The sequence below is a fragment of the Numenius arquata genome, chromosome Z (genome assembly GCF_964106895.1).
Source record: "Numenius arquata chromosome Z, bNumArq3.hap1.1, whole genome shotgun sequence".
Taxonomy (NCBI): Eukaryota; Metazoa; Chordata; class Aves; order Charadriiformes; family Scolopacidae; genus Numenius; species Numenius arquata.
In genome coordinates, this window is record NC_133616.1 from 16,251,453 (window position 1) to 16,373,348 (window position 121,896).

The window sequence follows — 121,896 nt, forward strand, 5'->3', positions numbered from 1 at the left end:
TCCCCCCTTCCTCTTCAGCCCCTCTCCCTGGGTGGCTGCTGAGCAGAAACTGAGGTCTCTCTGAGTGTCTGCTGATGTATGTGAGCTCAGCAATGGTTTTCCTCTGACACCAGTACGGGAGAAGCAGCAGATGATAAAGCGCACGTGTTGAGCGTCCCTAAGAGAGCAATGCTGCAGAAGCCGGTGGAAGCATGGCACCAGTGGAGGTGGAAACTAGCTGATAGAGACCAGGAGGAAGCCTGAACAGGCAACCGTATTCATTATGGCAATTACTGGACAGAAGTAAGACAACTTCTGGGATAAGATGAATGTTAATCTACGTCTTGTTCTGTTTGTGCAGTTCATAGCATTGCTGGCTGGTAATGATTTGTGGGTGCTATAATCACACAAACAATACAGCAGGAATTGAGACACTTGAAAAGCAACAACAAAAAAAGCACGGAAAGCACATTGAACAGGCTAGCATTGGTTCTTTACTTAGCATAAGCTTTCTGGGATGCATTAAGAGACTGATACATGAAGAGTAGACAGTAATTCTAACACAGTACATCAAGGATGGGGCAGTGCGTACTTCTAAATGAACAGCATGAACCTTTTCGGGTGTTCTACTTTATAAATAGTTGCTTACCAGCAGCTCTGGCTTTGGTCCTTGACTTTTGACCCCTACTGCTCTTACCATGCATTCCTTTGTCTTTGTCTTAGCAGAGCACATCAGTTAGTACAGAAAAGGACTAATGGCATTTATTTTGTTGCTTTGTCGTTCAAAACAGTAAAAACAAAGAGAACCCTCGACTTTTTCTTTGCAGACCCGTGTGTGTCTGCTGGGTGAGGGGTGATGCTTTCAAAACCATCCTGGTAACTCCTTTCTGAGGCAGGATATGGGACTTTACTGGGCTATAGGTAGGGAACTTCCTGCAGATGGCGTTAAAAACTTCAGGTGTATTTTATGTAGTATTAGTATTTGTGGCCATTGTTTGGCTCAAAGATGTATCCATGGTCATTAAATGCTGGGTGCTTTTCTCCCCCTTATTACCAGCAAATCACTGTGCACAACACAGTTATTTGATTGTAATAAATTTAAGCAAATGTTGAAATGGTAAAGAAGTGCCACAATTATCATGGATCAAGAAGACCCACAACAGTAGTGTTTCATCTTCAGCTGTTAATACAGTTGGGCATTGAGTAGTTGTGAAGGAAATTCAGAACAATCTCTCCAAGTTTTGCCAAGATTGCTCAGTGGAATCGCTTGTTGCCAGATGCTGATGCTGAATGAGAAAGAACAGCAGCCACCACTGGGGGGATTAGTTTTCTGAAATTACTCAAGGTCAATTATCAGCCCAGTTGTAGGGTCTTATTAATACCCTGTGGACTACCCTACAGTTTGAATGACAAGCAAGCAGGTAGAAATGATATTTATGAGGAATGTGTTTCTCACCTATCCTGTTAGCTCTGGGAATGCATACAGCATCTTTTATTTGGGACTTTAATGTAGCTGTGAAAGAGGGATTGTAGCGTAGAGTGTAGGATAGGAGTGAAAGATTTGGTCTGCATTTCCCAAGCAGTAGCTCCTGGAAGCGATAGGCAGCTTGTGGCTAGGAACAGGGCCATATCCCCAGCCGTGACTGCAAGTCAGGCTCTGCAGTGAGCTCAGAAAGACCTCAGCCAGGCGTGAGCATTCAGAGCCTGCGCTCATGGCACTGGTTTCCAAACCATAGCAGAACCCCTACAGCTGTTCTGTTATTTTAATGTGGTTTTTTTCTCTTAGAACAGGGGAATACTTAGTTGAGTGTTTGGGTGTTGTTTTGAATGTATTGTACTCTTAGTTTTTGTACAGTCTTGGAATTAGTAATAAGCCAGGTGCTGCTTGTATTTCACGGATGATGTATCCAACCCAAGAGTCCAGGGAACCTACAAACAGACTATTCCTTTTCCTTAAGCCGTTCTCTTTGGCAGTAGCCTGAGCTGAAAGGTTTACATTTGAATTAAAGGTTCATGGCCGAGTATGAAGTCAGGCCATTAAAGCTGTCAGTTCATCAGACCCCCTTGAGCAGCTCGTTAATAAAGAAGTGAAAATCCAGCACTATGCTGACTAAATATACGTAATTGCTCCAATGGTAGGTGCTGCTGGGAGGAATCTAGCATCCTTTCTGGAGTCTGATTTGTTGATTATTGTATGACCCAGTTGGCAGCAAGCCTGTCTTGTGAGGCACAGGACAGTAATATCCTGCACAACTACTTTGCTAAGTAATTGGAATACAGTACCAGCATTATTTGGGGCAGATATGTATTTGATAACCTAATGCTGCCAAGTTGCGTGATAAAAAGAACAACTTCTTGCCATCATAAATTTTTCCTGCATTGTTCATCAGTGTGCTGAGCCTGAGGAACTCTGCTTCTGGTAAGATTTAAGGGAGAGTTTATCATCAAGGTGTCAATAACCAGGCCTGTCACCGATATGAAGTTTTCCATACCACAGGAGAAATCTAGGCATTTGCTCAAAATTCAGCCTCCTTTCAGAAAGTTCAGATTGTGGTGTCAAATTTATTTAAAAGTTATTTTCATAAATCAAAAAAAAACCTTAACCAGTAAGTATCCTCTTAGATATTCTTAATTTCTACCTGACACATGATGACCTATCTGCAGGAAATGAGTGCTTCTTCACCAATCTCAGAATGGCTAAAAGCTCGCTCTTTAGCCAAAAAAAAAGGAGAGGCAGGCCCCTAGTGCAAACCAGCCTCTTTGTGGAGGTTTACCTACAGGCCCTCTGATATGCTGGTTCTTCCTCTGCAAAGTTAATGTAGGCACCTGGTGCGCTTGTTCTGATCTTCTTTCCTCTCTTTGAATTTCTGTGTTGTGTGAACTCTGCCTGAAAAGTAGATTGGCACATGTTCTCTTATTTTTCAAATTAGTCATGCCAGCTATGCATAAAAGAGCTGAAGCAAAAGCATTCCATATCCGTTGTTAAGTGTTTTATTTTCCAGACTAAAAACTGAATACTTGCAGCTCACATCTCATTATATGCTTGTCATTCCTAATTACTTTCTGGCATGTTCCTGGGTTTTTTGTAGACAGGAAAATTTTTTTTTTTTTTTTTTTTTTAAAAGCGCAGTTAAATGCCTCATAGCTAGGCTAACAAAAAAAAAAATCATGAGGTGGAAAACTATTGGGAGAAATAAATGTGTGGATATATTAACTTGTTCCTTTCTGAAAGAATAGTTTACTTTGTCTGTTATTATCGGTAACCATTTTGTCCTTAAGGAATGAGACTGTTATATTTCATAACTGGGAATTAGTCATCAAGCATATTTGGTTATTTTCAGAGTGTGTAAGTGTATGATTTTTCCCTGCAGGTATTCTGTCTACTGTGGCATGTCCTACCAAAGGAAAATGTGATGTTTGTGCACCAGATTTTATACATACGAATTCATAAATACAGATTTACACAGAAGCAGATTTGCAGTTTTGACCCTTGAGGTACACTACCAGTGAGCTACAGTAACTCTCCTGTGGCTGGTGGTAAACAGAAACTGCATCAGTGAAAAAATTAGTTTCCCAGCTGGCATTCCCTTTTTTATTTTTTATTGGGATTTTGTTCTCTCTTAACTGTCAAGAGACAGCTTGACTACCCTGGCAATGTGCTGGAGTATCAGAAGCCTGTTATCTCCCAAAAGAGCTGCGGTTCCCGAGTCTGAAGCTAAATGTTCAGAGTCCCTGCGATTAAGAGTGGCACGGCTTTGTGGGGCACGTGTCCATGCACAGGCTGCTTAGGGTATAGATTCGGAGGTGAAATATGTTCGAAGGCTGTGGCTGGAAATTAAAGGCAAATATATTCTATGTGAAATTGATTAGTTGAGGAGGCTCCCATTTCTCTGCCATGGGGGCTGCAGCCTGTGCCATGGTGTAGGGTGCCTGCGCTGCATCCCTGCCTGGCAGCAGGTTTTCCATTGGGCTGAGGCAGTTGGTCCCACAGCTGCCTGGTAGCAGGAGAGGTTGGGAGCCCATGGCAGTGGGCTACCTTGGGCTACCGGTGGGCAGTGGGCTACCCAGCTAGTCAGCTCCTTTTGGCAGCAGCCCACAGGTCTTGGCCAGGCACGAAGCTGCTCCCAGCCTTGTTGCAGGCATGGGGCTGGAGGCAGCCCTGGGCACAAGGGGGGACGTTGGGATCTGCTCTCAGCCACCCGCAGGGTGGATCATGTTCATTGTGTGACCCAAAGCCTTCTGTATCCAGGGTCAAGGGATCCGAGAGCTCTACAGCCAGGGCATTGCAATCGAAGACAAACCTTCCTGGGGCCCGGGTGGGCAGGATTTAGCTGCAGCAGCAGCGGATGGGAAAGGTGACCTCATGGTGGTGGCCGGTCAGTCTGCGTGATACTGCAAGTTTGTTGAAGTTTCTTAAACATGCTCACGTGATGCAATAACTAAGTATCTGCACTAGATACCTGAATTATTCGCCTTCCTAAAGACTCTACTGACTTTGATAAGCCTAAGATTCGGCCACCTCAGTTCGCTGCCTGCTCTTCAATGGTACGTGCGGAATTTCCTTGGTATGTGCTGGCTGCCGAGATAAACAGGAACGAAGCCTCTTGCCTCGGGTGACAATAATTTATGGCTAATACAGTAGCCATAGTTTGCAATTCAGTCAGCTATGCTAAACAAATACGAAGATACCTGCCCTGGAGAACTGGCAGGCGGCATTCGGGAATGGCAGGACAATCTATGTCGCCAAGCAAAACAAATGCAGTCGCGTGTGGCCGTGCTGCACGCTGATCACTTGTGCTTTTAGTATGTTTTTTTGTTGGCTGTATGCCCGCTGAAATCTGCCACTCCCCAACATTAGTTGCTTCTTTGTGCCTTGCTGAAATATCTGTGAGAAAGTGTTTTTCTGAAATCTGATGTTCTAAGGGAATTTTTAATATAGCCTGATGAGGTATGACAGCGAAGGAATCCTTGAATGTTTAATTTAGAGTCAAGATAATCACTCGCTTCTGTGCAATAAAGTATGTAAGCTTTTCATTATAAGCTCGCCTCTGACTGGATGAAATAAAGTAATAATTTTTCTGTAAAAACAAATTTTTCAAGAAACCAAGCTAGTTAGTAATTTTGGGTTGAATTAGACTAACGGTTTCATCTCTTAGAAGGAGCTGGGACTGTATAAGTTATAAATGCTGGACTGGTTAAGCACTTCTTAAATTAAAATCTATTTTTCAGTCTGAAGCATGATTTTAATGAGTTGAAAACAGCTAAAAAAGTAATTTCAACTAAATTCAAATAATAAGTTCAAATATTTTCAAGTGTATTCAAATAAATGAAAATACTTTTTATTTCGTATTGCATAAAACAATACAAGTTGACTAGAAATAAAAATTTCAGTCCTCCTATAGAATTGTATATCGGTATCAATGGAGCCAGCTGAATTTTTTTTCATCACACCAAGAGGATCTGTTACTGAATTGTCTTTTGCTGTTAGGTTAACTGCTGTCTGTTTTCTTTTATAGAGAAGCCAGTGGGTTTATGATGTTCATAAAGATATTAAAATGCCTTGAAACACAGAATTTTAATAAAGGATTATTTACTGATGTCAGCTATTGATTGTGCAGGATAATCATCTTGGATAAGGATTACGGTAGACATAATGCTGCTGGTACTGTGGTAGGCACTAAGTGGACACACCTCCCTGTCCTTGAAGAACGTCTGCCGTGGATAGGAAAGCTGTCACCTCTCGTGTGGACTGGACAGCAAAACCCCAGAGCACGGCCCAGCGAGCTCCATGATGTCTGCGGAGGCTCTGCAGCACTGCAGGGTTGTTTTGGGTTTCTTAATTACCTAGCTGGAAAGTTATTAAAAAAAAAAAAAAAAACAAACAACCCCTTTTTCGCTGTAGTTGGTACTCGTGGTAGCCCGGCAGCCACGGTGGGCCACCGACCGCTGCTTCCTCTGGAGCCGCCTCTCCAGGCTGCAAGGCTTTGTGCTTGCCTCCCTCCTCCTGCTCCCCAAAATGTCTCACCTCTCTTCTGTAAGGCAGATGCTGCTCTCTAAACCTTTTCCCACTGGTCATATCTTCATTGGCCCTCTTCTGCACGCTCTTTGGTTTGGCAACTGCATTGGAAAGTGGTGTGTGGTCGCAGCCAGGAGTGGGACAACTAATCACCCCTCTCGCATGTGCTGCTGCCATTAATGCACTGCAGAATTCCTGGTGCCTTTGAGAACAATGGCATTTTGTCATTGACTCACATTCAGATGGTGGTTTACCCCAAACCCCTCTTCTTTTTCTTTTTTTTTTTTTTTTTTTAAACTGCTGTCTGGCCTGTTACTTCTTACTTACATTGGTCAGTGTTAGAATATGACACTCTGACATTTAATCTTGTCATAAAGCAATGAGAAAACTGTTTTGAATCATGGGAAATCCCTAGATGAAATCACTTTTTTTTTTTTTTTGGCAGTTTTTTGTTGGTTTGTTTGTTTGTTTTGTTTAAAAGCTGCCCAAAATAGATGTATGTTAGAAGAGGCTTCAGATTGAAAAATACTTTACCAAAATACACAAAATCTATCTTTATTTCCAGGTTAGGGGTGGCGTAACAGGTTTCACTGTGGATCTGGACAGGTCCCATGGCTGGATTAGGGTGACATGGGTGCCCTGCAGCTGGCACTGTCCTTCGTCAGAGCAAACATTCAAAGTCCTGTTTGGTTTTTGGTCAGTAAAGATGCTGGCACTGTTTTTTTTAAGGATTAAGGGGATAAGCGTGGTGGCCAAACCAAGCTTCTGACAGTATAGTTTCCCCTTTGGCCCGAACTGCTACTTATAAAATTTTGCAAATCCAGCTCCTAATCTGGCAGGCTAGTTTGCTTCAGCTAGAGGGTGAGCCCTTCTAAGAGCTTTTGCTCTCCCTGAGGTTTATTGCAAAATGAGAATGTTCCCTTTGTCTCTGGCATCAACTCAGGTTTGTAAACTTTGTTAACCAAAGAAATACTGAGTTCATATTCCAGAGTACTTGGAATCTGGTTGTTGACTTTTGGGTACACAGGGCTGTTGCTCTCGCTCAGCGTAGTTTTGCCCTTAAACTTCCGGATGATCCCTGTACACATTTTCTTGTTTATCCCCTTTTCTGTCAGAGGGCTCATTCCTGGAAAATCGAACGTGAGCACAGTTTCCAAATTGTGCTGAGGGTGATCACTCTCTTTTGCTGTGAGAGCGCTGGATGGGACGGGTTGTGGACATTTTGGACGTTGCTGATTTTATTTTTTAGCACCGTGGATGGGAATACTTGAATCACCAGAGACGATGAATGGATGGGGTGCATACCTAGGCAGGGGGATTGGCAGGTAGGAGGTGGGTGTGGGTTCAGCTGGGAGTTTCTGCCTGTAGGGCAAGTGGGAAGGGGTGGAAGCTGGGAGGGGCTGTGGCGGGCAATACTCCCCAGTAGTGATCTCCTGACCTTCACCCGCTCTCCTTGGCACGGCTTGCCCCCCTGTCCTCCAGCCTGTCTTCTTCCCTTGGACATCACAGCTTCTTTCTTCCTTTAAAGTTGACCTTGTCCTCATGTGTGCCGAAAGGTGAGCTCCCATTGAACAGCCTGGTTCTTTGTTTTGGCTGGGCTCCCAGTCCAGGTGCTGGATTAATGTATCTTTTAATTCTTATTTTCTTGGTTTTGGGGGGATGAGAAGGACAGAAGGCAGTGCGGGGTTATAAGGACTGGTTTACAGAACCTTTGAATGTGGGGCTGTTCAGTATTGAGGAAAATTTTTTTTTTCTGTGTACAGCATTAATCAATTTGCATTCCATTTTCACTGTGACAGCGCACATATAATTACTGTGCACCGTGGGCTACTTAGATGAGTACTGTATATTCAAGTGAACTTTTTAACCTGCTAAATGAATCACACAGGGAAAGTTAATGCTATTTATATTTAATTAAAAATTTGCAAACCAGGCAGGAGGGAAGAGTGTACACAAAAGCAATGTTACCCTTTATGTTGAAGCTAACTGAGGGAAGCCTGGTGTCTTTTTGAGAGATGATGAGTATGAGCTTCTGCTACAGCCAATTGACTGTAATAAAGGGGATGATTTTTTAAAAAGGACACTGTCCACTTGAATATTGTGAAGTTCAGTAATGTTAAAAAAGTAGCAGCTCAGAGGTATACCTTTCTTTTCTGGTTGGTCCTGCTTATTTCTTGATAAAATTATCTTCAGAGGGTTGGAGGGGGCAGCTGAAAAGAGGTGAATGCATATAACAAGGTTAATTCTGTCTGCTTTACCCCCTGTATGCCTCCATGTCCATTTAGCACCTTGCTAAAGATTTGATCTTACACATGGTGCTATAAAATGCCTGAAAGCATTTAATTTTTAAAGAGGTGCAGTATGCCTTTCTCTTTCTTTTAATGGAAGTTTGTAGCCTTCCTTGTTGCCTACAGAATTTTGCAAATGTGAATCCTAAAGGCTGAGGCCCCAGAAGAAATAAGAAAGCTCATTTTTTAAATACAGTTTTAAGCCAGCCTCATGAATGTTGAATGCCTGTGGTAAGCTTGGCAAGTCAAGTAACTTCTTAATACAATCCCATTCACTGTCTTCGGTGTATAAATGCCTCAGCTACTTAAAACAAAGAGAGTAGAAACAGCATCTTGCTCTACATCTTCTTTCTCAGCCTATGAGCAAACTGATTTACATATACACACCGTTGTATATTAGTTGCTCTTCTCTATGTGGACACCAGGTAAGTCCGGAGCCTGCAGTGAGATTTGTAAGCGTTATCCACTGCTAAAATCGCTGGTACAGGATGGGGAGGCGTGCATCTCTCTGGAAAGGGCTGGTTTCGTGTCCGCACAGTGCTGAGGGAGAGCAACGAGGCATGTTTTAGCTTGGAAGCATTGGACAGCCTGTTTCAAGTGCAGGGAAGGGACAGGAAGTTCTTAGTAGTAAAACTACTGTGTAGGACTGAGTCATGCTTGTTTATATATATTAAAAAAAGAGTTTTCTTGTTAAAATAAGCAGCAGTTGTGTTTGCTTGCTAGAATTCTTTCAGTTAAATTGCTATTTCAGGGTGAAAGAGTGCGCTTGTGATTAGTTGGACGTTACCCAAACCTTACCAAAGTACTGGAATTTCCGAGCATTTCAGAGTTAAGCTGCTTTTAAAAGTGAAGAAATCATCTTGCCCTCTGTTCTTTCTACTGTTCCTTTGAGCAACAGTTTAACCATCCAGCTCTCGATGCCACTTATCACTGGGAAAGACTTGAACACCGAGTTAGAAAACGGTTTTGCCCTTTGCATTTTATAGGCGCCTTTAGGCGGGTGACAAATGGCCTCTGTTAAAAAAAGAGACAATAATGTTTAATTGATTGCAGTGGAAGGGTTTTTGTCTTTTTAAGTGTGCTACCTAGGACGTTTTCTTCCTTGAAGAGAATGATACATTTGTTTGCATGTTTTTTCCATGTCTTAGTGGAAAGGCTAACAGCATTCCAGAGCCTTTTCCTCTCACAGGGAATGGTGCTGTTTATCTCCTTGTCACCTATGACTCATGTTATTGCACCCAAAACCAATTTGTTCATGTCCTGATTACCCGAAATAGAGGTTTGGTTTCTTACGGTGCAGACCGTCAGCATCGGTAGCTCGTAGGCTCCCTTTGTGGGTTTGCGTTGAATGCAGCTGCAGTGATGCAGTGATATTTCTGCATTTGTGTGACTTGCGTGCTTTGTAATCATCAAAATATGACAAGACAACCTTTTGGAAAGTACAGCTGACTTAATTAATATGTGCTTCTGCTGTCTGTATCTACTGGAAGAGGCATTTGGAGAAGGGAGGGGACAGAGTTATTGAGAAAGAGAAAAATGATTCATCAGAAATATTTGTCCTCTTTTGTTTCCCACGTTTGGCTATTTCCATCGTAAACTGTGGAGTGATCAATGCCTGTCTGAATGGGATTGAGGATGTGAGGTAGCGCTCAGAAGGTGAAATATTTTGCAGCTTTTAACGTCTTTCCTTCCTTTGCTACATTTAAACATGCTAAAGGCTGACAAAGTTTAGTAACTGTGAAGGATGTTTGTCTAGTTTACACTAATTCTTTATTTACGATATCCTGCCTTCTTTTATGGAGAAGAAAAAAAAAGAAAAACGAACATACAGTGTTTTGTCTCATTTCTGAAATTGCTAACATGACTGTGTATATCCCACACTAGATGATGAAGATGAACTCCGTCGGACTGTTAGAGTTGCTCTCCATTAAGAAATGTGTGCAGTGCACTTAATGAAGCAGCACTTAGCTTTGCTAATACTGCTCTGGAGCAATACTGCTAATACTAATACTGCTCTGGAGCTCTGGAGATTCTTTTAACACACAAGTGGATTCCCAGAACTCCTGCTTTGTAAATAAGGTCTGTTCCCGGTGAGTCCTAATTGATAATGACAGTTAATGTAATACCTGCTGGCTAGGCCTGGCCTTTACTAAAAGAGTTCTTTGAAACTTATTTATTGATTGCTGCAATCAATTTAGGTAAAAAAAGAAAAAAAAGAAAAAACAACAAACAAAAACAACATTCATTTAGTCTCAATTTTCTAATAATTTTTTTCTTTATTTGATGGAGTGAGTGAGATTAAGGTCTTAAAACCCTTTCCTGCCTTTTTATTTGTAAAGCATTTGGTGGTTTTGATTTTACATGTGATTATGGCCCCAGGAGTTATGGTTATGTGGATATTAAATAAATGTAATTTTCTCTCCAGATTGGCCAAAGACTGTCCAGAAATAGAGACAAAGAATTTGCCTAACTCTCTTTGTCATCAGTTTTTTTGTAAACTAATTATTGTTTATTTACCTGTGCAGAAGATGGGGTTTAGTTGCAAGGCTGAGATGACTTTCCCCTCTGTTATTCTCAGAATCGTTAGTACTTTGTATTTGCACGGTGCTGTACAGACATCAAGTGATGAACCCTTGTCCCACAGTACAGGCCTTAGCCAGCTCTGCTGCTCTGTGCAAAATTGGGGTGGGAGATGTGCTTTGGTCTGTCTTACCTTTAGTATTCTCTTAGGAGTCAGGGGTTTGATTTGATTGCCATTATCAGAGAATGGATAATGTTAGACATAAATCATCCAGCGGTGACACTCACCTCATGTTTTTCTGCTCCCTGTCTCCCTTTGCCTACATTTCAGCAACTGGATTCTTAGCGCTGAACTACTTCGCAGTCTGAAAGTAATCAGCTTTTGAAGGGCTATGTGTTTTTGTTTTCCCTTTGTGTATTTTTACTTCAAAAGTGGTGTAGTTACTGTTTTATATGACTTGCACTAGACACTATGAATCCTCAGTGGAAGACAAGATTTGTTACAAATAGCCTGAAAAATGGTAGTGCCTAAAAGAAAGCATGAAAAAATATTAATTGCTGATTCTTAGTAAAGTTGTAATTAATAAATAATTATTGTTCTGTCTTTACTGCAGGGTGTTGTTTCCTTTGTGCTTCTGATTGAATTTTATTATCATTTTTAGTATGTCTAGCACAGTTTTCTTTAGCACTACACCAACAAGGGAGACAAACACAAAAAGCAAACATAGCTCTACAATTGTCGTGGACCGAGTGATCAACTTCACTAGTTAGAGTGAAGTAGTGAAATATTTATTAAGGTAAACAGTGATTTAACAAAATCAGTAGTAAGTGTGATAAAACCATTAGTAAATGCGATAGTGTTTTACGAGATTCGATGGCAAGGTACGCTATTATTTACTGCGTAGAGGACAGGGTCAGACAAGCTGTCAGGGAGACCCTCCCGTTCAGTCATGAGGTTCAGAAAGGACCCCCTTGCTCTCTAAACTCCTTCTCAGAGAGGAGTCCAGGTGCGGCTGGATCCAATCCTAGTCCCAGACTTGGTCAACGGTTTACGTCTAAAGGATTATATAAGGATTATATATGCGCAATCAATCCTTTACATTACTTCGCTAAGATTTCAAAGTTTAGCATGCTATTAGTCACTTACCGAGGATCTGTTGCAGCAAGGAATCTCTCAGCCTCGAGGAGTAGAACCTTAAGCGAGCGTCCTCACAAAAGGGGAGATCCTGGCCTGCAGCCCGCCACCATACAGGAGAGCTCAAAGGGCTCTTGGGCTGTTCGCTATTTATAGCGTAAGATAATTGACCTATAGTCATATTCTCATGGGAACAAAATATCTAGGTCCCCACTCTAGGCAGTGTTTTGGCTACGTTGCCAGCCATCCCCCAAAGTCCAGGTGCAACTCACCGCAACTGATGTTGTGATGGCCATGACCGGCCATGGCCCGAGCAGGAGCTGCGGCGGGGGAGTGGGGAAACAGGGAGAGCACACCGCCACAACAATTTAGCAGGATATTTTAGTTGGTGCAACTTAAATTTAAGTAACATTTTTTAGTGAACTAGATTCTGATTTTAATGTGTCCCCTTACGAAGGGGTTGTTTGTCTGCCTTGGAGGCTAGTTTGTGCCCTTATTCACTCCATGAATCTGAGCTTTATTTTGGGAGAACAATTGTACTCTGAACCTTCTGTTAAAAGTTTATCAGTTAGTTGAAATTATCTGTCAGTCCTGGATCTGAAATGGACATGAGATTAAAGTGGTTCAAAATTTATAGCTCAACATGTGCTTCACAAGTGACTAATCCAACCAATGGAATTGTGAATGTTCTAAGAGACAAGGAGGGCAATAAAATAATTCAGCCTGCAGCCAGTCCATTAAAAATTACATAGCATTATAGTATAAAAGTCTTGTCCTGGCATATGTAGTCATAAAACCAGTAGAACAAATTACACAATGCACTTTTATTTCACCATTGCTCTGTACAAATAATAACCATTATTAGCATTTCTTTCCCAGCTATTGCTACAGACTAATATATTAGTGTGGAATATTTTGGTGAGAAATGTGATTAATAAAAAATCCCCTCCTTTACAGAAAAGTACTTCAAATATAATAGAAAATTATAAGTATTTTGTAGCTCTTTTAAACATCCAGTAGTACGGTAAACAGAGTTTTGAACTTAGGGATTTTATAGACTATTAAAAGGCCTGTAATTTCTTTCATTCTCAAAATTTTGCATTCTGCATATTCTGTTGTCTGTTGTTCCCACCGTGCCCTCTTATGGACCACCACAGTTTTGGTCTTTGCTAACAGTTTCTGTTTGTTAATGACTGCATCTTTGCTGAAAATGGCTTGACAGCTGGTGTGATTGACGGTATTCAAAACTGGTAGAGAAATGTGCGTTTTTCTCAATATGTTAAAAGTTATTATTCTGTCTTCCACACTGCAATTCCCGGTGACTTCACTAGGATCCTCACTGCACTCTTGACAGTGCCATGGGACAGTGCTAATTTTAAGCAGGGTCAGGCAGTACTTGTCCAGTCGTGTATCCTGCCATTTTCAACAAGTGCTTTTGCTGAACGCTAGCTCTTGGTTGTCATTCTTTTGTTGTTTCTGCATGGGAGCCTCCTTGGATGATGGATTTTGGCTTATTGGGAGTTAGGGCTGGGAGAGGGAAAGCATGGCTGCAGCATTCCTGCTGTCATGTCACAGTCCCTTAAAAAGGGCATTGAAGCATCCCTCTGAGATTGGTGTCTCCAGCAGGTGGAAATGGCTGCTTAGGAGCTAAGTATTGGTACCTTAAGCATGCCTGGGACTGTTCTTGGGACTAGGACCACCTGGTGCAAAATGGCCCACCTCTTTGCAATCAAAATGTTATGCTCTTAAGGCGTGCCTAAGAATGGTTTTTTTAGCTGTGGTACTTGACCTGTGCTGGGGGTCCACCAGGCATCATGGTTTAGCTCTGGAGATAACCGGAGTTCATGGGAACTGGATAAATGCTCTTTCAGGGACAGTGTGCCTCGGAGCAATCCCGTGCATTGTTTAGACCCAGCCCAGATGGGGAGATGTGATACTGGTCATAGAATCGTGGAATGGTTCAGTTTGGAAGGGACCTTAAAGATCATCTGGTTCCAACCCCCCTGCCGTGGGCAGGGACACCTCACACTAGAGCAGGTTGCTCAAAGCCATTCAGCAAGGTCTTGGACACTTCCAGGGATGGGGCATCCACAGCTTCTCTGGGCAACCTGTTCCAGTGCCTCACCACCCTTACAGTGAAGAATTTCTTTCTAGTATATAATCTAAATCTCCCCTCTTTCAGTTTAAAACCATTACCCCTTGTCGTATTGCTGCACTACCTGATAAAGGGTCCCTGATAAAGACATCCAATGTTTTGAGTGAAAAGCAGCAATGAGTCCCAGTGAGTCCCAGTGATGAAGGAAGGAATATCTGGATGGATGCTCAGGCCGAATTGATCAAGGGTTTTGAACAGAAGGAATGTCTTGACTCGGTGGAGGTCTAGTTTGAGTAGCAGAGAACAGCATTTCAATTTCAATTTCTTTCACAAAGCAAAAGTCCTGCTGCATTTTGTGACTTTTGAGGGTGCCTGGCTCTATCCTTAAAGCAGGTAACAGCAAGAAAGCCTGGAGACACAGGAAAACTCTTGCTGCTGATGATGTTCTTTGTGATGGGGGCTCTGACGTGGATTTCTCTACAGATAGTCCACTTGCCAATGCACCAGTGAATACTGAGGATCTTCTTTCCTCTAAATCTTTTCTGAATCATCACATGTAGTTTAATCTGTGGGGCAGGGACCTGGAATGGAGGCGTGTGGGGGTGGTGGTATCAATTTGTACTGCTGATGTTGGCCAATCAACACTGTCATAGAGTACACTGAAAAAATGGGGGTTTATATTTAGAAACTAGGTAATTGGAGTACACTTGCCTAATACTCTTATTAATTCTCTGTGTGGCCCTCCCTTTTATTTAAATTTCATTTACTGTTTTTCAAAGGCTTGCTATAAAAACTTTCTCCACATGAAACTTGGATCCAGCTGAGCCTGCTGAATTTTTTTTTTGCTAAATTTAAAAAAAATCAGATTGAGTACCATGGCCCTTCATTTTACAAATTTTGAATTTAAGCATCTTAAATAGGAAAATCTAGAGATTTTCAGTGACACCTTGACAGCAAATAGTTGAACCTGAGAGTTCTTGATTTCCTGGTATCTATAAGAAAGCACCAAAAGAAAATTTGCTTTTTGCATATACTGCAGATGTCTCTGTTGAATTTATTTAACTCAGTGTTCAGTAACTCAACTCATCACTGTTAGGTGCTGTTTCTCACAATCGCCTGCAAGAAATAAGAAAAAAATTTTCCCTCCATTGATGTATAATTTGGCTTCTGAATTTTTTTGTTCTTGCCTAAACTTGAAGGTGAGCCACAGCTAAATAGTGTCACTGCGGAATAGTAATATATAGTAGTAATTAGTATAATAATAAATAAATAGTAATACTGCGGAAGCATCTGAGGAGCAGCTTGATGTCTCTTGCTCATGTGCTTAATATTAGGGTTAGAGTACTGAGGAAGGTATTACAGAAGGAGTTGGCTTCTAGACATTTTCACCTAATTTCATCCGGTTTTGCAATTTCTTGATCCCATCTACACTCTTGATTAAGTTAAAAATTCCAAGTTTATAAAATCCTGCCTGGATTCCTTTTACAGCGATCTCCAATATCTTGCACTCGAAACATGTTTTCCTATAACAATGAGGCATAGCTCAGCGTGCTTTTACAAAGTATTTCCATTTACATAGGACTTGTAAAGAATGCTCCTTTTTTATAGTAACCTAGAAACTTACCTGCAGCTTTGTAAGTAAGATGTTATACAACAATTTTATAATCACACAATACTGCTGTATTTAATGGCTTTCCAACAGAGACATCACCCAAGGTTTTTATTTTTCTTTTCTTGTGCTTATTATATTGCCTAATTGATTTCTTGTAGTATCAAACCACTGGGAAATCTCTCGCAGTAACATAATTGATCTCTAACTGTTACAATTCAGTCTTATCAAGGTCTGCTTTCCCAGAACATCATATCTGACAACGAGATGCTTTGAGTCATGTGCCCGCTTTGCTGTCATTTTGGCTGTCGATGCAGTAACACGTTCACATCAGAATACCTAGTGCTTGCATTACTTCAGCTTTTGATTACCAGCACTGTGTCACTGGGCCAGTGGGCAGTACTTACATCTGGAGTGATAGATCATAACTGAATTCAAAAGCTTATAAATACATAGCAGCTTCCTCAGAAGATTCATGGTGGTCCAACTTACATTGAAAATAAAATAGCGTCCAAACTAAAAATCTCTTCACTTGCCTTTAATGGTCCAGGATTTCAGTACATGAACTTTTGAGTCTATAATTGCTTTTATGCATATGTGTCAGTTACTACTACTACTGATAAAACATGCATACATAGTATTTATATGGAAAAAAACCTTTGACATGTTACACTTAACAGGATGCTTCTTAAAACATCATGGATGCAGTAAGTGTGAGCTGTATTCAGCAGCATGAGTTTGCAGTGGGAAAGTATCTGAAATCAGTAACATTTTTGGAGCAGGCTTGTCAAAACTCCTTGGAAAACTGTGGAGAAATCTTACTGGGACCCATATCCTGATATGCTGTGTGTAAGCCACTTGCTGTGGAAGCTGATACGCTGCTGATGCCTTCTCTGGTACCTGATGCAAGTGCTGTCTCCACGTACTGTCCAGGGCTGCCAGCGCCTGCCCCCCAGGGCAGTCTAGAGAGAGGAGAGGTCACTGTGCCCCGATGCAGCTGGTGCAGCTGCTGAGTTTTGCTCCTAAGTGATTTGGAGGATGGAGCAATAATAAAGAAATCATGTAGTTCTTGTTAGAGTTATTTGGTTACCACAAGCCCAGTCTCTATAGATGGTGATAAATCTCTGCATTTCAGTAAGCAAGTTCAAGTTGCACAGAAGGTAGGTGTAAGATATGAAAGCTTTGAGTGTATGCATACTGAAGACCCACATGTAAAGATCAATTACCTATTTAAATAGAAAGGGGGTTTTTTGCCTTTGTTTAGCTCTGTCAAATTGCAAATGAATTTGCAATTTTCTTTAACTAGTGTTTCATTTCTAAAACTGGCAACTAGCAAGTAAATTACTTTCAAAGCAGAACGGTCTAAATGGAAAGGACTATCTAAATAAAAGAAGCTGATTTGTATTAATGTAATACTGAAATACCAGGATTTTTTGAGGGAAGAGAATACACCTGAACATAATAATGACTGATATTAAACCAAAGGATAATAATTTGCATCTCTGTGGAATGCTTTTTATATGCTTTTGAAAATCTGAAATACATGTTCTCAACAAAGAATAAACACCAGAAGATTCTTCAAGATTTGGGCTAGCAATAACAAGCCCCAAAATTGCAAGTGTTGCTCTAGAAAACCACTGATAGTTCTGTGGGCATGAAACCTTAGTCTCCAGAAACCTAAAAATGCTTTTTTATTATTTATCAGGCTCTTGAGCTGCACCTAAGTTGTGTAATGTGTACAATTGTGAGACATTCTCCTCTTTAATATTATATACTCTTAGTTTTAGCTGAACACTGTCCGAGGAGATCATGGATCCCTAATATTCTCAGTCAGAATGAAATAAGTATGACGGATACAGAAGAACAAGAAAAGACCAACTCAATTCACACACCTCATGGAATGATCCTTTTCATCTTAAACTCATGGAAATTTAGACCTCTGCTTTATCTTAAGCCACTGTGGCTGGTAGCTTCAGCCTTCTACTTTTTTTATAACTAGAAAAACAAATGCCACTTTCTAAATAACCAGACAGTGGTTAATTCTCTCAAAAATGGGAAAATAGATTATATCAACCTCACTGAAAGTTCAGTACAGTGATATGATTAGTTAAACATCTATTAATGCAGAAATGTGATGTAGTATTTGCACTCATTCATATTATCTATTTTGCGTCTAATGCATAATTTTCTGTCTGTGCCTTTGCTGACAAGTCCTAGAAGTTGCTATGCCTGGACAGAAGAGTTTGGATTAATAGTGCTGTGTAACTGGGGATGTTTTTCATGGACATGCAGATTGTTGGCTTTTTGGTTTGGGGTTGGTTTGTGGTTTTTTTCTTGGTGGGGTTTTTTTAGAGTCTGGAGTTATGGTAGTACAGTCTGACCCCCTTCAAAGCAATGTCTGGAGAAACATAACCCAGGGCTCTTCATGTTACACTTTTGATGTGTGTTTTTTACCGCTGCAGTGTGCTGAGCACCTGTCCTGGTTTGAGCGACACAGGACTAGCTTCTCTTCTAATGCTTGGGAAAGCTGCACTTTTGGAAGAGTCTAGTGCCCGAATCAGTGAAAATATTTGCTTTATAGCCAGCTAGGCTATGTGAGATTCAAGGTCTCAGTATTTTTGAGCCTTGCCAGGTGCAGGGACGAGGAGGAGCAAGGCCTGGGCATTGGACCCAGGTTGGCTAGCAGGATTATTTCACACCATGAATGTCACATTCAATATAAATTAGAAAAGTTTGCTGCAGAGTTCTCTCTCCCTTGATGGCAGTGGTCCAGAGAGCTTTTTGCCCCGGTGCCGGACCCCAGAGCCCTTCCCTTCCTTCCGAAGCCACAGCGCTGGCAGTGTCTGATATTTGCTGTCCCCTGCTGGGAGTGCACAGCATCCTGCTGAGAGAATGGGCTAAGTGTAATCCTTGTATATTTTGTATTAGTATCGGGATCAATACTGGTTCTTTAGTAGTATTGTGAATTATTTAGTCTTATTCTATTAAATCTATTTATATTTCAACCCTCATGTTTCCTTGTTTTCCCCAGTTCCCCTTCCCGGGTGTGGAGGGGTTTTCAGGTGATAGAATAATTGTCTAAAAACCAATAACTTGCTATGGGTTTTTCAAACCATAACAGCACCACACGTTCAGCAAGCCTTGGCACACTCAGGACAGGCGGGACAGACTAGACACAGGAGAAGAGCAAGGTGCAGGTGAGGGGACTGATGGTTCAATGGAGACAAGAGGCCAGGGAAGATTCAGTTTGCAGATGAGCCGATGTCCGCTGGGGTGAATAGCCAGCGTGCTACACTGCTGCAGGCCAAGGAACATTTTGGGTTTGAAATGTATTTGTGATAAGATGCTCACCACTCCTGATGCTCAGATAAGTGTTGTCAATAACCATGCTAGATTGTTAATCTGTATTCTTTATTTTTTTGTAATGAAGAACTGTTCTGTTGTGTAATTTATAAGACTGTTTTAAATATATTTTATTATGTGCCAATTCTGATAGCTCCAAAGTTAGAACTTGTACTTCTGTAGTTGTAGTAGATTTTATAATCAGTTAAAGTCGTTTACAATAGGGGAAATGTCATGAGCACCCATGCCAAGTGACCATCTTCGCATTTCTTCCCTGAAGCAGAAGTGCAAGGGGTATGTTCATCTTTCGTTAAGAAAAAGCAACACTTACCTTTGTCATCATATCTTCTTCTGAGTGGTGGAAGTACTCTTCTTTCATATTGACTTGGTTTAATGAAACTTGACATTCATATAAACTACTTAAGTATTTATATATTTAAACTAGAGAAAATAAGGGAAATTCACCCAAATTCTTCCTTCTTCACTTGAAGACTGTTGTAGCAAAGCCAGCTAGGTTCGTATGATGTTGTGTGTCTCCATTATAATTTCAACTGAGCAGGGATCTGGTCACAATACATTTGCCCTCTAGCTTAAACCCTACCGGTTTGGGCTTCTTGTACAGCTAAAGCCAAATGCAGGATCTGCAGTACTATATATAGTGCTTGCAATAGTGGTGGCTTCAAGTAGCTGCTTGATTTTTGTGGTAAAACAGACCCCCAGCAGCTCTCGGATGGGGTGGCATTTGAGGAGGCTGGTACTGCTCACCTGGGTGTCAGTAACTTCTCACAGCAGTGAAGTAACTGCTTTCAAGTTAGTTTAATTAGAAGACAAATTTTCAAGAAGCACAGTTGCTGATGGATATGAATGGTGGCTAATTGTGACACTGTTTGCAAAACCTTCCTTTTACCGCAGGACTGGTTTCTGCAGCTGCAGTTGCGTTAGGATCGGTGTCCTGGGCTGTGCCCTTGCTGCTTCGGGCAGGTGTAACCGGGGAGTCACAGGAGCAAGCCGCGAGGATGGCTGCGTGAAATCTCAAGCCCAGAGCAAACAAGTAGCGAATGTACCTGTGAGGGGTTGGTATTTCTCCAGGGTCAGAGCCACAGTAAAACAAACCTGATGGAGAAGGCAGGGTTGAGCAGTGAGGGAGGATCTGCGTACGGCATTCAGCTCACTTCGAACCCCGGCTGTGCAGGACGGTGTGTAAACACGGCTGGTGTCTGCTGCTGTTGTGATGCCATTTTAGGGCTTGCCTTGCTTAGAGAGGAAAGGATCTGATTTCTCTGAGCTATCTTCTTTCTTCATTGAAATTCTTAAATCTGTGGTTCATTAAACAGCCAAATTCCTTAGTAAAAGTGCCAAGTGACCCTGCTTTTTTCTTTATAGATATTTTACAGAGTAAATACTGCGAGGCTGCCCACTTGGTGTGATTCATCTTTTTTTCCTCAAGGTGATGTATAAGAAAAGGCTTTCTTCTGCATCCCTCATGCTGTGTGTAATACCACAGTGCACAGGAGTGAAGTGATGTTTATCGTGGTGTTCTGTATGCTTCGCAGCTGCATGTCAGTCATGTGGAATTAACTTACTAATGTTGCTGACAAATCTCTCCACAAAAGTGAATGTAAGTGTAAGAAAAAAATGACCTTTTACAGGGCTGGCTGATTCATCACATGTGCTTACAAAGGGATCTTGCCATAATTCACCATCCTGACTTGAGAACAAAGCCGTTAGCTGGCTGGTAGTAGCTTTGGCAGTAGGTGTCTTTGTACCTTAGAGAATTAATTCAAGTTTTAAGGGCCTGAAGGATTACTTAAACATCCGTGCAATTATCTTAGTGTTTAGGAATTTTATATGTTTAGTTTTAAAGACCTTCCTTCATTTTTCTTCTAGGACTGGAATGGGAAAAAAAGGATCACAGAATCATGGAATGATACGGGGTTGGAAGGGACCTCTGCAGATCATCTAGTCCAGCCCCCCTGCCAAAGCAGGTCCACCTAGAGCAGGTTGCACAGGAACATGTCCAGGCGGGTTTTGAATGTCTCCAAAGATGGAGTCTCCACCACCTCTCTGGGCAGCCTGTTCCACTGCTCTGCCACCCTCAAAGTAAAGTTCCTCCTCATGTTTAGATGGAACTTCCTATGTTCAAGTTTGTGCCTGTTACCTCTTGTCTTGTCGCCAGGCACTACTGAAAAAAGACTGGCCCTGTCCTCCTGACGCCCATCCTTTAAATATTTATAAGCATCAATCAGATCCCCCCTCAGTCTTCTGTTGTCCAGACTAAAAAGACCCAAGTCCCTCAGCCTTTCCTCATAAGGGAGATGCTCCAGGCTCCTAATCATTTTTGTAGCCCTCTGCTGTACCCTCTGCAGCAGTTCCCTGTCCTTCTTGAACTGGGGAGCCCAGAACTGGACACAGTACTTTTTATTACCATAAAAGTTTCTAAAATTATATTTCTTCATTAAATATGTATTATAATAAAGGACTTCTCACTGGGACTTAGATTGGGAATTATATTCAGAATATTGTTCCTGTTGTTATTCCCTGCTGAATTTCTCCATCTGGTAATATTACTATTTAGGAAGTGATAACATATGCATGTAACAAGTTAATTGTAAAAGCCCAAAATGGGTAGGCTGATTGTGCTACTAAAACAATAGTAGTCAAGCACTCTGGTCTGCGGTTGCCAGCTTTAAATTATGATGATTGTTGTAAATCATGCGAGGGGATTGTGGGAAATACGCCTTTCAGCTTTTCATTACAAATCCCCCATTTTCTGTCCAGTGATCTAAGGAAGAGCACCGCGCAGCCATCTGTCTAATAGACTGCGGTGGTGCTTCACAGGCCATTACTCTCAGCACTGCAGGGGAATATGAGCGGGAAGAAGGAATGTGCCTGAATATTGTGGTATCTTTGGGATCGTAGAGCTTCTTACTACACAGATTCTTAGCTGAGTCCACCTCTCCACGTAGCTGCTGGATATGGGGGCGCTGGCAGCTTTCCGTGTCAGGAACCGTGCATGTGTTACACACATGCATCATCAACTAGTCAGCACTGGAAACGAGGAGCGTTTGATGTGTGCTCTTCTTTGCTGTCTGAGAGATGTTTCTCCTTTTTGCCTTTAAAAAGTGGCATCCAACTCCAGCATACCCCAACTGATGTATTCTCTGCTCTTGTGCAAGGGCACGTCATGTACCAACATTGGTGGGCAGAACAGACCCCAGAGCGACCTGTAAAAACACTTCGGAGAATCTGGAGGGGAAAATGTCACACTCTAAAGACTTCAAGCAGTGCGCAGAGGGAAATAAGTATTATATAATACTATAAGTATTATATAATATATATAACTATATAGTATATATAAGTATAATAATATAAGTATTAAAATGAAGTGTTAATGCCTTCTGTTTTCAAACTTCTCGTTTTACACGTTCAGATGTTATCCATCAAGTTATTATCCATAGGACTAAGGTGCAGGCTCTTCCCTGGAAGTCCTGTTCCTGTTGTAGATACTCTGCACTTGCTGTACAGTGACTTTGGGGGGTTCATACTGCCTCTTGGGGCTCATTTCTTCCTGGCGTGTTTAACAAAGTGGCACCAGAAGATAATCAGTTCTTGATTAATGAGTTCTGAGCTAAGAATAAGGAAGAATTTAGTTGGTAAGTGACTGAGTTGCTAGCTCAACGTATAGCCCTCCTGCATTGTTTTCCCTGTCTGAAGGTGAGGGAAGCTTGTGTGAGTGATTTCTGTGGCTGAAGCACATGGTATTTGGGTTAGTGTCTCTTGCCAGTTATAAGACACTCCTACTTCTTAATTTTGCCCCGATCCTTCCTGTGACATTTGTACTAACTACTTGAGCACATCCTATCGCCAAGATGTGTAGCCATGTATGAGAGTCGGGATTTCTAAGATGCCAGTGTCTACATCTGTCACAAGTATGTGAAATGTTCTCAGGTTCCTACTCTCTGCCTACCACACTTCATTGACTCACTCACTCTGTACCCACTCTTCTTTTCTTAAAAGAAAAAAAGATTAAAGATTTTGAAAAAGAAAATCCATATTAAAATGGCACTCTACCAAAATTTACATCTGCCTAAGTACATGTTCATCTCAGAGGCAAAAATACAGCAGTCATTCTTAGACTAAAACCAAATTATTATGAAAACAAGGAAATTGTATTTTTATATTCATAAATTCATATCTGAAAGTAGCTTCCAAAGAAGCTGTAACTCAGTTCAGTAAACAGTAGGGTAACTGATATGTTTTGATTAATCAGAAGCCTGTGTGATTTTGTTCTTAGTGTGGAGAAGGCTAATACCATTTAAAAGCATTAGTTGTTTGTGTTTAATCAAAGTATAAGCAATGGTGGTGAAATCCATTCTGATTGCTCTGACTTACTGTTATTTTGGCATCTAATAAAAGTAACAAAGTAACTTTCAATAAAGAACTCCTTTTTTCATATAGAGACTTTTCAAATTGATAATGTCTCTAATATGATGCCAACCAAATTTGCCTTGGCATGCTTTTGTGTTGACTTTGTAATAAAAAAAAAAATTACATACATGCTTGAGCTGTGTGAAATCTTTTCCTAAAAATTAGATCAGTGACTTATGAACTCTAACTTGACAACTTTTTGATTTGTGTACCTTCAAGAGCTCTTCAAGTAATTAATCTTCTGGCAAGAATTTTCTTTAAAAAATAATCCTGATTTGCTTGAAACATCTAAAAAAAGAGGGGGGGGGGGGGCTAATGGGGGGGGTAATGTAAATTTTCTTTGGCCTTTAAATGTTATCTTTCACTTCCAGATGTCCTTTAACCTTTAAAATTAGATTTAGATCAAATTTTGAATACAAAAAATGTCTTTAAACAAAACACTGCCTTTTTTATATAACATTGGAGCGGGTACTAATTTTAGGGGGAATAAGAAAAAGCTTTTATTATTTCTTTTAAAATTTATTTATAATTTATAAATAATTTATTATGACATTATGTGAATTTCACAGTTCTGTGAAATTCAGTTTGAACCTACAGTTATTTTCAACTTGTCCCAAGCTGTATTTTTGAGTGTGACAAGGGAAGTGTATTTGAAGTAAGAGGTGGGGAGGAGCATCCTCAGCCAGAGGATTTTACATACCAGTGACGCTAGTGTTTCTGGCTGAGATTTCCAAAAGACAAGGGGGAAGGAGGGATCATTGTGAGTTGAGAAGTGAGAAGCTCCATGGAAGTCACAGAAAACAAGATTTCAGGAGTGCAGTCAGAAGACTGAGTGAAGGAGACTGAGGGTGGAATCCAGTTCCTGAGTTTTGTCTGAAAATAGATCTTGAGAAACATTGTTGAGGTGAAAGATCTGTCCTTCAGGGTCAGGGACCCCAACTGGAGGATGAGACCTCTAGCGAGTGAAAGCACTGTGTTTGATGAGTTTGAGGTGGAAATTGTGGAAAGACTCATGATAGTTCTGGGCTGAGAGGGCAGAGGATTTTGTAAGATGACAAATACTGAGCACCTTTGTAAAGGAGACACAGAAGATAGTGGAAGGTCAGAAGAAAGCCTGAAGGAGAGGAAGAGAGGAGTAGTAGGAAAGAGTACAAGGAGGGAGCTGAAGGAGCTAGAAAAAATATTTGAATCTACTTAATACTTGAGAGAAATCTTCAGATTGTTTCAGCATTAATCCACTCCTTTCTTCCTTCCTCTACATGAAAGAAAGCAGAGGGGAAGAGTCTTAGATGAATTCTTCTGGCTGGTGACCTCATTGGGGCCACATTGGGATGGTTGCCTGTCTGGAGAAGCTGTTAGGCAGCTCACTAGTACCTTTTGTCTGTGCTGCACAGAGATCTCTTGGGAAGCAGAAGATTGATGTGCCCCATAATTAATTCATTACCTTTTCGTTCCTGGGCTCCGCCTTAGAACAGCGTGAATGTTGAGACATGAAGTGAACACCGAGTTCGTTCAGTGCTCTTCCTAATGCCCCCGAAGCACTTCTCGGATACCTAGAAAAGAAGCCAGCCTCTTATGGGCTGGCCTGGCAAAGGAGGTGTCCGTACTTTTTGGCAGAGCAGCACCACCCATTCTGTCTGAATGATGCTATCCCTGAGTCATTGCCCCCGTGGGGAGAGCTGACCTGTGGGTAGGCCTGGAGAAGGGCTGTTGGTTGGTACAGACTGTGCTGTCCTGCAAATTTTGTTGCTCTGTTTTGGATCTTTCTTGGTTATTTTGAAATCCTTGCCATAGACTTTCTGCTGGCATATGGTGAATAAGAGGTGCAGATTTTGGTGCATGACATCCAGCCTTCTCACCAACATTCCCACCCTCCCAGGCTTTTCTTGTCTTTCCTCTGGCCCTGCCTGTGCAGTCATCCTTGTCCCTTTGGACTAAACGTACATTGTGAATAATGTTTTACTAATCTCCTAATGTCTCTCCACATGTTTCATCCCTGCCTCTTCCTGGCCTGCTTTAGGCCTCCATTCTTCGTTTTTCTAAAGCATAGCGAGTGTCATTTGACCTCTTTCTTGCACTGTCACAGCTGAATCCGTCTGTGCTCATTGAAGTATGTTCCTATTCATGCACCGCTTTCCTATTGACAGGTGTAGTTCTTGGAAATGTGATAGGTCCCTGCCCGCCAAGTCCTATTCATCCAGCAGCTGAAAGATGCTTAGGAGCCATTCATCAAGAGTATGAACCCCTTTTGAAAGACAGGCCTGAGGGCCGTGACATTTAACTGTACTTGCCAGTCTTGACATATCCTATAGTCCTTGTGGCAGCTGGGACATACTGAAGGAGAGTGTCTATGGTAAGCTTAGGAGAAAAGAGGATGTGCTCTTAGCCTGGGGCTTGGAAATTGCTTGCCTATGTAAATTGCCAGAGGAATTCAGTTCTTTGTTGGGGTGAAACTCTTCTGATTTCTCCTGATGGTCCTCATTTTAGCTGTGGTTACAAGAATGGATTGCTTCTGGCAGGAAAAGCTGCCACAGGAAAAATCTGATTCTGCTTCTGTATTCCATGAACTGGCTTTCACAAGTGGATAGGTATAGCTGATTCGATCTCTCTGCTGGGCTCTGTATAGCAGGCAGAAACTCAGAAACAACAGATTCATGGCATGGTAACTACAGTTTGCTTTGGTATTTGACTTTATGTGATAATTTTCATACAAAATTCATGAGCTTGTTTGGAGAAAAGCACTCACTGTGGTGAGAAGCACTCTCAGCTTCTCACACCGCAATTGCAACCCGAGTCGCGGGAGAGAGTTTCTTTCTTTTTTTAGATCTTTGAGTAATCAGCTACCAAAGTAAGATATATTTCATAAAAGGGTCAAATCATTGATCGCTCAAAAGTTACAAGTCATAAAATTATCAAAACATTCTGATATCAGCATGTGGTCTGAGGATTTACTGCCACTTTAGAAGGAAATAAAGCACTAAAACAAAGATTTATGCAATCTGTAATCTACAGATTTTTTTTCAGATCTGGGACCAAATGCTGAAATGATACTTTTCTCATATCTTTGTAACCATTGTTGTGAGTGTTCAGTCTGACAGTGATCAGTTGTATAATTCATGGTCCCTTGGCAATCAAACTGCTGTCCACTGTTCTGATTCATTATTTTTGGCAAGGCAAGGTAGCATGCACTAGAGTTATGGAGAGCAAGTTGAATTGAAATTTGTTTGAAATACGCTTTAAAAAAAAAAAAAAAGAAAGAAAAAAGAACGTTTCTTTCAAATATAACTTATTTTTTATTTAGCTGTATAGAACACTTGTTTTCATTCTGAGTTTGGTATTTTATTTTTAAAAATCACATTCAGCTTTTATTTCCAGAAAATTGATTTTATTTTTCTTTATGGCCAGTACAAAACTGCTTACAGAAATAACTACTTGTCAGTAATCTTTTCAAAGACTCACAGTGTAACAAAACGAAACCCCTTAGTCTAGATTCTTAAACACTGACAAGATAAATTAGAGTTTCATTAAATTAATGATTCAATAATTAAAAAGGAGGATTCAGAGGAAAGGCTTACAAGAATGGATGAAGTATAAATGAACTCTGCATTAAACTTACCATTAAGCGGAAGAACAATGAATCATAAATTGCATCTGTATAAATGCACATGCTTTCTGTGGGGAAACAGTAATTATGCCCAGGAGCATTCTCTGTAACATCTCCCACTCAGTTACTGTCAACATCAATTAGTCCATTATTCTGAAAACTTCTGAAATGATCTGAGGTTAAAGAGAAATGAAAAACCCAAATCTCTTTGCTTTAGGTTTTTTGCCTGTTGTAAATAGTTCAGGGGCATTGATAACTTGCAGCTCTCTTTTATACTGAGGCAATTAAATTTGCAAACACATTGGTAAACATACCTTAGAAATGCAAGAAAACTACAGTTCCCTTCATTTTTTAATGATGTCATTTACCATCACGTTATAAGTGTTTCATAAGGAAGTGATTAGAGATTATCTGATTTGGCATACGGTGATGTCTTCAGGGATGCCTTGTAATATCTGCATACTGAAATGGGAAGAGGAAACACTCTCCATTTCTTTTTGTTTAAAGTGTTAAGTGAGTTTATCTCATTCTCTTTTGCAATTACTCGGCATTTCTGTCACGTACTATATAACCAAACATGAGAGAATTGTTGAGAAGTACTTACGTGTTATATTGCATAAGTGTATACATGTAAGTACATAAGTACATTTATATTCCTAATATAGCCTCTTATTGGCTAAAGGCTGTAAGCTGTCTGAATCTTGCCATCAGTGGTACTCCTGCCAGCCCCTGAAAATAGGCCTCTTTGAATTCCTGACTCTGATTTAAGATCGTTGATTTAATATTTTTAGAAGAGAAAACAAGCCTAAATCAACAGAGAAATAATTGGCTGAAAATGTGAATTGCACAAGATACACTTGACGCCTCAGGGAAAACACACTCTGGAGGAATTCTCCACCCCACTCCTGTGTTAATTTTGACCACCCCACCCCTCAAGAAAAATTCCTGCCACAGATACTTTCTGTTCCCTAGTTCGCCATATGTAAAGAAACCTTAATTTTTGATAGTGGTGCTGTTATAGGTGGACTCTGTTTTGCATCAGATGGGCAGCACATTGTCTTGCACCTTTCCTGAGTTGTATCAAAGAGACTCGAAGCTAAAGAGGCAGTGGGGTTGCAAAATATACATGACAATCATAAGTAAAACTTAAAATATATGACAAGAACTCACAGCATGAAACAGGTGTGTGATACAAACACGTATCATATGCATAAATCCTATAATTTAAGTGTTTATACTTTTAAATTATACAAGCCTATGCAGTCGTAGAGAAGATGGATGGAGGAGAATGGATTAAATGGTCGGATTCCCCAGGTGCCTCACTGTGATCAGCTTGCAGGGAGGTATTCTGGAGCTGTGTTCTTTTCTTTATTGATTTGAGCATTAGCCAAAAGTAAAAGGGGACTGTTTTTAAAATAGAACTGAAGAAAAATATGAAAGCAACTATATAGTGTCATTGCTTTATAGGGGCCAAAATTTGTGACATGGGAAAACTCTTCTGGGTTTCTATTTCCATGGGCCAGTAATGCCACGTATAATCTTCATTGACATAAGGAGCTGGATTTGAGATTCCCCAGATGAAATATTTGACTCTGAAATAAAATGCTGAGTGCCTTCAGCTGAGAACTTTAAAAGATTGGGTTTTTTTCTGATCTGGTAGCTTTTTTCTTGTATCGTCATTCTTCAGATTCAGATTTTAGAGGCTAGAAATGTTTAAAGAGTGAGGAAAAGGAAGACTGAAATCAACAGGAGATGTTTCTTCTTAAGCAATTTATGGAGTTTGAAAAACCACCATTAAAAGTCATATTGTGTATGGCTCCTGTGGCTTTGTTAAACAGAGAGCTCTCTAACATTAAGGCTCTTTATTATCCAAAATTGTGGAGGAGAGCCAGAATAGAAATATATTTAGAGTATGAAAATACACAAAGTACACATGTAGCTTGCGTGTAATTCATCCCGGAAAACTAACAGAGGGCAATAGACAAGCCACATCCAAAATGTAAATCCTAGTGACTCTTTTTGGCTCTCATACGAGACCACATTAGTGATTGTTGATGAATAAAAATAAGATCAATATTTGATATTAATAAGATGCTTATTTTTAATAATGATTATTACATTCACTCAATATTCCAGTAGTATTTGAAGCCAAAAGTATCTCAGCATGTTGCAGGAACAGCTGATGAGGCTTGGATGCTTAACTCAAGGAAAAGCCCATGGCTAGGGATCTAGAGTTGGGTGGAGGGGCCATATTTTAGCCCTTCGGCCCTACATGCGTATGCACCTCCCAGCTGCACTTTTCACTCCTGGCTGACTTCAGCATCTTCCTTCTTAGCAAATGTCTGTAAATCTCTTTCTTTAATGCTTAATCTATTCCCACGCACTCTTTGTTGATAGCACCAGTCATGCTGACCTTGGAGCTGTACGCTTAGAGGTGTGGGTTTTAGGCATTGCTCTGCATAACCAAGTGATGTCCAGATTCCCTGACTCTGCAAAACGGCTGAGGGAGTTCAGTTCAGGACTGCAAAGCTTAAACCATCTAACTTCAAAAGTATGAAGAAACGAGATCGGTCTGTTTTGCTACAAAATTTTGGATGCTCATGAAGAGTTGTATTTTCTTCTTGTGTTGGGGACATCTGCTAAACTGAAAGTGAACCCGTACAATGATAAATGTGAGCGTTTTTGGGGAAACAAAGCCATGGTGTATTCAATGAGCTGGAAATCGAATAGCTGTTTGGGCGTATAACGGCAGACTGGGCTTTTTTGGATTTGCTGTTGAGTGAAGAAAATGGCCACCATCTTACCAACATCAGAGGTAATGCTTTGTTTGAATGCGAGGCTTTTGTGGAACTTGTAAAGCCAGTCCTTTAAAAATTAAGATCTTTAATGATGCATAGAATAGCAGCTGCAACACTTACTGGCCAAATTCAAGTCAAACATCAGGTAAATTTGCTGCTATGTCCTAAATTTCCCTCCTTTGTCCTTGAGAGCACTATCTTAAGGCATAGATTACACTGTTTCCAAAACTGGGGAGGAAATGACAGCCATGAAAGCTTTAACTTTCCCCAGGTTACATACTAAGGCACCAGTAAGCCTAAAATAAAATCTGTATCTCTGAATTTTAAGCCCTGTGCTTTACAGCACTGAATTGTTCACCCACTGTGCTGGTTAGTCATGAGCTTTTTTGATCCAGTAAATTTTGTTTGTGTATTTCTGTATTAACAGCTTGCCAAATCTTCCCATATGCTATGTTTTTTCTTAGAGGAGTGACGATTTTGGCAAAATGCATTTAATTGGTGATTTTCTTAATATTCTATATTTCCTTTTCTAAAAATGTTTTCTTCCACCTTCTTACAGTCCACATTCCTTGAACCGCAGGTTTTATCATTGCAATAGAATGTCTTTAGTCTTTAGTTAAAATTAACAGCTTTGTTTTCCAGTAGCCTTTTAAACTTTATTTGCATATTTGGGAATGTTTCATGAAAAAGGAGTGGGAGATGGTGAGAGGAAAGGGAATAATATTATTCAAAATCCAGGCTTTACAATATTGCAGGAAATCATCAGGAGCTGGCTAATCATGAGTCAACAAGGCCATGCTCTTACAAAATGACAGATGTAGTAGGATATATAAAGTTGAAAGATAACTACCTGGACAATCCTTTCAGTTTGGTTTTGATAAAACCTCAGACAGACTGGTATTTCAGACTTAGACTAACTGGAGAGTGTCCAGAGGAAAGCTATGAGAATGATCAATGATCTAGAAAACTTAGTTAAAAAATTGGTTTTGTCTCATCTAGAGAGGAAAGGAGGTATAGCAGCCTTCAGGTAGGTAAAAGACTATGAAAAATGTCAGCAAAGACTGTGAAAAAATAGGGAATAACCTATTCTTCGTTCTCATGGGGAAAGGGGGAGGTAAAAAATTGAATTACATTGAGAGAGACTAGAGGTACATATTAGAATAACCTTCCTAGTGGCAAGAGTCGTCATGCATTAGGACAGATTTCCTGGGGAGGTTGCAAAATATTTGCAGGTCTTTGTTGGAATTTAGAAAAATCCAATAGGCAGACATGAGAGTCAAGCAAGAGTTAATTGATCTGGCTGTGAAGAAAGAATGGGAGCGATCAGATGATGTCTGGCAGTCCTGCCCAGCCATATTTTCTGTAATTCTGTTAAATGGGTCACCAGTTACTTGTACCAAATAATTTGTTTTGCTTGAAAAGCAACTTGAAGTGATGCAGATGTATTTTTTTTTAAATTCAGCCTCTAGTAAATTCTAGTTTTGACTTTATTTCAGTCTTGTAAAAGATTTTTTTTTCCTTATTTCCATTCTTGATTCCTCAGTATATCTTCTACTTCATTTAAGAGCAACCTAATGTTTGTAGCTTCTTCCACATATGGGTTATTTTCAGGTACAACTGAGTAATCCATTAAGTATTTTTCTCAAATAAACTGCAGCTATTATCTTGATTATAAAAAGATGCCCTAAACCTCAAATAACATTTTTAGGTCCTTGCTCTTTTGAAGTTTGTTAGTCTCTTAAGTGTGGACATGAGAACTGGCTACCATGATCCAGTAATACATCTTTCTTCTCAGTTTATACTTGGTATTTCCCTGTTAATTTATCAAGAAAATTTCCCTTTTAAGTTACTGATATGTCAGCAACAGTTTCAGCTAGTAGAGTTCTGGATTTCCAGCTGCCCAGTTCTCAGAATACTTTACATAAACATTGACTAAAGTATTCTTCATAACATTCCTCCAGCTCAAGCAGATAATTAACTGTCGCTGGGAATATGACATGTTTCAGTCATGGAAGAAAGTCTGAATTTCTGGATACCTCAAGAGTTATCTTGTATGTCAAGTGAAATTGACACTTTGAAAGTTTGGACTTGTCGTCTGTTTGCATCCTTTACAAAGCCCAAAGAGGTTTATTAATTTCTATATTTGGCCTTGGGCTGCAGTGCAGCCCTCCTGAGCTATCCCATCCCCAGATATACTTGTAAGCATAATGCAGTGGAAAACATAAATTCACCTTTCATCCCTACTACGAGTGCCAAAACAAATATCAGTTGTTACTCAGTTTAGGGCTGCTAAGAAAATGTTCCGGTTATTGTTATGTCAAAGATGCAAAGACTGCCAAATCTGTAAGAACAGAAATGTTGTTCAGTGAATTATTTAAAACATGAAGGGCAACATTTATTGTTAGAGTCCTAAGGATACAAAGAGATTGAAAGTGGAAAAAAGGCTCTGATTTGAAACTAGAATGTGAACCCCTTGTCCAGGATATGCTGGTGAGGTGAGTGGAATGGTTAAAGGAGGAAAACAAAAGCCTTAACTATCTGAATAGAAGGAAAAAGGGAAAGATTATGGAAGCTTCTGATGAGTTTTGTTAGTGTTTTCTTGAAAGAATTTGGGGAATTCCTGTGCAGAGAAGAAAGTTGATGAGAGAATTTAAGGAGTGAATTCACACTTGCAAAATGGTCTTTCAGCTGAGGATGTGAAATGTCATTATATTAGAGAAGTAGAGTTTGAAGGTAAGAAGTTTGAACCTAAGAAGGATCACAGAATCGTAGAATATCTCAAGTTGGAAAGGACCCATCCAAATCATAGAATCCAACTCCTTGCTCCTCACAAGACCACCTAAAACTAAACCACATGACTAAGAGCATCATGCAGACGCTCCCTGAACTCTGACAGGCTTGGGGACATGACCGCTTCCCTGGGGAGCCCGTTCCAGGCACCTACCACCTCTCAGTGAAGGAGCTTTTCCTAATGCCCAACCTGAATTTCCCCTGGCGCAGCTTCATTCCATTGTCTTGTGTCCTGTCACTGGTCACCAGAGAGAGGAGATCAGCACCCCCTACTCCACTGCCTGCTGTGGGGAGGGTGTAGACTGCCATCAGGTCACCTCTTGGCCTTCTCTTCTCCAAGGTGAACAAGCCAAGTGACCTCAGCTGTTCCTCATAAGTCTTGTCCTTGAGGCCTTTCATCATCTTGGCTGCCCTCCTCTGAACACACTCAAATAGTTTGATGTCCTTCTTACATTGAAGTACCCAAAACTGTCCACAGAACTTGAGGTGGGGCCACACCAGTGCAGTGTAGAGTGGGACAATCACCTCCCTCGACAGGCTAGCTATGCTGTGCTTGGTGCACCCCAGGGCAGGGTTGGCCCTTTGGGCAGCCAGGGCTCTCTGTTGACTCATAGTCAGCTTACCACCAAATGGATAGAATGACTTGATTGGAGAAATCTTAAAAATGCATATGAAGAGCCCATTTTTCCTTCTGTTCAAGACTATTTTCAAAACCGGTTCAGGAGGAAGTTGTTTGGGACTCTCAGCAAGTGCTACACATCACAATTGATGCAAACTGGAAAGACAAATAAAACACCAGATACAATAAGAATAAAACTCGGACAAATTATGTTTTGTCTTCCTTTGAGCATAGTTGTAGAGGAGTTGTTTAACTGGAAATAGAAAGAAGTAAAACACAGGAGGAATACAATAAAGAGAAGTTAGTACTCCTTAGGCCAAATCTTAGAAACACACAGAGTCTGGAAATAGTTTATCATACATGCCAGAGATCCTCTTACACACCTGTTGGTAGCCCAGCATAGTGAAGGGGCAGAACTTCTGAACAATCTGTTAGGACTTGTGAATCCAGGTCATGTGCCTGCTTGGAAATAATCCATCTTTTCTCAATGGCCCATGCAATCATAGGGTGGCAATAGTTTATCATCTTTCTTTCAAAGCATGTCATTTATGTCCTTCTCGTCTGCTGCCAGCAACTTTTCAGTTCCATATCTAAACATACAGAATCATGGAATCACGGGATCGTTGAGGTTGGAAGGGTTCTCTGGAGATCACCTGGTTCAACCGTCCTGCTCAGAGTTGGACTTCATAAATGCAGTGGCCCTGGGCCATGTCCAACTGGATTTTGAGTATCTCCAGACTCAACAACCTCTCTAAGCAACCCGTTCCACTGTTTGATCACCTCTTTGGTGAAAAAGTTCATTAATGAAGATGTTAAACAGCATTTCCTCTTGAACTACTTCACTAGTGACTAGCCCTCAGCTGGACTTTGTGCCACTGATTGAAACCCTTTGAGCTGAGCATTACATCCAGTTTTCAGTCCACTTCACTGACCACTTACCTAGTTTGCACATCATCAATCTGTCAATGAAGATTTTGCATGAGACAATGTCGAAATCATTTCTACCTTTTTTCAGCACTGGGGCTTTGCTTAGATTTGCAGTTTGGAAGACCAAAAGATCTTTTGGCACATTTGGGTCCATCTCATCTTCTCCAGTTTATTATTTTTTGGTAGGTTTGCATGAGACATACTGAGAAGACGTAATGGGCACAGATCCTTACGTCCGGTCAACAGAGTGGCAGTTCTGAGTCTGCTTCTTGGTTCATGAAGCAAACTAGTCCTGGGTGGACCCTATCTTAACTCAGTGCTTCAGTCCTTTCGTTTGCCACATGGGTTACAATAATCAAATGTGTCTCTGAGAAAATGTCTCTCTGAAAAAGCTTCACCTGTGTAGTTTATTCATACAAATCTATGTTCTCCTTTTGCTGAAGTTGCAGTTTTTCCAAGAATCATTGAAAAGGTGGCTGCTTGCCATTTAAACATCTAGCTCGTTACCTTATGTGCAATACTGCCTCTTTCTCACACGTAATGAAGTGTCAGAGTCAAGTGCAAATATAACTCTCTTCGTGCTTGTGTGGCTTGTTCTAAACTGCAGTATTGCAAATAAACAGTGTCAGTGCGTGCAGTCGTTGTTCTATCACCACTTGCTACCAAGAGTGAAACAAAATGTTCTGAGGACAATTAGGTAATCAGAACTTAGGACATTTCCCTTTTGTCACCCGTAAAATAGCTAAGAGATCTTTTCTGCTGCTGAGCAGGATTTCGAAATACTTTGGAAAGACTACTGGAACAATTTCCCCAGTCCTATTGTAGTAGGTTTCTGACTTTGTCAGATGGAGATAATTTCCACTTGCTAATACACTACCAAGTGTTTTGAAACGGGAATTTGTCAGTAGTACTTGGTAGCTCACTTCAGTCTAAGCTGTCTCTTTATTTTTGGAAAAGAGAGTTGTGGCTCACTGGTCAATTATCCTCTCTGCAATTAAGAGTTCTTTTGAAAATCTACAATTAAATCAACGTAAGACGTTTGTATTATATATAAATGGGACACAATCAGTTAGATTCTCAGCCTGATAAAGTGTGAGCAGACTCTTTCTGAGAAGTGGGATATTAGAACGTGTGTGTATTATGGGGTAGATTAGGTAAAGACTTACCATGTAGGGACTATCAAGTCCTCTTGTTTCACCATGTGAATCAGGAGAGAACCCTCCTTACAGGTTTCACTGCAGCTAACCACGTATATGATGGTTTATTTTAACCTTGATTCCTATTGCTTATTATTCTTGCTTTTGCATAGAAAATGCCTTCTGTTATTTTCAAATGTTTGATTAATTTTTTCTTCTCTTCAGGTCAAGGGTTTTCTCTTTTGGTGCATGTGTGGGGTGTTTTGTTTTTTTTTTTCAATATAGATTCAGAGGTGACGGCCTTTTACACATTGCACTGAAAAGGATTTCTGAGAAATATGATGAAATTTTAACTCACAATCACATTTTCCTTTCAGTTATTTCTTGTTTAGGGATCTGTGCATGCATTAAGATGATACACATGAAAGGAAGAGAATTCTATGGGTACAAATCAAGATTCCTGCTGCTCTTTCTTAAGCCAGTGCTAGTTCTCAGTCAAGGAATACTCTCTTTCAAAATATTACTTTCTCCTTCTTAAGGCAAGGGCAGTGCAGCCCTAGGCATTCAGTCTGAATATATACAGCATTTCTTTAAATGTTATTTTTGTTTTTTTCCAGACTGCTTTCTTTTCCTGATTAGTTAAGGAGCCTGATACTGCGAAATCAGATCTTCTTTTCATAGTCCCACTCGCTAGAAACCAAACTGCTATGAATTATGCAATTAATGTGGGCACCATGGCTGACTTTTTAAAATGCTTTAAAAAGCTAACTTGCATCCTTGGGAAGGAATGACCCACCATGTTGAATTAATGTTATTTTATTTAAATATAGAAGTACTACTAATTCAAAAAAGTTTTAGATGCTACTGCTGTGCCAAAAATCATGGGAGTGATAATGTGCTTAGGAATTCTGAACATAACAAATGACGTATTTCTTATTTTCAATAGCATGCCATCTTCCTGAGACTTGTAAGTCTCGCTGTCCTTTTCGAGAAAAAGGAAATGTTACTTTCTTAAATGTACCAGTTTATGAGTTATTACACTGTAATTTTTTTGTCTGAAGCGGTAGTAGTGAGATACTCCTCATCCATGCCTTCTTCTTGGTGATTCAGAGTTTACTTCCAGTCCGGCTGATTTCCACCATGGATGTGCACTGAAAATGAGTCTTGATCAGTCACCTTGGCTTCTCTTTGCCATTTAAATCTGTGTTCATGCATTTTAATGTCAAGGTTAGCGTGGGATCCTGTGGCTTGGCAAGCCCCCAGCGGCACAAGGGGTTTCAGGCCACCACTGCTGTTTGAGTGAGAAGCCCAGGTGCTCTGCTCAGGGCTGTTGTCCAGACTGCCTGGCTGGTGGCCTTTGCCAAGGTGTCCTTCCCCGAGGGACAACAGTGCCAGGACGCCCGTTCGGATTTTGTTATGTCGCCTTCCTACCACCGGTGACCTTTGCTGTTCCAGAACTCATCTCTTGTCTCTGTTTCCCCTGATTTTGTGTAGGTGCTGGGATGGCTGGAGAAGGTCGCGATTTGCAGTTGAGCTGAGGGAGGCGTGAAGCTTCATCCATCCCCTGCTGACATTTGAGGTAGTGTGATAACTTTTATCTTACCTGCAAGTGACTTTATTATGAATGTTGGCTGAGCAGAGCAATCAATAATATCCTGTAGTGCTCTGCAGATAATCCTCACAGATCCCATGATCTGTTCCTACAGTAGTATCCTACTGCGTACTATATATGCAATTTACAGAATTCTGATTGGGATCCAATTGTCATATCTTATTACCCCAAACAATAGAGATATTTGAATTAAGACTGTCAAATCCAGTCTCGATGTAAATTGATGGCTTAAGCCCATTTCTATAAATCTCTAGTAGCCAGCATTTGAGACAGAAGGCTTAGTAACTGGTAGAAGTGCTTAAAAGCTATTTTTCTTTGTCAGAGAAAAACTATTATACTGCATTTTAATGAGCGATTTCTTATTTATAATATTATTTAAAGTATTAATTGCCTGACTTCCTAAATGCACAACATTGACACAAATGGACAAAAAAAAAATCTGTGTTTTTCCAGGGAGAGAGAACACGAAAATGCATATCAGAACATTGTAGATAACAAATCCTGGTGTAAATTGCACTTAAACGACATTTACTTTGAAAGTATATATTGCGTCTGATTTATATCTGGAGTGTGCTACTGAAAGCTTAACCAGATTACAGTGGGGTAAATGTGAATCAAACATCACAGAAATACACTGTGGTATAAGGGGTTTGGACCTATGATTGCTCATGCCGTGGAACTGGAAAGCTGTTATCTGGTGTTAAATGGCTGCATGAGACTTCACAGCTGCTGTCTGTGTACTGTAGAGACTTAACTGGCTATTCCTGTTTAAATGTACACAAATGTAATGTCATTAAATAGAAGAGAAATTCTAGAGACTTTCTGCTTTGGTTGTGGTAACAATAGGTGAAGTTTGCCACCCTATGCCCATGTTTTTAATGTTTCTGAAGCTAGATGGTGGAACTCTAGATGCATTCATTGCACCATGGATCTCTGCTTGGGAGACTGTAAGGATAGTACAGGACTGTAAGGTATAAGGATATACCTATACACTAAGAAAATAAGAAGGTCAGAATAGCAAAAAGTTACTTGTAAAAATGCTTTTGAAATAGGTGTAACTGAGAGTCTTTAGGGACCTCCTCAACCACAGCTGCCTCTGTTGTGGTTGCCATGCCCTCTCATGCAGAGTTAAGCACACCTGAAAAACCATTTATGAATTACTTCTCTCATTTCATAGCTGAAGCACAGCAACACAACCGTACAGAAAACTGCTACTGTGCTCTGTTTTCCTGGCTTTCTGTGCCCCGCAAGCCAGTCGATCCCTCGCTAAGCTGCCTGTTCCCGATTTCTCTGTGAGCAGCGCTGCAGGAAGCGTGTCCAGCACTAGGAATATACAGCTTGGATGTGGGATCTGGCCTCGCTTCTGGGTGCACTCAGGGGTTATGACACCCTCTGTTACCTCGTTGTGTTTCACTTTCCTGATTGTGAATGAATGCTAATAATTCTTAACTTCCAGAAGGGACTAAACCATCCTGATCCATAGGGAATGCTGTTACTCGCACAGCACCTGTCATACACGATGTGATATTGGCACTGTGTTACCAGGGGTGAATTCAAATCCTTTGCATCTAAGTGTGACCCTGGGCTTGGAAATTGATAGTGGATCCCTGAGTGGTAAAAATCATTTCTGTGGTGCTTTCTTGCTTGGTATTTTCCATTAACTAGAGATAGAGAACATTTTGGCACAGGGAAGAGCAACTAACTTAATCCAATGATAGTGTGATCATAGGGGAGGGGAGAGTATGCTGACCAGATATCTTGAAAATGACATGTCTGTAATTTATTTTACCTGTGCCAAGTTAGTTTTAGAAGAACTGGAAATGTGGTAACTGTCCCCGTGTAGATCAGCCTTCATGTATTTGCCTTTCAGTACATGTTTGGCAATACCAGCCCCAGACTCAGTCATCTGGAGACAAGTTTACTGGTCGGCTCTTCTGTGAAATTGAGACATTAATGCATTATGGACAGTGGGAAATGTTCATCTGCACATTTTCTAGGCTGTGATTAATAAAGTGTTTTACTCTGAATAAGGTTTTTGTTTATCCTAAATGAATGTGTCGCATTCTTTCCTTAAAAATTAAACAGATGCCTTGTTATTTCAAGTCTCGAATTCTGAAAGTGACCCATAGATGTGGCGAGAGTAATTTGTGCCTCATTGACATTTACAGTCCCAATGGAAGATAACACGAGGCACAGCTTTAAATAGATTTTGACAGTGCTGGTAGTTCTGCTGAATATGCTGGAAAAAAAATTATTATCTGGCCAAAAGTAGCAGAGATGTTTGTAAAATAACTGCTGTAAAATATTCCAGTAACTGTAATTTCTTTAGCTATTAACACTTATTCAGCTAGCAGGTCAGCACACTTCTCTGTCTTTTAAATAAAGTTCCACTAAGTTGCTAGCTGTGGAATACAACGTATGGAGTATGGAAACCTTTTGTGGTGCTGTTAGAGCCTGAGAAAAGCTAAGAGTATGGAAATAAAATTGACTGTTCCTCCACAGTTTGGGAAAAAACTTACAGGAATACAGGGCTTTTCCTTTTGAACAGCCTTTTAAGTTCAGGGAAGGACTTGCCTACACTGAAAATGGCAATAATACAATAAATGTATTTATTGGTTTGATACCAAGATGCTATAATACTTTTTTCATCAGGCAACTTGTTTGGTGACATTAGACTACCACAAACTATGTATCCACTATGTGTGGGCTCAGATCCAATTCCTTCGATCAATAGCGTTATGAATAGATCAGAGACATACATGCTTAACTAAAAAAAAAAACCCAAATCACTCGTTATTTCTTTTTTTTTCTTTTTTATTTTTTTGTTTGTTTTTTCAATTTTTCCTTTTTCCTTTTTCCTTTTTTCTTTTTCCTTTCACCTTTTTTCTTTTTTCTTTTTTTTTTCCTTTTTTTTTTCTTTTATTTTTTTTACCTTTATGGCTGTACCTCATACTTTCAATTTATCAGTTCATCATACAATTTGAAGGGTTTGCTTTTTAGCATTTGGTGTTGGACAATTTCATTTGCTCTTAAATAAACTGAGTTAAATTCTGTTGTTGCTGAGTCATACGTTACTGCAGATTTGAAATCAAAGTTAAGATTCAGTTTGAACAAGTCTGACAAAGTCAGGTATCATGTCCTGGCAAAGGGCTACAGGCAGTCATATTTTATTAACTACTGTGTATAAACCAGAAAGGAAACTAGGAATGTTAACATTAAAATAAAGTGCACAAAGTATTTACTTAATGGCCTGTTTTCTTTTAAAGACAATACTCTGCACTCCTTGGTAGCCACTTGTATTCTGGCTCTCGCTTCTGAGTAAAGTATCTCATAAATGTGCTGTTTGAGAATTATTTGTGAAAAATAGATTTTCCAGACTAAAAATACCACACTGAACCAGTGAGAAGAATCAGATTAGATAAACCTGTGGAAACCTATCCTCCCACACATGGCTCAGTGTGCTTTAAAAATGTACTCCAGCAAATCAAGTCTTACACTGTACATGCTACTGTAGGGTTTATTATGTATGACTAGTAAAAATATGACCATGTGGTCCAGCCTTTGCAGTATCAGTGAGAAGTAAATCTGGGTTTTGGGAAGGCTAAGCTCAGTATTGATACTTGGCTGCAGCGTTCCTGATGTTAGTTCAGCAACATTAGGCTGTCTTATCCCATCCACCCTCCGTGCCCTTTCCCAGGGGAAACAGCTCGTCCCTTTCACCACGCTTTGCCAGCAGCTCCCCTCTTCCCATCTCTTTTCCTCATGAAGGCCCTCCTACTTCCATCACTACCCAACGTCAAGAAATAGTGTCCTGGTTTGAGGTAAAAAAAAAACAGTTTTCCTTTTCAGTACTTTTACTTTTCAGTTAAGTCTCTTCTGACTGACGGCACTCTCTGGAATTAACAGTGTATTTTTCAGACAATGTCTGCTCCCAGAGCAATAAGGCCTGATGTTTGTAGTTAATACAAAGAAACAGTACCCAGAGAGGCTCTTGCCTGTACTTATTGTAATAACAGCCAAGGTCAGCTAAATTTGTTATTTGCCCTGTTGGAGGGTCGGAAGTGGAAAAGTGTAGAGGGGTCACACCTGCAGGGAGGAGTGGACAGTTAGAGGTGACTCAAAACTGACCAACAGGGTATTTACATCCCATCTGCCCCATGCTCAGTGTAAAACCTGAGGGATCAAAAGGTCAGCCTCTTTCTTCAATGGCCGGGATCTGAGGAGGACTCTGTTCCTCTGCCATTGATCTCAATCCTTGTGTTCCTGAATCCAGGTCTGGGATCCAGTTCCTGTCTGTCACTGAGTCCGGTCTGGGACTTTCACAGTGTCTGCCAGTGATGTGGTCTCCATCTTGAGGTCTCAATATGGTTTTGTATACATTTTATGTATTTCATTATTTTCTTTTTTGGTATTATTATCTTTTCTTTCTATTGTTTTGTTATTAATATTTCATTTAAGTAGTTTAGTTTCTTTTTCAACTCGTAAGTTCTCTCTTTTCTGTCATTCTCTCTCCTCTCCTTTGAAGGGAGATGCTCTCTCTTAAAGGTTAAAGAGAGTTTAAAGAGAGCATCTGTCGTTCATTTTAGTGGCCAGCCCATCCCAAAAGCACAACAAATAGGAAAAAGGAAAGGAAGGGAGCAAGGGGCTGGGAAAGCACAGCTCCCCATATCTCCCTGCGCTGATGGCAATTGGAAGCAAGCCAAGCTCTCCTTTTGGCTATGGCTGGCAGAAAAAAAATGGGGAGTTCAGGCAACCGTCACAGCTTCAAAAGCCGTTTCTCGTCTTCTCCAGGCAGAAATGACATGGGCTGGATGGCATCGTTTCATGAGCTAGATCTTGTTTATGAACTACATGCCATAAATATAAACCTATTTAAAGAATCCAGTGTTCGTTAAAGAGAGAAATGCTGGTCCTCTTTTTCAGATGTTCTCTGTAAAGCTATACCACCATCTCTCTTAATTTGTGCTACAGCTCCTAGTAGTACAATTGGAGTAGCACTCCTAGCAGCTTGTTACCATACTGGATGATTTTCAGCCATACCAGTAAATTAAATGTACTACTCCCATCAGGACAAATTCTCCTTGAAAAAGATACCTTTTGGGTTGTTTCAAATAAGATAATTGCTTAAAAGATCACACACCGCATGATACAAGTTTTCTTCCATTTCTATAGTATGATACTTTAACTTCTCAGGCTCAAAACATTTGTCGAGATCCGTTATCAAACTTGTATGTGATTATACCTAGCAGTATCTACAGCAAGATCTAGAATAAGTATCTATATCAAAGGAATGCACATATTTTAATTGTGACTTAAAATCTTAAAAAAATCCTTTCCTCTAATATGGAATAAAAAGACACAGGGAAATTAAAACACAACTGCAAATTCTACATTTTGAGGACTTCCCTACTCCATAAAGGTATGGATGTTGGGTCCCTCCCAACCAGCTGAGCTACTCAGGAGAAACCTGGCTGATCCACAGTATGTGCTTTTCCTGTGAGTTTTATGCCTACCATAGAGCATCTGAGACTGGAAGAAATCCTGCTCGCCCAGGGAGATAAGAACTCAATTGCAGGCCAGCCAAAACCAGACCCAAGAAACTAATTTATAGACCACCAAGTAATCCTGCAATTAATTGTTCTCTGCAGCCCGTAGAACAGCTGACATCTGGATTCACTTTGTGAGCTATGAAAGGACTACAGACTTTGGGGGGCCTTGAGGTTTTTTTGTATGTGATTAAAGCACCCTGTATCAATCTATATTCAGAGCTAACTGGTTGGGAAGCTGTCAAAAATCTTTGCAGACTATCACTTTTTGAAGTCTCTGAAAGCAGCAACAGGAAAACATCTTCCTTGAATGAACTATTACTGGTCATTATTCTTTTTAGTGTGTGAGTCCAGTCACCTGTTATCAAGTCTGATTGCTGAAGAAAAACTTGTATGCAGTAAGTGACCTTGAAAATCATGACTAATTTATGCATCAGGGCAATTCAAAACTCGAAGCTCCGTCTGCTGTCATATTCTACAGTTTAGTAATGTTGGGAAAATTGTAGTCTGTGTAGAAGTGATTTATCTAACGCTGCGGTTCGCTTTCTAGTAGAACTAAGAGAAGTCAGTCTCATCATGGTTATTGTGAACACGGTTGCTTACACAGGATTCAAGTGTGATTGGTAAGTGTCATACGTATTTTAGGAGCAGATGATATCATCATTAATGATTTCTTAAAAAAAAAAAAAGAGGGATTTTTTTATATGGTAAGGTTTTTCTAAAAATGGAAAAAACAAAGTTCTCTCCAAAAATAAAGTTTCCTGTGATACTAAAGTTACTCAGTGTAAGAACCACAAAAAGGAGCAGTCATACTTTTCCCCTTCTACGCCGACAGTTCCCATCCGTGGTCTTGCAGGTGAGATTAAAAAGGCTGCAGTTTAGTCCACAGGGCCCAGTGTTGAGTGGGGTGATTACTGATGCGCTGATTAAAGGGAGAGAGACAGTTGCCAAGGTTTTTGTTGACATGCTCCTCTGCAAGCAGCCTTGCTCCTTATTTCAGTATAAAAATGGGTACTGAGGCAAGACTGCTGGTCAGGCTTCAGAGGAGCTGGGTGTCGTGCTAGACCAGGAGAGGCCCCAGCAGGGTTTTACAAAACCTTCTGTGGCTACAGTGCAATGTCCTCCCCTTTAGTCTGCTTGGTTTTATTGTACTGTGCGTCTAATGTAAGTCCGGAGATCTAGCTAGGTATGGGATTTATTTTTCTGAAAAGCCCTCACAAAAAAGTCTGAGCAATACTTGTGGTAGTGGTGGGTGAAGGCTCGGGCTCTCAGATGCTCCTCAGGGCAGATACCTTGCGAATTTTGTCTGTAATCATCTGTTTCCTCATGGTCCTGCGTAAAATAACAATAACAGGAATAGAGAAATGTGAATGCACTAGTCAGTTTTCATAAAAAACAGTTGAATCTGCTCCAAAGTCTCACTTTCTTAATCAGATAGTTGGTAACATGAGGGAGCTCCTGTAGAGCAGGGAGTTATAGCATCAGTGAAGGTAATCCTTCACCTCCAGATTCCAGGTCTTATCAATGCAAGTGGAGACAGAGGTTAACTGACTTTTTAAGATTTTATGAAAGGTTGGAAGAGAGATCACCTTTTCTTCACAAGTTATTACTTACCACATGAAAACTCATTTTGGCAATGCTGTATTTAAAAACACTGAATAAACTTCTCCTGTTACTGTTCTCATTTAGTGTCTCTTTCAACTTTGTGCTGGCTTACACAATTAGACATCTAGCTCAGAATCTTTATGTGTCTATACAAAGTGGTTTATGCGGTTCGCTACTTTTTGGTAGGTGCACACAGTTTATGTATTCAGATTTGTATGGGCTTAAAGCACCAAATCTGCAGAGAACAGAGCCAGGGAACAAAGCTGGTATGATCTTACTGAGGACACATGGAAGCAGTTGCAACCATATTGTTTCTCATTAACAGAGAACTTCCTAAACAGAGAATTTTACTTGCAAGGATAGTGATAGTAAGTATGTGAGTACTTGGAGTCATGAGTGGCCATCCAGAAATGCTGCTCAAGTCCTTTGTTTGTCATTTACCAGCTTTCACTTAATCCACTATTTAAGTTAATGACTTCCCAAATGCCATTCAGGCTTTGTTATGTAGTCTTTAATCTGATTAGGAGCATATGAATAATTTAGCATGCGATTAAACCATGTAATTAATTTCTCCCATGGTAATGGACTGTTAAGTAGTTCCTTTAGTCTAGGATAAATACCAGGGTCTTGAACTTAAATTTTAAAGCTTCTTGAAGATGTTTTTTCTTGGAATAAATGTTTTTTTTTTTTATGTATAAATACAATTTAAAATTAAAACCCTGCTGCCCCTAATTTCCTGAAGTTGCTTTTTGAGGTCTGCAGAGGCATGTTTTGTTCAAAGTGACTAGAAGAAATTGAGGATGCTTTATGCAAAAATGCTCGTCTCTAACCAAACCCTGTTTCACCTGAGGTTCATCAGGAGCTTCATTTTGAAGCAGGGTTTGGTTTATAGCCAAGCATTTTTGAACAAAGCATCCTCAATTTCTTCTAATTGCCAAACCTGCCTTTCAGACCTCAAAGAACAATTTCAGGAAATCAGGGCGAGGGGAGTTTTTGTGTTCCAGAAAAGCTCCAAGAGATCTGATGCAGATTTGTTTATAATGTGTGCTGAAGCCTAACTGACTATATTTGCCCAGGTACTAGGTAGCACGCTTTTTAATTCGAGTGATACACAGATACTACAGCACACAGGAGAAGGCTTCCAAAGAAAATGCCAGCTCTAACAGGGAAACTGTCCTGCTGTGCGGAGGCAATCCAGCAGCAGGTATAGGAAGGTTCTTTAGTATAAAGCATGTGAATAATCCTGTTTGTTTTCCCTCATGTTCTAGCCCAAACTCCCAGTAATGTCACACATACTGCTTTCTGCTACGATTCCTGAGCTTATTAATATTAGCTCAATAATATTGAGCTTATTATTATTATTATAATTTTTGTGAGTTGCTAAGCTCTCTGGCTGTATGAGAAGAATTACTTAGCCATGCTCTCATGTTAGATATATGACCTTGCCTGCTTAAAATCAGATCTCTTTAACTTCTTTGCTGGATTGGGGCCACACTGCTGAGTCCTGACAGAATTTAAACTTTAATGCTCACAAGACACTGAAGAGTTTTCTTGGGTTTTTACACAGGCACAGAAATGTTTTACAGCACTGGACAGCACATGTGTTTTACAGCACATTTAATCTCTTTATGTAAAGTGTGAATAATTGTCTCAGTGAAATGTTTTCCTTTAAGTAAAACCACATTTTTTAGTGCAGGTTACTAGGGGGCTGGTTCTAGATACAGACCCAGACATTTCTTTTTCATTTCTTGTCATGATATTTGACATTGAATTGATGCATTATACGTCTTCAAACAAACTGGAATATACTTTTTGGTCATATAGGGAAATTCTTTCACTTCTTTGCAATTGATTGTGCAAATAACAAAGCAAAGAGCTGAATTTTGTCTTTTGGATGACTGTTATCTAACTATTAATAATAATCTAAAAAAAAAAAAAAAAAAGAAAAAGCCTAGGAAAAATTGCTACTGAGAAAAGTGTTTATAGCCTGAAAAAATTACCACTCTCATAAACAGGCCTGGATCCTCTTCCTTAATCATACAAGTACATAAAGCTGATTATCATCTCAGCAATTCATATCTGCACAATAGCTGCTAAATGTTGCAATTTCTTTCAGCTGAGATGCATCTGTTTTGCTGCTTTGGTGTGGTTTGGGGTCTGAAAGGCAAACAAAGAGATTACATCTTTTCCAAGTTAAAAGTTTACTATCTATTCATTGATGATCTAGACAAGGGGATTGAATGCACCCTCAGTAAGTTTGCGGATGACACCAAGCTAAGTGGGAGTGTTGATCTGCTTGAGGGTCGGAAGGCTCTACAGAGGGATCTGGACAGGTTGGATCAATGGGCCAAGGCCAATGGGATGAGGTTTAATAAGGCCAAGTGCCGGGTCCTGCATTTCAGTCACAACAACCCCAAGCAACGCTACAGGCTTGGGGAAGAGTGGCTGGAAAGCTGCCCAGCAGAAAAGGACCTGGGAGTGTTAGTGGACAGCCAGCTTAACATGAGCCAGCAGTGTGCCCAGGTGGCCAAGAAGGCCAATAGCATCCTGGCTTGTATCAGGAATAGCGTGGCCAGCAGGAGGAGGGAAGTCATCGTGCCTCTGTACTCGGCACTGGTGAGGCCTCACCTCGAGTGCTGTGTTCAGTTCTGGGCCCCTCACTACAGGAAAGACATTGAGCTGCTGGAGCGTGTCCAGAGGAGAATCACCAAGCTGGTGAGGGGTCTGGAGAACAAGTCCTATGAGGAGAGGCTGAGGGAACTGGGCATGTTTAGTTTGGAGAAGAGGAGGCTGAGGGGAGACCTCATTGCCCTCTACAACTACCTGAAAGGAAACTGTAGAGAGGCGGGGGTTGGCCTCTTCTCCCAAGGGAATAACGACAGGACCAGAGGAAATGGTATGAAGCTGCGGCAGGGGAGGTTTAGATTAGATATTAGGAAGAATTACTTTACTGAGAGAATGGTCAAGCACTGGAACAGCCTGCCCAGGGAGGTGGTGGAGTCACCATCCCTGGAGGTATTTAAGAAACGTGTAGACATGGCTCTTCAGGGCATGCTCTAGTGCCCGGGATTGTTGGTTTGTGGTGGGGTGTTGTGTGTGAGGTTGTGGGTGTGGGGTTTAGTTGGTGGGTGCTTTTTTTTTTTTTTTTTTTTTTGACTGTGGTTTTTTTGTTGTTGTTGGTGGTGGTTTTTTTGTTGTTGTTGTTGTTTGTTTGCTTGTTTGTTTGTTTTTGTGTGTTGTGGGTTTTTTTGTTTTTTTGTTTTTTTTATGTGGTTGGACTCGATGATCTCAAAGGTCCCTTACAACCACTAAGATTCTGTGATTCTGTGATTCTGTGATCTATGCAGTAGACAGAAACTTGAGACTGTAACTTCAGTTCTCTATTAGCAATTCTGTTCTGATGGAGATGATCTACCAGTCTTATAGCGGAGATCCTCCCTGTGTATACCTGTTCCATTAGGAAGGCATAACAGATTTTATTGTAAGTGTAGAATTGATACGCCATATGCCACAGCCATACTTTTACTTTGTAGCCCAGTTCCTGGAGTACGACTTTATAGCTGGATTAACCTACAACAGCTTTCATTACAAGTCCAGAGCAACGTCCAAACTCTGAATTCACTGAAGGGCTCCTTAACCCCATCCAAGAACTGATAACCTTTTGGCTTGTTACCAGTTTAGATGCAGTTTAAATCAGAGTAATTAGCTCGCACTGCTGTCCATGGGAAAAAGAAATCATCTCTTAGTGTTGAAGGTGTCTGTTACAAAGGAGAGAGAAATAAATGTGGTGTTAAAATGAAGCTTTCATTTTTTCTAAAATTAAAAGTTTGATTAGGGAAAATAATAATTTTTTTCTAAATCCAAAGCAAGCAATTATTTTAATATATTCCATTTTTAATTTTAGTATTTAAAACTATTATAAATTATTTCACTTACATAGAGCTCTAATTAATAATGTAAAATTGTCTCTGTTACGTAGTTTTAGTTTCTCATAATGATGTGCCTTTTAGTAATCCTCAAATTTGCATCAAATCATGCATAAAAAATGCAGCTTTGCGCCAGAGTCCCTCATTCTTTTCCAGTGGTGCTGCCTTTTGTTCTTTGGGTTTTGGGGTTTTTTTCTGAAATGTGCCCTTTATGAGATTTTTTCTTCTTTTAATTTGCAGTACATAATTTCTGCTTCCAAGGTATTATTCCTTGTGCTTTTCCTGTCTCAGATGACTGCACACACAAGGTGGATGGTGTGTTATTCATATCAACTGTGACAATTTGTTATTTCTGTTTCTTAACAGGGCTGAGTATATAGCCCTGACAAGGGTTCTATAAAAGCAGGCGTTCATCCAAGTGCTGCTGATGACTCAATCAAGCTGTAATATCAGCAAGCAAGGGAAGAAGTCTTTAGGTCCCTGGCAGTTTTAGACTGTGTTGATTGGAAGGGCTGTAACTCATTTCATCTGCAGAATGACGCTGTCCTGTTGGCATTCAGGGGAATGAGGGTACGCGGGCAAAGTGATTTCAGCTATGCATGATCAGCCAAACCAGTATGAATGTTTAAATTACGCAAGCACAGAAAGAAGATTTCCTCTTGTTGTCACTAATCTTGCCGTGAGATAGCTTGTAAGGAATAGCCGCTCTGTGGAAAATAAAGGTCTTTCACCCAGAAAAACTGTGCAAGGCCGTGTGCCTGTGTATTCGGTAGTTGCATACACAAGGTTCGGGACAGATTTGGAGAGCCTGGAGTGACATTCCCTTCTCAGAACTTGTTCTTGCTCGGCGGAGGATGTGTTGTTGTGTATTCATCTGTGTTGCACGCTCTTGTGTCCTTGGCTGTTTGTGATCTGATGGAATGGTGAAATGCAACAGTGCACAGAAAAGCTCCTCAGATGAGCTGCCTCAGTGATTTTGTGGTTCAGTTTGCATCACAGAGGCCACCTTTGGTTCTGGATTAGCTGCACGTGTGCTGCTTTGGCAAACAATGCTAAACTGGAGGAGGTTACAGGGGAAAAAACTCTCTCATATTTGGAGTACAGTGAATTAATGGAGATGGCAAAAGCGGAAGACCCTTCATAGGGGCAGTTTAATGAAGTGTAACGTCCTTCTCCTTCCTTCAGGTCCTTTGGCTATCTAAACGTAAAGATCTCACTTCAAGCAACAGTTCTGTTTATAAGCAAAACTCCTTATGGTTTACTCTGAGTGTTAACATCGCTACCTGACCAGAGCAGATGCAAACCACTCAGTACGCTATGACTAAACTATTTCTTTTCTCAGGGATTTTCTTAGCCCTGTTTTGCCTGTTTATGCTGACTATGTTTGCGTCCCACTGGAGAGATGTCGTGTTTAAATTAACTTGTGATTGACCTTACTCCAACATCAGTATAGAAAAGGGCCAAGAATTTTTTTCATCCTTTTTATAACTCCTGGCTCCCTTTCTGTACTGAAGCAATTAGCCTGACCTGACCTCTAGCCAAATGTTCCTGTGGTCAAGTTTCAGCTGGCTTGAGGACAGTCAGCTGCTGTAATTTTTTTCTGGTTTTAGCTCTGTTCATTCTTACAAACTGCTGGAGTTGGGTAAGATATAGACTATTATTCATTCCATACAATAGTATATATTACAGACACTGAAATTTATTTTCTGTTAAGGAGCAGGGACTTTATTAGTGGCATTTGTCTTTCGTGTGTATACAGAGGTAGGTGCTGGGAGGTAAATATTACTAGATTGTAAAAGGTCAGTTTTGTCCGAAAGCCGACAGAGAAGCTGTCCCTTGCTAGATTAACGCTGCACCCTCTGAACAGCACTGTTCTTGTTGGCAGTGAGCTTGCAAGAGTGTCTTAGAGGAGCAGCAGCTGGCGGTTACAAGACAGATTGTGAGAACTTGCTGCAAGGTGGTCATCGTCTGATAGCGGGGCAGGTGGCGCTTCAGAGGGCTCTTCTCTCAGAAATTTTATTCTGTATCACCAAAAGCAGTGTCATGATGGGGCAGCTCCTACTTTGCACCAGATTGTCTCCCGCGAGACTGGAGCTGTGGTGGTGTGGCCCTTCCACCTCTAGTGTGGTAATGGTACCTGCAGCTCAGTAGAGCTTTTGATATATGTGCTGGACACAGAGAGGTCACATAGTCCCTGGGGCTTCACACCCCTTGCAGAGATCCTTTTGCCCGGGAGAGATCTTGAGTATGAGCCCTGCCCTAAGGGCTCTGGGTTTGAGCTCCAAGGAGACTAACACAACTTGCCCTTTCCCAGAGGCTGCTGTACAAAGGGTGGAGCATGGCCCATGGCCCATCCGTATTTTCAGATGAGAGCAGTTACCATTTTTGTGTTCAAGTCCTGTCCATAGTGGGCATGTTCAGAGTACACCAGTTGGATTTTTCTCCCACGTGCAACTTGTCTGGATGGATAACTCAGTGGAGGATCCCAAGTGGATTTAGGCAGAGTAGAGACACTATTGCTTTCCCTTGCTAAGGTGGTGGCATTTGTGGGAGTCCACAGAAGCATCATTTGCTTCTATACCACATTTCACTAGCAAAAAGACAAGGATTAATCCACAATTTTGATCACCTTTGAGGTTTAGGAACACAAATTAATCCCGTGCCCTGTTTCAGAGAGCTAGATGTTTTAGTCAAGGTCTATAACTCAGCTGGGACTTTCCCAATAATCATAGAATTGCTCTTAAGTAGTAGCCGCTGCTGGGGGGGTGGTTGTGTCCTCCCCTCCACCCTGGCGGCTCACTCCCATGCCTGTGCTGCCCGGGCTCTGTTCCCGGGTTGAATCTTTGTGGAGTCCTGATAAATCTAGTCAGCAAACAGATTTGTTACAATTAATGCTTATGGATTGATTTTAACTAGAACAATTTCCTGACGCAGTTTACTGTGTGCAGGTATATAAACAAGTCTGCCAGCTCAAGAGGAAGGGCAGTGCTGGAATGGGATTGTTTTCTTCTGCAGCAGTAAGATGTTACTGAAGTTCATCGTGATTGTTGACCTCTGGGATGTATTTCCAGGCTCTTGGGTTGGCGCTCCGGTTGTCAAACCTTGGACATAGCTGGGATGGCTGCCAGTCACAGTTCAGGAGGGGAGGGGACAGCCGTGTTGTGATGGCTACACATGGGGACTGATCCTAGTCCCGCCACAGAGTCGTTTCATGCAAAACAGTGTTCACAGATGTGCTCTGAATGACGGACTCTGTTGATGACATTTGTTCTCACAGGAGAACTTCCGTGAGGGTTTGGGCTTTTCTTGTGGCTGTTGTTAGGCACGAAGAAGTAGGAAAGCTTGGAGAAGAGCGGTAGGAAGATCAGCAGAGGCTGGTGAACACAGGAGAACAGGGATGTGTTGAATATGGAGGCAGCACGGGATGCCTGGGTATGGTGACAGGGAGAGAGGAGGAGGGTTGCAAATAAAGTGACATTGTGCTCAGGCCTGTGAAAGGGAAAACAAACCTTTAGGGAGAAAGTGGAAGGGCTGAAGGGAAGGAGAGGCTGTTTGACAGGGCAGAAGTCATGTAAGAAGAGAGGAATTGGCAAATACAGAGAAGCATTTCTGTAGAGGATTTATTAATGAGAGACAATAAGATTCCTTTAAACAAGAGTACAGATGGAGCAGGGGAACAATTGAGCTAGCTGAAAACCTAGCTGATCTCGGATGAACCTCGTGCTGTACCGGTGTAGCTCCTCCAAGAGTAGGAGGATTGTTGGCTTATGATTTGCTTTATGAACTTTTTCCCAGCCCTGTGCACTCCAGCAGCTGCAGCTTTCACTGCTCCTGGTCCTGCTCCCCAGGCTACCTCGCTCCCACACTGCCACTAGTCCTCACCAACACACCTCCGGCCTCAGCCTACCTTTGGAGAGACCCACTTGGGTCTGCTTGGCCAGGAGAAAGCCCTGCCTGGCGCTGGGCAGGTCCCCAGAGCTCCCCCAGCTCTCCTCTATGTGTGGCTGCCCCTTGCCCACTTTGACTGACCACAGGGTACCCGTTTTGAGTGGCCATAGGATGCCCGTGTGGTACAGCTGGGCATCCCCACCGTGGCACGGGTGCGGTGGGGAGCATCTCCTGGCTTGCCTTTGCAGGTCTGGGTTAGACTCTGCTAGCCTAGAGCTGTTGGAATCAATGCCTCCCATACTGAGCCTGAAACTCAAGAGTTATTGAGCAGTTGTGCTAATGAGGCTGTGAGAAATACCTTCTGATTTTCAAGTTTTGTACTAAACAGCATGAACAGAGAAATCTGGAATTGGTAATAGTTTTTGGTTTTTTCTGTAGTGTGATTCAGTCTGTTCTCTTGGTGTAAGAAAATTAAGGAGAGAATTATCTTTTGTTGCCATAGTTCTGCATACTCAGCGTGTTTGTCTTTTACAGTTTCTGACTAAATTCAAACTTTGCTAACTCCACTGGGAGACTGACTAGTTTTTGATACCGAGGTTTGACAGCATTGGTTGTTAATTGGTAACACCCACTTAGAGGTTGTTACTCATTAGTGGGCTTGGTTGTTTGGACACTTGTGATTTAATCTCCTGTTAGATGAAGAAAGGAAATGTCTAACTGAAAACACTACAGTGTAGAGTCAAGATTTGTCATACCGATTTACGGTCAAATTTGAAAGTGGAGCTATTACTCTCCCCTTTCCCGCTGCCTCACTGAGCTGGGGCCTCAGTGTGTCTTGGCAGCTTTGTGCCACAGAACAAAAAACTGCTGCCAGACTGTTGTTTCAGCATTTGTGTTCATTTTGGTGTTGCACCTTTGGTTTTGAAGGCCTCCAGTAACCTCTGTGCTCCACTGGCACAGTTGTAAATGGTTGGGTCCTAACCTATGGTATGTATGTTTCCCCGCTACTACGTATGGAGACCCCATGAGCACTTTGGGGCATGGTGCAGTTTTGTGCAGAAGGCTGCGCTGCCACAACTCCAGTGTAACCCAGCTTCTGCCCTTCCATATTGTTGTCAGATGCTGGTGATAATGTCAGGAGCAAAGTAGCGTCCCTCAAGCAGGGTCGCGTGACGGGGTTGTGGGCTATGTATGTGGGAGGAGGGAGGAGTGTGCTGTTTCAGGAGGTCGTAAAGGCTTCCTGGGTTATGCTTGGGTTGTAAAGGTTTGTATTCTTGGAGGTTGGAAAGGCTTGTGTGGATGGGCTCGGGTCCGTCGGAAGGTGCCTTCTCAGAAACGATGCAGTTAGAAGTTTCCAGCGTGAGGCAGCCTCGATGGTCGCCCCTGAAGAGCAGCACGGCAGAGCTCAGCGAGGCTGGTGCTCAGGGTTGTGCAGGGTAGCCCACGTTACTCTCATTCTTGCAGCCCCGTGGCTACTGCTGCCCTCTCCGCCGGCAGTGGCCGTGGATACTAGGCTGGTGTTTCTCTGCCAACAGCCATTTGGCTTTCTGGTGCGGGAGCTGGCTTGTTAAACTGCATCACTCCTCTCAGCTTTACTACATGTAGTCCCAGACCTGGGAAGGGTTATATATGGCATGTGAAGATGCATGAAAGAGATACTTCTCTTTTCCTACTTCCACATTTAACATAGGCCACTCTTTGGCATCTATCCCCGAAAGGCTGTTGGGGGGGGTGGGAAATGTGGCTACTCCCTGGAACCAGGCTAAAGATTGACAGTACTTGATTTCTTCCCCCTCTATATTAAACGAACTAGAAACCCGTAAGCTACTTCTCTTGTAAAAATAGTATTTACTTTCTGTCCCAGACTGCAAGATGATGTATGACTGTACGAGGCAATAAACTGTAAACTAAATACACTTCTGGTTTAAATCCAATCAGAAATTCAATAAAACTAGATAATAGTTTAAATGTCATGTCATATTAGGTAGTAATATTAGTTTATAAAGAAACTCTCTTATTGTGTTTTGTTATTACAGAATTAGAGGTATGGATCTTCGGCATCTGCTGTTTACTTTGGCACTGGTCTGTGCAAATGACTCACTTTCTGCAAGTGATGGTAAGTTTTATGATACCTTTCTGTGCCTTTGTGTGTGTACATATGTATATTTAGCTTTTTATAAAGAGTATTTTAATATTATGTGTGTCAGGACTATGCAAGTTCCTTGATTGCAGTACCCTAGGTACATAATGTGAAATGTGAAAAATACATCAGTTAACCTTGTAAACATAGTGGATGAGATTGAGATGTGTTGCAGAATGAAGGTGAGTTTCATAGGCAGTGTTAGATGTGCACTGTGTAAACAGGCTGGATCAGTGTTGGTATTAGATATCTGGATTTTCTTTGCTCGGGTACTAAAGTTACAAAATAATTGTATGAGGTTAAGTTTTTTTTATAGAAACTGGTGGGTTTTCTCCTTAACAAGTCTTTTTTAGTATATTCATATGTTAAGTGTAGAACTATTTGGAAGTACAGAGGAAGCATTTTAAGACTGTGCACTTTGGGTCTGAGGCCAATATGAACAAGTTTCATAAGACATACACTTAGACATTCTTGAGTAGAGCTTATAAAAAGAATTTGAAAAGAACATGTACCCTCAACCAGCCAGCTGGCTTTGGGTTGCCAGCAGAAGCCTTTTTAGCGAGGAGAAGTTGTGAATGCACATCCTGTGGTGTTCATGATTCAACAGATCTGCCCAGGGTTCACATCCACTGAATGTACCTCTGGCTTTCCACAGTTCTCCTCCTTCCCATCCTTATTCACCACAATTCTTCCATCTTCTGAATTAAATGCCAGGCTGGAAAGTACTTGGTCCAGCTGAGCTTTCTCTGATGTTTTTTCTTGTTGCAACCAGCAATGATTTAGAACTATTTCTGTATCACCCGGAGGCCTGTTCTGACTCTGGTGGGTCCCCTGGACTGGTCTTTTACTCATTGAGAACAAAAAATTCCTGTTAACTCCAGTGGAAGTTTAACACTGTGTCAGACTGCTCTGCTTATGCTGGTTATTATCTGCTCCTCTAAACAAATGCAGCTTAACTTGGTCTGCTCTATCTGGTTTTGGCCTTCGGAGACAGCAGTAGCAATTTTCCATAATTATTAATTTTATGCAAATGTGTCACTGCTTCTCTCAGAGCTATGGAGCAGCTGCAGAAGGGTGGTTCCTTAAGGTGTCCCTCCTGACCTCCTAGCCAAAATCAGTGTTTGCAGAGAAAGTCAGAGAGGGCAGTTTGATGAGTAATTTTGGTAAAAGTAGGGTGGAAACAGCTTCCACGACAAACTGTATATAAACTGATAAAATTTTCAATGAAAATTTCTGACATCTCTCAATTTCTTTTTTTTTTTTCCCTTTAGCTCCATACTTAGGTGTTACTGAATGCAAATTAAATACCTATAGAGTTGCAAGCCATGTTTCATTAGCCTTTCTAGTTTTAATTTTAGAACTAAACTCCATAAGGAAGTGTGGTGCAGTGAAGTGTTTATTTTCATATTAGAATTCAGCTGAAACAACATGGGGCATTTATTTAACGTGTTTTGAATGCTTTTCTGTCTTCTGATTTAGTTCTGACAGGAATTTGCAGAATAAAGCTATATACTCATTTTCCCATTTTTGTGTACCAATCTCTTTAGTTAGACCTATAAACTGAAATAAAACTTGCAAATTCTTCCTTGGTTCTGCTGAAATGTGGAAAGTCAGTATTTCACAGTGAAATATGATACATGTACCAGCTTCTATTCATTGCCTCGTACAGAATGGTCAGTAGAACAAAAATGGATGTGTCCTGACTTGATCCTTCCCCCCCAGTGTCTGCATTTTACAGTACACTTATTCAACAAAAATAATCTCTGCTCAGATACCGTCTACTGGACCAATTGATTTCTCTCTCAAGATTTAAGAGCAAATGAGGATTTTTTGATCCTTGGCAGATGAGGTGTGGTCCAGATGTCCTAAGTTCAGTAAAAATCTGTGTTATAAATAAAACTTAAGCACAACATCATCTTTGTATGACTTTGTCTATACTGCTGAAATAGTAATTTCCCTGAGCTTATCTATCTTCAGAATCAGAAATGAAGAACATTTTAGTTGTGTTCCTGTGCTTAAAGCCAAGACACAGTACTAAATATTGTCCTGATTTGCTGCACTATTGAAGAATTGTGTGTTTGAAGGGAGCAGAGCTTTGTTGTCCCAAGAATAAATTTCTAACCACTAAACTGCTTGTAATGCTGTAACACATTTATTGTGAGTAAAGGAAATGCTCAGCTGAGAAAGTCAGACAAGAAAGTGTAAGTCAAACAGGAATATTTGAAATAACAGCACGAGAGAACATCCATTTGCCATTCTTGCATGATTTAGGACAGAGTATTAGATGAGATCTGTTTATTAGCTGGTTTGTTCTTTTTTTCCCCATGTGAATGTGCTTGTACCTGCTGAAGCTCCCATGAGCATCCATCCCCACTCAGGTAATGAATCCTGACAACCTTACAGAGTTCTGCCCACACAGTCTTGCGAAGGCCTTCCTGTAAAGTTGATTAGGTGTGCTCCATGCCTGTACCATATCTGATACATTGCCCAGGGGACTGGATTTACATGGTTCCCTAAAAGATCCACTTCAGTAATTGTATTTCTTCTGGGAGCACGTTAGAAAGTCGCACATACTTGCTAATCTTCCACAAAAGCGTGTTACTGAGACACTGTAATACTGACTTATACATGGAAGGCTTTTATGTCTTGAAAGTAAGTAAAGCTTACATTCAGCCTTGCAAGAGCCTGAGCTTCAAGTTGGCTCCATGCCGTGGGGCCGGATCCACTCTTGGCACACGGTGAAATCCCATACGTGTTTCCTTCTGGAAGGGGAGAGGGTGTGAGGCCAGCAGTTGGCCAGGCAACTGCACAGCATTTGGGACCAGATATTGGACATTTAGTCACCTATTTGCTGTCTCCAGGCTGGTGCCAAGTTCTGCTGGAGGCTTTCCACTGATTTAGCTCGTTTTCATGTGCTCATTTTGCAAAGAGCTTGGCTTGCTGGCTCCTTAAACTGAGGATAGCGTGGAGTGACAGGGGTGCCCACCACCTCCGAGGTAGTGATGCTAAATGTGGCCAAGCATGTCTACTGCACCAGGTCTTCAGCTGTAATTCAGAAGAGAGCAGGTCTGGGCCTTGCAGCTTTCCACCAGGGGACACTCACCCACACGCCGTCCATGTCCTCAAGGTGCCTGATATATGATGGTAAGGGTAGAACAGAGGCAGGGATAGAAAGAAAGTGTAAAGGCCACAATAATAGAAGGGTAATTTCTAATAGGTGTGTAATTACAATAGGTAAATGGGTTTTGTGCGCTAGGGATTGGAAAACATAAGGCCCGTTTTCATAGCTAATGACATTTTTCCTAAGTCAACAGAACTTACGCTTATAAGAGTTTAGGTTGCTTTAAAGATGGGGAATTGTATGATTTTGGAAGTTTAATTTAATTTAGTTAATTAGGTACATGAACAGGAAAGAGTACTGCTTCCTGAGTAGATCGTCTACATCTGTGCAATATTAATTGTCATTCAAGAAAAAAAAAAGAGCTTATATTCATGTACACATACACAATTTGTGTTTAGATATTTAGATTAATGTCACTGAGGTGATTCAAATACATACCCAGCATACACCTAGGTATTTTGGTTTACTATTACCTGCTGACACCAGAAGTGGTTGAGGGGAATTGCTCCAGACACAGATTGCAAAATATTTAGGAAGCAAAATAAGTTTTGTCTGCTCATTCCTTCTCTACAGCTGATGAGTGTAGGTCACATAAGGACATAGAGGAATAAACTGGGAATTAGTCCCAGTTAATAAAACAATACATAAGCTCAAGCAGTTCCAAAACTAATTTCTTCCCAGTGAAAAGAAGTGGGAAATGTCTTTTATAATTTTCTATACTAGATCAAAGTTCGTTCTAGACTATTACAACTATGCTAATTCATTCTCTGAAGCAAGTTTAGAAGCATTCGTACTTAATGATAGCACAATAAAAATATTTTTGAGTGAACTGGTTTTGTACAATGATAATTTTAAGAGCTACAAGCTTGAATTTATTGTTCATTTTATCTAATCTGATTTTAGAAATTTATTTCTTTTTTTCCATCACAACTTTTTAAAATTATTGTATGAAGCGGTTATGCTTAAGTGCTCTATTTTCCTCACTTTTATATAAGAAGTAGGATTAATTCTTTTCCGTTCTGAGACATATCAAATCTAATTTTTACTTCCGTCAAAATGTCCTTTTTTTATGCTGGTGTCTGCCCACTTACTGTACTTGAATGCTTTGCATGCATTACATATCCAAATTAAACCATCTAAGTTTAAGTGTGCACTGGATATCAGAGCTCCCAGTTATAGAGCTGGAGATTGAGTCCATAACCCATGCATAGGGTTTTAGTGTCATTAAAGGCATCCCTGGGCACCCGAGACAATCTGCATGGGACTCACAGCCATGACACAGGACCTGCAAGACATTTGCAAGACATTCTGGAATGGCCAGAAGCTTAAAGAGGTCTATAAAAGTCTTAAGGCCAGGCATCTCCTGTGTACCTGAACATCTGTTTTCAGGCAATTAAATCAACTCCATCAGTTATTCTTTGTTCCAGGGACTGTATTGACTAGCTCTCCATTGACTTTTGGGAGCTTGGACACCTAAGGGTGAGATTCATCCATGTATGAATCATATGGATAACTGCTAGGTACCCAAAAAATCTGCACAAAACTTGTAGATAGGACATCTGTGCCTTTTGAAGCAGAGGCTGGAAGGTAGGCAGAACATCCTAGGCTGAGATGGCTACAGATGTTTGGGCAACAGGATTTTGTCCTGCCTTGCATAAAGAGAGCTAAATATAGGTGTCTTCATTTTGAACTGAGCCTCACCCTTATAGCTGCCTTGTTTGGATATGCATAATTCTGTGTGCTTTCTTCTGGGTAGTGTCATAGCTGCTCAGCCACTCGCTGTAGATCTTCTGCTACAACCAAGGTGAAGGGTCTTCTCACTGGGTTGACAGGATAGCAGTTGGGTTCTTGCTGTCACCATGAAGTTACATAGCAGACAGATGTTGTCTAAAGGCATGGATTTGACTTTTATTACACACAGAGGAGTTCTTAGTCTAAGCAGAAAGGTGCCTTTGAATTGCAGCATATTCTCTGCTGAGAAAGGGAAATTTGTCCATCTGTTTGTGGAGTCAGGAGGTACCAGGGACTTCATTGCTTGGCTTGAAATATTCAGAAAAAAGATCAATAGCTGAGTGGGGTCTTGGCTGAAAACATGCTTTGTTTTGGCGAACTCAAATTTTATAGATTGCAGTCAGTGTAGTGAAGCACGTGAAGGGTGTTCTTTTATTTTTAATGACTCTTTTTGATAATCAGGAACAAAGGACATATTTGTGTATATAACACTCCTAATCTTGTTAGGAAGTGACAAAAGATAGTGAGAAAGGGCAGAAGAATCTTCCTTATCTTAAGCTGCAAACACTCTTGCCTCCTCTGTGTAAATAGTAATGCCATAATATAATTGGTAGTCATTTGTTCATTGTGGTAATTTTCTCTTCTTAATTCTTCTAATTGGTGTGACTTTGCTACAGCCTTTCTGTGTTACTTACATTCTCAACTATATGCAGCTATCTAAGTGTGGAACACAAGCCAAAGCAGAGCTGGCGGTATGATCAGCTTAGTGCATCCTGGTTTATGTGGACCAGGTCAGAACTGTCGAGAATGTGGATTTAAAACTTTTACCTGCAGAAAATGCCTTTAGAATAGTTGCCTCATTTCCAGAAGTTGACGTGTTTCTGAGCAAGAAATGTGTTCTGTTATGTAGAAGAAATTGCTATAGAGCTGTTCCAGCAGCCAGGATCAGAAAGCTTGGCACAGGGAAGCGTAAGTCGTACCCCTCTGATCTGGCTAAGCCATTTTGGCTGGAGGGAAGATTCATTTTGGCAGAGAGCAAAGTAATATTTCCATTGTCGTTTTCCATTGCGATTAGGCGTGGCTTTGATAGCTAGCAGAGAAATCCAAGGGAAGGCCTTGAGTCTGTGCACTTCTGAGTTACTTTTAGAGCTCTTGCTTCGTAGCCAGTAGTATATAGTTCATATAAGCCATTTATCTGGGCCAATGTGACAGTATCTATGCTCTCACATGGAGGAGAAAAGCTTCACCTCATCTTTCTTCTGTGTCGGAAGCATCCATGGTATTTTAACAAGAAGGAATTTGGGATTCCTAAGAGTGGTCTTCCACTTCATTTCCACATGCTGGAAATGAATTGTAGACAAGCCTATGTTTTGTAAGAAAACAGAGAAAATAAATGCACAGTGCTAAAATTTTAGGTATAGTAGCCTCAATTTATGGCCCTAAAAATCTGTGTTTAGGCTTGTAACTGAGTAGACACAATGGTTCAAATGCTAACCTGGCTTGCTAGAGACTTATCTCCTTTGTCCTTTCCTCCAAACCACATCTCTGAGTCCAGCATTTCCTGAAGACTTTCAAGACTTCGGTTATCTTCACCCGCAAGCCTGACAAAAACAATTCATGAACAATCAGCTTCAGTCAGACACCCTGCAAAATAACGTATGTGCTGTAGTTACCCCATCCAGTTATCTATGTTATCGTTAACATTCCTGCTGTCATGTGTATTTCCCTTCAGTGCTTTTCAGTCGCTCTGGCATTTGTTTCTCTTTTGAACACAAACTCACCAATTTTCTGTCTTCTGATTGCTGGGTTTTGAGGTCATTTGCAAGAATCAGCCACACCTGTGTAGTTAGTGCCAGGTGTAGTCAGAAGGAGGAGTCAGTCTTTCTGGCTCTCGGCTGCCAAGCTTGTCATCCCAGCGCACGTCTTCGCTCTCTCAAGCAGACCTATAGACGGCAGCCAGGCCACCGACACTCGCACTGGTCCTCCTGTGAACCAGAATTGTTCCTCCATTACCGGGGCTGAGCTGCACCCAAAACTGCTGGCTGATGGTGGCCACTTGTGGCTTGCTTTTGCAGGAGAAGTGGTGAGGCCAGTTTGAAACACGAACTTTTTCCCACACATGCAGTTAAGGACATGCATTTAAAGAGGAAGACCAGATGATGGAGAGGATACAAAAATGTGCACAGCAGTTTTTTTACCAGTACCTAAGAAGCTAAAAAGCAAGAAGATTCCTAGTTACAGTTTTTGCTCCTCCTGTTTTGCTATTTTAAACGTAGTTGTATATTTCATGTGAATTGTTTAAACAGTTTGTGCTGCACTAGCCAAATGAACCAAGTTAATAAACTGACTCTGCATCAGGGGAAGGAAAAGTATTTCAAGCAAACAAACACTAGTCCATATTATAAAAGCATATTGCATGAGTTATAATGAATCATTCTATGCAGTGGAGCACACACAGAGCAAATTGCTTCCAGTAACATCCATCTGTAATGGGAAAAAGAAGCAACCCTTGTTACTGCATATTCATAGCATACAATGAAATGACCATGGGAAGGGGTAACATTCTTCGTTAATTTAAACAATGATGCAGTTATTGTGCAGTGACTTGCACTGCCTGATTTAAAATGCAAGAGCTTTTTAGAACCAAGAGGCTGCCTGCAATATTGCACCTTTTCTTTCCAAGCTGCAGTCTTCAAAAGTGACAGTCAGGATCAGACTGGAAACAGAATAAAAGTGTGACTGGGAGTTGGAGAGCTATCACTGAACAGACCTTGTTCCTACCATTATAAAGGAGGGAGCATTGTGTGCACCTCAGCAATATTTTGTCACATCTGGATGTTTTCTTCAGCTATTCCAAGGGATCAGAAGTGACAGAGAAACACTTCAGAGTAGGAGCTGACAAGATGCCATCTTTGAATCACACAGAGTGGCTCTGAAAGCTTTGTGCTGGTCACCACCCTCAGCAAAGCCAGATGATTCTCAGGGCTGCAGCAACACTTCCGGCACAGTTGGGTAGTTTGGGAACTGGAACCACCATTTGGAGGATGGCTGGGTCCAGCCTTACAGAATTCTCAGTTGGGTTCCAGAGAGTCCCCTAGTTGGTTGCTTTCAACCTTGGCTGCTCCCCAAGTCTTCCCTGTTACACTCCAGCAGAGTACTGGTGCCCAGGTGATCATCTGCTTCTGAGGATGATGGAAAGGGGAATGGGAATGCAATAGTGCTGGGGAGCTTGGCCCTTGTGTGTCTCTCCAGAGCAAAGCTCTGGCAAGATTTCCCTTGGGGAATAAAAATACTTCACCTGGGCTGTTTCCCCTTTTTGCTATGGGAGAGGTGCTAAGAATGAACTATGGAAGAAGAATGGCCTAGGAATGATGCTGTAGGTGAGAGGCAGAGCAACACGCTACCAGTAAGGATTCTCTAGCTTCTGAATCTGGAAGAAATCCTGGTACACAACACGACAAAGATTTCTCTACTTTGCTTTCTCTGCTAGCCCACTGTAGAAGCATGCTGTAAATTTAAGTAGTAACAGCAATGGTTATTTTTCTGCAGAACTTCTAGAAAAATGTCACCCTCCTAGGCATTTTGTGTTCTTCTTGTATAATGCAGGGAGGACTTTCTTTTTCTTGAAGTACAGGATTATTGTTTTTACAGATAATTAAAAATCTTTTACAAAGTACATAATTCCATGCTGAGGGGTGTAGAATAGCTATAAGGTAGGCTGATAGAGTTGGTATATTATCTAAAGAGCCATGCATAATGTCAGTTCAGTCCCATCTTTCTTCTCATTAAGTTGGTCAAGGAGATTTTCCTGGGAGTTTCAAAGAATGCAACAGCAAACGGTTAAATATTTGTAGTTGGGAATTTATCCCTTGTATCAGCTTTGGCACCAACAAAGTGGGATGTAGCAAACCTGACACCAATTTTATAAAAAGATTCAAGGAAATTGCAGGAAGTTTGTCATCTAGGCAAGGTAAGTTGGAAAAAAACATGAAAAAAGCATATACAATGTGATATATTGATAAATATGATAATATTTGGGGGTTTGTGTAAGTCATGTTTCTTTCAAAAGACACCTATGGTCTGTCACCCATAGCTACTGACTCAAAACAAGATTTCAACACACACACAGAAAATGGTTGTTCAATCCCTACAGTGTGAGTTTTCAGAGAGCTTTTGATACAACACTGTAGCAAAGGTTCCTTAAAAAAATGCCAGGGGGTAAAAAGGAAGGATTTTCATGGATTAAAAATTAATAAAAAGGGAAAACAATGGAAAAAATGGGACAAACAAAAGGAACAAACATCTCTCACAGCAGAAACATCCAAGGATATTTTCCTTCTTCAGACCATACAAGCAGGAATTAAGTCGGTAAGATCTCTTCTGCTTGGAAAGCTCTATGGTGGGACGGGGTAGGACAGAAACCAGTGCAGTCCTGCATGGTGCCAAGGGAGTGAAAGAGAAGGATGTGAGCGGGCAGGAGCCCTCCGGGGGCTGCTGGAGCCCCCGCGTGCGTGCAAGCGCTGGGCACTGCCCAGCTGGAGTGATGGAGCGCGGTCTGTCTGGGAATCGTGAAAGATCCGCCCAGACTGAGAAGTGTGTCTTTTGTGGGCTGTCCCTAAGAAACATGCTGAAAGGAAATATGTTTATTCTGTATTTGGTCTGGGATTTTGTTTGTTTATTATTCCCCTAGCGATGTGTAGACTTGGCTTTAGGGCTGACACAGAAATTTTAGAAGCAAATTTGAAAACTCACTAGGATCAAGAGTTTACCCTTGAATCTCTATCTGCTACAACGCCCTGTTTTTTACTTTGTAAAGACAAAATAACCAGAACAATTACATGCCTGGCTGGCAAACACCATGTGCGTCATGTTTCTTTTAAAAGGCACTTAGCATTTGCCTCCCATGCCTACTGTAAAACAGGAAAAACTGTTAACATTTAATAAATATTAAATCTTAAACAAGAACACGTACAAAGTAAAATAATGTCATTATACCCTTTGAATTTGCATTCTGTCTCTTCATCACTGTAGCACGAAAGAAAGAATAATGTGATAATTTGACTTTGAACAGGAAATTGCAAGTGTTAGGGAAGCAAATGTAGGTAATAACTATAAATGTTAACAGTTGATTTATTATTTGCTGTTAGTGGTCAAATAGTTAATACTCAATATAATTACTTCAATGAAAATGCTGATGTCAACTATACTTACTGTTGTATAGGATTTAATCCAAACCATCCGTTTTAATCCATTTGTATATACCCCGGGTTGATCTTTGCTCACAGTGTTTTTTTCTGGAAGTTAAAAGTAATTATTAAACGAATGGAAATTATTAGTGGCTCATGGTTTGGCAAGGAAAAGAAATGCCTTTTTAAGTTCTTAGTGTCTATTTTAGAGGGCTTCTACACCAGAAATGATTGAGGGTGGAGTGTATCACAGCAGTGTTTTCTGTCATAGCTATGTGTTGATATTTGGGGTTCATCCCAGTGAGGTGTTTGGAAGTCACTGGTCTGATCATTCTCCACCGCTTAATTTAGTCCATTTATTTCATAGGGCAAAGGAAATATGAGTGACTTACTAAAAAGGAGGTATAAAACACTGGTGGACAGTGTGGAAAGATGCTGGTGTCTGTACATAAACAACATAATTCATTTTCTAGTAAACTGTTTCATTCTCCAGTGTATTCTTCAGTAGATTTTTAGGGAATGTTTGGTCTTGCTAACTAGTTTAGCTAGCTTTGAATGTAACTGCCTTGTCTGTTTCAGTCAGAAATTGTCCTGTTCTCCAAGGATGCCTCCGCTTGGCTCCAGACCTCAGTTCTTCGTGCTGTGAAGATCTACCAAGCCACTTCACAGGAAAAACACTTGCATCTAGGGCAGCTCCACAAGTAATGAAAGGGATGTGAGATCAATAACTTATTATCTTTCCTTTCTGAGTCCATAGCTTTTGCACAATAGGAAGCTGTAGAGGTTAATCAGAAAAAGCCAAGGTATCTCCTGTTACTCTTGGCACGTGCCTTTCAACACTCCTAGGGCGGTTCAGAACTAAAAGTCCTGGCTGGATTATGCCATGCTTTACAGAGGCAGAAGGCAAGACTTTGCTCTTGAGAGGATACACTGGGAGGTCTTCAAGTTACCCAGCTGTCACAGCTGAGGCTGTTTAACCTCCCATTCCTGGCCAAGCCAGTTAAGTAGAGTTACATCCTTGTCTACAAAAACACTTGCAATAATATTGCAGAACCCTCCTGACCAAGACTTCATGTTAAGAGAAGTAGCAAAGACAAAAGGAGCAGAATTTAATGTGGTTGCCCAAAATGTCCATCTGCTATTATTTATTTTTCCAAAGCCATCAGTACTGCTCATTGTTTGAAGTAGGTTTTTCTCTGTCCTGCCCTTTCTTTCCTCCCCAAGTGAAGAAACATTTGTTTTTTACCAGGAGAAACATGCGTTACAGAACCTGGCACGTTTGCATGTGGTGCAATCTTGTGAGTGTTTTGTTGAGATAAGTGAGTGACAGCTTCCAGTTGGTGTTCTGCAGGAGGTGAGGGCCTCTTTCCAGAAGTACTGACCATCTCAAAATAAATATGTCCTCCTTGCCGAGGTCCCAGTCTGACATGTTATCTTATCCCCCCAGTACAGCGGGCTTGATATTCTGCGACACCAGTTTATCTAGCTAGTAGACTTAAGTAGCAGTTCTAGTTACAGGAGAGACTGTGCAAGGATTACATCTATGGGAGTTAGCTTTTGGTCTATGTTGTCCAACTTTGTAACAGAAGACTTGATTGTAAATTATTAAGTGCTGTTTTTCAGTTAGGAGATCTTGTTACCACTGGAATTCAACGGTTTTTTTCTTCCAATTTGTTGTCAGAAGTGCAATTTTTCTTAAGAGAGTGAGGCTCTGTTTTCTTCTTGTTTAGAGAAGTGTCAACAGTTAAAGTCTTGCTATTTAATTTCATTATATTCCCCTTGAAATCCCTTAAGAAACATGAGTTATGACCGTGACAGTGCTTTGCACTTCATGGGTTTTACATCTCAGCAACTTGCAAAGTTGTGTGAAATACAGTTTAGATCTCCAGTAATCCCAAGATACCTGTAGATATGCACTGGCTTTCTAGAAACAGCATTATTTTTCCCAAAGTCATAGCTCTCCCTGAAGGAAATAGAATATTAGACTTAGTATGTTGCTCTTAATCCTCTTTAAGAACAGAAGTGGGGACCAATAAAAGTGTTATATGGCTTACATTGATAGGACTCCTGGATTTAAAGAGAAATGGTCTCTGTATGTTGTTCTATTGCTTGTGGGAATCCCATCAATCACAGTTTAGGAAAAGCTGCTGCAGTCTTTTAACGAATTACTTTTAGACAAGCCCTGAATCCATCATATCTCTGCTCTAATAGAGGTAAGATGTCCTGACTTCTTATATAAGTAGGGAAGTCCCACAACATTTCCTGGTTGTTAACATAATACACCATAGCTTTTAAATGCAGCATTTTAGAAAGACACGTGATTTTTACAAAAATGCATAAGAAGAAGTCTTCTTCCTTTAAATGAGGGCAAGGCTTAGGTCATAGATAAGGAATAAAAATTGTTCCATATTTGGGATGGCTACGGGACAGACGCATCCCTCAGAGGAACAGAGCTGGCATACTCAAATCCTTGCAGCCCAATGTGTAGGAGGTGTTAGGAGAGCTGCTGTGCAGAACGCTTAGACTGCCCTGAGGTCCCAAGTGCTTATTTCAGTGCCAAGATGCGGGTGAGATTTGTTTTCCTGATAAAGCCTGCTTTTGGGGGTGGTTTTATTAGTAGGTTGTTCCCACACAATTAGTGTGAAATTGCCATTTTCATTTTTCTGTTGTTTTCTGGAGAGAATGTGCTCGTTAGCCGAGTTGTCACTAGCAGTCGTACCTGTCACAGTTCTCAGCAGAAAGGCAAAGGGGTGGCAATAACCCGAGCCTTTCAAATGAGCCTGATGCTCATTGTTGACAGGAATGGGTGAGTTTCCAAAGCCACTTACTTGTCCTAAAGTAGGTAAATTCCCTGTGACTCCAGGAAGAGTAATAGTTCTGTAATAACGACGTTGGTCTGAAACAAGCTTTCAGCATCTGGCTGTGCCACAGAAATTCCTCTGTGTCCTTAGCAAATTGATTAATGTCTTTGTCCCAGCTCCCCAGCTGTAAAGTGAGAAGGCACTTTAAGGATAAACTCCTTAATCGGTTTGAGTATATCAGATATTACGGTGATGAAATTGCTGAGGTTGTGCAATATCCTCTTGTCAACAGCATTGCATTTATTGTGCAGAGCAAAACGACAGAAAAATATATCTCTTCTTCCAGCGCTCACAAAGCTGGTGGGCTGCCTCCTCCACCGAGGCAGGGGAAGGTGGCTGTGGTGCTTGTCAGGAGGTAGGGGTCACCACCAGCAAGCAGAGAAAACACTCAAGTTTCCTCCAGCACATATTTGTTTTCTGCATAAATCTGCATACTTGCAGAAACTGTGCTTTTCTTCCAACAGGCAAGGACTTGTGCAAATGTGGGCCCATAGCTAATTGTTGCCATGGGAAACTCTGAAATGGCCACCCACACTTTCATGTCTGAATGGAGCCTGTGTTCAGATGTACTCTTCAGTCCATGTGTCAACATATGCACGTAGTGTGTACATATGTTTCTTCCCTGGTGTATCATGGACAAGTTGAGATATGAAAGGTTGCTTTTAATGTTAAAGATTTTTGGTAGTGCCAGCAGCACCTGGAACACGGTGTCTGTGAGGCTGCTCAAGTAGCTGAGATGCCCAGAGTACCGCTTGGTGTTGCTCAATTCATTGATGTGCTCTGAACATATAGAAAGGCACAGACAGTCCTAAGAAATTTTCACTTTTCTGTATTTAGTTGTTGCCCACTGTGACCCTGCAGCCCTTCTCCCCACAGAATAGTATGATCCAAAGATAAGCACGGAAATGCTGGAGCTTTTTGAAGAAGGAAGCATTTCGGTTTGATTTATGAACCTGTTTCCCCCTTTTCTTGTACTCAGAAAAGGCTGTGTTTTCCTATGTGAAGTTTTCTAAATCACTTCTCTCATGAGACATATATCTGATATAGAAAATCTCAGCTCAGATAACTGACGTTTGGAGAAGCTGTAAGTAACTCAGGTGCCCACAGGGGCAGGTAGTGACCAAGATGTCTCTGCTGGGACAGGAGAAGGGGTGCCACTGGTCCATGGTTTCTGCTAACCATGCTTGTAGAACTTGCTTTGTGCTAACCGTGCTTGTAGAAGGTACCCGTACAAGCAGGTGTTTGTATCAGTTCTAGATACGCTCTTTGACAGGTTAGATTTGCTTACTTTTAAGCTTCTAAATTTCTGAAAGCTTTTAGATATGCCATTGAAGGCAAGCTGCTTGCTAGCAAACTGCATTAGGAAATCACTAGGGTCAAGAAATGTTAATTGTTTCGCTCCTAGTGTGTCAGCAGAGCTGGGACTTCTCTAAGTGCAGCTGCACCACTGTCTTTTCAGAGAGGATCTGTGTGAAGCACATTAAAACATATTGATGAAATGTTGTGGAAAAGGCTGCATTGTCACTGGCTGAGCTGCACATTTGCTTTGGACCATGAATTTGGCACCGTTTAGTGAGACGAAAGAAACATCAGCACTAGAGTACAATGCTTGGCTTCCTCCCTGCCTTCAAAACAGTCTAACCTGCCAATTCCTTCTACGTACCCAAATACTGACTGGATTAATATAAAAGTCAATTGTAACATCATTTAGGACAACAAGCAAACACTTGTTCCTGTCTGGCACTTTTGTGTTGTGCGTGAGCACCTTTAGTACCAGCAGGTCCTTTCCTACATAAAGGATGAGCCACAGGTGTCACACCAGCATGGGCCTTACTGATCCCTTCAGTGTGTGATTTTGCAACTTCTACTAGGATCCTTGAGCTCCATTCCAACCTGGTGTTCTATGACTGAGGTTGTTCCGCTGCTCTCCTCCCTTTTTTGTTTTGAGGGGGCTTGTTTATTCTGAGAAGGTAGAGATTGTACATATTATTAATCTAATTTCATTACAATGGACGTACTAATATAGACTTGGATTTTCAAGGATGAGAAGGTGAATACAGATGACAATACTTGAGAAGTGGTAGACATCTAATTGTCATACTGTTTTTACGCTTATTTCCTTAAATTACAATTTTAATTTAAACTAGGAGATCTCACATCCAACTAAAATCCTTTACCTATCATTGAGAAAGTAACAGCTAATAATTGAAAGTGAAAGTAGCAAATTAAACATCTCCTTATATAGCTGCCTGTTGCACATTACCTCACTTTCTAGTCTGAGTAATTTACTAATGAATAAAAGACATTGCTAAGAGCATATGAATATAAAACTTGTTTATATATATATAAAGACAAAATTTTACTACTTTTAAATGGTCGGAAAGAATTTTAAGAATTAGTTAAACCAAATTACTTAAATGCAGGCAGGAGACACCTCAAGCTACAAAAGATTTTAATGATCCTACAAAGTATCTTTCTCAGTGAAATACCAATATTGCAGATTGAAAAGAAGAATAATTTTAATTGATTTTGCACCCTCAAGGTGGCTTGTCTAACTGTTATCTCTAATTTTGGTGTCTACCTTAATATTTTGTGTGTGGTACGTAGGTGACTTAAAATGTTTTTATAGATCTCTGAGTAGATTAATCTCCGGTTTCAGTTCCTTGGAATTACATAAAAGTACCCAGATATTTGTCATATTATAGTTGCAGTTGTAGAACTGTGGGCACAATGGGAGTTTCTAATGGACTGCATTTTTCTTTCACTTTGCAAAATACCTTACTGAAGAAGATGGATTCTTAGGAGTATGGTTTACTTTAAAGCATGAAATAAAATACATAAGAACATATTCTAGATGTCATATTTAATCCTTTTGCCCAACTTACCTTTTGAAACATGAAGAAAAATTTGAAATAAAACAAAGTTTTTTAAATAACTGCACTTAGTTATGTTTTCAACAACAAAATTTCGCTATTTAAAGGGTTTGCAAAGCAGTTGGTTTGAATTTTTTTTGTTGTAGCTTGTTCTGATTTTTTTTTTTCATCCATTACTGTGAACTTTAATCGTGTTAAGCTTAGCCCAAAGGTTTCCTGTGTTCCAGCTTTTTAAGCTGCCTAACCTGTGTAAATACATTAGGGCAGTTCTAAGCCATTAAAAACAAGAGGAGATGGATGTGTGCAAAGTTCAAATGTGTTCTGCTGGCTTTTATCATCAGTGTGAATCATGTTGGCCATTTAGATGCTTAAAATAGTTTGTTGTTCATAAAACAGCAAAATACAGCAAATGAAATCTCTCTAGAGGAGACAAGTATATATTGGGCATTTCAGTTTGGTGTTGTGGGAGGTTTCTTACTGGAAGGGGCTAGGGTTTTTTCCATCTGTGTGTTTTCGTTTGTATTTAAAATTATTTTTGGTGTACTTGAAATGGTGTGTGTTGAAAGCTGTGGAAACTGAAATCCTTCTTTCATCCTCAAAAATGAAATCGTATGGGAAGTTTAAAATCTATGCTTCCAGAACAGGGTTAGATCACAACAATTCCACACAACAGATTCAATCTTCCTGCTGAATTAGTTTCTCACCTCTTTCTGTTGTTTCCCAAGAACTCCAGCTTAATTTCACATTGCATGCAGAATCAGTGAATAAAAGTGTTTAGAAACTTATAAAGCCTCCAAAATTACATTTCTTGGGCCGGATACAGCCTCTCTGCACAGAGGCTGACAGCTCTTCCTTAAAACCAGCAGGCACAGTGAGCCAAACCAGCAAGGCCATGGGGGAGAGTACAACAGTTCAGAAAGTATAAAATCTAGTTGATTGATTGCGATGGATTAGATTTTACTATTTTTTTTTTTTTTCATCTTGAATTGTCATTAGTGTGCAGACGTAAAGCAGTAGGTATTTAAGAAGCAAGAGGGAATCCATCCAAAGGAAAAGTTAATCTGTTAGAGGTATAAGGGAGGCAGTACTTGCATGGACAAGCAGGCTAGGAAACTGAGAGCAGCAGCCGGTGGGGGGAGGTGGCATTTGTGCCAGGACCTGTTCTTTTCTACATATTCATAAACGACTCTGCAAAGGAGGCGACTGCTGAGGTTTGCAAAACAAGAAGTTTTGCTAAGCCATGAAGGGCCAAGCTGAAGAGCTGCAGAAAGTCCTTACAAGGCAAGCGCCTGGGTAATAAAGCAGCAAATGATACTCAGTGTAGATAAATGCAGAACGATGCTTGTAAGCAGAATATAACCCTAATGTGGCACATAAATTCATGAGCTCCAAACATTATGACTCAGAGCTGGGATTTGGGTCAGCTCCTCGCTCGTCCCAGCTCCGCTCATCCCCACCCCAGAAACGTGCAGCAGAGCTGGAAGAATGCAGAGAAGGGCCAACAAGGATGAGCAAAGCTCTGGAACAGAGTCTGTGGGAGGTCTTCCTCAGTGTGGCCTTCCCCAAGCTATTATTCCTCGGATGCCCCTAAAATCGATGTCCTGAGATGAAGACCCAGCAGCCTCACCGGCAAAGGTGTCTCTCATGCCCACTGTGGCAGACTGCAGCTGGGACCTCGGGTGCAGATACGGTCTGATGGCAGTGAACAGTTGCATCAAGCCATGCCCTGGAGGGAGGAAGCCTGCTGGCATCGCTAATTTTACATTGTGACCCAGTGTGTGCACAATAGTGAAAGTGATTCTGGTTGGGTCTACTCTATTTTATACTCATTATTGCATCTGATACAAGGTTTCTTGAGGAGTAATAGAAACATAGCGCAGAATTAGGGCAGCTGCTGTGTTGGTATGTCCTCCTGCATTCTGGTATTTGTGCTATTTCCACAGAAAATACTGGAAATAGTCAAGTCTCTAGTCAGCTTGAGGGAGTCCTTGGCTCCTTTTCTGCTTTTGGTATGAAATGAGTACCATTCCAGTTAGAGTAAAAAAAAGAAAATAATAAAAAATAAAAAATTAAAAAATTAAAAAAAAAAAAAAGACCAGGGGAAAAAACACCAGAAGAAAAACTTCAGAACATTTCAGAACAAGGTTGGGCAGCACTCAACGTCTCTTCTGGTAGTTCCTTCTGCAGCCAGGTTTTTCCAGCTGAGGAGGCTTTATCCCTCCTCAGGAACTGCAGCCACGTCCAAGAACACAGGCTCTTGGCAGCGAGTGGGTGCCATCTGATGTAGCTGGAGAACTGAAAATAACTGTTCTAAGGGAAAAAACTTCAGGCATAAAAGACCTCAGGCATAGCTATCTAATGTTTTTAGGTTTTAGTGTACTTTGTGTAATTAGAGAATTGGAGGTTAAGGGTGGGGTTTTGTGTTGGTTTTTTTCTCTTTCCTCTCAAAACTAAGCACCTGAACAGTTTACCCACAAAGATAATACAGGACATGATGAATTGTCTCAAACCTGCTGTCCCCTGTGAAATCCAAATTCTGTCTTGGCTTTTTTGAATTATGTGGAAAAAACTCAGTCATTGAAGTTTTTGTTATATACTTTTTCATAAATGCAGTTGGCTTATTTTCCAATTTCTTCCTTTGTGTTAAAGGCAAAATTGCACAGCTAACCATGATGTTGGATAAATATTTATCAATAACACCTTAGCACATTTGGTGAAAAAAAATAAAGTAAAATTGTGGGCTTTGGATCACCACATTGTTTTAACAGGGTGAGATGCTTTCAAGTAATTGTTAGCAGTGCCCATTAATTTAAAGGAATCTCACCAGCCACAGCTGTGGGAGGATTATGGCCTGGTCACCCATTCAAGGCAAGATGCAATGTAATTTAAAAACAAAAAATCCCTACCTATACTAGTGTTATAATTTGATCAAAAATAAGTGAAGTAGTTTAGTAGTAGTGGTAGTATAGTGTGTTATGGTAAATCATCTTTAGAAAGCTCTTGGTGTCTTCATATACAGTGCAGGCTTAGTAGTCAAACCGTATGTATATAGAGTTAAAAATGACCCTGGTGTATGCTTCTTATAGAGGACCTTGCCTTTGAGAATATCAAAATACTTAATAGAGATTTAATATAGAAACACAACATGTTTAATAAGTATTATTTTCATTTAACTGCTGAGGGAAACCGAGATACAGAGAAGCAATAATTCTGCAGAAATCTTAAGGGGAATGCGATGGTTGAGAATGTGGTGGCTTGGCAGAGAGCAAAACTAAAATCCTCATAGAGGCACAGGTTTCTCATTTTACTGCGGCTTGCATTTTGCTATTATGTTAGTAATAAAGGTGATGCTTTTAAAGTATGCACTATAGATTATGATCCAGTAATTCTGCAAACAATCTTTTCAGTTACTAGAAGGGAAGATCAATAGATCCTTGTGTACACAAATCAAATCCAGTGTTTTGGGAAGGAGTGGAAGAAAATCTCTTTTGTGCTTGTTTTTATTTTGTGTTTTACTTAACTTCAGATACCATTACCCTCACTGAAAGCATGAAGTAGAGAGATTGTGTTTGTGGTGCTTATGTCACTCTTCAGATTTTATTAGCTCTTTGTCCGTTGAGATCAAAAATTCCTGGCAAGTAACATCTTGACAGTTCCACTTATTTACCATATATAATTTATGAGGAAATTTTGGCTTTTCTGGAACAGAGAGATGTGTTTATGGACTAATATGAAGGTTGTCTAAAACCTGAAGAAAATAAGCAAAATATGCAAAGAAAAAAGTGATACAGTAAGGATCGTGCTGTTTAACAACGGTGAATTCATGAAGGTGTGCTCTCTACAGATCCTCACACCAGGGTGCTTTTTGAAAGATTGTTCAGTGCCACATGAGAGAGGAGAAAACAGAAAAGGAGACGAGGTGGAGGATGATGGGTGAGATTAAAGGTTAACCACACAGTGGACCGCACTATCGAGATCTTTGTAAGCAGGTCAAGGAAGGAGATCGTTCCCCTCTGTTCCACACTGGTGTGTTGGGCCTGGTTTTCTTATGGTGTGGGACATCCCAGCAGAAGACATAACCACAGACCAGGATCCAGTGATGACCACTATGTGGATGGAGGGCTGGAGCTATTGATGTAGAGGAGGCTAAAGAAACAGGGCTTGTTTAACCTGAAGAAGGGGGATTAGGTTTGTTTTCTGTGATCATCAGTAAAGCACAGGCAGGCAGGTGTAAGGTGGACCCAGATTCCTCTCAGAAGTACGCACAGAAGAACAAGGGGCAGTGGTCACAAGGTGCAACAGCAAACATCCACTTGGACATAAGGAGAAAATTCTTCCCCAGCAAGTGGCTGAGCGCTGCAGCATGCTAGAGAGGCTCCAGGAGCCCTGTCTTTGGAGATACTCAGGATGGGCTTGGGCAAGGGCCTTAGCAGCATGATCTAACTTTGAAGTTGGTCTTGCTTTGAAGCTAGAGAGTCACAAAAGAAACTTTTCATTTAAATTATTCTGTGCTTGTGTGATCCCAGACGGGCTGAGATGGTGGGTGGTCAGAGGTGACCTCTGTTGAGGACCTGATACCTGACCATTTCATAAAGAGAGGGCAAGCCCTCTGTGTAAGGTGGAGTTGTATATAGATATGCCCACAGAGGCTGCAAGACTCTTTTAGTGATTGTAATGACAATTACATCATCTGATATGTATTAAATTGAAAGGTAGGAACAGCATATCTGTATTCTGAATGAACAACATTCAGAGTTTACTGATTTTTCAATTGCATTAATATTTAAATACTTGTAGAAACAAATTTTCACAAGTGCTCTTTACTGCAGTTTGCAGTCCTATAAAGGTAATTTATTAATCTCTGACAGAACATCTGCATTTCAAAGGACTAAGTATGGCTGTTAGGCCCTAATTTCATTCTAGAAGGAGCTGAGAACCTTTTGCACCCAACAACATTTAAAATTAAAGGCTCTTCTTGGTTTTATTTTACTGCATGGGGAAAACCGCCAGGATTGTTAAGTGTTTCAGGGAAGCTAACACTAGAAAACGTTAAGCTGTGTTGAAGGACACCAGTTCTACCAGACCCATGGCTCTGAGCACGCGCTGAGCAAAACATGGAAATGCAAACAAAGAAAATACTGGAAGACCAGAGCAATTAAAAAAAGTTAATTGAGTATGAAACTTTTCTGGAAAAAGGAGGGATAAATGAAGAAGGCTGATAATACTTCTCCCTGCAAATGAATACAAAATAGGTTCCAGCAAGAAGTATTTTAGGCTTTTTCTTTTCTAGTGAAAAAAAGGAATTTGTAGCAACTACGTATTTTTAACATGAAACAATGTGACAATAAGTCAGGCAGTATTTTTAGTTGATCAACATCCAAAGCTCTATATATGAACTCCGTATGTACCACAGTCAGCATAGGAACCCATTCCTATGCTTTGGAAATGTGGATTGCGAGACATAAAATGTATTAATGTTTTGAGTTAGTTTTCCTCCAGAAACAAGCAAACAAACTCCTTTCGTATTTAGGAAATAGTAAGTTTCTCACCACACTTAAGTTTGTGATTTGACCTTTCTATCTGCAGTCACAAGATGGACAGTACTGTTTATGCTTTGTAGAATGATTAAGGATCTTTATTAAGATGATTCCCTAAAAAGTGGACATACTCCACTCTGAAAGCAAATCATGGCTTAAGTCCATCAGGCTCATGGTGCCTTGACATGGTCTTATCAGCAGACGAAACTGGAATCTACATGCAGTGTTGTTGTGGAATTGGAGATGTTTGTTTCTAAGTCAGAACAGTGAGCCCTAACTCTGCCTGTCATAACTAATTGTTGATTTATAACATTCATCCTGGACGGGGTAAGCTGTTCCATTTCTCAACAGGACTTAGAGTTGTCATAATTGTGGCCTTTCCTTTTTAATGAGTGGCACCATTTTTACTGACAGCGTCACAAGCATTTCAAGTAATGTTTTCCAGATTTGTTTTCTTTTGTGAGGAATTGTAAGATATTCCAGTGAGATAGTAAAATTTACTGTTGGAAACACTCTTGGTGGGTTTAGAGATGTGCAACTATCATTTTCCTAGTCTTACTGCCAGATGTCTAAGAAGCCTGTTTCCAAATGTTATTATGGTGAAAAACCTGCAGTGAATCAGCAAAATTTTGTGCATTGTTCTAGAAATACCCATTTTCTAGCTCTGTTGTGAACTATGTAAACTCTTTGGAATAAGACAAAAAGAAGACTAGTGTACGGAAGATTAGGAAAAATTAAACTTCATTTGGCCACTAGATGGAAACAGAAGCAGCAAGTGTGTATATGTGTGTGTTAACTATGTGTTTTTTGCATATTCACCTGAATATTTTAATCTCTTGTCTTCACATGAATATATAGAGAGTACAGAAAGTATTTTTTACTATCGCAGTTCAAGTCAAGAATGAACTGGACAGCAGAGTATGGTTGGAGTAGACTAAAATGCATAAAGGAGAGCTGAAGTAAGAATGGGAAGGGTAACAATACCAATGCGAGGGAAATCAAACTCAGGGAAGCTCTAAAAAATGCTGTATACTATGAAAGCCACATAATCCTGGCTCATCAAGGGAGGCAGAGTCTGTAATATTGTCTTATCTCTTTTTCTTTAGAGTTTACCAATTTTGTGTTCCTTTGCAGCAGCAGGGAAGAAATAATTTTGTGTCTTTGAACGTGTCTGAAGTGGTTTTCTGTGAGGAAGCCTTGCTTCTGAAAAGCCCCAGAAGTTCTCGCCACATCTCCAAATACTACTGTTTTCATCCAAAGTTGAATCTCTGAACCCTGTATAATTAAACTGAAGAACCACAGCCTGCTTGGTTAACAGTTAAGCAGCTCTTCCACGTGGTCCCTATTGAGTCATGGAATTTTTTGCTCACAGGATAATTTAAATCAGAAGAAAACTCTTCAGGTCTCTAGACCAACCACCTACTGAAAGCAGGGCTGATTTTGAAGTTAGATCAGGTTGCTCAGGGCTTTATCAAGTTTTGAATGTCTCCAACAATAGAGACTCCACAAACTCTCTGGCAAACCTGTTGCTGTCCTTGACCACCCTCACTGTGGGGAAAAAAACCCCAATCTTTGTATCTAACCAGAATTTCCCTTACAGCAACTTCTGTTCTATCCACCAGTTCGAAAACTCTCATGTTCTCCATCGCTGAAGCTGCCGTAGATCTTCACATTTCCTACCAGCTCTTCCATAATTACAGGTCCAGCAAAGCATTGCGTTCAGTTGGCCTGTCCAGTGTCTGCAGTAAAAAATTGTCACCAAGGTACTCAAATAACCAGAATTTTGAAAGTTCATCTTCCTTACCTAACATTTTTGGGGAGATTTTAGACATCTGTAGCTAGAAATGCTTTAGAAGGTGGATTGACAGTAAGACAAGAATGACAGGTGCGCTTCAACCGTGATTCAGCTCATGCTAAAGTAGACAGATGTCCATACAATGTTAGATGAATTGCATCTTTTTCTTTCCACTGATTTTAAAGGCTGCTGACTGTAGTATCTACATCATGGATGTCTATAATTAAATTAATCTCATCTTTGCTGACTGTCGCACAGATGACTACATCTTTCTGTTGCTTGTGGATATTGAAATCCATTCTGCAAGAGAGGGTACGAACTTACTGAATAAGACAGATTCTATATTTTGAAGTACCTATCCTTTAGGGGAATGTTATTGTGGCATTCACAGCACCATATTTACTGATTTGACATTCACAGGAATGTACTTTAATTTAGCACAACACTTATTGGCACTAAATATCCTGTTCCTTCGCTCTGAAATGTTTGCAAGGCCTTTTGAATTAATGTAAGTTATAACGGCTTTCTATTCTGTTGTGCACATTTGCTGACTTGTTGATAACCTTGTCTGCTGTTTCTGTTCCACAGTGACATACTATACTAATTTTTTGTCTGGATTAGGCAGTATGAATTTGTTCTTCAGTCTGTGCAAGCTGAGACACAGTTTTCACAACTGTTGATAGAAAAGGTCCATCGTGGACAGGTACGTGGAAAAATGCCAATCTGACTGGGAGTTCAAAGGAAAGCAAAAGAAATCACTTTCTGGCATCTTGGCAAGAAACGTGAATCTGTTTGGACAGATACGCTGGCCTTCTGTAGAAGGTTCACAGGTTCTTTTGTTTCTCTTTCGGTGTGTATAAAAATTAATGGAAATGGAGTGAAAAGGTGTTTTTAGCTTGCAGGCTCCCTTTCCCTGCCAAAGAGCCTCATTCTCAAACCAGGCTAAATATCCCTCCCTAATTAGTAGCAGATGCAGCAGTACGTGCACAAGCGTGTGTCAAGAGGACATTTGGAAATCATAGCAGAAGGTACTGTGCCAGATAGGAAAGGAATATGTGAAGCTGAAGCAGGGAGTTGTTAGGAGAGTTCAACAGTTGTTTTGTAAAGATAGGGAGGGAAACGAGACAGCTGTTACGGAATTTTAGGTAATGCTGCAAATCAAGCACATGACACCGTCTTCTCCTCAGTAGCCGTCTTCATCTGTTATTTAGATATGTCAGAAATGCATAGGAGTTAGAAGAGACACCTTCATAACTGATCTTCAAAAATATGTTTAAAGCATTTGCAGATTTTCCTTCTGTCCCCAAATCCAGAAGCTTTTTAGCAGGGTAATGTCCACATTTTCATCTCCCATTCTTTTTCTTTTCTACATTTTTGTGTAAAAGAGGCAGAACAACTGCAAGATATTAATGACTGTACCAAGACAGACAGAAAAACTTACTACTACAAAGAACATAGAGGCAGACAAATTTAAGAGAAAATAATTTTCTATCACCTGTTTTAGCAGTGCTGCTACTATACTGTTATTATTTTTATTACTTCTAATTATGTTAAAAATACAGCAATAGACAGTATATGTTTAATTGCAATTGTTGTTGAGCCCTTACATGTACTTGCACCAATTTCAACATACTTAGCCCCCAATTTTAAATACATCATAATGCTAGTTCTCAAAAGTATTTTTTTGTTCAGGTGTCTTTTACTATCATTTTAGAATAGTACCACCCATAAAGTCTTAGCTACACTGCAAGGTTTCTGTCAGTCTCGCTCAACACCATGACTACAGTCCTTTACCTACTGTATAGGCAGTGATTTACAAATACTGTTTTCAGTGCATTTTTCTTACCAGCCTTTTTAGCCTAGTCCAAAATAGTTTAATTTTATCTGAAAAAGAGATTAAAAATGTATTTTTAAATACAGTTGGAGAAGTAGGATCAATCTTATGGGTCATGAATGAACATCGGAGTGCAGAGCCTTCAACGGCCACTTGACCCACAACGGCATGACCAATTGGGTAGAGTGGCACTTCTGGTCTCATGTGGATAAGTAGCATCAAGCAGTGTTGATGCAGCTCTTCTGTCTGCTTCTCCTTCTGAAGTGCTCTGTGGAGGAAGGATGCTTCCAGGAAACCTGGCCTTGCATTTCCCCAGAGCCACTAACGCAGTTTTTGGTGTTAGGAGTGAGGTTTGCAGCCCTGCTACTTGCAGTGGCAGGCATTGTCAAAGATAGATCATTTTTATTCTCCTTTGGGAATATCATAACTGCTGCCACATGGTCCCTGCTTTCCCCATTGTTTCTCTGCATAATGAAAAGAGAGGACACAGGCTTCACGAGGGCAAGGAGAACTCAACTGTGGCCTGGCAAATCCATAAAAGGAGGGCCACGAAATAATGCCACAGGATAAGGTTACTGCCCTCAGTATGCTGGAGGAGTTCTCGTCAGTTGCTGTTTCCCAAGGAGGGGCTGGATAATTTGGAGAGCTTCTCTGTAGACCCAGGTTCAAACAAACTGTCCAGCATTTAGTCACAAGGAGGATTTCCAGTTCCAAAGAGTAGAAGGTGACTGATGAGGCTTTCTTTTCTGAAATAGTTTTCAGAAGCATATCAAAATCATCTCAGTTCACAGAAACATGTAGCTTTGCTATAAGTGGAATATTCTAACAGAACGAAATTGCAACTGAAAATTTGTAACCTGTATTTACACCAAATGTGCTTTCAGTTATTTCTTTTTAGAGTTACCAAACTCCTCAGGACATTTTCTACCTAATATTTATATTCTTACATAAGCTTTATTTTTTAACCTTATTGTATAACATGCCTGCAGAAACTGCCCTGTACTCGGCTGTAATTACTGCCCTGATCTACTACTTTGCTAGCAGTCGTTTTCTTTAATGAATCATGAAGGGCCTGTAAAATGTATTCATAATATTTATTTTACTGTTGGTAAGTCAGTGTGATCTTGCGGGATTGTGCAATCTAGAGAGCTTTATAAATACTTACAAATACTGCTGACAAGCTGGAGGCAGTCCAGTGGAGGGCTGCTAGGATGGATAGAGGGCAGGAGCACATGGTAGACAAGGGGAAGCTGAAGAAAGTGGGTGTATTTTCCATTACCTACAGGAGCTTTTATGGAGAAGGCAGTTTCTTCTGAGAGATACACGTGAAGTAGCAAGGGGGCATGGTCACAAACTGCAACAGAAGATGACCTGTTTGAGCACAAGGGAAAAACTCTTTCCCTGCGAGTGGAGCAGGGTTTGCTGGAGAGACAGGATCTCCGTCTTTGGTGATACTTGAAGCAGGACAGAGCAAAGCCCTCAGCAGCCTCACCTAACTTCGAAGATGGCCTTGCTTTGATGATGTGATTGGCCTAGATGACCCCCAGAGGTCCCTCCTAACCTAAATTTTTCTGTCATTCGCAAAAATAAATTCATCATAAATAAGCACAACTTTGTGTGCTCCTCTGCACTTCCAAGCTCGCTGATGGTAGAATGACTATAGGCAGTGTTGCTAACACTTTATGTCATTGCAAATGCCTGAGTCCTCCTACTGAAATGTTCCCAGTTGCCTGTAGCTCACCGGGGAACGGTCTTTTACTGTGCTTGTGAAAATGTGCTCAGGTTTCGGTACTCCCACAAGAATTCTCGGTGTGTGTGTGCTCAGTAGAAACTTGCTTGCGCTTAGTAACTAAAATCTCCAAGGACCCTGACATCACAGTTTGCTGAGGCTCTCCCAGCAATTAGTTCTGACGAGCCTGCATGTGCTGCCGGCGGAGGATGTCTGAGCACGCTCTGTCCCAGGGCTGCAGAGACGAAGCAGAGCTTCTCTGAGCGGCCAGGGCCAGCTGCTGCGGGCTGGGACCTGGCCAAGCCCCGGAAAGGAGAGCAGGAAGCCTCTCTCTTGTGTGCGTTCAGTGACCCCCTTGTTGGTGCCAAGGCTGTGTGGAGGAGGGAATAGGCTCAAATTTAGTGGGGACAAGAACTAAACTGGGGGAAAGGGTTATGGGCAACGGTTGTATTTATGCAGCTGTGTAGATGGGAGCTGAAGGAGTTCTCAGTGGCCCCGAAGATGCCTGTCTGCGTTACTTAGCTGCTTGCATGCCTTTGGGGCTCCTTCCCGCAGCGTCCCTATCCATATTCCAGGAGAAGCTTCCTTAAAGTATTGAAATTTTGTTTGGATAGTCCTTTAGAATAAGTTTACCTGCCGTGCAGTTGGATCCAGCTCTTTGTACAGTTTCTACCTATGTTATCTGCTGCTGGCTTGTTAACATCATGCAGATACTCCCTCAAGGTGATCTGGCATTGCCTAACTTCAGGGATAAAAAGAGATAAGAAGCAGCCAGGGTCCGTGTTTGGCTGACAGCCTGCATCCAGGGGTGTGCTGCAGCAGGTGTGATGGACATGCAGCCAAGGAGCTAGGTTGGACTGGTTTAGACAGGGTGGAAGAGAAGGCACCTGTAGAGCAGCTTGCTGTGTGTTGGAGGACCACTGTGGCAAGCAAAGACAAGACTAGGGCTGTCTGAATAGAGAAAGCATGACTGAGCACAAGAGCTTGAAGACTGGATCCTGTGATGAGGACAGGAAGTCAGAGGCAAATGACAGGTTTGTGATCCCAAGACACAAGGGATGACACTGGCAGAGAAATGCACAGAAAAGCTCTGCGTAAGCCCTACAGCCTGAATAGAACTGGATTTCTTCGTCTCATCGCTCTGCTGCTTCACAGCAAAGGGATTCAAATCATCTCACTGGCAAAGCGCGTATCTGAGCCAGCCGTGCAGCGCCAGCAATTCCCATCCAGGCAGCGCTGTTGCAGTTGGCATTCAGGAAGGCTGGCTCATATTCATTACATATTTTCTTCCTATGTACATATGTCTTTTTTCCCCCGGGCGCTAGAGCTGCAGAAAGAAAACATAAATCTGCCAGTGACTGAGGTTCATCTAGGCACTGCAGCAGAAGTGCACCAGTTTGGTCTCATTAGAAGCAACAGATAAGGCGTTAAAAGGGTAATTTCATTACTTTTCTTTTCTCAGTTTAATCTGAGCAGGCCTGTACAACTTTTTGCAGAAGGGTCCCATGGGGGAATTCTCTAGGTACACCCTGTTCAGCATGACTAAGCACAGTAGAGCCAGTCCCACCCTCTGTTCACTTCATAATGAATTTGTGTCTTTTGTGCGAGTGATAGGACTTAAATTGCTCTGGAGCCACTGTGATCCTGACATTTTCAATTTATAAGCTAGCTTTCTAAAAAGCTGTTGAAATGTTAATGTCTATTCAATGTATCTTTGATGTGAACTTAAAAAATGGTTTTCATAGAAGAAATTGCCATTGTCTCTGTTAACAAGAGGTTTCTCACCAGGATGCCTGTGACAAAAAGTAAATCCATTTATAAATTCTGTAACAAATGGCTAAATGCTGAAACAGCTGCATTATGCAAGGCTTTTAGAAAGGATGACAAGGATTCTGTGGCAGCAGCTTGGAAGGAGCTATGCAGTATTTTAGGAACTTGATACCTTTTCATTTCTAATATTTGTGAAGTTCATTTGATGTGTTTATTGTTGCGGTCTTTAAAGATGCTTCAGTAAGTGCCCATGGTCACATAGCAGAGCTGTAGTTTTCATGGGCCCTTCTGGACTTCAAATTGCAAAACAGAATTGACACAAATGTTCGCCAAAATGTATTTTCTGACTTTTTAGGTAATTGAGTTTTGTTGTCTCGATAGCAAAAGCTCAGTGTTCCCTGTGGAGCAGGCAGCACAATTGTCGGATGCACCCTAATTGTACTACTTCAAGATGCCAAAGTAGATCCCTTCATTTTTATTTTTTTTTTCCCTGGATTGAGCTGAACTAGCCAGTTTCCACCTTCCCACTTCAGGAGGTTTGCTGGGAACTTTTTGGCCCCGAACAGAAAACAGAGCTGCACACTGGGACCGCACTGGGGTCTGTCCCTTGGCAGCAGCCTGCTCTCCTGGGCATTCAGCAGGGGTGCATGACACGCTTCCACATTCGCCCATCGGAGCAATGTTGAAAATTAACTGCAGTCAAGAAGTGTGGGAAATCAAAGACAAAAGGGAAGAAAATAAGGGTAGAGGGCAAACACCTTAAGGAAAGAGGCAAGGAATTCATCAGTAGAAGCAAAGAGCTCAGGAAGGGAAAGAGAGAACGAGAAAAAAAAAAACGAAAAGGAGAAAATGGGAAGTGCAGAAGGATTTCTGTCACTAGGTTGAGCAATAAAATCTGAGATCCTCAGTGCTCTGAAACTGCATGAAAGGAGATCTGTTCTCTGATCTTCCTATCATGTTGAATGTTTGCTACTACCTTTCTGCAAAATGGACTTAAAAAATCCCAACGTTCCTTTCCTTTGACTCTCGCCTTCCCAGGAGCCTGGCACCGAGTGTGCTCAGTTTCCACTGAAATGTATGGAAGTTAATTGTGCACTTGGATTAGATTATTCCACTCATCACATTTTCTTGCTAGTCTTTCCTTGGCTCTGCTGCGCTATCACACTCTGCTCACAAACAGCACCACATATTTGATTCTTCAGAACTTGAAAATGAGAGATAGTTTTGGCCCTTCTCAGTGTTCACAGGCTTACAAGCCATGATGGCCCCTTCCTGTTGTTCAGCCCCTCTGTTCATCTCTCAAACTGATTGTGGTGTATCATCAGTGACTGGATCCCAAAAGCTATGCATCCTTTGCCTTACCTTCATGCGTAGTGTGGAAGTCACAGATAGGGTTAATGCTGCATGAACTGCTCCACAAGATTTATAAGGGGCATGGGGGCAAAAGACCGCAACCTGCAGTAAATAAATCTTTTTCTATCTGTCTCTGGTACAAACTCAGCAGCAGAATAAGCACATGACAGAAGTTCAGGAAATATTCTGTTCCTTCAGTTCCTCAAGTCATTGCTGCTTTTCACAGCCCTGCCTGGGGAGCAAGCTAAAATCCACCATGAATGCTGCATGCATTCTGATAACTGAGAAATTAATAGGAGTTGTTTTCACAAGGACACCTGTATCAGTCTTATTGATGCTAAATGGCTACATGTTGAAGGGCTTTATTAAGCTGCCTTTCCTTGCTGTTTGGTATATTCTCCCTTACAACATTCTGCCTTCTTTTATAAAAAAGAGTAAAGAAATTACTTTGCCCATGGACTAAACAGGGGATTATGGCTTAGACCGCCCCGGGTTTGGCTACACTCCCAGACTGGTGCTTATATAGTAACTTGTAAACCAGCCTGAGAGGTGTCATTTACAGATGGGAGACAGAGTAGAGTTCAAGAGAAGAGGACAGGACTTTACACCTTTCCAAACTGTGAATTTCATTATATCCTTGCCATATTCCTCGTTCTGAGCTCTTTGTATATACATTATACATAACTCGGGTTTCCTTGCAGCAGGAAAATGGAATAGCAGTTTTTGGCAAGGAGCTATGAACTGATATGTGCTTGCCCAGTATCTTTTGACTAAAAGTAGAAGAAAAGTTTTGTATCATGTTTGTGTTACACAGCAAGTCTTATTGTTTGCCACTTACTGACCAGAGATGACAAAACAAGGCTGACCAAATAAATTCTAATTTATTTTGTAGTAGAAAAAAATATTTTAAACCGCCATTGGTTGGTACTTATGTCTGTCTGCCTTTCAGGCTTCTCTTTCAAAAGCATTGTAAAACAGTAATAGCTGTGCCAAGGAAGACCTAAAATTCCTCTAGCCTTATGTTCTATCTCCTGTATCTTCAATGGTTGCTTACCAGATGGACAATGAAGAGCAAAAGAATGGAGCCAGCACTGAATATTCTGCCTTCCTCGAGTGATGTCCATCCTGGGGGTGAGGGGACAGGGTGGAGCCAGAGGCAGTGCCTTGATATTTTTATTACCTTTGAATATTTTTTCCTGTAAAGTTGACAATTGTCCTCTTGAACATAGAGATATATAAATTTTTAGGATTCTAAATGCCATGTAATAAGGACTTTCACAAGTCAACTACAAGTTGAGTGGAGAAATGTGTCCTTGTGTCCCTTTTTAACCTGCTACTTACTAGTTGCATTAGCTGCCCCCATCTTTTTTTTTATTTTTTTTTTATTTCAAGAGTCAATAATCAGTCCCACGTCATCTCTTCTGTTCTTTCTAGTTTTGTAGATCTCCTGACTAAGCGGTCTCTTTTCCAGGCTAGAGTCCTAGCTTACTTAATCATAAAATTATCTGTTCTTTAGCTTTTTTTGATGGCCTTGTCTGAAAACAGTTTAGGATAGGAAATAATTTTCCTTTCCCACTCCACTGAATGGGGGAAGAAGAGATATATAAGTGTGTCTGTGCATGCGTACATACACTCCTGCCCTCTGCACCATGGTGGTCTCATCCTTGGAGGTTGGCTCCATTGTAGGACTCGCACAGTGCAACTGGGTGAGGGCAGACGGGAGCTGGGAGAGCCCCACTCTGCAAAGCCACTGCTGTCAAACCTGACGGCAGCTGTTTGGACAAAGTTCACAGGCTTTCTGCAGTGATCATGGATATTGGCTCTTTGACTTACCTTCTGCAATTCAGCATTAGAGATACTCCTCCTTTGTAGTGCTGCTCCCCTAGATGCTTAAGCAACTGATACTTTAGTCTGCTCCTCAGTTAACACAGTTTGAAAAGGGCTTGGCACTTTTATGAGAAAAGGGATCCTGATTTGAGCTCAAAATATTTGCTGAGTGCTTTCTAAAAGAAGAAAACTTGTGAAAACATATTTGATTTATAGTTTGGTGAGACATACTAGGCATGTTCGGGGGCCAGGTGTAGATTAATCTGTCAGCATTTTGCCACTGTCGTAGGAATTTCCAACATGCGCCACCACGTTCTGTGCCCTCAGGACTCAAAAGGGATCACTCCTGGGTTTGGTTTCCCAGCTCAGATAACAGCACCAGCATAAAAGCCAGCAGACCGAGACCTATGCTGACCTACAATAGCATTATACAAGCAGTCACTTTAATAAAATTAATAGGTCTATCTGCACCTTATGATAAAATTATGCCCAATGCAAGGGGCCAGTGCAAATTTAAGCATGGTGTGAAGCCCTCAGTATAGTGCATAATGGAGTTAGGGCAGATTTCCACAAGATGATGGTGTGTTCCTAATTCATAGAATCATAGAATGGTTAGAGTTGGAAGGGACCTTAAAGATCATCAAGTTCCAACCCCCCTGCCATGGGCAGGGACACCAGCCACTAGAGCAGGTTGCTCAAAGCCTCATCCAGCCTGGCCTTAAACACTTCCAGGGATGGGGCATCCACAACCTCCCTGGACAACCTGTTCCAGCGCTTCACTACCCTCACAGTAAAGAATTTCTTTCTGGTATCTAATCTAAATCTCCCCTCTTCCAATCCCAAACTGTTATGCCTTGTCCTGTCACTACATCTCCTGACAAAGAGTCCCTCTCTGGCTCTCCTGTAGGCTCCCTTCAGATATTGGAAGGCTGCTATGAAGTCTCCCCGGAGCCTTCTCTTCTCCAGGCTGAACAACCCCAGCTCTCTCAGCCTGTCTTCATAGGAGAGGTGCTCCATTCCTCTGATCATCTTTGTGGCCCTCTTCTGGACCTGTTCCAACAGGTCCACGTCCTTCCTGTGTTGAGGACTCCAAAGCTGGACACAGTACTCCAGATGGGCCCTCGTGACCGCAGAGTAGAGGGGCAGAATCACCTCCCGTGACCTGCTGGCCACACTTCTCTTGATGCAGCCCAGGATGCAGTTGGCTTTCTGGGCTGCCAGTGCGCACTGCCGGCTCATGTTGAGCTTCTCATCCACGAGCACTCCCAAGTCCTTCTCCTCAGGGCTGCTCTCCAGCCATTCTCCGCCCAACCTGTATTTGTGCCTGGGATTGCCACATCCCAGGTGCAGGACCCTGCACTTGGCTTGGTTGAACTTCATGCGATTTGCACAAGCCCACCTCTCAAGCCTGTCCAGATCCCTCTGGATGGCATCCCTTCCCGCCAGTGTGTCGACTGCGCCACCGAGCTTGGTGTCGTCAGCAAACTTGCTGAGGGTGCACTCTATCCCACTGTCCATGTCTCCGACAAAGATGTTAAATAGCACTGGTCCCAGTACTGACCCCTGAGGAACACCACTCATCACTGGCCACCACTTGGACATTGAGCTGTTGATCACAATCCTTTGAGTGTGGCCATCCAGCCAGTTCCTTATCCACCAAGTGGTCCATCCATCGAATCCATGACTTAATTGAAAAGCTATTCTCAAAATGAAGAACACCAGAGTACTTAGCATGAGCAAAACGGTTTCTCTGACCTGTTTAGGAATACCTGAACTGTTTCAGGTGGAGATTTCCATAAAGACAGGCACCTGATACTGGGATTGTCACCTCTGTCATGTGGACACTGTCTTCCCACTCTACTCTCACTCCTCTTCCCATCTTCCAAAAATTTTTCTCTCTTATGTTAAAATAACATCCCAAAAACTAATAAAGTTTTTGAGTTTTGTTTTACAGTTACAACTGCACTCTCTTGACTGCCATAATTTTCCTTTTTTCTTCTTTGAAATGTTGTGATTTTATTTGGATGCTGAAGTTTAATAATCTAGAAATGAAACTAGAAATTTTATCAGGTGTACATTGGTACTTCTCATGTTCTTTGGTTCCTCATTTTGTTGGAACAATTTATACTTTGAAATTCATCTTTTTAATGATAATTTGACATTTCCATTTATTCTTCCTGGTAGAACTAAAAGTTATAGTTAAAGAATAAAAGAAAATTGAAAGAGTGAAAAAAATACCTTCTGTTTTCAGATTTCAAACAAAGCAAAGCTGGGTAGTAAGCTTGTATAAAACTTCGTGCTATTGTTACTTCCTAAACTGACCTGCTTATTCCTCTTTAATATACACATATCTCAAATCTGTTGGAGCCAGAATTGCTGGAGCTGGTTATACTGTCAACACAGAGATGTTATCCAAAATTTCAGATTCATTTCATCAATATAAATTACTCTCTGCAAGTCCATGTGTGGCAAGTACAAACCATGCAAGCTGATTTCTTTTGTCTTTTATGCTCATTCTGGCTGCTGGAGTCACGCCACAAGTTGAGACAAGGGACTGAGTGGTTTTCTGCTTGAGCCTCTTACTGTACACCATGTGCCCCCGCATCATTTTTAAGCTGTGCAGAATCACTGGCAATCAGCTTTAGGCACCTCAGAGCAGCAAGGGTGGGTTTTTTGTTTTGTTTTTTCCCCGAAATAAGTGCTTCATTGCCAGTGAAAGAACTAGGCTCATCTGTGCTTGGCTGCTTGTTCCCAAACCTTCCCTGCTGCCTCACACGTGCTGGCACAAGGTTTTTTGCAGTCACACGGGAAGCTGGTTTGAGAAACCAATTTGGCTGGAAAATACTCCTTCTGCCCCCACCCACCCAGTGTTAGCTGTCAGCTGCTTCCCTCCTCCCATCCAGTGTACCACCTGGTCCTACAGTCTCTTGGAACAGGAGGGAGCAAGTGGTCCAGATACCTCCTTCTTCTGGTGGCACTGCCAGCTGTGCCTGCTGCAGGAGCTGACTGAGCTGCAGTTGAGGAGGAGAGATCAGTATCTATCTTCAGATGGCAGATCAGAGCACTTCATCTACTTCCTTAGGGGCATCAATTAAGATCTTTGAAGTTAGAAGGCAAGAATCCATGTCTTTGCGCCCAGAAAGCATGCCAAGGAGCCCAGGGAGAAAAAAAGTGGTAGAGCCCACCCAGAACAAGGAAGGCTTTGGGGCAACACTAGTGGCACATATCCATAGCACCCTGGGAAGCATTCAGTGGGGGGAGTTTTGCCTCACTGTGCTGGGATTGTTAAAGAAGAGATGCCAGACTTGTTTGTAGAGATCAGACACAACAAATCAAAGCACGGAAAGGTACCTTGCTCTCCTTTGCTTAGATACTAGCAGGGAAACCACAAGGAGATGATCCAACCTGTAGCTGTTGTATATACTATCCCTCCTGCTTAATGCAAGTACTCTCTTTTAGGACGTGGTTTGGTTTCCTGTTTAGATTTCCTAGCTGTATCTTGATGTGTTTAAGGAAATCCCTGATAGCATTGGATCCTTGATGGGTAACCAAGGGACCAAACTGAGCAAGGTCAGTGTAAATGATGTTCTTGGGAACCTGACAGAATGATAAAACTGCATCAGACAGTTGTATCAAAACTGGTACTGTAAGTGTGAGGAAGGTCTTTGTGCTGTCTTTGTGAGCTGTGGATTGTAATTGCACCATTAATTTTATGTTTGCATTGCCCAAGAGCAACAAAGTGTACTCAGAAATCCCTTGCAGAGCCGATCCTGGCCACATGTGCTGTAGCACGGGGGACATGGCTCCTGAGCACTGTCATCACAATTGTGACCCTTCACAGCTCAGTTGTCCTCTCTTCCCACAACTGTTGTCGTTCTCTTCTGCTGTAACATCTGGAGACTTACACGGAGACAAAGCATATGAAGAGCATGTCTGCACATCTCTTTTCTCCAAGTCCGGAAGCCGTAGCAGCATCTCTTGGCTGGCTGGTGAGAAGGGGAGAGGAAATAGAAGTTGTAAAATACAGGGAGTTTTCTGTGTCACTGAGTGGGGCCTCTGTGTCAGACCCTCTTATTTATTCTATTACTCTTCTATCTCAGGGAAGAAGGGTGAGCTTAACTATTATAAGTTGAAGGACCACTACTGGATATATCTATTTGGAGATATTTTTATTTTTTTTTAAAACTCAACTCCCTGGTGTTCCAGTAGAGACTAATTTGTTAAAGAAATTTGTGTGATTGCCTGGACGCTGTCAGCTGTGATCCATGGTTTTGCTCATCTTTTCAAAAGAAATAGCTCTAAGAGCAACTGGAGAAAGATTGATTTTCACGTTCCTTAAATTACCAACAGTTTTTCCTATTTTGAAATTAAAATAGTGTGTATTATTTGTACTTTTATTGTCTTGGGCCTTACTCTCTGCTCTGCGAGGTCTACACACAGCAACTACTAATTCATCCTAGTACCGTAACCTGTGCAGACACAGCAGAAGGTTGATTGCATTTTATTTCTGGAGTAACCATCAGAATATGATGGCCCATGTCATTCACTGTAGTGTCGTCTCAGTCACTGACATAAACAAGGTGACAGAAACACTGAAGTTTGCCATAAACTCAAAACTTCACGGGTATCTATGCTGACTTGAGCCTTAAATGGCCCCTGTGTAGTTTGCATATTCCCTCTGGAGACGGATCTTATAAGCGGCACGGTGCTGAGTGTTTCAGAATAGGTGGAAGCAATCAAGATAGCCTCACTAGGCATAATTATTTTTTCCAAAGCATAACTGCATTCTCTGTTCTAGCGTTTATAGCCCAGGTATAAAAGGAGGGTGCTGGAAGTCACAGGGGGGGCTTTGCTCAGAGAATTCCAACTCAGCTTTGCAGGCCCTGGGGGAAACTCTTGCCTTGCTAAAGCCAGCAGGATTGCAAGCTGAAGAATTTGTCTCTAGAAATGCAAATAAGCATCGCATCTGAGCTTGAAGTGCTGAGCTCGGCTTTCCTGAGGTTAGTCCAGCGCTGTGGCCAGCATTCAACGCTAATGAACGTATTCTGAGGAAGGGCTTTGTAGTGGAAATAGTGTTGTTCTTTGGGTAGAGTCTTTACTGCAATGTTTTAGGAGACAAAGACATGTTTTTCACAGTCTGCAAGGTTCAACATTAACGGTTGATGTAAACCTGTCTGACTGTTCAGGATCGTTCTGCCCTCAAAATCAATGATGAAGAGCAAACATTATGGGCTTTTATTGATGAGTTCACTTCTTAGGCATGCCAGTAAGTACAAGTAGGTCTGAAATGTTGCAATGTGCTCTACAGGCTGTCTGCTTGCTTTTACCATCTAGTCTTTTTCCTCTGTCGTGAGCTTTTTGAGATCTAATATTTTGCAGAGCTTCTGCCTTTCTGTTGTGTTTCTTGAATGTTAACCTTCCACAGAGAGATTTTTCTCTTTCTTTCTTTTTATCTGTTTTCATTAAGAAATAATTTTCTAGCTACCCGGAATAGCGAAGATCAAATCTTCTGAAAGAACCGGCGTTTGTTTCGGAGGAGGGTTTTTTAGTCTGTTACTGACTGCTTGTGCGTGAGCCTAGGCCGGTTCTTAAGGCAAACACCAATTTGCACAGGTTTTATTTTCTGCCTTCTTGGAAAACCAGAACAAATATTGCCCGTGTCTGCAATACAGAAGAATTGGTGGCGGTGTCGAAAGAAAAGGGTTAACAGCCACAAAAACTCTAGGTTCCTCGACCAGGTGGGCTTGTATAGTTGATGAATGGGGGACGGGTGCGGATGGCCCCGGAAGGTGGGGGGGTGGGGGAGGGGAGCTTGTCCCCAGGTCATCAGACCTTGATATCACCAAACTGCTTTCAAACAAAGACAATAGGAGTCTCTCGAAAAGAGAATGGTAGATTTCTGCTTTCACCTGTAAGATTAGGAGTGACGAATGACTGACTCGTCATTTACTGCGGTTTCTCCTTTGTTATTATTTGGTATATAAGACCTGCTTCTTTCTCAAAAGGCGTGCTAGCTCCGTGGAGCTCCCACCTACCTATCCATCTCTGCACAAACATGCAATAATCAAATATCTCAGCTCCATGTGTGGATCGGCTTATTGCGCACCGGCTGAAGAAGCCAGATTTGGGACAACAGTGTCACCTATTTCCGTTGAATAGCCATAGGTGTATATTTGCACATGAGTTTCTGTTCATAGGCAGGTGTATGTCACTGAAATCTTACTTTCTTATCTTCTTACATAGAATTATTTAGCCAATCTCCTGCTATAGCTTCTGGCCTCTCTGATGACCAGTCAAACGCTCAGCCAAATGTTCATATCACCAAGTAAGGCAGTGGGGACCACTGGCCTCCCAACATGCCGTTGAGTTGGTATGAGGTTGTCTCTCTCTGTCCAGACTTGGAAATGGCTTGGAAACTCCTATCCTTGAGACAAGCTTGGCACCAAGCAGCTGTTCCTGGTGGGCTCGGCAGCTCCTCTGGCTCTGTGTGGGGAGAGACGGCAGCCACCGCTGCACAGAGCTACAGACAGATGTCCATCCAAAGTGGGAGAACATCAAACACCCTTATCCTGCAGGGACAGGTAGCTCCCACCCCCAGTCAGGCGAAAGGAAACCTCTCCTTGCAAATACAGCTCTTTGGGATATAAAGAGTCACACAATTTAGGTTCATTTTTAGTATCTGTTTAGCAGTTGCTTTCTATAGCATGCATTTAAAAAGCAGCTTCCAAGTATAGGTGTCATTAGGATTTATAGTTCATGGCTTTGGTTTTTTGTCTTCCTTCTGCATAGCTTTTTTTCCTCTGCTTTTTTCCACCTACTTACTTATTCTGGGTGTCTTGTAGCTCAACGTAACATCTGAAGTGACTGAAAATACAGGGATATTTAAAGGTTAGATGAGGGGTTCAGCACTATAAATCTCAAGATAAAGATTCTTCAACTGCCTCTGGCAAATTCTGTTGACACACAGACCATAATGTATAATTCATCTCACCTTTCCAAACTCGAACTGGCCCTGCAGGGTCATCAAGATTTACCGTTTGCTTAAACTGAGACAGTATGATTTAGTGTATAATCAAGAACTGGATGTAAGTAAAAGGGTGACATTTCACAAGGTCACTCTTGTTGCTATAACAAAAGCAGCTGTCTGTACAGCAAAAGAATGGGAATAATTAAGACTTTCTGAGCCCAATTAGAATTGCAATCAAGAAACGTAGTATACTGTGGGAGATATGCTACGTTAGTCATCATAAATGTTAGTTTTTCCCTCTTCAGATATTACTTTATCATTAAAATCTGATCAAACTTATAATTCATCTTTTATTTCAGGAGATTTTGGTTTTTTTAAGTACATTGCTGACAATGAGCCAAAGCTGGTTAGTTTTCCTTTCATTTTCTTTCACATATCAACATTGCACATTAGCTGCTTTAAATCAGGTGTTTGCATTTACTTTTTGCCCTAATGTGTTCTAATTCTAGTCTTACCATTCAGTCTCTATTTTCTTAAATTATATCAATATATCCTTAGACATTTCTTAATTTACATTTTTAAGAAAAATACTGTCCATGGCATTTAAAATTTGAGAACTGTAAGACAGCATATTTTATTGAACAAAAATCACAACTAGCAAAATCTTGCAAACAGTTTCTATATATTACTGCTGAGAGTGTCTCAGACTTCTGTGAGAAATAAAAAAAATTACATTTGATATGTATCCACAGGGACTAGTATCTAACTGTTTGTACCGTGGAAAACTCCACACTGAGTATGATGGTGAAAACCCAGATTTTAAAAAATGGAGGAAAATTCAAAGATCCTTTAGAAATGGTATGATAAGAGTTAATATATGCATATTGTAGATTACTAAAATTCTACCTTTTAAAAATTTGGAAAACATTGCTACTAAATTATTCCTGTTGAAAAAGAAAATAAAGATCCTTCTTTATTGAGGTCCACTGCATTTGGACCTACCAGGACTAATGCAAACGACCTGTGACTATGTGGCATTATGGTAACATCTATGAGACTTCCTTAAAGACACATTCGGAGGCAATTTCTTTTAGAAATTTAAATATTCTGAGCCAAATTGGTAAACCATGTGGGATGTGAAACAAGACTGCCATCATTAAACGTAGTAGGAAATTATAGAATAATTTTCTGCCCAAAACTAAACTGGACCTTGGTTTTGTCTCTCTCTTATACTTGTGTAAATCCGTTTTACTTCCTGATGTTGATTCATACAATAGTAAAACCAGTACCATTTAGAGAGGATTTTTTCACCAAAGCAGAATAGTTTCCTGAAGTAGAACTTAATATCATCACTCAGGGATGTTCTCACATGAATTACCCTCATAGCTATTTCTGTTTATTGTTTTAAAGGCAAGACTAACCCTCTTGCCTTCATCATGTTTTTCTGCTCACCTGTAGAGGGTGTGAATGAATCACTTAATCCCATGTGCCTCAGAGTGCCAAAAATGTAGTTTTGGTCATTTTGTATAATTACAGCTTGCAGTTGTTGCTGAGGAAATGGTGTGATTATAACTTTATTTTTGAGACCTGTCCAAGTACCAAACTCTTTTCTTTTACTGTGCAGGGATGTAGATGGAATCATAGTTGCTGAGAGGGTAGGCAAGATATAGAAATCTGGCTAAATGCATGCGAGTGATTTGTGGGCTGTTGTAAGCTCTATTTTCTCTTAGTAAGGCATTGGAGCAAAATCAACAGAATGACTGTTGGCTTAAATGGTGCATTTGTTGACACTTACAGAATAGCAGAGGGATACTGAGAGAAAAATGAAGAGAACAAGGAAAGTTGGGCCAGAAGTGAGGTGACGCACGATCGCTGCAGGAGATGGGTTCTGCAGTATCTGCCTTTAGGCTTTCCAAAGCTGAAGGATCTCCACAGCAGGAAAGGTAGTGATCATAGTGATATCTAGTGTCAATCTACAGCACAGATATCAGTGATTAATACCTGCATTTAGAAACCTGAATGTAAATAGAGTTTCCTGACTGAGTGGCAATGCTGTGTCTGACACATTAAAGCAAGTTGTTGGTGCCAGGATTTTCTGAGTAATCATTTTGGCTTTGGCAACTGTTCTTTCTTCCCACTTTCTAAGCTCAGTTGGGGTTCACATAACGAACCTCTCTTCTCCCCCTGTTTTCCCACTGCAAAAAGCAGAGAAATGTGTATGTCATAATAATTTTAGGGAGATTATGTATGATTGTTGGAATGATGGCTTGACTGAGGGCATGTACAAAACTCTTAATTCATTGTGTCTTGAATGTCCAGAACCTGCTAACTTTAAGTGCATATTGGAAAGCTTCTAGAGGAGAAGGAAATACTGTTATAGATGGCATGTAAGAGCATTTTTTGACTGACCTATGTTTCTTTGATTGTTTTAAAGAATCATCACTGTACTTTACAGTGCCTATTAATCTTTTGTTAATCTAAATAAACCATAAAAACTATTGCTTCTGCATGAATGTCTCTCAGGGAAATGAGCCCCTCCTTGACATAGTATCCTTAAAGTCCATGCTTTTGTCAGAAGTGGAGTCTTCTTAGGCTTGCTTAAGACTAATATAACAGTAATTCTAAAGACCTAGGTTGGTCTTCAGTTAATTTGAATGTTTCCTCTTTGTTTTGCTCAGTCAGGAAATGGCTGTGTTTTCAAATGAAAAAAATCAGGACTTCCCTCTAAACTCCTCCTATGGTCATTTGAAAAGACTGGTTTATGAAAAGACATTGGAGGAAGATGGGAAACAAGCCAGTTGAGAAAGGCCCGTTTTTTAATAGTGATCAAACTTCAAATGTATCACTGGAGCCTATATTTGAAGTAGTGAGAGGAAAATCCCCCACCACCTCTGCCTGTGACTCTTCCCTTACTAAGCTCCGAAGCCAAGGACTGAGAGCACTGGGTTCTCACAACAAGGGGACAGGTGTGAGAGAAAGTCAAGTTCAGCAGAGGACACATAAAACTTAAATCACTTTTGGCAGTCTGTCAGAAAAAGAAAAAAAAAAAAAAATATTTCCTTTATAAATCTGTCCACTGTGCTTTTGAATACGATTGTTTTGTCCAAATCTCCTCTGCAATAGTAAAATACGGATGAGTCTGGAGGCTTACTTCACGCCACTCAGCGCCGTACAGATGATCAGAAGATTCTTTTAGGCTCATAGCCAGATCACAGAAATAAAAGCTAAAGGAAAATATGTATTATTCTGTTAAGCTAAACTCCCTTCTGAGTCATAAGTGCTCCCCGTTTGATTGTTCTCTAGTGCTTTGTTCATCCCAGCTCTGAATCGCCATTACTTCAGGGGGAGTGGGGGTTGTTTTTCCACTGCAAACTTAATTCCATCAGTCTAATATCATTGGCACGATTTCTCTCTCATTTGGTATTTACATCATCCTGAATTTCAGAGTAAGTTTAAATGTATCCAGCTCAGCAACTTTCCCATTTGGGGAAGAACATCAGATACTCCCTGTTTGTAACTTTTAAGTGTCACATACATTTTCTTTCGTGTACAAGAGTCCAGCTAGGATCCAATGCATGTGTGTCTAGTTATGGCCTTGACAATTGCTTGGTGCTCTTGTTAGCTGGTAGTTTTTTTCAAAGAAAAATAGTTCGTAAATCAGCAAGATTTTTACATGATATATCACAATATTGGCTTCATTTCTGACAATGAAGAGTGGAGATTGTTGCTTTATAAATGCTATTGAAAGGACAATCCTGGTAGGTCTACAAGAACTCTACTTAAGCAGGGGATAGAACTGTTGTCACAGTCATTTTCCTTTTGAAACCCACTAGAAAGGATGCTCTTGTAAGAGCACTGCAAAACTGCAAAGACTCGTTTTGCTAAGTTTGAAGATAAATAGGGGGGCAAACAATACTTTTATTCTTCTCTAGTTTTTAAAATTTCACTGGATCTTCTTTGAAGCTGGTAACTCATAGTTCATGATTCATTGCAATAATAAAGTTCTGAATTACTGAACGAGTAAACATCCTGACTACAGTAATAAAACAGACACTCTAAAAAGCACAGGAGAAATACTGCATGCCAGAATGTTCTAAAATACTCAAATAAATCCAGTCTTCCTTGGGACTCAAGAAAAGATATTATGGCCCAGATATGCAAAAAGAGTGAAAATACTGTATGAGCCCCTGGATACTTCACAGTATCTGTAAAGATGAAATTGGGTGGTTCTCATCATGAAGAATTGTGAAGAATCAGAATGATTCTTAGTCTTCAGGTATTCAAAGCCACATATAATTTTTCACTTGTCACTGTGACTGATCAGAGTTCAGGAAGTAAGTCCTCAGATTGCTCTGAGGACTCAACTATTGATCTGTGCGTGTGCGCTTGTTGCATCGGGTGGATCTTGTAGCAGGACTTCTCAGAGGAATCTCTAAATGACAGGTCAGTAATAACCCTTGGAGTTTCACTCCCAGTGTGAAAGGTAACAAATGATCCCCCTAGGAACAGCCTCTGAATGGTTTTTGTCTCCTTAGTTTTTATATTGATATATGGTGAGTGTAACAGGGAGCTTCCCTCTGGACTGAAGAATAAGATTCCTGCTGACCTGCTGACTTTTGGGAGTTTCCTCCAAAGACATTCAGATATTTGTTCCGTGGATAGAACTGGCATTTTTCCTTCACTTACTTCACATGACTTAAACCACACCAAATTCTACTACTTCAAATTTCAAATGGAGATTGATGATTTGTACTCCATTAAAATCTCTGTAGAGTATGAGGTAGGATTTTTCTCCCATGCATGCAAGTGTTACTGCACATAAATCAGGCAGTCATTATTTTGAAGATTGGTTAAAATCTGCGGGAGCCAGAAGTAGCTTGAAAGTTCAACAAAGGGAAGTACAAGAACTTACAGGTTGACTCTGGTCTCCCAAAAGCAGCATGAATTAAAAAGACCGAATGTCAAGAACAAGGCTGGATTGAGGGCCAGTATCTTCATGATTTACTTCATTCAAATGTAACGAGGGTGTGGAGGGGGAATAAATAACCCAAAACATCAGGATGCATTTGTGCATAACCAGCACTGTTTCAATGATGAAACACAGAGTTTGGGAACATCGTGTCATTGGTAATTGACAATACACAGCTGTGTCTGTCTGATGAAACCTGGCAAATTCATGGCCCTGCTTTTATGGAGCACTGATTATAGTGGACCTAATCATTGAAACCTTGTTAGATTTGTGAGGAAGACCTCAGTCTTTCTGTTGCACTGTCATTAATCTGCAGGTGTCCTTAAACGGAGGTGCACTGCGTCATTGCTTGCTTATTTCTTTTCACACTGTCCTTACGGCCACCTGCTTTCTCCTCCAGTGTCTTACCTCAGTATCTCTTTTGGGTGATTCCAGATACACGCCATTTCTTCTTTGCACGTACATATCCTGATATGGATATGTATGGTCCTTGCCAGACCAAGAAATTGTCATCTTCACTAATTAAACTGAGTGGCAATGTGATGGCAGGTTTGCATCAGCTCCCATGCTTCATTTACAGTTTGTCAATATTATGTTTCTTCTGCCTTTGCCTCGGGTCTTTTGCTACCCTTTTCTGTCTTGCTCTTGTACACACTTGTGTGTCCTCTTGTGTTGCTCTTTCCAAACATATCATCTTCTTTTTTCGTCCTTTTTTCCTCCTGTGTCTTTCCCCTTCTTTATCTTGTGCTCCCTGCTCTTGCTCCCTTTTTCCACTCCCACTGCAGATGTTAGCTGTGCTGTAACTTTTCCTTTGTAAACACTCTCTATGTTGTTCTCACATTGGTGCTCCTGTTGTTTGCTTTCCTAACGCCGCCCGACGCGGCGATGTGCTGGCTGCAGCATCCTGCCTCTGCCTGGCTCCGGCGCTCAAGGCTTGGACCCCCCTTGTCCCCTGGCCAGACCAGAGCATGGCTGACCTGTGCCGAGTACTCACTCCAGTGCTGCCCAAGTGGCCCCACCGCACAGCTTCTTGTTTGTAGGAAATGAGCGAATGTTAAAACAAGGGAGGTAAATTGTCAGATTTAGCCCGGACCATCATGATGTCCCCTAGCATGACTTTTCCGTGAAGGTAATTGTAAAGCTGCAGTTTTTAACCTGGGTTCGCACTTAACGGTCTTATTCCCCAGATCCTCTGAGTATTTTCCTCTTAGATTTTGGGGAGGTGAGTGTCAGCTTGGCACCCGGTGTGGGGACACTAGATTATACTTCAGTTTGTGCTGGTTCTAGGCACTCAACTCTGATGGGAAGCTGCAGCTTTGGAGGGGCTGTGTCTCAGCTAGGACATCCTCTCACCTCTGTGTGGTGGCTTTATTGTGCTGTGTGATGGTGAGCAGTGGGCTTGCTTTTGGATAGCTATTAACTTTGAACTGGGCTTCAGACTGGAAATACCTAATAAATGTGCAGGAGAAAGAAGAATGTTGGAGATTTTCGTCAGTACTCTAGATTTGTTTGCTCTGAGAAGGGCATGGAAGGCCTTTTGTGATGTTTGCTTATTGCACATGCTGTTTGCCTGTGGGACTGCGTTTGTGCTTCCATATTTCCTCATATGCCCTACCACATAACGTTAGCCAATATTGAACATCTACAGCAATGGCTGTAAGATAAAAGCATTATTCATTATTATTTTTATACATTCTTGAAAATGTAATTTCAATTTGAGTAACAACTATATAAGCAATTAAGAGATAATTGGAAACGGGTTTGTTACATTAACTGCCTTTCATTTGCAAATACTGTGACCTCAGGCTGTGCTTCCCTTTATATGCTATATATATCAGCAGCCCAGTTGACACAGCTTGCCTGTTACAGAAATCATGTGATTCCACCACTGCCCATGGGAGGGCATGGTTTGGAAAGCACATGCCAAAGACCTTGGAACATGGCAGATGTCCAGATCCTCGTTCATCCCTGTAGTGTCTCATGGGCAATAGTACTGAGTAATGCTGCATGATTGTTTTCCCCCCAGTACTGAGCTTTATTTACTTCATTTTTGTTTGTACCCTAATGGATGCCACATCAGTGAGCCACATTGATTTCTGTTCTGTGGACGCTCAGCAGCACAGAGAGTGTGAGAAACCGTGCAGCCATTGGGCTTCAATGCTGTGGAAAAGCTCAGTGAAATTCAGTGAAAAGCTCTGCTTCTGCAAGGCTTTTACTCTTTTAACTATATCAGTCTCACTTGACAAAAAAAAAAAAGAAGTTTGTTCTGAAAGAGAACAACCTGAAAGAGAAGAGCCATTGCCTCCTTATTCAGTGTTACCAAGCTCCAGGGTTGGGTTTTTCTTATTTTTTTGTTCATTGATTATGTTGCAAACTTGCTAAGAAGTCCTTCTGCCATTTCCCAAAACACAGTGCAGAACCCCCATCTCTTCTGCAGGGATGCCCACATATTATTGCTCAAAATAGCACTCACCGAATTAGTCTTCAATGCAGAGGTGAAAACATATTCCTCTTTCATGTTCCTCAGCAAAACACCCATATTTATCAAGATCTATTAAAATATTTAGACTTACCATGGGCAAAATATTCCCTTATACATAATTTCCCTTCAGTTTTCACTGCAATATAGCATCTTAGAATTATCACACTTCATTTTGTTTCCGTTGAGTACTTTATGCAAAAGGTTCTTATTTATTACTGATGTGAAAGAAATTATCTTATTTTCCCCAAAAAGTTGTTCCAGAACTTTACTGTTGGACCTTCATGGACAGGTTGTACCTAGAGCAAAATCTGAGTCAGACTAGCAAGCAGCCTAGCAAGTGAGGAAGTGACCTGGATGTTGTCTCCACCTACTGCATCCCACTCTCTGTATATGTGATGTCTGACAATTTATTAGTACTAGACTGTACCTATTTAAAATGTCATCCACTGACAGCAAATGTTTTTCATTTTGCTGCACAATTTGAACGAATCAGAATTTCCTGGTACCAGAGAAATCAACCTGCCCTTATTAAAGTAAATTGCCCGACATTTGTTAAGGTTGGTGGTTTTGGGAGCAGAACCTAATTGATAGAGTATTCACTTTCAATGCACAAATTTGAGCTACAGTAAAAAATACTTCAGGTCTTCGTAACTTAAAATTCCAATTTTAAATGTAGTTAATTCCCCTGTTTACGTTTCCATTTCCATCTTTGTCTATTATATTCTAGCAATATGTTTGTCTGTGCTTTGAGAGTGGATTGTATGAAGTTATATACTAATGCATAAGGTTTCTTCTGCCATTGATTTGCATATTGGAACATGTTCTTCTTCTGTAAGTTTGAGTTTGCCGTAGGCTTGATAGATACCATAAGTTTTGATAACTGATAAGTCTACATAAACCTTCTAAAATTACCACAACCAGAAATACTAAATTTTGTTCAGCAAAAACATATCCTCTTTTTTTTTGTTGTCTCTTTAGTTGGCTTGATTTTTTGGTATTCATATTCTTCCTATTATTTCACCTACCTAAGTCCTATACTAGTAAGAGATGTTTCTGTATTACTTGTGTACTGCTCCAGTGTTGTTCCTGCAGAAGTACTGGAGCTCTGGTGGCAGTAGGTGATGATAACTTATTTTGTTATACCCCAGTCATGAATTTCAGTTCCTTACTCTTCCACACTCAAGGCTAGCTCCTCTTAACATTAAATTTTATTAGAGAGACTTTTAAGCAAAAAAATCCACAACAAACCAACAAACAAAAACAAAACCAAAAAAACCCAAGGGAACTTCATCTCTAAGGAATCGGCCTTCTGACACCTCTAAATTTTTTGTTTTGAATTCTATCTCTATATAGTTTCCAGTAAGCTGCAGTTACGGTACCGCATTGAAACTACACTAAATGGCAAACTGCAGGCTGGTGACCCACAAACAAATGTAAGCAGAAGAGATGGCATGTCTGCGTTCCTGATTCTTTCCATAAACCACACTATCGTTTTAGCTACTGTTTTGGCGCAGTTTCTTCTGGCTGAGCCAGAATTTAGACCATGGCTAATCTGTGGTCATAACATAATGAGAGCAGAATGCGAAGAGATTTTACCCTTTTGCAGCAGAGATGTGCCAGCTGAACATTTACCTTCTTCCTAAGGACTAGGAACTTTTCTACAAAACTTCCGTAGTAGTCACAGAGGAAGCCACAGATTTACCATTTTTTCCCATGTTTTCTACTGTTCAATCTGCGTATTCAGCCAAGCCATTACCTTGTATGAAGTGAGAGGTTTTATTCGTGACAATTTGACCAGAACTTATTGGATCAGGTAGGAAAAGAGCAAGTGTGTATCCATGTTTTGTTTTGCTTTTCCAGGCTATTTTAAATCTCAGTTTGACAGCCTTTACTTTCAGTACCCTGCTGCCTTTATGCCTAAATGCATTCAGCTGAGCTATTGTGTTGCTTTATCACATTCTGGGTACAGTTTGTTCAGGAGATGGAGCTCACACAGGGTCCTGCACAATGTTGATAATTGACTTGTGTGGGAAACAAAGAATTCGGGAGATCTACCCCACGAGTGCCAAACCTTATACAAGTCAGTATGACAAAGTTTCCTCCAGTCACTCATGAAGGCTAGAAACTTGAATGGAAACTGGAAACAATCAATCAGAAGATAATTGTTCCTACAAAGGGAACTGTCATATATATATATATATATATATATATATATAAAATAAAAAATGGTAAGCCAAGAGTATATGAATCCCAAACAAAACTGCTCCCTGCTGAAAAATTTCTTTGCCTGTTGAAGGAACACTTGTGAAAAAAAAGAATTAAGAGAGCTGTCATGACGAAATGGAAAAGAAAGTGGGACCTTAGGGATAAATTCCTCTGAAGTTAGGGTGTAAGAGACGAAATCTTAATCTGCATTCGGTGTCCATTTCTAATCCTCTCCATTGTAACTGATGCAACTTCTGGCAGTGTTATAATCCATTTCCTAGAAGGGTTTGTACATCTTACAGCCTTTAATTTAGCTTGTGTATAAATCTGGTGAATTCAACAGAATTCATTATTCAGACATTGTAGAGCCTATATCTAAGATCCTGCTGGACCTTTCAAAATGTAAGTGAAATTTGATTCTGTTCAGTTCATTTCATCATGTTAAGAAGTGACAGTATGACTTTATTTACCCCTGGAGACAAGGACATGGTCTGCATGGGCTTTAAATACTGTATGTTCTAGCTATAAATATGGTGCAGGCATCAACAGAAATATTGTAATTTAGGAGGGTTTCTCAGTATATCATTTTCTCAAATTCTTAACGTTTCAGTAAAAATAGCTGTATTTGTTCTCTGCACGTAGCTGAAGATAGAAACAGGAAAAGCCATAACATGTACTTTCTTGCACACTATCTGTTTATAGAAGGGAGAGACTCATGTCTTGTTGATTATAGGTATTATGCAATTGAGGCAATTTTACCCATGTCTTTGAAGTAAAGGCACACATTTTCATTTATTTTTCTTTGTTTTGGTTTTATACAATGATTTGATTTTCAATTAAATGGAAAACAAAGTTCAAATTTGAGAGCTGGAACATTCATACATTTAAAAAGTTATAAATGTGATACTTTTCTTGAATCTTTCATTCTGTTTTATTTTGGATCTGTTATAACAGTTTGCAATTTCATAATGATGTACTGTTTTAAACAAAGATTTCTACCATGTGAAAATTGCTTTGTGAATGATGTAAAAATGTGTAAAAGCTCCAATCAAGGTTGATCAGAAGCATTTTGGCATTTAGGCCAAAGCTGTCAAATATTGAATACCATACCAAACAAAATCAGACACAACAGTAAAAACATTTTATTTCAATATTTTCTGAAAAACAATGGTGTTATTTTTTCCATTTGCTGCAGCACTTCATTTCAAAATTTGTTTCAATTTTAAAAATAAATTTATTTAAAGTTCAGTGAGATGGAAAATGCTGGCTAAGAAAGAGAACAAAACCATTCTGTTTAAGTCTTTCCAATCAAACATCAGTCATTTTAGGTTGGCAAGAGGAATTCTAAATGCTTTGGTGGGAGGAGGCACAGGTGTAAGCCACCCAACTTACAAAATCTCCTATTTACATACTTAAGTTCAGGCCTTGTTCAATGTCCAAAGTGTGAAATGAGGCAATGATATGGGATGAGCAAAATGGCAGTTCATAATGTTCATGTATTATTTAGTGCCTGATGTAGATGCTTTGCAGTGCATAATATAAAGCACACAATTTGAAACATTAAGCCCAAGAAATAGAAATAGCTCTGGTGTTGAATGGCTGTGTCTGTCTGAGCTGTAAATAAACGAGTCAACATGCAGGAAGGCTACAAAATCCTCATGCGTAGGAGGAAGCATCTGGTGCGTGTGGATGTCTGTACCTTAATACTTTTTCCTACTTCGAGTGTAAATATTTTGTACCAAATACTATCATAGCATCATAGAATGGTTTGGTTTGGAAGGGACCTTTAAAGATCATCTAGTCCAACACCCCTGCAATGAGCAGGGACATCTTCAACTAGATCATGTTGTTCAGAGCGCCATCCAACCTGACCTTGAACGTTTCCAGGGATGGGGCATCTACAACATCTCTGGGCAACCTGTGCCAGTGTTCCACCACCCTCACTGTAAAATATTCTTCCTTATATCTAGTTGGAAATTCTGATACTCACAGTTGTGATACTGCAAAAATATTTGCAAAGAACTTCGCATGCAACGTCCAGTAGCATCAAGTTGTTCCCTGGCCAGGGATCATTTCACTAATCATAAACACCTGACTAATATCTACATTTTAAGTGCCTTATGGAGACATTTTCTTAAATAAATTATCATATTTACCATATAGTCAGTGAAGAGAGGTAGACACTTCTGTGTGCATGTGGTCTCTCTCTGGAAAGCTTTCCAGGCCAAATAGGAAACATTGGCATTAGACCCTTAAAAATCAGGAAAAAGTTAAGTACTTACTTTGAAAGCAGTGAGTCATACCCGCAACTTTTGTTTATTTTTCTCACAAGGGTTGATGAGGCTGACTAATTGTAGCAGTCATTTAATGGCCCTACGTCATTTCAGTTTTGATAAAGAACAGAAATTATGAATATAGAAGCAGCGTGTGGCAGAATAGGCACATGCTTAGAGATGTCCTTATCTCTCTCAGAGCAAGGTTATATCTACACAGTATCTCATACACAAACCTGAACTTAGTTCAAGGTAGTTGCTCTAATGAGTTTGACATATTGCAAAACTGCTCAGCTGGGTAAACACTAAGCTGTGGTTAGTCCAATACCAAGCTCTACGGTACCACGCTTTCCTTAAAGCAAGTGCAGGGCTGATTCAGGTATATCTATACTGAACTAGTCAAACAGAGTATAACCAGCTGGTCAAAAGAGGTGATCACTCTGCTGTAATCAGCGTTGGCATGGCCCCACCTTGAATATTGTGTGCAGTTCTGGGTCCCCAATTTAAGAAGGATGTAATGGTCCTTGAACGCATCCAGAGAAGGGCACCAAAGCCGGTGAGAGGGCTGGAAGGAGTGTCCTGTGAGAAGCAGCTGAGGACTTTGGGTTAGTCTAGGTTGGAGAAAAGGAGGCTGAGGGGCAACCTCACTGCTCTCTGCAGCTTCCTGAGGAGGGGACATGGAGAGGGAGGTGCTGAGCTCTTCTCCCTTGGATCCAGTGACAGGACGTGTGGGAATGGTTCAAAACTGCACCAGGGGAGGTTTAGACTGGACATAGGAAGCATTTATTTACCAAGAGGCTGCTCAAACACTGGAACAGGCTTCCTAGAGAGGTGGTCGATGCCCCAACCCTGTCACTGTTTAAGAGGCATTTGAACAATACCACTAACAACATGCTTTAACCTTTGGTCAGCCCAGAACCGGTCAGGCAGTTGGACTACTTGATCGTTGTAGGTCCCTTCCAACTGAAATAGTCTAGTCTTTTGAACTGTATCTGCAGGGCTGCCGGATCCCCACACTGTGTGTCAGGCTGTGATACTAACACTTTACACTGCACAAAGAGAGCTTGACCCATCTTTTAAATTTGGCTTCCTACAGGTATAGTCATCTACGTATATGCACATAAGAAGAATTTAAATCTTGCCTCATTGTACATAAGGAATTGGAAGACAAGTTAATTATTCATTAAAAATGCTGAGTTTCATTTTAACAGCATGTTAGTCTGGCTTATGGATTTGTTTAATGTGTCTCCTTTTGTCCCCTACTATTTCTCCTGACAGACCTCCTACAGTGGCCACAAATCAGCAAGTGCAGATCACCTGAACTGGAGACATTTTCATGCTATTGGACTGATGGAAATTTTTATAACCTCACCGCTCCAGGAACAATACAACTGTTGTACATGAAAAGGTAATAAAATTGAAAGAACAAAAGAAGGAAGAAAAGAGAGAAATCATATATTTTGCTGTGCCTCTTAGCTTGTTGCTGTTAATTTTTTTGCTGTGATATGAGCCATAGTGTTTTTAAGGGCATAAAACTCAGTTTCAGTGCATATTTTTCAATGTCTTTTTTTTTTGTTATTTATTAAGCATTAAGCAATCAGCATTATTTGGCAGATAATTAAGAACACATTCTTATTAAATTCAGGTCCAGGTTGTAGAATCAAAACTGAACACTGTATGGTTTGGGAAAGGAGTTTTTAATAGGGAACTTCAGTTTATTCCTTATCAGCCTAACTTGCAACTGTGAGATTTGTTAGAACTGTGCACAGATGCGGAGTTTGGATACAAGCCTCCTTCAAATTGAGGTTTTATAAAGCTGCCATTGATCAGTTGCTAGATTGAAGTCTGAATGTGCAGGTCCAGGTGGAGAGGCTGCTCTGAGGCTGGGGATTTCATTGAGCCCTGTTCAATTCTGATTCACATTCCACTTAAGCTTTTGTAATTTTCGGGTTGTTACAATGATTAGCCTGAAAGAGGACATAGACATTACCAATAATGGCTATTAAGAAAAACAGGCCTTTTGTTCACAGGAATAGGAGGATGTGAGTTTCTGTTCCGTCTAATGTACTGCATTTCAACCTTTTTGATCCACAGACACATTCTACAGTGATGATACATTTGCTTAGCAAACTTAAGCCTGATGGCAAGGCTGGCTTTCTTACTTTCTCTTCTGAGACCTCTTAGAAATGAATAAAAGGAATCAAGTTAAAACCACTATTTAAATGTCAGTGTTTAGCTGACAGTTGTCAGTGGCGTGTGCCACAAGGGTACAAACTTTAAAAATTAATTAAACTCTACAATAAAGCAGCACATTGAGCAGATCACATCTTCGTCCTAGAAATTAGAATATTTCAATAAAAGATGTGAAATAAAAGAATTGAACATCCACATTAAAAATATTTCTGTTTCCATATGCAAGCAACATTTAAGGCTCAGGACTGAACTCTGCCACCAAACCCAGTCTTCTACTTAACAGAAGCAATAGTATCTAACCTCATACACCTTTATCAAGTCCTGACTCTGGCAGAGCTACGGTATTTCCTTTAGAAAAAGCCTCTGGTGTCATCAGCTAAACTTAGTGGCAGAAATGCTTCTTACTCAATTTATGGAGCATCTGCCTTTTTACTTCATAAGCACCCATTCCAGTATTGAAGGCTATGCTTGGCATAAATGATTTAGCTTAATCCTCCTTCTGTACAGCTTCAATGGCTCCTAGTAAGAAAAGGCATTTATGGTATATTTTTAACAAACCAAGATTGTAATTTTTGAGAAGATCCTTGTTTGGTCTATATTTGGGCTGAGAGGTAGTATGGAGATAAAGAACAGCAGCAGTGGGTTTGCTTGCTGTGAGATTTATTTTTCTAAAGTGACATCAGAAATAGTGAATAAATGTCTGTCACTTTTCCTGTAGATGATTTCTAACAATTTGGTCATTCCCATTGTGCTTTAACTGAATACTTTTTTGGTTTTGAACCTACTGAGTAGTTTCACCCTGGGTGTATGAAAATGACCCTACACAAGTAGCAGTGTTTCTCATCTGAGAGTTCATGGCACTCTTTATAACTCTGCCGGTTTGTCTTTTTAAAGAGAGGAAATGAATGTGATATTTCCTGCTGCAATTCTTGTATTTACGAAGTACATTAATGAGCTTTTGAACAAAGTCAGAATGGAAAAACGTAGGAGGTTTCTTGCTAGTAGTTCCAAGCCTGTGTTTCAGAAGTTCTGTATTCCAAGGAATTTAGCCCATCCTCTCTCACCGCTGTATTTCTCTTCCCTTCATTCACATCCTGCAGCCCTGGGTTAGTTTGTGCCAGGTCTCCTGCAGCATCCACTCTGGGGCACTTTCTGGTGTGAGCAATCAATGCTCCAGTGCCTACGTCCCAGTTCAGCTCCCCAGGGCATCGCTCTCCCCTGTCCTTGGCTTTGCAGGTGGTGCAGGACTGATCTGCTGCAAGCACTGACTTTCCCTGTTTCAGACCTCATTATGCAGATGGGCATCTTACTGCAGTTTAACTTTGCCTGAACAACAGTTGCTTAAACATATATCAAATGAACAACAGTTGCTTAAACGTATATCAAATTTACGTGGGTTTGTGCCTGCTGGTAGTCATTAGCACCTACCAGCATCGCGAGGTGTGCTCTCTGACTGTTCTTTTGGAAGCAGCACCCAAAGCACAGAAGTGCCACTAACACTACATGAGAACCTAAACTCCTTTATGCAGGTTGCTTGGATAATGTTTGGTTTCATTGCAAATTCAGGCTGGATGGGGCTTTGAGCAACCTGGTCTAGCAGAAGGTGTCTCTGGCCATGGCAGGGGGGTTGGAACTCAATGATCTTTAAGGTCCCTTCCAACTCTAAGCATTTTATGATTCTATGATAAATCACAATCAATATTGACATGTTTTTCTCACTTCTATAAAAGTTATACCTTTTCAACATTGCATCTGGTAACATCTATACTTTGTACTTTCTAAGATCTATAAATCTCTCTCTTACGTATATTACATTTTTGTTGTCATTCTAGGAATGATGAAGACTGGAAAGAATGCCCTGATTATATCACTGCGGGAGAAAATAGCTGTTATTTCAACACATCCTACACCTCTATTTGGATACCGTATTGTGTTAAGCTTGCCAATAAAGATGAAGTATTTGATGAAAAATGTTTCAGCGTTGATGAAATAGGTATGCTCCTATTATGCATTTTACCTCTATATTTTTATATCACAATAGGTGTGATGCTGTAGGCTTTCATATTATTCACACTGTATTTAAATTTTCCCTATCAGAAAGATCAGTTTCTAAAAAATACGATATATAGGAAGGAATTTAGGAATTTGGTTTTGTAATGTATGTAATGTGATCCACACAAGAAAATATTGCCAACATTGGAAAGAAGCGGAAAGGATAAAAGCAAATATGTGGCTTCTCTTTCTGAATACCAGTGGTCTCTCCAGTGTGTGCAGACGACTTTACCCTTGCTGCCACTCTGAGCCCTTTCTAATGGATGCTACATACCCTTGTTCAGTGTAAGCAAGGATGGCATCAAAATCTCGATTCTGCAAAGTTCTGGAACAAACAGGTTTTTGTTCCTGGATCAACACTAATCTACAAAATCAGGATGTTTAGCATTTCTAAGCTAGACTTTATATTTACTGCAATATGCCTTATGACTGTCTGGAACTTTGCAGATGTTATTGCTTGTTCTGAGCAGTGGTGTATGTATATGGAATTAATTTATTCCTGCAAGTGACTGTAATACCCTCTGGTCTCTTTGCTTCAGCTGAACAAAATTAGATTGATTTTTCAGATACCATCTATTTTTTCAATGTACTTCTATTAGTACTAAATATTAAATTTATCTTTCTGTGTTATTCCAAATATTGTTTTTATTTCTAGTGAGAACTCTGAATTTAAATTTTGATGCAGAATTGTTTATGTCTCAGTGTTTTATAAGCTGCTATTTGGAAATGTAGTGTAATAGGTAATATGTTCTTAGTCTTCTTTATTGTCACTCAGGTGAGATTTATGCAGAGCATGTCTACTGCCAATGGCACAGTGCCTTGTTGTTACCAAACTTGTGGTGACTTTGCCATTGACTCATAGGTTTAGATTTTAATCAGCAAATATTTGGTTAATATGGTTTTTTGGTCGTTTAACAGTGTGTAGTAAGAATGATCATTTCACATTGAAAACTGGCGGTTTTATTTTAAATGCTCTGTTTAAACAGTATTGCCTGATCCTCCTGTCCACCTTAACTGGACTCTGCTAAATATTAGTCAGACTGGGATCCATGGGGATATTCAAGTAAGATGGGATCCTCCACCAACAGCAGATGTTCAGAAGGGATGGATTACTCTGGAGTATGAATTGCAGTACAAAGAAGTTAATGAGACAAAATGGAAAGAGGTATGAAGCAAATATTATACAATAATCATAATACAGTGCAGGCTTGTTCTGTCCCTAACACGTTTGTACTACTGTGAAAAGCAACAGGTTTGTAATTCCTAATTAGATACCTTCAGTCTTAAACAATATACCCATATTCTTCTGAAGTTTTCTAGCAAACATTGTAACTTTATGTGTAAAGATAGTTGACACACAGGACAATAATAACAAATGCTGGAATCCATGTGTTAGATTAGAAAGTATAGCAATAGTCAGATACATACAAGTTTTTTCACAGATAAAATGTTTGTCTATTTTTTTCCTAAACCTCAGTTATTGGAAACAGTGAATGGTATTTTCAGCAGTTGGAACAGGAATATCCTTCTTGTAAAATGTCACCATGTCAGTCCAAATTCTTCAGGGTACCTGTAAAGTTATAATATGTATAATTATCATTTCAATAGATTGAAAAAGAAAGAAAAGCTTCAATTTATAATTTAAAATTGGATACAATAAGCAAACGAAAATAATGCAACATAGATAAGACATACAGATTTCACACCAGACAGACAGAAATGAGAAATTCATGGCTATATGGATAGTCCATGAAAATATAAAATATATATAACCCAAATCTTTTAAGTTTTCTTTTGAAAATCAGTTAACTTCCCATGCAGTTACTTTTCCTGTTATGGGGAAGAAATTGCACCCACCTTAAGCAAATGCATCGGCTAAGTGCCGGTCTGTCCTGGCATTTTTGCATACAGAAAACTCTTCCTGAATACCAGTTCGACCCAATACAAACATCGTTTCAAAGCAGAACCCTTCCTTTCTTATTAATATGAACTGAGCTAACTGACAGAAGGAAAACAGATAATACTGTTATGCATCTGTCTTAATCTACAAAAGGCAAATTTACCAATTGAAATATAGTCAAGCTCATTTCCTTGCCTTCATCTGTGAAAGACCTTGGACCTCTCCTCACCTCTGATCCTTCTCAATGTTCACTTTTTCTGTTTATCCTACTCCTTATTAGTAAGTCTACAGCCAAACAGGACTATAATATCTATAACGTTTTCCTAATACTTGTCTGAATTTCTCTCTATACTGGTTTAAGCTATACTTACTGTACAGCCTCTGTACTTTAAAGCCTACGAAATGAGTTAAGTTTAGACAGTAAATCAATACTCCTTAAGAACTTGAAAATCTGCAGAGTATTTATGGGATTTACAAAAGCAGGTAGCAATACAGATACCTCTTCAAAAATGCACATTTTTTATTTTTTATAAGCCTTTAGGTATCAATCATATAAATACTCTAATAAAGCTTTGTTCTTACTTCAGTATCATCAATAATTCCAGCATGCCTCCTTCTCAGGAGAGCAAAGCTTGAAGATCAGTGTTCTTTCAGAAAACAGATAAGGAATTTCTGAATACTATGTACTTGCCTCAAGAAAAATAGTACTATAGATTATGTTGTACTGCGGCTGTATATGTTGTATGTTACTGTGCCTTTCAGCTTAAAAGCACAAACATGACATAATTCCCCAAGACAATATCAGAGCACAAAAAAGAAATTTCTGAAAAAAATCTTGGTCTGGCCTAAGACAATAGCAAAATTCTGAATTGGAGCAACAATTCTACTCTTTGCATTCTTTGCTATGAATATTTTCTGTAATAAGTTTTGAAGCAGTAAAGAGAGAAATATATAGTGATACTGTTATTACTAGTTTTTTACACAAAGAATAATCTTGGAATGTTTAAATATACCATAATGCTTTGTACATTCTGATATAAAAAACTGTTACAAAAATTATAAGCCTCTCCCATACTAAGACTTGTTTGTAACAGTTTTTAGATGTTTTGGGATGAACCTGTTTGATTTTTCATGTATATCATTCTTTTTTTCAGTCCATTCACTAATTGAAAATAGATAACTTACGATTGGAGGACAACTAAAACATTAATTAGTAAAGTATTACAACAGTAAGATATAGTGATAAGAGGATCAAAATTATTTTCTGAGAAACTTCCTAAGAGTAGTAAAATCCCCACCTTCATATAGCGGGTATTCATGAGACAGAGCCAAATGTAATCTGGTTTACAATCTGAAAAAACTTGCAATTTCAGGTACACAGCTACAGTCATTTTACCTCATATTTTTCAGGGCTCTAATTTAGCCTACATACTGCTTTTTCCAAGTGCCACCGTTACTTGGGGTATGTAAAATTTTGTGTGGTCCAGCATCCCTAAGAATCTCCACTCACTGTCTCAGAAAGCAAAAAAAAAAAGCCAAACAAGAAACACAAACAGCCTACCTGTAAGACTTTAGTGAACTATTTCTATGTGGCTTCAGAGCCGTTCCAACTGGATAGTCTTCATATGTTAAAAATCTGTGTGGTGTAGAGCAATGGGTCTCCAGGAACTCATGCTTAAACACTAGCAGAGAAAAGAGGTCCATCTGGGATCACTGCCTCCTCCATAATCTGGCTGGTTGGTTCTCAGAGCACTTGAGTCTGGAGCCACCAGGAATCAGAGAACTCCACAGATCATACCTACCAACAGAATGTGTCTCAAGTTTAGATTATGCAGCTACAAGTGATTGTATTGTTGCAGCTTTCTTCAAATCCCCAATGGCTGCTCTTTTGCAGGTACTTTAATTCCTAGCCCATGATGAGTTTTTCCAGTATCGTCCTTAATTCTGAAGTAAAAGTAGAATATAACATCTGCCACGTGGATTTCTATTTTGAGCATATTTTCCGTATTTTTATATACTTCCCTTGGGCTGTTGGAGCTATATAGCTCCTCTATATTCTCAGAGGAATAATAGAAGAGAGAGATTTCACATATTCAGACCTCTGATGTGACTTCCTACATCATTTGATATGCGGCAGTATCTAACCATGTTGCAGTTAATACTTAATATAGAAGTCTCAAGACTGACAGTCTGATTCCAGCTCTCACAAAGTCTCCTTTATCACATTTTATATATAGCTGATGATATGGGGAGCTGTGCAGTGTCCCCCAAATAAATACATTTGTAGGACACAATACATCTGGTTAGCAGGCCCTTAAATCATTTTTCATCTTAAAATTAATTCTGTAGTGGAGATTGCACTACTTTTAAGACTTCCATGTTATTTTAACAAAGGTTTTGGCATTTTGAAGTCAGTAATGTTGTGTTACAACAGTAAAATGGATTTACAACTTTATAAGATCAGTGGGAGATGTTCACGCCACCTCCTTATGGGATGTAGCTGAGGGCAGCTGCCTTTCTTCACTGACTGTATTTACAGAGAGCTTGGATGCTCTGCATTTGGTCCCCTGAATCACAGCAAAGCCTGATGGCAAGTAAGTTGAATGTAAATGGTGTGCATGTTCTCTGAACTCTTCCTGTGGTATCCTTACAGTTCCAAGTAGCAAAAGCACCTTAAAATGTTTATTTTTGAAATCAAGAAGCAGTGTAAAACTGCCAGTACATCTCAAACAGATAAATCACAGTCCTTCTGTCTTTACAGTTAGAACCCAGGCTCTCAACAATGGTTCCACTGTACTCTCTGAAGATGGGAAGAGATTATGAGATACGGGTGCGATCAAGACAACGTACCTCCGAAAAATTTGGGGAGTTCAGTGAAATCCTTTATGTATCTTTTTCTCAAGCAGGCGTTGAATTCATTCATTGTGCTGAAGGTAAATGAGCAAAGTGCAGCAAAGTGTTTTTATAACCATGCTGTCTTTTTGTCTTTTTGGTATTGTTGGGGAGTTTTTTCTCCTCATTGTTGACGTTGTATGCTTGAATAGATTAACAATTCAGCCTACTACATGAAAATCATTTGGTGAGATTGAAAATGTACAAGTTCCATATACAAGTTCAGAAGTAAACTCAGCAATACTATTTTACTGCTCATCAGAGACCAAAACTACAGACAGCTTTAAGAATCAGAAATAGTAAGTGCTGTTACACATCTTAAAGAGCCTAAAATACATTTAAATCTCATACTTCATCATCTAAAATGAGCACTCTGGTAGCGAAGAGAAGAATTATCACTTCTATTGAAGTGTTATACTGCTGGCTAAGTTTGTTATCAGAATAATGTGCTTTTCTGATCTGCCAAATACCATCAAGGAAAGTGAGTGTTTTTCTGATTCTTGCTTCTGTTTGTACTTTTTGTTTTTTCCAAGTGCTATTAAAGACAGAAGAAGAAACAGCCATTGAGCACCACATTTTTTTCTATTAAAAGAATGAGACGGTGCTTTTTCCTAAAGCATTCTCAGGTCTGAGCTACTAAATTAACTCTTCAAAATACGAGCTCTTCAACAAATTATTTTAACAAGCTGCTTCACTTCATTTTCCAGGGTATTAGTGAAGGTGTGAAATAACACCACCGGTAACTCTCATCTTTCAAAATCTTGCTAGAGTCCCTTTTTTATCCCATCATATTACTAGTTTTCATTCCTACTTTATCTAAACAGTTCATGTTCTGGATTTTATTAACCCAAGCTGCATTGAGTTGTCAACGTTTTCATATGGACAGAATTAAAATACTATGAAAATCTAAGGGCATCCTACAAGCACAGTTTTCTTCAATCACTGCAACCCAGATTCTGCAAGTTGATCCATATCCATACATCTCACACAGTGGCAGTGATCTGATTTGACTGAGAATTTATTCTTGCTTGTTTTGTATATCACCTTTAGCAGCACAGAATTAAAATATAAATTTTCTGCGTATTAAAAATTCAAAGTAGTTGAATTCAAATGCAAGATTCTAACTTTTTGAAGCAGCTGGACATTCGCAGGTCTCACTGACATGAAAAGGAGTTACTGGTTCTCCACTAAAATAGGGGCCTGAATAACACAGACATATACAGATAGGATTTTATTCATGCCTGAAAACATGCCCAGTCAAAATCTAAGCTGGGAGCACAGGGCTAAAACTGGTACCTGAATTTTATTTTATTTTTTCCCTCAAAAGGACGTATATTTATGTTCATGTATAGAATCCTAAAGCTTTCTGTCCAGTATTCCTTGCCCAAAAAATGAGTGATGAATGAAGTTTCAATGGAAAACTTAAAATTGGGAACAAATGAGAAGAATCTAAGACAACAGCCAAAATAAATTTCCCTATACTTTGTATTCTACAGTGTCAGCTTAAGTATAATGGAATTGGCAGTATTTAAAAGATAAAACATTTCATTTATCAGCATTGTTCTTCAATCCTACCAAATTGCATTTCTCAGTGACCTAAAATCTTTCTAGCCACCCGCAAGGTAAATAAAAGGGAAAATTATTTATTTTTCAGTTGATGTTTCGTAACAGAATTGATGTTCAGCCTTTAGGAAGACGAGCAGTATGGTTTTTGACACCACTATATTTTAGTTCTAAGACAGAAGAATAGTTTGCCTGTGATTTATTATACTATTAATAATGTTCTCTCAGCTTGGGCAAACATGCAGTAACATGGTCTGCGGCATTGTATGCCGTCAGGTCTACTGGTAGCATGTTCCAAGCAGGGAAAATGTTCTTCATGGCTGCTTTTGCTACATATATTGTCTGAACTAAGAACTTGTTCATACTTAAAAGCTCAGTCTGTTTTTGCAAAGAGTCTCAGCTGACTCACAAATGTAGTATGTAAACTGTTGAGACCAAAAGGCTATTTTTATTTCTGCTTAACACAGAACTTTCACATTTAAGTAACCAAAACTTCTCCTATCAGTTCTTACCACTTTAGAATCCTCAGGCGGTGAAAGAGAAGGTTGAAATTAAAGATGCAACAGAGATGCAAATTCCTGCTAACATGCTTTTGTTCTGTTGTTTCAGAAATTGAGTTTCCATGGTTCTTAGTTGTTATCTTCGGAGCATGTGGGCTGGCCATAACAGTGATCTTGATCCTGCTGTCTAAACAACCGAGGTAGAGAGGTTTTATTTGTCAGATTTTATGTACTTGTAGCTTAAAAAATAGGGTGCTTCAGTTTTTTCAAATCTGGGGGACTAGAAACTATTTTGAGGATTGTTGTCCATTCTCATAAGCCGTATGGACGCTGACGTGTGTAAGTACTGGGCCTTCAGCAGTAGGAACATGATTGTGTTGACAGCTGCTCTTCCTTTTGGATTGCAGAACATTTTATTCTACATACAAAGTTAATTCACTTAGGCTTTGAAGGGGATTCTTTTTTAGTACATTCAAATTTTGAAATACTTTTTTTACCCACATACCGTTCAAAAGTTTCACACAAACTTGTGTCTATGTATTCATTTTTGTTCTTAGAGTATTTCACTAATCTCTATTTCTTCATCAAGCCAAGGGAAAGAGCTTGAGTCATAGAGCAGTATTTGGTCTCTGTGGATAGACTGCAGCTCCTATAAATAACAGGAATAAAATAAAACAAAGCACAGGATAAAAATGAAACATGTAAAACATATATAAAAGTGACACATATGTAAAAGTGACAGAATGGTCTCAAAGTGATTTCATCCCCTAATATGTGTGTTCAGGGATAGGTTTTGGCAGAATAATTCAGCTTGGATGTCATACCCATACTGTCCTAGACTATGGAGCAACACCATGGTCCAGCTCCAGTGTGCACACGCATGTTGTCAGTGGTCTTGTATATACACTTCAAAAATGAGCACTGAGGTGTTTTGCACATACCAGCATAAGGACAAGTCATTGAAATGAAAACAATATGGTGCAGTTGGAGCAGCTCTGAAAAAATAATTTAGGCAAGCAGCACTATGCTTTGGCAGAGCTTAATTTCAGGAAGCCACTCCCTGCAATAGCATCTCGGTCCCAGAGTTAGGAGCAAGGCTCCTGATACAACGCAGGACAAAAGCTAGATGTGTCAGAGTGGGGCAAGAACAGCTCACATGTGGGACCAGGAGCTCACTGGCTTGGTCACCAAAGGTCCTGGGGGCTGAAGCATGTCTCTGATCAGAGCTCAGTAATATCTTCCATGCTAAGCGTGACTGCTGGAGAAGGCTTTTGTCTACTGAGGGCCCTTCATCTGGAAAGTTCTTTCTGGACCTGTGGGCCTGCACCCATTGCTTCAAACTGGTGCACGTGGTGGTAGGAGGGGCAATGTCTTCTGCAGAGGAGCAAGCTGCATGGATTTCCCATAATGCAAAATATCCAGGCTCAGCTTCCTCCTGTATCTGAAAAGATACCAATTCATATTTTCCTCAATTCTGATCTCAACAGGTCTGAACCAGGCTCCCTAGGACAGATGCCACAGGGTTAGGCTTTTAGAGTGGAGAGACACAGGCTTGAATTATGCAAGGCTAAGAAAGGAGCAGAGCGTAGTTCTCCCTCCTGAATAATTTCTCCAGGCAGCGAGTGGTAAAGTCCTTTGTTTTGTTAGAAGCAGTGCCCAATCCTGTCAGAATTGCTGATTTGTGGTTTCAACTGTAAGTGCAAGTTTTAAACTGGTACCCTGAGAGCCCAGACAGCGCAAAGCTGACACAGCCCCTCCAGGGATTAGGTGGAAAATTACTGGATTTCTGGTGCTCGCTGAGGCTTGCTGAGCAGAAGTTGGGGGGTCTGCCAAAAACAAAAACAGCTGGGGAATTTAGGCCTTCCATAGTTAAGTAGAAGGTGCCTAAATTTTTCTCTAGCACTCCTTCAGACTCCTCTGACCCTCTCCAGACATCACCAAGGTCACTAACGATGCAGCAAAAGTAGTATTTGGATTCAGATCTCCGATTCCCACAGCTTACTTTCTACAACAGGGAAGTAACCCAGTATAAAGGGAAAGTTGAATTTTCCTTTTGGGAACAACAGTTTATCTGTTTGTAAAAAGAGCAGGGAGGTAAAATGGAGAAGACAGGCATGACCAACTAATGCTGGATTATCTTTAATGGAAAATCATCCTTCTATTTGGGTTTTCTTTTGGGTTTTTTTGTCCCCTCAAAGTATTAGAAATTCACTTTATGAAGGATTAGAACATGTATTTCCACAGTATGTACATGCACAAGTAAGTTACTAATCCTTTCTCTATAAGGATAAAACACTGTCATTATTATGTATTACTCGTTACATTAATAATTCAGAAAACAGAAGTATCATAGAGATGGCAAAATACTAGCCTAAATTTTTGCAGCTGTGATTCTGTTTTGTTTATTAGTAATTTACTCGTTTCACCAAGTCCCTTTTTCTATTCCCCTATATTAAATTTTTTGGACTTACACAAGACTAGTGTGTCCCTGGAAAAAAAAAATCAGGAAAGTCATTCTGCACACGGAAGCTTGTATCAGGTTCCTTTGAAAATTATGTGTAAAGGAAAACCATTGGCAGAGCTCTAGGAATTTTCGCTCTTTCTATAGAGCATTAAATTATCAAAGACCAGACTCCAAAATGGATTCCTACATAAATGTGATGTCAACAAAGAAGGTTGCAGAAACCCTTTTTTCTTTTTTTTTCTTTCAATGAGAGAAAACAATTATTCTTTTCCTTAGGACTATTTGCAATTGAATCTTCAAACATTTCCATTTTGAAGTAATTAAGAATAAATGTAATATAAGGCACTCTTCTTTCTAACTTCTTCAAAAAAGGACCACTGTCAATTAAAAGCCATATTTTTTTTTCTTCCAGGTTAAAAATGCTGATTTTTCCTCCTGTGCCAGTGCCAAAGATTAAAGGGATTGACCCAGATCTCTTGAAGGTAATGTTGTGCTCTAAAATCTACAGTGGGAATCACTGTAGTAGTAGCAGGTGACAATTGCTTTCCCAGACAGAAAAATTTTGTGTGAAAAAATTATGACATGGGGAGAGTTGCCACAGAATTAGCTTTCATAAAACAATTTAAAAACTCCTTGCAATTATTACATCAGCTACAGTTACCTTTCCTTAAGTTAACATCATAAAAAACCCAAGCATTTTTATTATTTCCTTTATGACATTCATTTTTTCTTGTTTTATAGAAAGGAAAGCTAGATGAAGTGAACTCCATCTTAGCCAGCCACGACAACTACAAGACACAGCTATATAATGATGACTTGTGGGTTGAGTTTATTGAGTTGGACATAGAAGACCCTGATGAAAAGAACAGAGTCTCAGATACTGACAGGCTCCTGAGTGAAGATCATCTGAAATCACACAGTTGCTTGGGAGCAAAGGACGATGATTCTGGACGGGCCAGTTGTTGTGAACCAGATATTCCAGAGACAGACTTCAGTGCAAGTGACACGTGTGATGCCATCTCTGATATTGATCAGTTCAAAAAGGTAACTGAAAAAGAAGAGGATCTCTTGTGCCTTGACAGAAGAGATAATGATGAGTCACTTCCAAGCCTTGCCGACATAGACGCCCAACAGCCGCATATGAGTACTCGGTCCGAAAACAGCCAGCCGTGGCCACCTTTTGCAGACAGCATTGACTCAGCTAGTCCATCAGTCCATACCCAGCTAAGCAACCAGAATTCATTGACAAATACTGACTTCTACGCGCAAGTGAGTGATATTACTCCAGCAGGCAGTGTTGTACTTTCACCAGGGCAGAAATCCAAGGTGGGGAGAGCACAGTGCGAAGGCTGCACGGAACAAAGCTTCACCGTGGACAATGCCTACTTCTGTGAGGCAGATGTGAAAAAATGTATTGCTGTGACTTCCCACGAAGAGGACGAGCCGCATGTTCAGGAGCAAAGCTGTAACGAGGACGCTTACTTCACCACAGAGAGCCTTACCACTACCGGTGTTAATCTTGGAGCTTCAACAGCAGAAACGCCAAGTTCAGAGATGCCTGTCCCAGACTATACGTCCATTCATATCGTTCACTCTCCGCAAGGCCTTGTGCTCAACGCGACAGCACTGCCTGTGCCAGAGAAGGAATTCAACATGTCTTGTGGCTATGTGAGCACAGACCAGCTGAACAAAATCATGCCGTAGCTCTTCTTTGACTAGGTGCGTGCAGTATTTCACAGCAAAGAGTCAGCTCGGGCTTGTATGCTGAAACCAAAATGAAGTCTAAAAGTTTCTCGTGGTTCTTAGAATTTTATCTGAAATGTTGCAACATGAAATATTCATCAAAATATTCCTATTGTGTTCTGTAAATATTATCTATGAATTTGTCTTGAGACTGTTTTACTAGCAGTGACTGTCTTGTTCTTGTGGGTGTTGATTTTTGTGATACTAAACATTGAAATTACTATGTTTAATGTACAGTAAATCATGCATTTTGATAAAGCTAAAAATCAGGTGGTTTAAAGTCTAAGAATTTAGTTAAAACCATGCTGTTGGCAGAGATCTTTATATCAGTAATTTGGAACTGAACATAGAGGTGAAAAAACAAAAGTAGCTTGAGTAAATAACACATCTATTTTGATTTATATAAATTAATAAAATATATTTTAGTATTTTAGTCATAAAAACACAAACTTTTTCTATTACACTACACACTGTAGTTCAATTATGATGACCCATCGAAGGAATATAATTGCTGCAATCTTAAAAAGGAGTTTTCTGTTTTATAAAAGTTTTGTTCGCAGCAAAAAAAAAGAAATAGATTTTTACAGAGCCATTTTATACCTCCAAAGAAACCTGTAGAGAAATTTTGAAGTATTGTAGAAACTTAAAGTAACTGATTCTATTACTTTCTTATGGTACCTAATATAGAAATATACATTAAATTTAAAGTTTTGTAGAAAACTTTAAAATATACAAAATATTTGGGCAAATTACTCTGTTCTTCATCAGATTCTGATTAATGCTAATAATATACTTTTTTATAAGCAAAATTTTGTTGGCCACAGTGTTAAACAGTGTGCAACTATACTTTCACTGAAAATTTTTGAGAACACGTGAATAAGCTCTGGTGATTTAGCAGCATAATCTCTCTACATTTGACCAACTTCTGAAGCCCTCCTACAGCCAAAGGTATCTCTACACTTAACTAGTTTGCGCCACATAAAGTCTTGATTATAGAAATAAAATAAGGACTTCAGGAGTTAGCCAGCAGCTCATTTTTAAAGTTGTAACAGAATTAAAAAACTTCAGTGGAACACGGGAATTGAATACGGTATTGTTCAAACGTGGTTTTTTGTTTTTGCAGCCTAACAGCATCTCCTCTGACCGCGTTAGGCAGACTTTCAGAAGGAAAGGAGAGAAAACTGAATCTCAGTGGGAAAGCTCTCTCTGTCCTTATGTATATTAGGAGCATGGCGGAGCTCTGCAATGAACTTTTATTCCTTCAGAAGTTACCTTCCTTGGCCATGGTTGCAACATGGGAGGGTTCTTCTGAGGAAGCAAATGGGGATCTTCATTTCTTTTCTCTGACCTGAACAGAGGTGTGTGAAGCACAGCGAGTGCAGGTCGAATGCAGGTCTTGCTCATGCTGTCTCCCACTGAACTCACTGATGCTCTCTTTGTGACCAAGGGCTACAGGACTGGGCCCAACTCTTGGGTGGGATTTTTAAGTTTAGCACGTACTTTATGGTAAATGTGCATTAGATATTCTGCTAATTTGCTGCTATATTTTTCTAACAGCTACATTATTTAGTTTCATATAAAATTTCATAGATAATAGACACTAATGCAAGCAATGCCTATGTGTGTGTTTGGAAGAAGTTTCTTACTCTGTTTCTATTGCCAAAAATAGTTAAATACCTCAATCAAACTCAGAATGTCATTTTGGTACTTTACTGGTCACACAAGCCATTATACGCTGGTCAGAAGATGTGTCTTTCAGTTTCTATTTAACTTTCCTTATGTCAGTGTTTTGTTTGTTTTTCTCAAAGTTTAATAAATGTATTGTCTTTGATCTGTCCTGACACAATGTGTTTTATTGCAGATAATTAATTTTTTATGGAAAACAGAGGTTTTATTAGGAGAAACCAAGTAGTTCTGACTGAATAAAGTAGAATGCAGCTTTCCTTAGAATGGAAGCAATGCCTAATGAGATCAGTGTTTTCACTGATTGATATGTATGTAGTTAAAAATAGAAGCATGGACCTAAATTTATAGATGGACATAGGACACGCTGTACCCAGAACTGGCCAAGAC

At 40.4% G+C, this 121,896-nt stretch overlaps 1 protein-coding gene across 1 annotated transcript; it reads left to right on the forward strand.

Moving 5' to 3' along the window:
* The first annotated feature begins 36,794 nt into the window (after positions 1–36,794).
* On the forward strand, positions 36,795–121,647 carry GHR (growth hormone receptor). Its single transcript, XM_074165865.1, has 9 exons — positions 36,795–36,865; positions 53,900–53,979; positions 105,795–105,924; positions 108,542–108,702; positions 109,748–109,926; positions 113,423–113,594; positions 115,726–115,816; positions 118,493–118,562; positions 118,822–121,647. Exons 2-9 carry the CDS (start codon positions 53,910–53,912, stop codon positions 119,782–119,784), a joined length of 1,836 nt encoding a protein of 611 aa, XP_074021966.1. The 5' UTR covers positions 36,795–36,865; positions 53,900–53,909; the 3' UTR covers positions 119,785–121,647.
* The last annotated feature ends 249 nt before the right edge of the window (positions 121,648–121,896 follow it).

Coding starts and splice junctions, on each gene's coding strand:
- GHR (XM_074165865.1), top strand. CDS start 53,910: ATGGATCTTCGGCATCTGCTGTTTACTTTGGCACTGGTCTGTGCAAAT. Junction 108,703..109,747: donor TTTCAGCGTTGATGAAATAG/GTATGCTCCTAT, acceptor CTGTTTAAACAG/TATTGCCTGATCCTCCTGTC. Junction 118,563..118,821: donor TTGACCCAGATCTCTTGAAG/GTAATGTTGTGC, acceptor CTTGTTTTATAG/AAAGGAAAGCTAGATGAAGT.